The sequence below is a fragment of the Rattus rattus genome, chromosome 4 (genome assembly GCF_011064425.1).
Source record: "Rattus rattus isolate New Zealand chromosome 4, Rrattus_CSIRO_v1, whole genome shotgun sequence".
NCBI classification, from domain to species: Eukaryota; Metazoa; Chordata; class Mammalia; order Rodentia; family Muridae; genus Rattus; species Rattus rattus.
In genome coordinates this window covers 96,676,052-96,820,230 of record NC_046157.1, presented here as the reverse complement: position 1 = coordinate 96,820,230, position 144,179 = coordinate 96,676,052, and the positions used below count along the sequence as shown (strand labels likewise).

At 41.6% G+C, this 144,179-nt stretch overlaps 2 protein-coding genes across 2 annotated transcripts; both read right to left on the bottom strand.

The window, feature by feature from the left end:
• Positions 1 to 8,433: 8,433 nt before the first annotated feature.
• Positions 8,434 to 38,300, bottom strand: Tfap2b (transcription factor AP-2 beta). Its single transcript, XM_032900845.1, has 9 exons — positions 37,972 to 38,300; positions 32,984 to 33,442; positions 28,195 to 28,255; positions 20,675 to 20,894; positions 18,775 to 18,893; positions 16,162 to 16,303; positions 13,007 to 13,263; positions 11,913 to 11,975; positions 8,434 to 10,660 (listed from the first exon to the last, which is right to left on the bottom strand). The coding sequence occupies exons 1-8, from the start codon at positions 38,050 to 38,052 to the stop codon at positions 11,914 to 11,916; spliced, it is 1,401 nt and encodes a 466-aa protein (XP_032756736.1). The 5' UTR covers positions 38,053 to 38,300; the 3' UTR covers positions 8,434 to 10,660; position 11,913.
• Positions 38,301 to 80,033: 41,733 nt separating this feature from the next.
• Positions 80,034 to 138,874, bottom strand: Tfap2d (transcription factor AP-2 delta). Its single transcript, XM_032899485.1, has 8 exons — positions 138,836 to 138,874; positions 137,274 to 137,771; positions 133,815 to 133,875; positions 122,863 to 123,028; positions 122,608 to 122,726; positions 105,750 to 105,891; positions 100,930 to 101,043; positions 80,034 to 81,974 (listed from the first exon to the last, which is right to left on the bottom strand). Exons 1-8 carry the CDS (start codon positions 138,872 to 138,874, stop codon positions 81,755 to 81,757), a joined length of 1,359 nt encoding a protein of 452 aa, XP_032755376.1. The 3' UTR covers positions 80,034 to 81,754.
• Between the last annotated feature and the right edge of the window lie 5,305 nt (positions 138,875 to 144,179).

Here is a 144,179-nt window from a genome sequence, read left to right as displayed (position 1 = left end):
TAGTATTAAATAAATGCTTTCCATGGGAAAGTTCAAGTCAATGCATTAACAATAGTTCCAGATGCACTCGAGGCAAATAAGAAAATGTACTAGGTTAAGAAGAAGTTGAGCATCTCCGTAGCATTTCCAAGCCTTGTTCACAGATGCCAGCATTCATCTTCACTGCAAATGAGGTTGAAAATGGGGCTAGATGCTGAAGCTCGTGTGTGGGTCCTAGGTTTGAACATCACCACAAACAATAATAATAATAATAAATAAAAGTCACTTGAAACTTGATCTGACCACCTTCTTCCTTTAGATAGGACCTTTTACGTGTCAATATAACTTATCTTAGAGGTGACACCACTCAACGAGGGTACATTATGCAGAATCTTGTCACATTACATATATATTACTCTGGATTTACTAGTCCCAGAAACTTTCCCCTACACTGCTGTGGTTCATCTGGAAAAAAAAAATAGTTGCAGTTCATGGTATTATTCCTCTTCTTGGATAAGCTATATGTATATAAAAGAACATGTTGCTAGGCAGAAGAAGGCACCATAAAAGATATTGTTTAAATTGCTGGATTAGACTTAGTTCTGTATTCAAGTTTAAATGGTGGATTTAAAACGACACAAAGACAAATGCCAAGGAAATTTCAGTCAGTCTTAAAGATCACATAATTTCAAGCTCCCCCCAAAAAAGTGTCTGGTAAGCATATTCAACCACGCTTTATAGGTTAACCAAAGCCCAAGGGGATTCCTGACCATGCTTACCCAAATAAACTCAGAAGAGGTGCCATTGCAAGACTGTACACTTCTTCCTCTTCCCACATATCTCTTCATAGGCCCTTTCTAAATCAATGGGATAGTAAGCATCATCTATGTCTTCATAAATCCTTTTTATGTTCTTCGTATGATCAGGTACCTTTGGACCCAAAGAGTTTTCAGGAAACTGGAAAGCAATATATAGCACTTGATTGGCATCATGGATTATTTTATTAAACCAACCCAGGATATGGAGGATGGCAGGTCCAAAAGAGACTTAAAATCATCCTCATCTTCCCCATAGCTGAAAAGGGCCACAAAGGACCTAGCTGATTATAAGGTTAGAAATTATGTTTTCAAGTTCCCATCTGGAGGCATGTTTGTTTCTTGCTGGGTAAGTTTGCTCCTGAGTTCTTCAATGGCCTGTTTTGAAAGGGTGCCATTGAAACAAATGCCTCTGTCTTAAAGACTTAAAAAAAAAATAATTGAAAACAATGTAGGGCTATAAATGTCTGTGCCCACAGCCAAGATAAAAAATGCAAAGTCTGGGCCACCTTGCCTTTAATTTTCTAACTGCTGTTTTGTAAGGCTGTGTCATGCTTCTCAGTTCAAACACGCTTCGGTTCTTTATTATTCATGGACCTTTTTCTCAGTCAGTGGTGTTGAATAATAAAACAGCCTAGGATCAAATGGGCCAATTCTCCACGCCTGACACCAACTGCTACTGTTCACTGGGCTCTGCCAAGCGTTGCCTCTGATAATGAGTGGGATTTGGTTAAACAGTAAATTAATGAATAATGAAATATCCAGGTTGATCAGTTAGAGAGCACGCTTGCTTTGCCCTGGGCTAAATGCTTGGGGCAGAAATTACTCTCAAACGGCACTTGCCTGGCTGCTGGTCTGGATAACTATTTTACAGCCTATTGCTTGACAGAATGCTGGGGGGTGGGGGGTGGGAGGGATAGTCAATGGGGGAGAGGAAAGGAAGGACAGCGTTATTAACAGGGTGGGGGGGAGAGAGGAAGAATAACCTAGTTATCACCTTGTAGGTTCCTAATCTCCATGTGTAAGAACAAAGTCACAAATATGATCTGGAGAAGTCACAAGTCCAAAATTCCCAACACATGTCTAACATCAAGAGGAAATGAGGAGTGAAAACAGTCTCTTTTGTGTGCTTACGAGCATATGTGATTAGAAATAGAATCATTGGACTATTCAACTGCAAATGCTTGTTTTTGTGTACACATTAGAGTGGCAACACGCAGGGCAGAGCGACCGGACCATCCAGTATCCAGGTGATAGGAAAACTCTGCTCATTTCCAGGCTCCAAGTTCTGACTCTTGGACACGCCCACTTCTACAAATTAAGGTGACTGTTTCAAATGTCCTTCATTAGAAAAGACGGCTCCCTGCAAGTGAGATTCTAAAGACTTATAACTACAGCCACAGATATTTTGTCATGTTTCAGCTGCACCTGTGAGTTTTTAAACTGTTAAGTAATGCCACTCTTTCCTAACGGAGCAGCTTGGCTCCGTGACGATCAGACCGTTGTTGCCCTTTTCAAGAAGCAAGCTTTGGATCATCAAAAGAACACAGCTGAGTGCCGTAAGGACAACATGTACTGAGAAAATGTGGGACTTTTTTCAGTCTCAACATTTGTTTTTGGACATAAATTTCTCTAATTGGTTATCTCTGGAATATCTCATTCTTTCAGATCTTTGACCCTTTCAAATTGGCTCAAGATTAGTGGACTTTTCAGTTTTATATACTGAACAGTTAAATCCATCTCAATAAATCGATTAGCATGTGGTGGGTGAATATGTATTGTCCAGGGAGTTAACATTGCTTTGCTTTGGGGTTGTGTTGAGAGTGAAGAAAGAGATGTGTATCTCATGAAGTTGTTAGGAAAGTAAGAAGTTCTTTAGGGACTTGGGAATTAAACTCAAAACTGGCCAGGAAAAGGCTAGATGCTGTCTTCTCTTCTTTCCCTGATGTAGAAGTAACAAATGAATGTTTTTAAGATAGATCAATAAGTCCACCAACTAATAAAAACAGAGAAAGGAGCAACATAACTGCTTACGGTTTGCATTCTTCTTTCCATTCCTGGGGCCTGAAAGGGGGAAGGCTCTGTGGATGGTACCCCTCTAGATTCTGCCTACAAAGCTGTGTCATCCACAGATATTTAACCTCTGCACTAGTACCCAACCCCTTGCCAAGAAAAAAAAAATGAAATGCTCTAATTGTCTTTATTACTTTCAGACACTGGCCACGAAACACAGATGTTCAGTATTGAGAATTGAAGGAAGGGTAAAAGGTCACAAGGAGCCAGGTCAGTTTGATCCTTCTTCGGATTATGTAGCTCTGTTGTCTTGACTGGCCCCTATCATTCCAAAAGAACAGAATATTTGAATAGAATACAGAAGCAAGTGACTCACCAGTGAGCCAATTTCGTTAGCTGGGCTTGTGCCTGTGGCTCTTTATCCTGCATCCCTAAAAAGTGGGGAAAATGTATGAGCCAGCAAAGGCAGCCTTGAATCTGCTTCATCCTTGAAAGTACCCCATCTTTAGGAATCCATAACTACAAGACTTCCACCCACAAAGGAAGAGGGTTAAAGTATAAGACATTTAAACATGGAGTGGGTAGAGACAGGCAGATCCGAGTTCAAGGCCAACTTGGTCTCCATAGGGAGTTCCAGGACAGCCAGGGATATTCTGTCTCAAACAAAATATAAATAGATAGATGGGTAGATAGATAGATAGATAGATAGATAGATAGATAGATAGATAGATAGATAGATAGATAAATGAGACGAAGAGAAGGAGGAAGAAGAAGAAAACAAAAACAAGAGCTTTAACACATGGCCCTATCAGGACAAAGAAAATTGACTTGGGTAAATGTTGCTTTGTTGTGCCTACTCGGTGTTTACTCGGGATCTGCAGGTTCAAGCCTGAGCTCATGTGTTGCATGCAGCTGTAGTCCCCACCTGAACTGCAGTCCCCAAGGCATGTCTCTCATCTCGTCACCTGGCAAAACCACCTGTCAGGGATGATATTTATACCAGGTCATCCTAGTCAAAGCTTGATACTTTACTCTCCCAGTTAGCACAGTCACACACACACAAAAAGTTTCTTTGTCATTTGTCATTTGAGAACAGCCCATGGCGGACTGAAGTTTGGCTTGGTTTGATGCTTGCTCTTTTTGGCTTGGGTCATGGCTTGGGTCCCCTCATTTTTGAACCAGCTCCTCAGACATTATACTTCTACCTGCAAGGAAAAAGCAATTTTCAAGGTTTTTTTTTTTCCTTTTTTAAATACGTCCTGTGTATTCCACTTCCTTAGAAATTCGATTACAGGTTACAGTCTGCCGACCTGAATAGCCATCAGCCCTTTTGTGCGCTAAGGTGCTAATTGAGGGTTGGGATGTCAGAGTCCAGCGTATCAGGGCTTGATGATACACACCAGTCTCTGTAGTAAGACCAAGTTGGGGGAGTTTCCATCCTAAAAGTGTGATTCTCTTTGCAGTCCCAGAGAACGTCCTGTCCCCACCTCTCTGTACCCCACCGCTCACATGCCAGTTTGTTTTCACTCACACACACCACTTGGGACATTTGTCTACTCAAGTGGAAAAATCCTGACATCCCACCGTCGCCACCACCTTTCTATTTATACGCCATGACTATTTCCTCCTCCCTCTTAATCAAATGGCCGCTGAGCACGACTTGGTTAATGACATCTGACAACCACATCCTTGAAGTGTTTGCTAATATCTGAAAGCAGGCACGCCTGGGACGTTAACTGGTGGGCCTGGGCAGGTCACGCTTTGGTAAGGGCCTTCAGCCATTATGAGGCTTTTTCTTAAATTTAAAGAGTGATTTTATGCAGAGGCCTCTCTGGGCAGCAGGTGTGACTGTTCCATCCCATGACCTCCCCACTCCTCTGGCTAAAGTCAGCTCCAGTATGCCCTTCGGAGAAGAAACATGTACCAATAGGCCCAGAACAAATATGGGACCAGAGTCAAGTACGTTAAAGTTCTGTGACAAAACTACTCCCTGGATCGGGATTAGAAGCTCTGGTGGGGGAGGGAGGGTGTGGAGAGAAAGAGACGGGGAGGGGGGGAGGAATCCTATAGGGGTCCTGCCCACGTGGCAGCAGTTTGCAACACTAGATCCCCAAGTGGCACGCAGGAGAAGCCCTGGCAGAGGCACCGGGCCAGCCTGGCTGTGGCTGCTGGGGATCCGCCCTAGAGCGCTGCGGCGTTCGTGCGCGTGCAAGGGCAGGCGGGCGCGCCCGTGACACCCAGTCAGACCTCCAAGAGAAGGCTCACAGATGTGGGGCTGCGGGAGTCTCATCCGCTGGCTACACGCAAGCTGAGGAGCGCGCGCGCGCAGTGCACGCGCCTGCAAGCCGCTTCTGGGGACGCATTACTTCTTCGGTACCCAGTCTCTAAATTGTGCAGTTCTGGTTAGGGTGGCGCGTAGGCTCACCCGGGAGAGAAGTCAATTGGGCTGCACCAACCAGTGACCTTGGGGAGAGCCATGAAGAAAGCCAAACTAGAAAAGTGGATGCCGAAAGACATTTGACGGATCTCATCTTGAGCGAGCGCTTCAGGTTATTTATGAGGCCCGATTTTAAAGTAGTGGCTGCCAGGGACGTAAAAAAGAAGCTCACCCCAAGCTATGAGAGGAAATACAGTTGCAAGAATGCTGTTTATGACGATATAAATCAACATGAGGCTTGTGAGAGGGAGTAGGAAGAGAGAGAGTTTTGGGTAGAAACTAAGAAACAAAATCACGGAGAAAAAAAATGAATCTCACCCTCTGAGCCCTACCCTACCCTGCACCCGATCTGCATCTGCGTCAAACTCCTTGAGGGATCAGGGGGAAGTGAGAGAGGAGAGCGCACACACGGTCCTGGGTGGGGTAGGCTAGCGTCTTCCCTGAGTTTACAGGAGGACCCATTAAAAGGCCAGGAAATACATGTAAATAAACAACTTGGAAGATTTATGGGAAAGACTTCAATTTTATAGGACCGTATTTATAGAGCTCCGCCGGCTCCGTTATAAATAGATTAATGGGAAGCTAAAATTAATGGACTTGTGCGTTGCACGTTTAATTTCTGAGTCTTCAACAAGGCAGACAACCAAGGCAGCTAGGGTGTCTTGTCTGGAAGCTGTAACGGACCTTCTTGCAAAGGAGAGGACCTACAGGACCATCAACAGCCTGGTGGTCCCCCTCATTACCCCCACCCCCACTCCGCGGGGGATGGACAGGGGACCAGTTGTTTTCAAATAAGGAAAAGGAAAGGACTTTACATTTCTTTTTTTTTTTTTTTGTCTTTTAGTATCTTCTTCAATTTATTTATTTTCAGTTTCTTAACATTTTTATTGTAGAAATATTTCACTTGGTTGGATTTTTTCCAACATATTCACTTCCCCATTTTTGAAGTTACTGAAAATGAAATTTCCCCCCTCATTTCTTTCCCATTATGTTTATAATTTGTGTTTAGAAAAGGCTCTGACTTCTGTGTGTGTTGTCATGGTGTTTTATCACAGCAATTAAGACATTAAGACAACTGGTCATTGTATACATTTTCTATATGTGACCTTAAAAACTAGTTCTGAAGCTGAATGTCGTATTTTATACATAAGCATTTGTTCAGGTCAAGTCTGAATGCACACACACTGTCATTCCTTTGACTATTCCGGTATACTGAAGATGAGACAGGACAAGTATGAACTGTCTCTTACTTATCCCCATCAGTCCTTTCTGGCAACTCTGTATGATTCTGTTTGGTAGCTTTTTTTTTTTTTTTTTTTTTTTTTTTTATTTTTAACTTGAATATTTCTTATATACATTTCGAGTGTTATTCCCTTTTCCGGTTTCCGGGCAAACATCCCCCTCCCCCCTCCCCTTCCTTATGGGTGTTCCCCTCCCCACCCTCCCCCTATTGCCGCCCTCCCCCCAACTGTCTAGTTTACTGGGGGTTCAGTCTTAGCAGGACCCAGGGCTTCCTCTTCCACTGGTGCTCTTACTAGGATATTCATTGCTACCTATGAGGTCAGAGTCCAGGGTCAGTCCATGTATAAGGACTTTACATTTCTAAATCGTAAAACTTCTATCTTAATGAGGACCTTAAGCCAGTGATAGGTTAGAGGAGGCAAGGTAAGTTTTGTGGCTGCTCTGGTGAGCTACAGGCACACAGAGAGGGCAAGGACTCCAGCTCTGGGAGGCGGGCAAGGTCAATCCCGCGAGCTCTGCTTTCCTAAGGTCTTCTATGGTCTTGTATCGTAGTGATGGTCGCAGCTCCCAACCATTCCTTCTCCCCGCACATCCTGCACCTCCATTTCTTTCCCCACAGTTATAGCCTCTCTAGATCTGGAGTTTGGCTTACACAATCTGGAGTCATTGACTTCTTACCAAAAACTGGTGGGCGAGTCATGCTGGTCCAGAGTTTGCCTGCAGGGTAATAGATCAGTTTTCTCTTTATCCAAGGCTGTTTCGTCCCTTGCTGTAGGAACTCACCATACAGTAAAATTACCCACAACAAACACAACTCTCTCTCTCTCTCTCTCTCTCTCTCTCTCTCTCTCTCTCTCTCTCTCTCTCTCTGCCCAGTGCTAACCAGCTCTACACTCTGTTAAGCAAATGAAAGGGAAGTCCAATGTTAACACATCTGAGCAAGAGACTAAAGCACTAAAGAAAACTAAAGTGCTCTTTTAAGCTATATAGATCACACACCCTCATAATGACACTTCCTGTGGGACTTCTGTTTTGTTTTGCTTTGTTTGGGTTCTTTCTTCTTTCCCCTTCCCTTCTCCTTTTATTTTATTTTATTTTTGAGTTCACTGTTTACAGTTCTAGCCATAAAATCTCTCCTCCCTTTAAATTAATACATAATCCTAGAACTAGAAAGACTAGCATAAAACTGATTCTTCCAGCTCTTCTGTTTTTCTCTACAGGAGACTCTAAATGGACAAGACTCCTTTGAAAAACAGAAATTTTATGAGAGGCATACTATTAATTACTCAAGCGCCAACTATATGTTACATACTCTTGCATAATCTGAGCTCAGGACGTACCATTTCTGTATTATGTACTGGATGTTATTTCTGCTTTTTATGATTATATTAGGCAATGGAGGCATAGGAAAAGACAGATAAAGCCCGTGATGCTCCAAGAGACGCAGTGTCTCATACAAACTGCAGAATATCTTGAATGACCTTGCTTTCCTGGCCTCCAGGAAGATATTCCTACCTTGGGACAAAATACAATTGAGACATTCAGTCATTGGAGCTTAGGGGGTTAAGCTAGAGTCCATTAACCCAAGCGAGAAAAGCTGGCCTCCTCAGAACCCAAGATAAGAAACAGCATCCTAAGCGTGAACCACAATTCTATCCTCTTTTTTGGCCAAGGGAGCGTTTTCATCATTTATTTCCAGAGACCCTTACTGAGGAAGCAAAGAAGAGATTCCATCCTGAAATGAACTACTTAAACACCCCTCCACCCTCACCCTACCCCCAAGGGCAGGAGCCATCACCCAGTTTTGCAACAACACCTGGGGACACCTAGCCCATTCACCACCCACAGTAAGCATCTTGGACTAGGACTCAGCATTTTTTAGTCACCCAGGAAGTAAATATAACACTTCTTTTTTTTTTTCTTTTAAGGGTAAAACAAACAATAAGATGTAGTTAATATGAACTTTTATTACAAATATGATTGGGACTAGTATCCATTTGAAATTTTAAAAGTAAAAAAAAAGCACCTCCTACTAGAAACTAAAGTGTTCATTTTTCTGATAAGCAAAATTTATTGTATTTCTTTGTAACAAAAACACTGTATGTACTTCAGTGAGGGGAGGGTGCAAAAAGAAGAAAACTTTTTGCTATATCTCTTTTCTGTCTGTAGAATGATACAATGTCCTTGTTTAAGGAACTAAAGAGGAGAACACAACAAGAACACAACAATCTTTTTATTTATGTAAATCAGATTAACACTGGACAACAAACCAATTTCTACCCAATACCATAACAGCTTGTCTATAAAGAACAGAAAAATTCGGATAGGATTCTAGCTAGGGTCAAGCGTTTTTTTTTGTGGTTTTTTTGTTTTTTTTTTTTTTTAACCACCCATTCACAGAGGTATAGATTCACAGATAAATAATCCCAAACTACTTGCTCATAATATTTACACATTCCCATTAAATTAAGCATAAATAAATATATACAAACTTAACACGGATACCCTCCAGAGTGCTCTCAGGAAGAGGCAGTTGGTACCTCTTGACTGGGTGGTAAAAACAATGTTACTGAATTAGAGGCCAACTCAAAAGGAGAATCAATGTCTGTATTTAAAGAAGAAATAGTGTTCACTCCGTTTTTTTTTTAAAGAAAACAAATTCCAATACTTTTTTTTCTTTTGTCAATAATTTAATATACATCACTAAAGGAGGGGAGCTCTTGTTTCTCAGAACTCTTGAGGCAGTGTCTGATGGTTTAAGGTCATCATTTCCTTCCCACAGAATGTATTACACGCACAGGATATCAGGTATGGTGACAACTTTTCTATCAATACACTAACTAGGGATGGATCTTGTAACCATAAAGGAAGTGTGTAGAAAAGTTGGGGTGTTGGGGTTTTCCATTCGACCAGCTTCCATAGGATATGAAATCATTGCTTAAGAGAAAGTTCCTTGGGCAATGCCAACAGAAGTCGGATTTTTTTTGAAAGCCCGTTGAGCTCTTTATATAGGGTTGGAGAAAGCTAACGGTGAAGAGGTAGATAGGGTTGCGGGAATGAGTAAGAGACAGGTGGGAGCTTGCAAGGTAAGTCGGGGGAAAGGAAGAAAAGTAAGTTACCTCCTAGTTGGGCTGGAAGTTAAAAGTTAAAGGTCTCTGGAGAGGGAATCCTCACTAGGAACAAACTCCATGAGACCCAGAATACAAGTAGGAGAATGTTTCATTCAAAAAGAAGGGGCTAGAAGAGCCTAGGGAGAACTCCAGTACTTACAGGCTTACTCTTCAGTCTTTAGTTACTTGGTTTTGGAACCCAGCATTTAGTGGGGGCGTGGCGGGAAGGGGTTGAGGGCCTAGATAAGGCGTCTACAGAGTGCAGGGGAGAAGATGGGACTATAACTCACCTGTTTGGTTTGAAAACAAAACTCAAAGGGTCTGGCCTTACACGTTTTCCTTGACTTAAAAGGCAAACTCTTGTGTTAATCCTACTGTTTATTGATTTAAACACCCCCCCAAAAAGAACAAATCTTTTAATAACTCAATTATCAGATAAATGTAGCCGGCTTAGCTAAAGACAGCATGGGGCGGAAGGTCCGAAGTGAAAGAGGGCGAGAGAAAAAAAGAGAAACAGAAGACAACACCGGAGGTGGGGGAGGGGGCTCAAACCCGGTCTATCTAGCCGCACCTTCGCGATGCTCCGGTGGACACCAGGGCGTCTAAGGGAGCCTACCTACCCTAGAATGACAGTTCTTATTTCATGTCCACACTTCAGGAGAGTAAGGGTGGGGACAGTTTTCTTCCTGGCAATAAAGAATCCATGGAAGTTTCAAAGTGTTTGGACTTTTCCAAACTACAGCCTCTCTAAGAGTAGGGCCGGCCGGGAGTGACCGCTTGCGGCAAAGGGGTTTTACCGACCGAGCTCTGGGATCCCTCCCCCCAGCAGCCAGTGGGGCGCCGCCCTTTTACCTACTCGGGAACCAGCCTTTCTCAGTTGCCTTAGCCCTTAGGGTGAGGCCGAGAGCAAGAAGGGACTGTGCGGCTTGAGCCCCCAGCAGCTGCTGATTCTATGTCCTCAACACCACTGGGCTTCAGTGGCCCACATGTTCCCAGGACCTGCACAGTAAGAGCAAGGCGCATCCATCGCGTCTCTCGATGTCACACGCGTGGGGCGCGTTGCCCTGCAAGGAAAGGAGACGATGTTTTTCAATGTGTTTTCTGTTGGCCTTGTGCAATCAGAATTCAACTAATGCAAGCGTCCAGGCTCTCGGACAAAAGGGGTGGGCTTCTAAACTGAGGAAAGATGTGAGTCAATAGTTCGCACAATGCCTTCTTCCTGCCCTTTCTACTCCTTTCAGCTTGCCTGAGGCTGTGTCCTGAAAACCTACCGGACTCAGCAGCAGTTAGAGACAGGAAAGGAGATGTTGCCTGACCTCTATTTTTGTTTACAACCTTCCTGGATCTCAAACCCACTCACTTTCCTTTTCCTCAAATAAAATCCTTTGAGCAAAGCCCCCAGAGGGTCCCTAAAACTGAAACCCCTTCCCTTGCTACAAAATGGATTGGAAAAGAATAGGAAGACTGAGAGTCCAGATTATTTGGGGGGAAGAGATTGTCTGTAAATCACAGAAAACATGTGAATGTTTATCCCAATGGCTTTTGTAAAGATTCCCGTCCAGGTGGTTGAAAAAGAACCACGTGTACCCAAACTAAATGTGTGCACCAATCAAATACTCTATTCCTTGATCTTGTTAAAGATGCAGGCTTTACTTCATGGTAATATTAAGACGGGGCATAGTGAAATGTTGGACTAAGAGAAGAGAGATACATTAAAAGCATGGAACTTTATCCATTGGGAATATTCTCAATGTATCTGGACATGAATTCAAAGCTGAAATACAAGCTTGTTCCTTTGCTCTGTGCTTTGTGGTGTGTGTGTGTGTGTGTGTGTGTGTGTGTGTGTGTGTGTGTGTGTGTACATCATTTTGTGCACCAAACTAGACACCAAAACAACTGTGTGTCTGAGAAGGAAAACTGTTTCATTCATAAAGCAGAGTCATGGTAGTTTGACGACTGTCTTCCCCAATTACGTCAGCAGAACTGCGTCTTTCCCCATTAGAACATCGGTCCCCAAAGAGTCCGAGGAAATGGAATTCATTTTTTTTTTCAGTTAAGACAATACCCTTAGAATATAGGTTCCCAAGCAAGATGCCTTCCTGACTCGACCACCCTTAAAATGCTTTTTGCCATGCCCCGCCCCTGCTGGAATTTCCCCCGTTGAGGTGCCTTAGCAAGAAATTCAATGCTGCTCCCCAACACTGGCCACTTCCTAAATGATTCTCTTTGAGCTTCTTTAAAGAAGTAAAACCTGCCGAATCTGACACGGAGGCTTTAACTTTAAAAGGATCGGTTTTTTTTTTTTTTTCTCAGTACCTTATAGATTGTGTAGGAAGCCCAAGTCTTCTTTGAAGAAGCTCATAAACCATGCGGGTAAAGCTTTGGGAAACAGAAGAGAGTAAATGGTACATACCCCTCCGAAGGAATTACATACTAATCAAAGTTTTCATGTTTTGTTTTTTTCTTTCTTTTCTTTTTTTTTAAACTATATTTCTAGATGACACAAGTATAACAAATGCAATATTCTCTGTGAACAGGTGCTGTCACGTCTGGGAACTAGTAACATCTTTCTGAAAGGAACCATGATGAATCAACTTATCGGTTTCCTCTGCCGCGGGAGCCTCGGCTCTCAAGCCTGGATCAAAAGCTCGAGCCTCCGCCTGTCCCCCACCCCCACCCCTGGCCTCCCTAATTAAACACACCGGGGCGGGGGGGGGTGGCGGGGAGGTGGGGACTTGGGCACAGGGCTGAAAGGAACGCAGGGCGAGGTCTGGATACCAAAGGGGCTAACGTCGGAGAGGCTAATCACACTGGTGATCACCCAGCAGGTTCACGGTCCTGCTGTGAGGAGGGGGAGAAAGGGAGGCAACAGTGAGGAGATTGAGGAGAAATGGAGGGCGCGGAGTGCGAGTTTCCTTAAGAAAAAAAAATTAAAATTAAAACTTTAAAAGTTCGTGCGTCTCAGTCAACCAGCTCTCAAAAGCATTGACACCAACGTTTCTCCAATTTTCTTCCAATAAGTTAGCGTGTTCTCGTGTTTAGTCTCACGTTTATTTTCCAAAAGGGGGATCATAGTTTTCTTTTATTATCTGTATTACTAAACTCGAAAGAACCGAAGTGGAAAATCCGGACGGTTGTCTCCACGTGTATCTTGAAATAGACACCGAGAGCTGGTTTGTTGCTCCGTTGTACGCCTCAGTTTTTTTTTTAAAGTTATTTAGCTTTCTTTTAAAATTTTGATTGTATGTGTATTCTACCTAATATAATTCTTCCAAAGCCAATCCAATATGTTAAAGCTAAATTTATTTTTTTCTGTTTTCCTTTTGTATTTAAAACATTTTCCTTCTCTTTAATTTTTTTTTTTTTTTTTCATTTCCTGTGTTTCTCCTCCTTGTCGCCAGTTTTACTACCTGGGCCTTCCCCAGACGTGTGCCTGTTAGTGGTGTTGTTCAAGAACATCTTGTCCATGCCTTTGAGAGCCTCGGTGAGATAGTTCTGCAGGGCGGTGAGCGCAGCGCAAATGGCCGGGGCACCGAAGCCGTGCGTGATGAGACTGAAGTGCGTGAGACAGCTTTGTATGCCCGGCTCCAGGATGGGGCTGGGCCGGCTGTTTCCGATCGGTGTCCGGTCCTGAGCCAGCAGATCCGTAAATTCTTTACAAAGTTGCCTGCGGAAGGGTGAGGGAAGAAGACAAAAGCACCCTCAGAGTTCTGGTCGCTCGCCTAGAAAACCAGACACTCACACGAGCCCTGAGGCTTTGGGTCTGAGGACAGCAAGGCTACCCTCCGCGATTCCGCTCCGTTTCTTTCCCCCAGGGCGCTCCCTCACCCAGCAGCTGGGACTAGAAGGAACTCAGTGAGAGTAGGAATGCACCCCTCCCACCACCCCACCCCTCCACACCCCCACTCCCACCCCTACCAATTTCCCCCTCTCTGTTCCGGGACCACCTGTATTCTGCTTTAGGAAATTCGCTAGGCAGTTTAGCTTTTGATTTTGAATAGTCAATGGTTTCTAAAACCTGGCACTTTTGAAGAATTATTTTCCCTTCTTCCCGCCTGCCTTTCCAACCACTAGATCTCTCTCTCTCTCTCTCTCTCTCTCTCTCTCTCTCTCTCTCTCTCTCTCTCTCTCTCTCTCTCTCACACACACACACACACACACACACACACACACACACACACACACACACACACACACACTGAAAGATTTAAGCCCCTCAGCCACAAGCCTGTCCCTGGCATAGAAGCAGACTGCTGTAGCCTTGCATGGCCCAGGGCAAAAACCTGTTTATTCTAGGAGAGAATGCTGATTCCATTCCAAGTAAAACCCCTCTACCTGCAGCACTTTGGAAGAAATATCTCTTCCCTTCTTTAAAAAAGAAAAAAAGTGACCCTCTTTTTGCATATGTGAGCTACTAAAAATCTTTGTGTAACAGGATTGTTGTCAATATAAAAGGATTTCCTCGTCGTTTAAATAAAACTTAGAGGTAAATGGTTAAAACACTGGGGATGATAGATTTTTATTTGTTGAAGGTTTTAATTTCCTCAAGGCACCTACAATTTAGAGCACTCTCCTAGCCTTAGGAACCCCGTGTGTATGGATTGGGCTTCTCTGAGAAATTTTTAATATAGGGAATGAATGGGAGGGGTTTAGCCCTGAAGGTCAAATGGCTTGGCTATGCTGGCAGACTAAGGCATAGCATCCTCTGAGGCCACAGCCTTTCTCAGATTGGCAGGCTTCCCCTGACCACCTTCCTACACCCAGCCTCTGGTTTTGTGGGATACGCAGGAAAGCAAATGTGCATAGCAAACTGGACCTATACAGTCAAGGAAGGGTTGAATAGGCACCTAGCAACCAACCTGTAACCTGACTCTCAGGTAATCAGGGCAGATTTCTGGGTTTGAAAGACCCTTGGGGCACTCTTCCCTGGGGTGCTGCTACAGTGCCCGTGGCTAGTCATAAACCAAATGAGGAACTCTCTTTCTCCACCCACTGACAGCACCTGAGAAAGATTGATATTTCCAAGGCCTGTGGATAAAGATACCTTTCCTTTCCAGGTCTCCATTCGAAATATATGCATATATCCCTCCAAGTCACTGTGCTTATCCAATAGAGCCTCTGTCAGTGACTCGCCTACCTTTCATCATTCTGATGTGAAGGGTTTGGGGATTGGTCCAGAAATGAATGAGGGAGTGTGTGTGGGGGGGGTAGGGGTACAGGAATGAGTTTAGTGAGAAAGTCTTCCTTCCACGTTGATTCTGATAATCTAGGCTAAAGAATAGTAGCCTTAAAAATCATAAGGTTTCCAAATTGGGGGAGGGGGGAGTCAAATCATCCCTTTAAGAAATAAGGAGGTTTTTGTGGATCTTGTTACCTATTTTCAACATGTTAGTTTGGTTTTTTGATTATCTTATTCTTCCTTGGATTCCCCTGCTTCATTTATAAAGTACAACTGGTCCGTACTACCATATACCAGAGGAGGGAACCAACAACAACAAAAAAAATCTATTCTACTGCTAGATGATCTGGAGGGAACCTTTGAAAAGAGGGGTGAAGCCAGGTCTTGATCATTGGTTGAAATCTTAACTTTGTACTCATTTCCAAAGTGCCAAAAAAGGAAACTTTGAAATGCAGAGAACAAATACTTAAGGCTCAAGCATTTAAAAATTTGCACAGCCCAAGCCAGGCTCTGTAAGCAATTAAAGTTCTGGGACATTAATATTTTTTGACCCTGCGGAAAGGGGCAATCAAATTCCAATCACGTCTCAAAAACATCTGGACAAATTTGAGCAAATGATTTTTCAGCCTACCATATATTTCTTTAAATTACGCTGTCAACGGAACAAACCGCGTCCTGGAACGCTAAATAAATGAACGCTGCTGTTTAGGCCGCGCCTGTGACAGAGAAACGTGCTGGTGCACGCAGCGCCGCCCACTGCAGGCCTGAGCTGGTCATAAAACACCAACAATATGACACCGAAGCCAAAGACAGGAGTAAATCAAATAAATAGAAAACCCACTGTAAATGTTCAAATGAGCTCTAGACCTAAATTTGGCCGGAGATTTACTGTTTTCCCCTCTGGAGTTGTAGTAAATTTTACAAGTCCGTGGAAGATGACAAACAGCAACCTTGGAAATGGAGTAATTAGAGCTGTGGGTAGAGATGGGCACGCGTGGGTGACATATAGACACCCTGAGCGAACACATATTGCTGTCCCCCTGATGGCAAGGGATGACACAAAGCCCAGAAAGAAATATTCACCTAGGGATCTGGGAAGAGACATTGAGAAAATCTGCTTGACATCCCAGAACTGTTCGGGGAACTGTTAAAAAATCTACCTTCTCTTTTTGTAAACGGAGAGGAAGAGTGAGATATACCCATAGCCCCTCAAATCACCAGCCATCACGAACTCCCCACCCCCACCCTGGAGGAGCAGACAGATTCCTATGAGCGGGGTGGTTTCCTGGTAAGGCTCTTTCAAAGCACTCACTCACAAGCATAGTTTCCTGGGACCTGGGTCCGGGAGGGAGTCCTGGACCAGTTCCCAGAGACTTGGAAACTCACTTGGTGGCCAGCAGCATATTCTTTCTGGAGTGCAGATCACTGGGGTCCGTGTGCTGTCTGTTCAAATACTCGGATACGGCTTTAGCAGGGAACTCTGTTTCACAAATATACCCAAAATCCCGAGCTAAGTGAACCGCTTCCCCTGTAAGGAGTGCAGCAGAGAATCAATGGCTAGGCTAGGTTGCTAACACCTGAGGCCAGGCACTACACAACAAAGTAAAACCTGAGACGACAGATCCACAACGAAAAGATGAACTCCATAACTCAAATGAACAGGACAAATCTTATTCTACCAGCCTGTGGCTGGGCCAGGCTCTAAACAGACACTGTCCCTTCCCAAGAGACATGGGGCTTCCTGCAGATAACTCACATTGGCTTAGGGGGAAAGTAGCCTAAAGTAGTTAGATTCAAGAACCACCTTACGATTTAATTTAGACATGTGGGAAGGAGGGGATATGATACCCAGACTCCTCCCTTCTATTTAAAAACACCAGTTGCACCTGCTTGAAATAAAATTTAAAAGTCGCCACCATCTTTCTATAGTTCTGTGGGCAAACAGTCTCATATTTGCAACTAGTTGGTGTAAACAAATCTACATATGTAATTGCTACGTAGCCATAACTGTATGCAACATGGGTGTGTTTTGGGATTTAAGATGAAATCTATGGGCTGTGGAAATTAATAAATTGTGAAAAAGATATTTATAGTCTGCAGCAAAATAATTATTTGCCCTGCACTTTTCCTGACTGTTTTCAGGGTTTCTCTCTTCCAGAGTTTTCTGTCATCACCCTCCTCCTACTTAAAGACTTTCCTCTGTGCAAATATGGAACTCGAACTGCAGACATCAGGCCATGCTAGACATTCCATAGCGTGTCCTTCTGCATATGGTATCATTACCTTTTCAAAAGCACAGCCTTGGGGATTTGAGGAAAGATCACAAACATGATTAAAAAAAATAGGGGTGTTGAATTATCTCAGGAATACATTACTCTGAGAGAACATGACTTACTTTTAAAGATATAATAAGAATAGACATCAAGCCTAGTGCTTACAAGGATTCATTGTATCAAAAACCACACAGCAAATATTGTCCTTTCAGTGTGATTTCCAGTTTTTTTTTCTTCTCATTCAAAACCTGTGTCTCATTCTCATGCTAAGATTACCCTGCCTGTTTTCAAAATTATATATATATATATATATATATATATATCCCAGAAGGCAAAATGGAGGACTGGAGAGATGATTCAGTGGTTAAGAGCCCTGACTGCTCTTCCAGAGGTCCTGAGTTCAATTCTCAGCAACCACATGGTTGCTCACAATCATCTGTAATGGGACCCAATTCCCTCTATTTGGTATGTGTGAAGACAGCTATCGTGTACTCATATACATAAAATAAATAAGTAAAATCTTTTTTTAAAGACAAAATGAAATAAATACCCACATGCTAAGTAAGAAGACTCAACTACTTCCAAATAGGATTTGAAAATGTGATGACTTAAGGCCTCTGGTGGGAGAGTTTGAGTCAAAGAAACAAAAAAACAAACAAACAACAACAACAACAAAAAAAAAAAAAACCCCCAAAACGAACCAACTTTGCCTTAAAGGTGGTAAAACGCAAGACCAATAACTCTTTGATCTCTTTATGATCATCATTTAAATGATGTAAGATGCTGTACCACAAGAATCAACTTCCTACAAGAGTCATAATACCATGCCCACTAAAAAACAGGACACACAGGAAGAGTCCAGAGAAAATTCTCCACCATCTTCCATGGGAACCAACTGGCTGTGCTTCTTGTCTATCTCCTCTACACATTCAACTGTAGACATTCTTCTTCTAGACCACATAGTTATTAATTACCACAGCCCGTAGATTTCATCTCAAAACCCAAACTGACAGGCAAGTTAGAAGTTTCTTAATGACATTATGCCAATTTAATTCACAAGTAATGAATTTGCCTTGAAGTTTCAACTCATTTCTTCATGCATGTTCATAGCCCCCCCCCCACAGTTTTCTCTTAAGCATTTGCTGGGCTTCCTAAGGTGCCAATAACTTATCAAGTCCAAGTAGGTAAGAGTTTTACAACAACCATTAAGACCCATGAACACTATATGCTTTTTACACTTTTCAAGTTTTATTATGTTTGTTTATTGGGGATTGAGCATATAGAGGTGGGGAAAACACCAGGAAGACTCTCTCCTTCCACCGGTGGGACCTGGATAGAGATCAGATGGTCAGGCTTGGAAGCAAGTACCTGCATCCTCACCAGTCACCTGCATTTTGCTAGTAACACTTAGAGGTCAAGTTAGAGGAAGGCAAGGAGCTTTGAGTGCAGCCTGCAGAGTTTAAGCAGAGAATGCTCTGACTTGAAGACTGGGCCTGAGCCCTGTTGAGCAATATGATATCATATATAGTGTTTGCATCCCTGCAACTTCTGGTCCCCCCTAAGTAAAAAGACCTTTGAACTTCTCTCCTGCAGCCTCTTGCCATCTTCCTCATAAGGGCACAGCAGTCACAGTGATTTCCAGTTAATCATGAAATGTGTGAAATGTCAGCCTCCAGTGGACACTTAAGCTCAGCCACTTGGTGAAATGGCCACAAGTCTTGCTTACCTTCTACCAGGGAGGTGAGTAACGTGACATTTGCTGCTTTGCGCCTGCCCGCGGGTAAATTCAAACCGATTTTTTCTAGCCTTTCTCTCAAGGATCTCCCCCCATTTTTCGATTTGGCTCTGCAATGGCAAGAATTAACATTCTGATTAACCTCAGAGTATTCCTGAAACAAAGTTTAGACTTAGCAATCTAGAGCCCAGTGGAGCCTGAAGAGGCTTTAACTTGAGGTTAGCATTCCCTCCCCCTACCCCCTTTCAGTTATTTGCTGATAGTTTGCTGAGGTTTGCTTAATTTCTGCAATACAGAGCATTTATATATGTATACATATACATATATATATCCCAGAAAGATAAATATTGTTCATCCCATGGATACACACAGGTTCACCCCCTGCTATGGAGTCAGTGAGTAGAACAGAATCCAGGCAAACTTTTTAAAGAAGGGAAAAGAAGGGGGCTGGATTCCAGAAACCACCAGGCTTCTAAGGGAGGAACAGAACCAAACATTTTAAAGTTTTAGAAGGGGAGAGAAGACTGACTTTTGTGCTCAGATGATGTTTGTCATCATGGTAACGACAATTCTAAGACTTTTGAGCTTGTTAATGTGATAAGTACTTTGTGTTCACTATCTCGATAAATTTTATACACCTGTGTTCAGAAATTGAATTAAAACATTCCCACTCTGTATACCAAGGTGGGGTGGTGAGCACCTTTAAATCCCAGCACTTGGGAAATGGAGATTGGCAGATCTCTGAGTTGCAGGCCAGCCTCATCTACAAAGTAAGAACTGCCAGGGCTAGACAGAGAAACCTTTGTCTTAACAATCATTAGTAATCATAATCATGATAATAATAATAAAAACAAAACTGAGTATGAAGCTCAAAAGGCTCACTTGAAAACTAAACCAAACAAGGAGTAAAAGAGGATCTAAACTAAGAACATTCCTAGGTCACACCAAAGCCTAGCTTCCCTGTAGACGCTCCTTGTCTTCTAAGGGCTGGTCAAAAATAAAAGGAAACTACTTATCCCGTATGAATCCCCACTGCTGTACTATTTAGCCAGCCACTTTTAGGAAAGAAAGAAATAGCGAACATCTAAAATGGGTTTTAGCTTCAGAAGGCTTTCTCTCTCATGCAAAGTTCCTTAGCAAGGGCAGTGCCAAGGGTCAGATGTTGGCAAGAACTGTTGCAAAGAGGGGGGGGGGCATTTCACGAGGAGTCTGCCCAGGGGTTGCAATATTGGCGAGCAACTACATAGCCCCAGGGAATGACTACTAATAGTTATAAAGTACTATTAATGTTGTGAGATGTGATGTTATTGAAAGATCTAGAAAAAGATCTTTTCAAAATGGGAAGCAAAATATGCTAGTGCATTAGTCTTTGAAAACTAGTAAATTGGTGAGGATATGGACCACATGCTGGAAACTGCCTTTTCTGTTTCAAATGAATGTGCTTAGTGGGGAGACTGCTAAAGCCGAAGATGTGTAGTCGGGAGCCTTGCGCCCGGCAGGAAAGTGAAAGGTTCCCAGTCCAGAATTGTCTAGGAGGGTTGCACCTGCGCAGTGTGGTCTGGCACCGGTAGAGCGGAGTTGCAGACTGAACCTCCCTCTCGAGAACGCCAGACCCCCCACCCTCAGCCTTTCTGCTGCTTGGCACTGGGGATTCACTCAAACTCTGGGTTGCTAGGCAACCGCGTCAAACTTTTTCCCTCAATCTCCACCATCCTCCTCCACTAATCGCGCGCGCGAGTTTATATGTGTGAGTGTGTGTGTGTGTGTGTGTGTGTGTGAGAGAGAGAGAGAGAGAGAGAGAGAGAGAGAGAGAGAGAGAATGTGTGTGTGTGGGTGTGTGTGGACGCGCGCGCTTGTGTGTCTAGTTTTTGTTGGTTTTATTTTGTTTTACCTTCTGAGGACGCCGCCCAGGAGAGACGCATTGAGGCATTCAGGGGGCGAGAGCCTTCTCTGAACTTCGCCCACAGTAACTTTGTACTTGGAAGTTGAACTGAGTAGAGATAAGCGGCCTGGGACTGAGCAAAATACCTCGCCGGTGTTCACTGACATTCCTCCCAAGAAGCCATCTTTATTCATCATTAGAGAAGTCACAGATTTGGGAGGGACAGGAACTAGGGAGAGATGGAAAAGGGGAAAAAAAGTTTCCATAAAGGTGACCGGCTTCATTAACACTACCGATGGTTGATAGGACAGGACAAGTCATCTGGGAAAGCCAATCAGGGGCAGTCACCAAGTGGAAAGACTAGGGCTCGGTGGCTACTCCAGTGGTTCCCAGCTGTATTGCGTTCCCAGTGCTCTGAACCGACCCAAATGTCAGCATTCCTCTGGAAACTTACCCCAGACCAGAGGACATGTGAGAGATCCTGCCATAGTCCAGTTAGACCTTGAATATTAGATCATGCTGTGAACCTAGACAAAACCTATTTGGTCATGTGCTTCTTGTGTGACCTTGGACACCTTGCTGAGAACCTGGTCACAGTTTCCTCCACAGTCCTCCTCAGGATAACACGATCTCATTAGTTACTTGAGGGTGAGGATTAATACCACCGTTCTCTGACAGAAATGGCTTAATACCAATGATCTTTATGGAAATTCCTCCTCTCTGACTGGACCCAAACTTATGGTCATTACTAAAGATGGGGTGCGTGTGGGGGTTGGAGGAGGAGGGAGGAATAAGTGCTGCTTCTTCCCTTATTAATGAGCCCTATATTCCCCGACATAAAACAAGAGCAAGATCCATTTACCCACAATGCTCATCTCCAGTAAGAGCAAAAGCAGTGACATGAATTTTGTTTACAAATTAAGGCACCGGCGGCTGGTGATTGTTTGGAACGGTTATGATTTACAACAGGTGCCCGGATCAATCAACCAATCACCGTAATTCAGACGAGCGGTGGCGGTCTCGCCTTGCCCCAGTTGTTTCGTTTCAGCAAGTAATTGATAACAAACCACACTCAAGGTATGTTTTATGCAGAAGTTAATAAGAGCTGACAGCTGGTTGCCACTGCGCCCCTGGTGCATTCAGCCTCTCCAGCTTGTATTTCTGTTTAATTGTGTTTCAGTGTCATCTGCATGTCAGGACGAAGCTGAGCTAGGTGGAGGGCTAGGGGAGTGAGAACTGGAGAGCAACATCCTGAAAGTCTCTCCCTTTGAACTTCTGGTTTACTTCTCCCATAGAGAACACATTGAAGTATATTATCTAGTTTAGGAGAAAAAGAAAAGAAAAGAAAGGACCTTCCACTTCTACCATTCTCATAAGGGCCAAGTTCTCACCCTGTAAATCTGGCTGGGAAAGATGCACTCTCTACCACACGGGCTCCAGAATTTTAGGAGAAAGGACTATAATTCCTTTCCTACAGGACAAATAAGACAATGCAGAATTTCTCTTTCAGTGGACTCTTTACAGCACGGGTTTCCGCATTCAGACTCCATGCTTGTTGAGAGATTTCCAAAAGTTACATGTTTATTAATTTACTTTGGTGTTTTACAAAAACCTTTCAAGAACAGCTTTCCTTAAGGGAGTGGATTTAGACACTGAAGCATTCCCTTTGACCACTTCTTGAAATAGATATAGAATTTTAGGACCTACTGTTGATGTCCAGGACCTGTTCTAGTGGAAGGAATTGTATTAGAAACCCAGTGCATCTCCTGTACTGCCATGGGTAAGGACAAGTTACAACAGGGATTCAGACTTTCTGGACAATCGTATTTTCATGAGGGACTGCTTTGCATTTGAGACTAACGCAGCAAAGTGTCAAAGTGTTTTCACCAGACATGTGCCATAGTTGGAGTTGACAATGGTGACTGTAAATCTCTTTGTAAACGGATGATTGGGGTGGAGGCATTTAATTCCTGTACACAGTATCCACACATACTTTTCTTTTCTATTTCCATAGCATTCTTGATATCTCTGTTTCTTATTTATACTCAAGTCTTCATATATGATTTATACTAATAGCCAGTGTCATGGCATCAGCTTGGGGAAGAGTTCCCCTAAATATAGATAGCCCTTTGCAGTTTCACCAAGCAAGCTAGAAAAACAAATTATGTAAAAGATCTCATCAGGCATACTTTGCTTAACATTGCTTAGAATATTTTAATAACAAAACAAGCCCAACAAACTGACAGTTGTATTATGTGCATTAAGGCCATTATTTCTTAAACAGTTAAGCGATTAGCCAGCATTTCTTGAGTCGTACTTTTTCTGGTTTTCTAATTCCCAGATGTCAAATTTCTTGAAAACTTAGCCTTTCAGAGAGATGTTATACCCTGTTCTCGAACTGTACTGTTGCTGGCGGCCTGACTCAGCTGGTAGGATTCCTTTAGGGAGAGTTAGTCCATCCCTTGGGCTGCCTCTCTCTACATAGACATATAAAAGCGCATGCGTCTACTTCTGTGGCACACTTCCGTCTTAGCAAGTTCCTTCCCGCTCTATCTCCCACCCCACCCCCGCAAACCTCACAGAGTGAACAGACATGGTTTAAATTATATTTCCCCTTTGCATCCGAATCACCTTCGTGCATTCTATCCTATGTCCTCAGGTTCTAACATCAACTCCTGCTCCTTACCCTTGGCTCAACTTGGAGCCCCAGGACCAGACCCCGTTTCTCTTCCCAGTCTTCTGTCTGGTCCATAGCTTCCTTAGCGTCTTACCTTCCTCTTGCCCTCACACCTGCTTAGCTCAGCTGATTAACCCCGTATTTTATTCCCTTCTGCTTTCTTCTAGCTTATCAATAAACTCGGAGAGCAACAGGGCCCAGTTGATTTGTTAGTAATTATGAGCACACTGTTCCTGCTCACGGAACCCGGAGATGACTGCGATAGGTTTAAAGCGACAGCAGGAAAATGCCGAGGAAATGGAGCACGACAAGACTCAGCATGAAGCTTTTGGTTCTTTACATGTTTACAATTTTCTCTGCATACATTAAAAAGTGAGTGTTTCACCTCTTAAGTTCTCAGTTGGAAGGTAAAGCCAGCTTCTTCTTGTAACACACACACACACACACACACACACACACACACACACACAGAGAGAGAGAGAGAGAGAGAGAGAGAGAGAGAGAGAGAGGAAAACTCACCCCTTTCCTTCTCCCATGAATTATTCCAGAAAAGAAAAAAATATGTAAATAGATTAGTCTTTTTTGGCAGTGAATGAACTTTTAAGAAAAAGTTAGGAAAATGGGAAGAAATGCTATTCAGTAGCAGGCTACATAGAGATCAATGGGGGAGAATTTCATTTCTCTTCTGAACAACAACTAACTTCAGGGCAAAACAGCAAGTTTGGGAAACTGTATTTGACAACCCCTGTGTAGGAAAGAGGGGGAGAAATAGACCTGCCTGACACATGAAAGGGTTAAGTCCCACTGGAAGAGACTGACAACTGTGGGAGGCACTTTGCTAAGCAACCCAGAAGTCCGTGCTTTGAAAAATAAGGATGGGGAAGCTATTCCTTGGATTTGCATCCTTTTAAGCGAACCCCTTGTCTAGATTTTATTCCACATGTTCAGCAGGTGTATACATTTGGACACAGAAATTGTGATAACACACACACACACACACACACACACACAGAGAGAGAGAGAGAGAGAGAGAGAGAGAGAGAGAGAGAGAGAGAGAGAGGAATAAATGTATCCCCCAATACAAAGTGTTGGCATTCTTTAATGACAGAAGCTGGGAACCTGAAACTTGAATAGGGTCTCATCGTGTTTTCAGCCTCTCATCTGACCTTGAGAAGGTCATTTATCTTCTTCAGCGTGTGCACTTGTGGGTTCCCACACTTGGGGCAGTGAAAAGGAATGTCTGACCTTTAGAGTTTTGAAATTCTATGGCTCCTGACTATTCCTGTCTATCTCTCTCTCTCTCTCTCTCCCCTCCCTCCTCCCTCCCCTCCCCTCCCCCTCCTCCCTCCCCCCTCCCCAACCCCCTCTCTCCATTCAAAAGTTACTGAGAGGAAACACACACCTTATAGGTCTGATGGACTCAGACTCTTGGTGTGAAATTCCTTCTAGGCAAGAAGGAAGAAAAAAAAAAATTCCACTAGAACTGAGATTTGAGATTTGGCTTTTTGTTTTGTTTTGTTTTTTTTAATTCATCCTCTCCAAGAAAACCCACACCAAAGTGTTCCGTGTGGAAAAGGGACCAGAACTAACGGGGAAAACATGGATGAGAGTGGAGGTTGAACTGAAACTAACCAAACAGGATATCCCTAAGACCAATAAAAAAAAAAAAAAAAATGCCCCAGAGTCACAGCATTTGAACCTTGGACTCCGGCTTCAACAACCTTTCCAAGAAATTCTGACATATTTTCTGCTGTCTAATGTGTCGAACAGATTGCATAGTGGTCTCTGTTCCAAACCCCTGTTCTTCAGGCCAAGGTAAGCCTTTTAAGTTAAGCTAGAGGAAGATGGTAATGATCATAGCTGGGCACCCCCAACCCCCACCCCACTCCACCCACATTCCTAATCTTAATGGAACTGAGAGTTAAGAATGATTTTTTAATGTCTCGTTGGATTTTTAGACTGTTAATGTACCGAATCCTTCTCATTATTACTTTATTGATTGCTCATTGACCAGCCCCCTTCAAATCGTATTAACCACCCTCTGCCGGTTTAGATTAGGAGAGTTTAAAAAGCACCTTTCATTACTCCCCCCTCCCCAACTCCTGCCGTAGAGTTGAGACTAGGCGGCTTAATGGGAGCTCTAATGGGGCAGCTAAGAAGAGAGGGGCCACGGTCCCTGCCGATTGCATTAATAGCTCAAAGGGGGCCAATACAGAAAATTAGCCGTAAACGAGCTCTGGAGATCTTCAAATGAAACAGCCATTTATCACGCTGGCTACCTTGACTCCACTCGTTTGCTCTCTCTACTGGGAACAACTCATTTCCTCTTAACTAAATTACTTCAGAAATGTCAGCTAAGCCCACATAGCAAACATAACAAGAGAGGGAGTCTGTAATGTATTGGGTGATATCAACAGGGAAGAGAAATGACATGGGTGAAGTTTTAGGAGTGGCTATGGCCCAACCTGACAGATACATGCATCTTTTATACCTAGGTAATTAGGTTTTATAAACATAGGAGAGGAGCTGTGTAAATGTGGGCTAGTTGCTGGCCTTTTCCTAATGAAGTATAATTTTCTAAAAACTGTCTCAATGCCCATTAGAAAACAAATTAAGCAACCGAGTCCCCTGCTAGTTGCTGGAATTTAGAATATTCAGTTCAGGAAACTTTCTCACCTCTCTACAGAATTAATCTCACAGAAGCATCCCTCTTGGGAATAGGGATATGTAAAGGTGGGAGAAGAGAGGCGGGGCAGGGAAGGAGCTAATGAACCCATAACTTTATTTTAAGTGGTTCCTGGTGAGTTAGAAAAATAAATCAAACATTTGTTCTTTTTTTTTTGCCTGTGGCTCTTAAAAGATAAAAATATGATATTAGGACCTCTTCTTTATGTAATAAAGCAAACACTTCCAGTATCAAATAATGGAACTGACCTAACATTCATATTTCATGGCTCACCCCAACTCAATTAACATGAGCAAGGGATTGCTTTAGTGTTTTAAGCCATGCCTGCTTTTAAAAAGCTTTGAAGGAAAACATTTGGCAGTTTGAGAAAACAGAGTGAGCAATTTTAGCCAACACTCTTCCTTATCTCTGGAAATTACCTTATGCATAAATATTCATGTTTCTCTGGCAAACACATTGAAAAATGGCAACCAAATGTTTCCCACATCTAAGAAAACCACGGACCTCGTTTTTCTAGGCAAACTAAGTTCCAGATATTTTTATTGGCCTGACTATTAATAACATTTCTGATTGGTCATCTGCTGGGCACGTCCCTCTGCCAGCCAATTGATGTTGCTAGGATACCAAACCCTGAGCTAAGCTGTTCTAGCTAGCCACAAAGAGGGAGGGGGGGAATTAAAACAACAGTGACAATAGGGGACGGGAAAGCTCCTCCCTCACCCCACCCCAATCAACCAGCAATTACCCAGAGGAGAAGACGCTAGAGAAAGCAGTGAAAGTAAGCAGTCAACACATTTGCCAGTTTAAGCACACACCGCGGGCGGGCCAGCCAAAGATGGGATATACCTAAAGAATACCAGGCAACATTTAAAAACCTATCTGGGGCGGGGAGGGGTGGGGGAAGCGTTTCAAAGTCAAAAGGCATCATTCACCTGGCGGTTCTCTCTTCTGCCTCTCCCAGCTATATATTCATGGCTTTTAAAAAGAGAAACTTTAGCGTACTTTGGCGTGATTTCCCAACCGCCTCCTACTACCCCAAATCGAGTCTGGATGGATTACTTTCTAAAATATTCTTTTCCTTAGTTATTATTATTGGTTTTGTGACTGGTAAGCGGCTTGAGTGAATCACGAATGGCTGAGGCTGGGAATTGTTGGCTCCCAGCCTAAGGACTCTTTTCCTCAAGCTTCAATAAGAAAGGGCCGTAGTCAGTAAAGCTGTGTCTCCCAGTACCAGTCCGTAGGATAATTAAAGATTGCGAATGTGTACACATTCGATCTCTTAAATCTGTGGCATGTGACTGACATTCAGGCCTTGAAGCAGCTACTCTAATCGCCAGACATTCTCTTAGTGACTGTCAGAGAAGAGGAGAAAAAAAAAAATTAAGCAGCTGCAATACGCCCGAAATGAGTTATTGTAATTACATTTAATTAGTTTAATTAGTTAATTATTTTGCTTACAGCTGTACAAGAGACTGCAAACATTTGTTAATATCACATGCCCTTTAACAGTGTGGGGTGATTCCACAGTCATAGTAAATCATGAGCGCATATGCAGGAAGATTTAGATGCGTGCACAGTCCGTTGAGATGCACAGCCTCTCAGGATGAGCGTATTTAGCAAAGCATTTGGCACAATTAAAAATAATAATAAAAAAACCAACTCATAACACACAGAGATCTGGTAACACAATTACCACCACCACCAAAAAAAAAAAAAAAAAATCAAACCAAAATACAAGGGATGGGGGGTTGGGGGGGGAAGCTTTCTCCATGACACAAACTTTAACCCAGCCAAATCCGGTTATGAACAAAGTAATAAGCACGGTTTTTAAGCCAGTGCTTCCAGGCCGTTTTCACCACACCATGATAGCTTGGTCATGTGAGATGCATTTAGAACAGCTACTTTGTGTATTATGAGGAAAATGGAAATTACCAGTGTTGCTCTGATTCTCAATCCTGGTTTCTGAGTTTCCATTCTGCTGATTTCTATTCCACGCCCTGCTCCCTCCCCCCAATGCTCTTTTACCTAATCTGAAACCATTGACAGATCACAACAAACGTTTTAGGTTTTTTTTTTTTCTCATATAAAATAAAGACTTCCCCAATGTGAACCCTTATCATAAAGACATTGAAATCTTTGTTACTTTTGGGAAGGGATAATCCATACCTTTTTTAATGACTGACTGGTCCAATAGGTTCATGCCGCTGTTATTGGCATCTTCAACTGACTGTGAATATAAAAACATCGCCATTCAAATTGACTGGATATTAAAGAATTCCATACATAAATCATGTCGCAGGAGTTTCTATTATCTCCATTTATATTAATTCACAAAGGGCGGTTTTTATTATGATCCTTATTATATCCAACTTGACACAGAAATGAAATTCACCCAAATGGTAAATTCTCGAAATAGAGGGAAAAGAAAGCAGAACCTATAGGAAACATCTGGGGCTCAGGATTGGCTGTGTTATTCTGCGAACACAGATATTATACAGACACATAAACTTTTATGCTATTTGTCCGAACGAATTGTGAAAAGTTGGCAAAGGATTTCTCACCAATATTAGTTAAAGCAATTTCGGTTTTCTTTTTCCTTTCTTCTATCCCAGTATATTCAATCCCAGAGCAGTTTTTTTTTTTTACAAATACATAATAGTTTATATTCTGAGATTTTAATTAAAGCCTGAGCAATTTGGAATGGAATTCAAGCACCGATAGAACAGCCTCCAGGACCTCACACCCACTGTAGTCCACACACGTTCCTGTGAGCTATGAGCTTCCTGCTTCAGGATGACAGTCCCTGCAGGGGACGAGCCTGGACAGTGTTCACACACCCCTCTGCCATGCTGGTGCTGCTGCCTAGCATGGAGCACACCTGTTAGGAAGGCAGGGAGTACCGATACTGATACTGGTACAACACACACACACACACACACACACACACACACACACACACACACACACACACACACACACAAGATCCTCCCAGACAGCACCTTGCTAATCACAAGGGCTATCCCTCTTCAGTTTCATCCCAGAGAGGGGAAGTTTCAACTCGGATTTGGCAGCACTTCTGAAGGAAGAGTTGTTGGAGCTGGTCCCTTGCTGTCAGGACGCATGGGAACCAGGCCTTGTAGCTATGCATTGTACGGTGTCAAAAAAAGCAGATTCCCTTCCACCCTCCCCACTCCCATGGAAATACCCGCTGTCCTTTTGAATCTCACAACTGCTTCCCTGGATCCTTTGGAACTTAGGTTTGGACCGATTTGTCACCCACTCTATAAAGAAGTATCAAAAGGGCTTTGAGAAGGAGGTGTCTCCCCAGCACTTCCTCCCCATTCAGGATGCTTCCTTAGACAGGGTGTGAGTCCATCCCAAGGGGGGGGGGAGACTATCAAGCAATTGTGGCTTGAGAAATGAGATGTTCTAACCATCAGGGGGTAGGCTCTGCTTATATGTTTCTTCTCATTCTCACTAGTCACTCTCCTGCTCTTAGAAGGCTGAGGGTGGGGTGTTTCTCCCTTCGGAATGTTTTCTATGCTGTAGACTGCCATATAACGCATCTTAATAATGAGGAGGTACCTTAAAAATATTTCAGGAAACTTGTTCTTAAGTTTCCAGGGGACCCTGTCCCACACACAGGCATGCTTACCCTCACTTCACTCCTTTCTAAACTCGTGCGTGTGTATGTGTGTGTGTGTGTGTGTGTGTGTGTGTGTGTGTGTGTGTGTGTGTGTGCAAGGGCTATGGGTCCACCAGGGACAGACCTGTTTGCCTGTTTTTGGGTGTGAAACCCATCACATACAGGGCTGGACCCATGAGCCCCCACACCTCAAAACCATGTTGGTACGCAAATATACACGCCTCATCAGCAACGTGGGGTAGTTGTGGTAGTTAATGAGAAGGCTCTTGTCTGATTTTCTATCTAATTACGGCCGCCTGCTGGGTTTTTGTACAGGATATTCACGCAGCATGCCGGCGCTTAATCGTCACAGGGAGGATCGTAAAGATTTAATTAGGACTGCATGCGGAAGCGCAGAAAAACAACTCAGACTCATAATTACTAGACTTCTTTAGTTAAAAGTGATACCAGGGGTTGCTTTAAGACACAAGGGTGTGTTTGAGTGGTGTGTGTGTGTGTGTGTGTGTGTGTGTGTGTGTGTGTGTGTGTGTAGGGTTCACTTAATAGCTTTATATGTTGATACTCATGGGTGGCGGGTGGTAGAGATGGTGGGAGGTTAGAGAGCCAAGCTGTAAAGAGTAGCATGCCAATTCGGCAAGGAAACAAATCCACAACTAGGTGTCCCCTCATTTTCTTGTTCTGTAACCATTTCCTCCTGAGTTTTTAACACTGCCCCCCCTCCCCAATGGGTGAAATGTAGCATACCCGGAACCCAGACAGCGATCTGCTAGTTTAATAGCCCCTGTGAGTAAATTGAAATAGAAATTGACAGGGTTTTATAGTTTCATTTAAAAAATATTAGAAGCATTTGGTTAATTAGCTCTTCTCCTTTTCTCTCACAGGGCGGCAGCCTTGTGAGTGTGCCTCTAGGTCACATGAAATTCCCCCCAATGCGGGACCCACAGGGCCTATGCAGCACCCTCTGGCTTCCAGTGTCCTGGATGCACATTACCAGACCCTTGAGATAGAGCAAGTGACTCTGAGGTCCAGGCCAACCCAATCTGTTGTTGCTTCTAGAGACTAGAAGGCTGCAGACACCACTCTTGGGTTTCTTGTTGCTTGGTGTGTAGAGACCTGACAGCTTTCATAACTGCATCTAGATTCAGAACTTGGCAGTGGACTCTTATCGGGGAGTTGAGCAGTTAGACTTCTGGATTCTAGGGATTCAACTTCTCCTTCCTTCCCTATGGCATATGGGCCTTTCCCTAGCCATATCACAGAGACCACGCTGAGACAAGCCTCACAACACCCTTGTTTCACTACTGAGGATGCCTTGGGCTGCGTTCCTAGTATTCCTCCCACTTAGGGCTGTTGGAGAAGGTCCCACAGGACTCCCTACAGAGCCAGGCTTTCAGCTGAGGGAAGAAGATAGAAGTAGGGAGCTCTCTCTAACCCCACAGTCTCTCAGCTCAGACATGCCAGGTTTCTTTAAATACTCCATCCAGTTGCGTTGTTATATTCTTCCCACAACACTTTCCTGGCCTCCTTTTGTCCCTTTCCTTTGCATTTTGCTAAACACTCAAAAAACCCCTTAGAGTTTTGACTTAAAGAAAACATTTCAAAACCAAAGAGATTTGCTCCTAATTTTTGAGAGACATTCCAGGGTTCAATTGCCTGAGTCCCTTGGCCTTCAGGGTGGAGGTAGAGATAGTGGGTGATGTTAACATCCCCAGTGGTGATGAGGATGTGTAACAGTAGTGGGTGATGTTAGCATCCCCAGGGTAATGGGGATGTGTTGTTGATCCACCTTCATTATTCAGTACTTTGAACCATACTCAGAAAGGTTAATTTAAAAACTTTCCCCCCAGACGCATATTACTTCAATGCATTAAAAAACAGCTCAATATTTCTTTTCTTATATGGTGTTCTGAAATGAACAATACCTCCAGACAGACACAGCTCAGTAAAACCAACAAAAGCATCACTCTTGGTACTGTGGGCGAGTCCAGCGACAGATTAGATGATTTCCTCCTTTTTAATAGCAAGGTTCCCCTAAAACAATGACACATCACAGGCCACAGGGAGATGGTGTTTTACACTGCCACCACATTTTGACTGTTCCTCAAAATACACACACACACACACACACACACACACACACACACACACACACACACCCAGGAAAGAGGAAGAGCTTAACTACCTTCTCTTTTCCATTTCATTTTCCTTTGCTCCAGAAGTAAGTCTACAGTAATGCCTAACAAACTCAACCATGGCGATGAGATCCAAGTGTCAATTAAACGCTTTACAACAATATTTCTCTTTTCTGGAGACTCGTTAAATTTGGGAGGGTGGGTGAAGCAGAGCTGTTCAGAATCACCCTGACAGTGTTTAGGAATCATTTCTTTGATGTTTCTTTGTTTAGTTTAACTAAGTATTCTCATCCAAGGCAGCCTCCGTTGTGTAGGTTGCAGATGGGATACTGGGTGGGTAGGGATTGTGTTTTGAACCTTTTGTTTTAAAAAATAAACACGTGATGCCTCTTGGGGGGGGATGGTAACCTTGGGGAGGGGCGAAAACTGTCAGAGGAGAGGGCTGAAGGGGAATGTGAGGAACATTGCTTTCTAATCAATTAATTGGCCCTCAAAGAGACGAAATTTCCAAAATGCTATCATCCTCATGGACTCCAGAACCCAATCGCAGCTTTCTCTGTCCGCCTCCAGAGCGAAGATCTCCTTATCAGATGAATTCTACTTGGGAAAGGGGCTCTTCCGTTTTTTGGAAATTCAGAGCAAAGGGGCCATAAACAAACAAATACTCTCTTGCACAGTCCACTATCATTCCTAGCCTTCCACACCAGAGAAAACACCTGGGGCCTTCAGTGGCCCTTGTGTCTTCTGACTTAGAGCTCTGGTCTACAGACAGCCAGCACTTTGCCCACCAAAAGCCAGCAGGACAAGTTCACTATGGGGGTACTCCTGGAGACAACTTCGCCACACAAAGCAACAGAGAATGCACACAAGTCCAGTAGCTGAGTCACGGTGAAAACATTAGCCTTGATGGCAGTGACTGTAAACTATCACGAATGTATTTCCTCCTTCAAGATTTAATTTCCAGCCGTCCTGTCATTCACAAACGGATCTCTAGAAACTGCCACCTTGTAGCCACACACTCAAACACACACTTTTGTCCTGTCCGGTTGGTCCGGTTCTAAAGATGACAACTCCCCCCACCAGAGAAGACCAGGCCGCCCCTCCCCCTTTCCTCCCCTCGCCCCCGGCATTCTTCTTTTATTATCGGTTATGTTTATTTTTGTTTGTTTGGAATTACCTGCACGTCTTCCATGCCGGGATGCCCAAGGCCGTGCAATGAGAGGCTGTCGCCCATGCCGGCGTCCAGGCCGTGATGTGCGGAATGCAGCAGCACGTCCGGCCGGCGGACAGAGTGGTAGTCCCTTCTGGGGTCAAGGCCGGAGAGCTGGGGCAAGGCTGCCCGGGGCTGGGGCAGGAGAGAACCGGCTTCTGAACCCACTTCTTGGCGTTGTCGTTGCCCCCACGGGTGCTGCTGGGGCTGATGCAGAGGGTTCAGGGAGTAGGGGTCGTTGACGTGGGAGTACGGGTCTTGACTTTGGTGGTAGGGTAGCGGCTGGTAGGGGGGCGGGAAGTAGGGTGGCTGGAAGTCCGATGATGGCGTGTGGGACAGCGGCGGGGCGCTCGAGTAGGGTCCTTGAGACACAGAGCCCAGCTGAGAGAGTCTCGAGCTATGGCTTGGGACGCCATCGTGCCGGTCCTGGGAGTAGAGAGGAGCGAAAGAGAAGAGAAGAGGGGAGAAGGAAGGAGAGAAGAAGAGAGGAGAGGAGAAGAGAGGAGAGGAGAGGAGAGGAGAGAGAGGAAGAAGGAAGAAGGAGGAGAAAGAGAAGAGGAAGAGGAAGAAGAAAGAGGAAGAAGAGAAGAGGGGAGAGGAGAGAAGTTCGGTTTTTGTATAACTTTTCCGGGATAAGGGAAGCAGCAAGAAGCGACACCTTACTTAGACCCCCAAGCTGACTCAGGGCCACATGGTAAAATGTCAATAGTTCCACACGGGAAGCTTCAGTAGGCTTAACAACATCAGAAATAGGAAGCTCACCCACTACCCAGCCTAGAGCCATCTTTTGACAGTGCAAAGCAGGCAAAAGGGAAAAGAGAAGAAAGTGTGTTAGGACAGAGATAGCTCAAAGCCTTAATTTTAAAAATGCAGGACTTAAGGGTAGTGTTTGCTTTTCTAAGTGTTTCTTGCCCCTACCTCTTTTAGAGCTCCAAAGTACACCAAATGAAACTTGCTAATAGCTGCGATGCTGTGCTGGTTGAAAAACCAACTTCTGCCATCCCTGGCAGGTAGCTGGCTGGCCCCGGGGCTCGCACAAGCAGGAGATTCCCAGTGCAGGGAGGAATCTGCATGATCTGAGCTTCCAGCTACCCCTTCCTCCCCAAGAGGAATTAAATAACTTAGTGTTTGATTGAAACGGATCTCCTCTGAAATCACACCCTAAGCCCACGTTAAATTGAGTTGTGGTTTGCAGGAGTTATTTCTAAGCTTGTTTTCCTTCTCTCATACTATTCTGCTTAGGGTGTTAAAAATAAAGAGCAGAAGTTGGGAGGGGAAGCGATCACTCCCACACCGTACTTTCACCCCTCTCCGGTCTAAGCCAAGTGAGAGGAGAGGGGACATGGGGAAGAGCAGGACACTTTAAAGTCTCTCTCCCCCATCCTTCGTGAAAATGACACACAGCAAAGTCCCCCTGGTTCTTTCTGTAGAAACAGCCACCTACATTTCCAAACTTCACGGACAAAAAGTTTTCCCGGTTCAGCCTCACCCCCTCCCAGCTGACTCCTGGGAGCTCAGACAGGGAACGCACAAAGCAGAGAGAGAGAGGCAGCTGCAGCCTCGACCAATTATGGTGCTAAATTACCAAGCCAAAGGCACTCAAAGGAAGACAAGGAGACGGAGGGACACACACACACACACACACACACACACACACACACACACGCAAACACACACACACACAGAGAAAGATGCAGACACAGAGACGATGAGAGGAGGAGGAGGAGGTGGAGGAGGAGGCATGCACTTCTGGTACAACGGGAATCCGAACTCACCATGGATGAATAGGTGTGGACTAACATCTGGAAAAAAAAGCCTGGTTACTGCTCAAAATAACAATGAATATTCAAAAAAAACAAGGAGTCCAGCTGAGAAGCAAGCTGGACACAGGAGCTGAGCTTGAGGTGTTTTCAGGACAAGCCATCAAAAAAAAAAAAAAAAAAAAAAAAAAAAATCCCCCTCCAAGAAGATTGGAGGTGCCCGTCACAAATAGGCAGACCTGCTCATCCGTTTCTCACTGTCTTTTTGGCCTCTTTTTCTTCTGCGGGTTCTTTGGGGCTCCAGAAAGAGTCCTCTTCCACCCGAAGCTGGGCTCAGACTGCTCGGGCGCCCCTTCCTCCCTCCGCTTGCCTACACCGCCTCATAATAATTGATATTCATGACTATTAATATTACACGAGTACTTTAAAGGGAGAATGGAGGACAAATGGAGCGTGAAGCAGCAGCAGAGCTCAGAGCTCCTCCACTATTGTAAATGACGTTCATTCAGTGGAGAATTACTAGATGTAATCAGACGAGGGGGCTGGCGGAGGCAGACTGGGGAAAAAGTTGAGCAGGAGAGAGGCAGAGCTTCAATTAACTGAGCGGGGACTCTCTCTCTTGCTCTTGTAAGGCAGCCTCTCGCTCTCTGGATTCGCCAGTGTGGAGGAGCGAGTGCTGGGGGGCTCCCAGAGAATGGAGGTGTTCTCGTGTCTAGAGGAAGACTTTCCCAACAGGAAGGAGGTGGTTGCCCTGGGTGCTTGGTGTGAAGATTGTGAAAAGCAAACTAGAAAGGCACTGCCTGGTCATCTGGAGGGGGAGAGGAAAGTGTAATGGGTGGGCCTGTTTGTTTACGTGTGTTTACTGCGAGCTACACCTACTTTTTCCCCTGAATGCCGGAAGAATCAAGTTGTTTTTTGTTTTCTGGTTTTGTTTTTTTGGTTTCGAAGGACGTAGGAGAGATGGGGACTTTTTGAACACGGTGCAGCCCTTTTCCTCTTTAGTGCTTACAGCCTGCAGTTCTTAAAACCTAGATTTAAAAAATATATGCGATCGGTCTTCAAGCACACTAACCGGCTCCTTTCCAGGCAAAGCCAGGGGCAACAGAAAATCTTTTGGGATGTATCAGGAACCCGTTCAACTGGCCTGACTGCCGTTTCTGTTAAACTTCAACCGTAGTCCAGACTGAAATAGGCTCCTTCCACCACGCTGGGTGCGGGTTCTCGGGGCTTTCCAGCTGAAAATTTGGGCAGCCGGGAGCAAGCCACTCTCTCTCCTCCCTCCCCGAAGCCTCCTCTCCTCTCCTCCCTCTCCTACCCCTGCTTCTGGCCCTTCGCTCACACCCCCCCTCCTTTCTCTCTCCCCTCTCCTTTCTCCTCTCCTTCCCCTCCCCATTTCTCTCCTTCCTTCCCACTTTCACTCTTCCCCACTCCCTTCCCCCCCTCGCCCTTCCTCATTTCCCATTTATCCGGTTATTTTTTCATAAGCAAAGAACCGCACCACCCTGACTAGGATAATCCCTCTATGCATACCCAGAGCTATTTCCACCGCGGGCCCCCAGCTCCGCCGGTGCTACGTTTACCATGGGCAACGTAATCTTTAGGATAGTTTACCGCCCTGCACTTGAACAGAATCCCGCCTGTTAGGAATAAAAGGACACCGAACTAAAATGAACCCCACCAGGCGGGGAAGTGCGGTTCCTCAGTACAGTACCACAAAGAGGAAGGCGGAACCCTGTGTCACCCCAGGAAAGAAGAAAATCTCTCTCTCTCTCTCTCTCTCTCTCTCTCTCTCTCTCTCTCTCTCTCTCTCTCTCTCTCTCTCTCTCTCTCTCTCTCTCGTCCTTGACTTCCCTCTCTTCTACCTCTTCCCACCCACTTTCTCACCCATTTACCTCTAGATGAGGTCGTAGGAATGGCAGAACTGCGGGACACTGGGCACTGGCACTAGCAGCTCTATCCAGGAAACCTCCGGACTCCCCTTAGCTGAGCAAGGCGCAACCCCTGCGGAACTGTCGCTAGTGGTCCCAACACCAACAGGGCTCAGGGTTCAGATTTCTTTCCGGACCCGTTACGGAATCTGGGCTCTCCACCTCTGCCTGGTGGCCCAGCCTGGTGCTGCTGGTGCACCCGGGTAGTCCGGGTCTCATCTCTGCCTTCCGCCTTCTAACTTTTCCCGGTCGCCTCTCGCCTCTGCCTGCCTCTTCGCTAACTCCCTTTCGCTTTCTTTTTTTTCTGATCCTCTGATTTCTCGAAGCTTCGGAGTCTTTCTTCCCTCTCTCGACGTCCCCTTGAGCCTTACTTTCCTTTCCTCTTGAGCTCAGCTCCCCAGCTCCCGAGCTAGGGCGCGGGATCGCGCATCTGTCTATCCCCAGCCGGGCCGCTTCGCCTCGCCCGCCGAGCGGCAAGGGCAGCGGGACACCCTCGCTCGACGCGGACTCCGGAAGCGACCCGTGGAGTCCGAGAAGGCGGAGGGCTAAGCACGGGAGGGATGCGCTTGCCTGGGGACCCGTAGCCGGGAGCACGACGTGTGGGCAGACTTCGTTAAAAATGCCCACACGCTGGCAGCTGCCACCTCGGCTTGGGACCACTGACCCGCAAAGAAACAAAACACAAGAAAACAAAAATAACAAACCGCGCTCTCTCTCCATACTGTACTGTATTTGTTCATACATCCGTCTTTTCCCCTCGTTTCTCCCTAGATATCTACCCTTTACCTGCCCACGTTGGTTACCGATTACAGAAAATGTATTAAAAATTAAAAAAAAAAAAAAAAAAAGAAGAAGAAGAAAAAAGCAAAGGCTAAAGTCCGAGTCGGCGTGAGGCTTAAAAACCCGATTCTCTCCCGTACTCAAAGTGAGGGGAGATTGTTTTCCCCTGTCTGTCTGCTTAAATTCTGTGGCTCCGTGCTATCCACCAGAGCCTACAAGGGGGAGGAGAGAGCCGGAGAGAAAAGAAAGAAAAAGAAAAAGAAAAAGAAAAAGAGCTCCTAAATTAAACTTGTCACATTCTAATCTTAAAAGTTCCCTTTCTGGAGAGCGAAGTCTCCTAGAGCTAGTCTTAGAAAACTTAAAGAAACCTCAGAAACCCGACCGGAAATCCACGAGTAAATAGCTTAAAATATATCAGTTGGGGTGTCAAAGAAGCTCCAGTTTTCTATCTACAAAGCTCTAAAATGCATCTGGGTTGTCCGCTCACCTCATAGATGTCTTCGTACTTGACATTCTCCACGAGTTTCCAGAGCATGATGGCAGCCTGGTCTCTAGGAGGTGAGTGCATTCATGTGAGGAGCAGATGTCTGGTTTCTCAGGACTCTGCTGTCTGTAATGATCCATCTATAATTGGAAATGGGGGATACACACCAAATCCGACGCTCCTCTCCCATCGCAACTTATATCTGTTGTCTCAAACAATAGGCTGGAGAAGTAAGCCTCAGCAGACAGAAAAACATTATTGCACACAGGACTTAGATACAACGCGCACGCACACACACACACACACACACACACACACACACACACACACACACACGAGAGACACACACGCGCGCGCACACACACATGCACACAGATATATTATAAAAAATCATAAACACGAATTTATGCGCAGATCCCCACACTAGTTACATGAACACCTCTGGGTCACAGAATCCACAGACTAACTGTGCATTTAAAGGGAATATAGTTGTTCAGAACCAGTAACACAAATAGATACGTTAAAAAAAAAAATCTCTTTTGAAAATGGCGAATCATTCCAGCCACTAACTACAGTGTTTTAACAATTGACAATGAAAAACTAGGGACATCAGCCCCCAAATTTTCTTCATAGTTTTTTTTTTTAAAGGGGAACCATTACTGAGATTTTAAAACAGTTTTCCTATTCTTGTATGTCTAGGAGAGCATTAAAAAAAAAAAAAAAAGCCCATACCATGATTTTTTGACTTTATGAGTTATGTATCCCTATTGATGCAACTTTAAAAAAGTATCATGGTGGAGCAACAGCAAACAAATTTACCACATTGATGTCTGATATTTTGCTCATTTCAACTAACATATTTAAACTTGAATATCTTGTGGACCCTGCAATCTATACTGCTTGTTGCTTTAGGATTGATTATGTATTTTTAGTGGCTCCTTGGTGTCTTTCTGTTTGCCTAGAGTCTCCATTTTATTAAGTTTTTTTTTTCCTTCACATGTTGGAAACAACAAAGCACACAATGTTAATTTTGAGACCTTTAACAGGGTTATAGGATATTTTGTATTTGGGTTTGTTTTCTGTAATTTGTGATTTTAATCTGGTAGATTTGAGACATGGACACCCAAATCTTTGGGAAGGTTTAAGCTTTAGACTGTTTAAGGAGACAGTGGGAAATGTTTTAGGATTGCAAGAGTAAATATTGTTTGGCCATTTTGCTTTGCGATAGATTTTCTTTTGAATATGTGATTTGTATAGTTTAGGTTTTTAAAAAAAATATTTTTGAAAGCATAAATAACAACAAGTATAAAGTTAACCGTTAATCTATCCTCAAATGGACACCCTATAAGACACAGGACCTCTTTTTATTTATTTCATGAGGAATTCTATATTCACTAGCTTCCTCTCCTTCCCATCTTCCCACCCTCTTTCTCGGTTCCGAAGGTTCCCTGGAGCCAGTAGGAAGGCACTGAAGAAGATCTTGGCCCCTGGGGCAGAAAATAAATGACAGGAGGGAATGAGGAGGGTTGGGGTAATTTGGGGTGGAAGTTATTAAACCTGAGGAGGGTGAATCTGTAAAGGGCGATTGTCTTTAAACCCAGGACTCCTGTGCATTCTAGAGCTCCGGCAGCGTCGGAGGCTCCGCGGGCAGGGGAAGACTCCAGAAAGACTAGAAAGGCAGCACTTCCTAAGAGCCAGGCTGAGGAGCCCTACCGCAACAACGAACCATCCCGTAGCTCTATTTTTGTTGTTGTTATCATCATTATTAATTTACCGTAAGTCAAAGGCAGGATGCAGGGTACTTCAGGCAGAACTTGAGAAATACATCTTTTTCTCTATTCCCTGTTGAATTCGTTTCACCCTTTCCCATTCCTCCTTCTTCCAACCCTTCCCCCTCCCTCTCTCTCTCTTCTTTCCTTCTTTCTCCCCCCCATTCTATCCTTCCCTTCCTCCTCCCTTCCCTCTATTAAAAAAATAAAAATAAAAACTTAAACCACACAGAACCAGACTGATCTTCCAATGTCAGCAGATGTGTCTCCTTTTCACCACCAGAGTTGGTTGGGAGACAGGAAATCGTTCTTTTTAATGTCGTTGTGTAGAAGGACTTAAGGTGGATTCTACACCCTTTCACTGAATCAGCCTCTGCTTTATGATTTGAAAGATAGGTGTTATAAATTTGGAAATTAAAATTCTCCAGATACAAACTTACTAGCAAGATAGTTCTCATCCCTTTTTTTAAACTTTAACTGCTAGGTTTTAATTTTCTAAAGATAACCTTAACCGAAGCCAAAATGCATTTGGAAAAAAAAACTTCCTTTTTTCTCTAAATGCGTTTACTTATGTTTTAAATCACTTTTGGGCATAACACTGATTAATTTGAGATAAACTCTAACATTTAATAAAACCAATCGAACTGAAAGTATAATTTTACATATAAAACTATTTAAATAGGTAATATAGTGTGCTAGTGTGACTGTTTTGAAGCCTCATTTATGCAGAATTTCAAATTTTCACTTGTGTTTTTTAAAAATCTTAATATTATATGTATTTAAAAGTGGGAACGTACTTGGTATTTGTTAAAAATATCTAAGTACTTTAGAAAACATTAAAAGTAAGTCCGGTTTTATTAAGAACAAAACAAATATAAAATATGTACACACATACATATATGCATGAATAATTATCCGAAGAAATGCATAACGATAATAGAAATTCTTGTTAATTCTGTGATGTGGCATTTTGCGAAAAATCCCAGCTATTTCTCCACAAATATTTCCGAGGGACCTTTCACTCCTTCATTGAACGGGCAACAGCGCCCTCTGTAGGAATTTTGGAGACTCAAACGAAGACGAGTCGCTTTTTTTTTTTTTTTTTTTTTTTTGCATCCCTCTCCTTCCGTGGTTCTTGAAAACGTGTTACGACTTAGAGCATTTTGACCATTTAACTCTGACCAAACCTATTAACTTTAGAAATACTCTAAAAAATCTTAGTACTTCAAAAATGTACAAATGAACTCTAAGATTCCTAAATGTAGAACTTTCTCTTGCCCACATTCTATTTAATTTCGCGTTATTTCCTATTCAGATCTCTCAAAAATAAAAAAAACCCAGATTCTCTCATAAATTCAGGCAAACACAGATACGAAGGTGAGGCATGGTTTTGAACTTCTAAGGGAAACTGTAAAACGGGCGTTCTCATCAATATATTTTTCTGGGCACACACGCTAATTTGGGTAGGAGCGCTCTGGAGATAACCTGAATCGGTATGCGCACACGTTTCCCCTTTTGCGTATTTACAGCAGTTTATTATTGCAAAGAGGCGAGTTATTAACTCCTCCCCCTTTCAGCCACTCATAAAGGTGATGTTGTCCCATAAACGTCAAGAACCAGGGCTGCAAAGGAAACTCACCTAGCATGGAGACCTCTGCTGGCAGTTTTTGGAATAGGTTTGTGACTTTAAAAAATGCCTGTTAAATCTCCATCAACTTTTAGTCTGCTTGTTCCTTTCTTCCTTCTAAAAATCTAATTACTACTTATGTAATCTCTGTCACTACAGCCAGTTCTCACATTGGCTTTCTTGTAGGATGTCTCCTGGACCCTTTAATCCCACACCCATTACATTATCTTATCCTTGGGTCTCTCTTTTTTAATCTTCTCTAAATACAAAAACAATAAAAGAAAATATAACACTTTAAAACTAGTATAATCGTGCTTAGATTAATCCCTCACATCTCTCATTTTAGAATGAAAAATATTTAACCTCCCAAAGTCCCATGTATTAAGCTACAACTTGGGAATTGTTGCAGTTTACTTAATGCTTATTGATGAGCAATTTACCTGTAAACAACTTTGCACATGATTTAAATTTTTTGTCGAAGTCTCAACATACTTATCTGAGTCTCAGGAAAGAACTGGTTCCTGCCAGCTCAGTGAAGTGGACATGGGTGTCTTTAAATTTGGGTCTCAGGACAGCACTGGTTCCCACCAGCTTGGTGCTGTGGACATGGGTGTTTTTAACTCTGGCTTTCCCATCATGTACTTAACACACTTGCCACAGCCTGGTGGTGCTTAATTCCTTTGGGAATCAGAAAAAGAACAATTGTGAATTATTTATCTTTTCCAGGATTATTTTTATCCCGGATTTACAAATAGACAAAGGAGAAAAAAAAAAAAAAAAAAAAATAAGAGAAGAAACAAGGAAGAAAACAAACAAACAAGAGAGAGGGAGAGAGAGGAAGGGAGAAGGGAGAGAGAGAGAGAGAGAGAGAGAGAGAGAGAGAGAGAGAGAGAGAGAGAGAGAGACACTAGGTGTGGTGGCAGACATCTTTAATTCCAGCACTGACAGAGGCAGCAGACTTTAGAAGTTTGAGTACAGAGTCTGGTCTATATAGTGAGTTAAAGGACAATTGGGGTGAGAAAGAAAGTTGGGGTGAGAGAGAAAGGAAGACTCTCTCTTGGTGTGATGGAGAAAGAGAGACCATATCTGGAGGACAGAGAGAAACCTTTGCATGGGTCAGCATTATCCAATCCAATGGACCATTTACCCATCACAAGGAACCTTAAATAAGACAGGACGACACCTTATGTTACTACGATAGCATGACTCCTTACTACTCTACCATAATTCCGTCACGAAATCTTTAATGATCATATCTTTTGGATGGTCTTTATCACATATTTTTAAAAAATGATTTTGAACAATTACTTCCGAGTGAGAGAAAATTCCACCCAAGCCCTTGCTTCTCAGATCTACATCGCTGTGATTTCACAGAGAGCAGATCACATGTGCTTTCTGTGATTTGGGTGTGAGGAAGCAAAATGGGAGGAAGGTGTATGTCTGAGATTGTTTCTAAATATTCAATTTTGTTCAAAATGAGATCTAGGCCAACCAGGGTTACATGATGAGACCCTTTCTCAATAGAACAAAATATAAAATGAAAATCTCGTGGAGTTATTTCTAGATTGGTATTATACAGATAGAGACAAACCTTGTAAAGAAAGTATTTCTTACTTGACGCATAATGCTTTGTCGATACTTCCTCTGTGAACGTTTTTTAAAAAAAGAAATGTTCTAGCTCTGTAGTCCATGCTTGCTGAGAAGTTGAGATCCTACCTCCGCCTTCTGAGATCCAGCAGGTCTAGCAAATTTGTAAAATTTTAAATAAACATTGGCTAAGTTTAAAAATAAATGTAACTGACTTTCTTTGGACCTTCCAGGAGCAATGGCAACTTCGTTAAACCTTTTAGATGTTTGGAAATCCTTTGAATTTTCTGGCTTACTGTGGGGGCGTGGGGCTGCAAACTAGTCAATGGGATAGTTTTCAAGTATCTGCCTCTAAAGGTATAGAGCCTAAGGAATATAAATGGGAGGTTGGAAGAAGTGGTGCAAGCAGGCGTCGAGCTGTAGTGCATGGTGACTGTGACATTTCATGTAAAATGTGAGCTGGAGTCCCTCTGCTATTACTGATACAGAGGGACAGGCACTTCTCCCATCACAGATATTTTCCAAACTATTTAAAAAGGAAAGGTCTTGAAGGGTAAGGACACCAAACAATTTTGTTTCAAAATGCAACCAATAGACCAACGCATATCCATGAGGGGAAGGCATTTGCAAATACAGACTGGGAGAGACTCAGAGCAGCATATAACCTTTAAAGCATGAATAAACACACACGATGAATAACATCAAGGCTGAAGTACCTCATAAGTGCTAGAGACATTTCGGAGAAATTAATGTCACATGGGAAGCATTTCTAAAACTCACATTTGTGGATTTTGATAAAAAAGAAAAACAGAGAAGGGTGCTGAGTTTGTGACTTTTATTTTGTAATTGAAAATAGTTTTATACAACATATTCTGATCAAGGTATTCTACCTCTGCCCACCTTCACACCCTTTCAACGCTACACCTTCTTTCTCTCCTCTTTAGAAAACAGGCAAGTAAACAAACAAACAAACAATCAAATACATGGAGAGACACACACAAACAAAACCTATAAAAACACAACCTTGACATAGATGCAAAAGACCAATAAGGATTAAAAGATATCCCAGACAAATGAATATGAGAAAAAAAAACTTTCAACAATATCTTTGAATTTATTTTGTCTTGGTCACCTACTGCTGGGGTTGTATACTCGTTGAGATGACATTGGAGAAAACTAACTTTTTCTTTGGAGTTGTCAATTGGAGACAGGTTCTTAGTAAGGGTTTGGGGCTTGTATTCACCTCTCATCTCAGCACTGGGATCCCAGCTGTCTTGGATTGGTGCAGGCCCTGTGCAGGTACCACAGTCTTTGTGGGTTTAGATGAAGGCCCTGGGCAAGTGCCACAGTCTTTGTGGGTTTAGATTGTATCAGCGCTGTTTTGTCTGAAAGCCACATTTTCCTTGGTGCCTTACACCTTTCTGGGCTTTTCAATCCTTCTGCCTCATCTTCTACATATTTCCCTGAACCCCAAGGGGATGGGTTTGATAAAGACATCTCATGAGTCAAATCAGTGCCTGACACTGCTCTGCAGGTCAAGCACCTTAACCTGGATAGACCACGGACCTAGGAGAAGGCTAAATATTATGAATGTTTTGCTAAAGGAATGTAGCTATAAAATGTCTCCTAACAGCATTATGTTATATCCATAAATCAACATCTAACTCAGTCATCATCAAAGAAGTTTCCTCCTGGTGTAGATAGGAACAAATACAGAGACCCACAACTGGACACTGTGCAGAGAGTAAGAGACTTTGGGATGATCAGAAAAATTTTCTTTTCTTTTTCTTTCTTTTCTTTTCTTTCTTTGGGCTTCTTTCTTGGTTATAAGCTGTGTCCCCTTGGGGGAAGTCCTTTGGGCTTCCTGGGTATCAATTTTCTTGTCTGTAAGATGAAGATTTATTGGGGAGTTTCCAAGCTTCTTCCTTAGAAAACAGACTTTCATGGGTGTTTTATAAACAACACTTAGAAAAGCTTCAAATAAATCAATATATCAATAAAACAATTATAAATGTGTTTCTTTTTAGGCCTAGGATGGTAAAAATCTCAGGTTTTTGAGACTCTGGCATGGAGGAGGAGATCCGGTCTCAAGGTCAATTAAACAAGGAACAGCTTGTGGTGGCTAAGAGGTGGAGTAACTCATTTATTGTTGGTGGGAGAACAAACTGGTATTGCCACTGTGGAAATAAGTGTGACAATTGAGAATTACAATCTCAGGAAGATGGTAATCAACCTATTTCAAGATCCAACTCTACCACTCTTAGGTATTCTCAAAAGATGCCTAATCCTAGCACAGAGACACGTATTCAACCATGTTCATTGATTCTCTACTTACAATAATAGGCAGAAATTGGGAAAAACCCCTACATGTCCCCAAAAGAAGAATGGATACACTTACAACAAAAGATGTGGTACATTTACATAATGGAGTACTATGCAACTGTTAAAAATAATGCCATGAAATTTGCAAATAGAAAGATCATCCTCAGTGAGGCAACCCAGACTCAGAAAGACAAATAGAGTATCTACTCACTTTTATGAGGATATTAGTTGTGGGGCCTATAATGACCAAGCTACAATTCACTGAACCACAGAGGTTAGGTATAGAACTGGGGAGTCCCTTAGATCTCCCTGGGTGTGGGAAATAGATAGGTATGGGTAGATATGGTTGTGGGGAGCTAGAATGAGAGGATCAAGTGTGGATGGGAAGGTAGAAGGGAGATGAGGAAGAGAATATGAAGAGAGATAAGCTAAATGTGCTAAAATTAAGGTCCATTTGAGGGATAATATGGAGCCTAATACAGTAGAAGCTTTTTATATATATGTGTTAAGATGAGAATGAAATCTCCAAATACTGGGGGAGACTGTGTCCCATCTGCCCATTTCTTGTCACCAAATGATGCTTCCAAATTATAGAAGACACAGAAGCCAGGCTAAGGGACAGGAAAAGTGGCCAAATGTATACTTGGTGGTATGAATGCTGTCTTCTAAATGCTGCAGGACAATCTTACAATAGGAAGAGAGGTGGGAAATATTGGTACTGTTTTTGCTTACTGCTACATGGCCAACATACAGTGAGGTGGACTGCATGAATATATTAAAGTTATTTTTGGATGAAACAATTATCTTTTAATTTAAAATCTCAAAGGCTAACATCAAGGCAGAGGTGTTTCCAGGAGGCAAATTTAACTCACAGTTAAAAGCAATGTACATTGCTTATTTATTCATGTAAATACAGTAAATAAATCTAAAAGTAAAACTTGAGAAACTCGGAGAGACCGAAGAAGAGAGAAAAAGAAAAAAAGTAATGGTAGTAGAAGAGAAAACAATCAGAGAGTAACAGAGCATCAGAGTGGTGAGAAGAATAATGTGAAACTGTGAAATATGAGAAAAGCAGACTTGGTTATAGCAAGCTTTGAGGTTTTACAGGACGCAAGCAGATCATGCACGATTTGCCAGTGAGAGAGGGGGCAGCCCTGGGCACCCCTGCCTATTGAACACCCAGCTGTGGTCCTTTGCCACAGTGGGACCTTGGGAGATCAGTGTAGCTTTGCAAGTGAATTCAAACCATTGAGAGATACACATAGAAGATTCCATCGTGGCTGCATCTGTAAGTGTACCTGATTCTGGCATGATACACACTCAGTATATCCCTGTTTTCATATGATGCATATGTCATCGGATTTCTATTAGTGGCAACATCAGAGCAACTTCCCAGCAGCTCTGTAGTTCTGTTATTATCTGACTGTTTTCCCTCCATAATTATTACTTTTTTGTACTTAATACAATTTCCCCGAGTACCTTTTAACTTATAAAATAAAAACAAAGGGGACATTTATGTGCTGGGGCTACAGATGAGGAGTCTTCCAGGTTTTCATATCCAGCCATTCTTGAGGGACCTCTGGTAGAAAATATGATATTTTAAAATTGGATATTTTATGTATTTACATTTTAAATGCTATCTCCCTTTCCCCCTCTCCCATACCCCTTCCTCCTCCCCCTGCTTCCATGAAGACGCTCCCACCCCCACTCCCACTCCCCCCCCCCCCCTGCCTCTCGCACTCCCACCTCAACACCCTGCATTCCCCTACACTGGAGAAACACATATGTGGCTGTAGCCATGGGTTCCTCCATGTGTGCTCTTTGGTTGGTTGATATTGTTGTTCTTCTTATGGGCTCGCAAACCCCTTCAGCATCTTCAATCCTTTCTCTAAATCTTTTACAGATTTATCCAATGATTTATTCAATGATCACACGCAGTATCAGAGTTATTTTGGGAGTTTCAATAATCTTTATCGTGACTACAGTAAGGACACACTTAATAGAGAAGCCATCTGTGGTGGTTTAAATGGAAATGGCTCCCATATGCAGTAGCATTAGGAGGCCTTTTGGAGTAGGCGTGGCCTTGTTAGGGGCAATTTGTCATTGGGTTAGTCTTTGAGGTTTCAAAATATCAAAACTGGTCCAATGGTTCACACACACTCTCTCTCTTTTAGATTTAGTTATTTTATATGTGAGTACACTGCTGCTGTCTTCAGACACACCAGAAGAGGGCATCAGATCCCATTACAGATGGCTGTGAGCCACCGTGTTCTTGCTGGGAATTGAACTCAGGTCTTCCGGAAGGGCAGCCAGTGCTGTTAACCATTGAGCCATCTCTCCAACCCCTCTCAATCTCTCTTTCTACTGCCTTCCTATTGGGATATAGAGCTCTGCTCATGTCTACCTCCATGCTGAAATGTTTCACACCATGTTGAAAACAGACTAAACCTCTGAACCTGTAACCCAGTCATTATATATATATATATATATATATTACATAATATACATAATATACATATATGTGTGTGTGTGTGTATAAGAGTTGGCATGGCCACAGTGTCTCTTCATAGCAAAAGGATTATTAGGAAATAATCCTTTCTGTGTGTTCTTTCACTGTAGAGGAACTTAAAGATTTCTTACACAATTTCCTCTCTCATTTATCAAAACATTATGAAGAATGTCACCTTCCTCCTTAGTTGGAACGCTTGGTATCTTATCACCATGGCATAAACAGAAAAGTATACGATACTGAAGGGCCCAACCAAGAAGAGATAGATAGTTCTTCATGTCCTTTCTGGCGTTCTCCAGCTCCTTTGAGTCTGTAAATGAAAATGGAGCTTTCAGAAGGTAAGCTATTTCAGAGCCAAATGAAATCCCAGCATGAGTTATGTCATACTGCCAGCTTCAGATGCCTAACTGAGACCCTCTCTTTGAAGAAGTATTTTTCAAGTGCCTATTTTTCCTTTCTCAACGAATGATCCATGCTGTAACGGTAAATCAGAGATATTGCTTAAACTATCCCCAAGTATCAGAATACAGCATTCATATATTCATATTTGTGAGCTTACCTTCTACCTTTCTATATACCCTTTCTTAGCGTAACTCCCAGGTGTGTGTGTGTGTGTGTGTGTGTGTGTGTGTCTGTCTGTCTGTCTGTCTGTCTGTCTGTGTGTGTGTGTGTGTGTTGGACGTGTGAGTGTGCTTGTGCACCTCACCAGTGTACAGGAGTATGGTTGTCAGAAACGATGTTAGAATCCTGCACTATTGCTCTCAGCTGGAGCTAGATCTCCCACTGAATCTGCTAGGCGAGTGCCTAGCAAGTCCCTGTCAGTGCATGTACAGTGCTGGAGTTACAGATTCAAGCAGCCATTCCAACCTTTTATGTAGATGCTGAGGAAGTCAGGTCTCTCTGCTTGCTCAGCAAACACTATTACATGGTGAGCCATCACACCAATAGTGGGACTTTCCTTCATTTGATCATTTTCCTTTGGGATCTTTGTGGGTTTTTTCCAATATACATTTCAATCGAGGCACCCCAAGGGATTAAAAGAAATATTATGAGCGGTAAATGAATTGAAGCATCACACAGTGCAAAGAGTGCTTGCTTTAGGTGACATTGTGGTATTTTTGGTAATGAGCCTAGTCTTTAAATTCAGAGCCTTCTCTCTAGCCCTTCAGTGACATTCTGTGTGGGGCTTAGGTGTTCTGATTCTGAAAAAAATGTTTTTCTCTTTGCTTATGAGTTGATGTTTTCTTAAATAAAAATAAAAATCCACATCACTAATTAGTAAATTAGTGATTTACTAAACATTTACATTATAATTAGCTTGCCATGCTATTAGCACATTATCAAGAATAATACATGTGTCCATGCAATAGTTTGTGTGCTCTAGGTTAACTGTGGCAAATTCTGCATCTTAGCAGGGACTTGTATAAATTTCTTAGTCATATCTTACACCAAGTCTTACCTTGATTTTTTTAAAATCTTGATTTATGCACTTACCACTCATGGTTTGACTATGGAATTCTACTGTGGCACATGTACTTGAACATGTTACCAATTGGTGGCACTGTTTTTGCAGGTTGGGGAATGATATTTAATCCAAGGAGTTTTGCTGGAGGATGTGGGTTCCTGGGCACTCAGCACAGCTCTGTTTCTTACCTTATTTCTGCTTCTTGACTTGCAGACACACCATGACCGGGTACCTCATTGTCCTGATCCCATGATTCTCTTATTATAAGGTGCTGAATCCACTTGAACTGTTTGTTTAAAAATATCATTCTCCTTTAAGTTGCTTCTTTCAAGGTATATTTGGTCATGACGTCAGTGAAGTAACTTAATGGATTGTTGCACACACAGCTTCAAGACCACATTCCTTGTCACCTTCATACCTTTCCGGTTTTGGTCTAAAGAAATCATTGTGATTTCAACTGATAAGAAGGCTAAGAATTGACTGGATGGAAATTGGCTGGTCATTTTTAGCATTTTGGCTCTTGAATTCCAGAAGCCTGCCTGCCTTCCTGCCTTCTTTCTCTTCTTTCCATAATTCTTATGTCAACACACTCCTGTTCAACCAGCTTACATTTGAGAATACATACATCTGCTCACATGCGAAATGGTTATACTGTGGCATTTTAATTAAATCAGGACTTTGCGAATTTAAATGGGCAGAACAATGTGAAGAAATGGTGACATCAACTCTATGTTTTATTCAATATAAATACTTTCTTTTAAAAATATTGTATTATTGGTTTTGGGAATTTCGCACATGCTAATATATTTGCATAATTTCCTCCTCCTCCCTTACCCCCTGTAACCCATGTCATGCTCCCCAACTCCGTTTCAACTTTATGACATCTTTATTATTCTGTTTCTGTCTCTCTCTCACATACACATGTAAATACAACCTGAGTCCAATTTTTCTGCTCATATGAATATACATGTTTATTGCTGACCACTTGGGAATGGTCAAAACCCTTGTCCCCAAAGAAGACTGATTCACAGTCTCTTAGAGGTCATTGATTGTCTATACCTCTTCATGTAGGAGCCTTGGGATGTTTCTCCCATCCACATTATCATGCTAACTGGTCTTGTCATATTTACTCTCTTGAGAAGAAATTAGACGACCTGCTTTAGGTTGCTGAGAGTAGCTCGGAACCTCTGGTTTGTCTATTTTGCCTCAGATGTGCTGGGATTCTAGTCATGTTAGGGATCAACCCCAACCTAACTATATGCCCAGTTCATCCACTGGTTTTAATAATGACCAATGACCATGCTTTCAAAGAAGCACATTCACTTCTTTGTGACACAAAAGTCCATAGGTCAACATTGCATAGAGGGATGGTGACGCTGATCCAGGAGGAGGCATCAAAATGCAAGGTTTTGCAAGGTAGTCGTTCCTCTGCTCCTAAATTGTCCAAGATTGAACTGTGTCTCCAGCCGTCACAGCCACATCCGGGTAACAGGAAGGAATGGGGGATAATGGAAGAGAGGTGATACAGCATGTGCCAGTTTACCCTAAGGAAGATTTCATTCTTAAAAAAAATTAATGCTTCCTTTTTATTTTTATGTGTATTGGTGTTTTGCTTCCATGTATGTCTGTGTGAGGGTGTGGTATCCCCTGGAACTTGAGTTACAGACAGTTGTGAGCTGTTATAAGAGCACTGGGAATTGAACACGCATCCTCTGGAAGAGCAGGCAGTGGTATTCACCTCTGAGCCATCTTCCCAGACCCTTAAGGAAGTCATGTGATAAACTCTGTTGGAAAGAGTTCTAACTTCTGATATGAAAAAACTGCATCACACATTGGGGGCAACACAGCTTCCCTGTTCTATCAATATTTTGGTTTTCCACATGGACTCAACTCATTCTTAAAGTCTCTTTACTGAGATTACAATACAGTATCTTTATTTCTAGTAATCCAATAGCATTGATTAACTACCTGTTGATACCTCGTTCTGGAAGTAAAGCTAATGTTAAACATTTTAACTCATTTAGTATTGTCTTCAATAATTCTTTTTGCATTTTGGTGTGCGTGTGTGTGTTTGTGTGTGTGGTGTCAGAGGCTGAAATCAAACTTGAAACTTGATAGGCTCCAAGTGCGTAGTCTCTCAACAAGCTACATGTTGCTTCTAATCTTAACAATGAATTCTTAGCACCCCTCACAAAACAAACAAACAAACAAACAAACAACATCGAAGTATAATTACTTCAAATTTTCAGATCAGAAAATGAAGGTTCAAATAAATTAAATAACTTTCTAAAGTTTTGCTAGAACTTTTAATATCAGAAATGCAATTTCAGCCGTTCTCTGGCCAAAGGCCTCACGTTGGTTCCTTTAATTCCCATAGATGAGTAGTTTAGACAATGTCAATACTAACCGTCAATAGTAGAGATAGGAAGAAGACCTAGAATAATAAAAGAGGGGATAAAGGGGGCTCATGAGTTGGCTCAGTGGTTAAAAGCACTGGCTGTTCTTCCAGAGGTCCTGAGTTCAATTCCTAGCACCCACATGGTGGCTCACAACTGTCTATAAACTCCAGTTCCAGAGGATCTGGCATCCTCACACAGACATACATGAGGAAAAACACCAATGCACATAAGAAAAAAAAAGATTTGAAGAAAAGAGGAAATTAAAAACAGATTGATGGGAAGGAGAGAGAGATGAATGGGAAGATGATAAGTAAAGAAAAAAGAAGATTATAGATGGAATATGGGCTAATCTGTTGACCTCAGTGGTCATCAATATGGAGGATCACTGATCCCAAGGGGACCTTATGAAATAAATGTCTGAAGCATGTGGCACTGGTGATCAAACATGGAATCTCATGCATGCAAACGTGAGCATTAGCACAAGCAGAGCAGCATCCCTAACCCGTGCTGAAAATATTTTCAGTTGCCACAATGAGTAAGAGGCTGTGGGGTCCTGGCAAGCAGAAGCCTATAGTGTAGGTAAGTTTCAAGCAATTTATGAAAGTGCCATCCACGCCGAGATTTGTCAGCATGTGAACAGTGTTGAGTTTGGGAAACTCTCGTTCAGCCTTCCCTAGCCATCACCTAGACATTCAGAGGAATTCCCTAACCATCTAAGGCAGTAGTTCTCAACCTCTTAATGTGGTGATCCTTCAATAGAGTTACTCACATTGTGATGACCTGCATTATAAAACGATTTTCATTGATACTTCAGAACTGTTATGAATCAAAACATGGTTTCCAATGGTCTTAGGTGACTTCTGCAAAAGGATCGTTTGACCCCACAAACGGGTCTTGACCCACAGCTGGAGGCCCTCTGATAAAGTATCTTATTTAATTGTAACCCTTAAAACCTGAGTACACAAGACCAGGAGAGAAGACTTAGTACTATTAACATACTTTTTAATCTAAAATTCTACAGTGTCTGAGATAACAATTGAACAAATAATAGTTATTGAATATAAATTACACTCAACTAACCAGCCAACTCTTATGAGGCAGGACAGGGATGATAAGCATGTCTCACCTTTCTGTGTGAGGTTTTCAGAAACCTGGTACTAAAAGGCAGGTAGGTCTAGGCCTGGAGAATCAGCTCAGGGGTTAAGAGTGCTGACTGTTCTTGAATAGAACTTAGGTTCAATTTCCAGCACCCTCGTGGTGGCTAATAGGTGTCTGTAGCATCATTCTTAGGGGATCTGAAGCCCTCTTCTGATTTTCTCAGGCACCAAGCACACATGTAGAATACATACATACATTCACTTATATACATTAGAAGTTAGGGAAACAAGTAACTCTAAACACTGCAAGCATGTAAGCAAGCATCATACCAGGATTGAGGTTTTATAGAGAAGGTAGTTAGGTCATGAAATGGAATGACCAAGGTTACTTAGTGACTGGGATTGACCAAAACCCCAGTTCCTTAAGCTTCTAACTTTTAGATTTGTCTCCATCAAATTGACTTCTGAAAATGTTTATCAACAGTTACCATCAGGAATGATTTGGATTGTTTCTTTTTAGTTTCTGAGGCCTATCAGTTAAAAATCACACAGATCCAAATAAATATCCTGGTATACAGATATTAAATTTATTGGGTCAAGACAGCCATAACAGCCCCTGTCTATGGCCCCTCGGCCTCCGACAGATGAAGTGAGAGGATAGCGTTAGCTCAGTTGCTTGAGACTAGTTTGGGAAATGTAATGTGACCTCATACTGAGTTTTTAAAAGTCTCTTTAAAGGTTTTGTAATTGGGGCTGGAGGTGCGTTTAATGGCAGAGTGCTTATATAGCATGTGTTGGGCTTATACTCAACTTCAGGGCAAAATAGAATTTTGTGATGATTGACAAGATACCCTCTTTCTTTTGAAGAAAAAAAAATTGCCATGATATCAAATGATACCGAGAAGTGTGTTCTGTTGAATGTCTTGTAATTTTGCATGACATTAGTTTGTGTTTTTTTTTAAAATGATTTATTTTTATTTCATGTGCATTGTTATTTTGCCTGCATTTATGTCCGTGTGAAGATGTCGGCTCCACTGAAACTGGACTTACAGATTGTTGTGAGCCGCCATGTGGGTGCTGTGGCTTGATCCCCTGTCCTCTGGAACAGCAGCCAGCGCTCTTCACCACTGAGCCATCTCTCCAGCCCTAGTTTGTGAGATTTTATAGAATCGGTGCTCTATTTTTTTTAGTTTCCTTTTTATTTAATACGTTTTGTAAATATATCTAACTTTCTCACCAGTTTAAGTAAAGAAATAATGGGAGCAAGATATCAGCCATTAAAATCAAATACATGAAGGAATTACACGCCAACACATTTATTAAATGTCCAGTATGTATATTAAACACTGTCTGTCGTGGCAGGGATGGCTAATATTTATTACGTGTACCAGGCAGTGGTTAATGTGTTTTCTTAACTCATCCATTGCACTAGCCACACTGAGACCTGGAGGTGAGGATAAGAAAAGTGTATCCCTTCATTGTTGGAAGCATTGATTAACCAGAGAAGAAGAATACAGGAATGAAACCTAGTCGCTCATGATAATACCAGATCTAGTTGTAAAGAGGAATAAGGGAAACTGCCAGTGCTCATTAGAGTGTGTTCCAAAAATGACTGTGTAACCAAGGCTTCCCAAGGCACACCTCCAGGGCGCCTGGACCTGGCGACTGAAGGTTGAGATGGAAAGGTCCATGCTCTTGGGAAGGAAGAGTAAATGGCAAAAGTTGGATAGGCTCATCCTCCAAACTCTTCACAGCTTCCAGGATTCTGGCTATCCCTTTCAACAGAGCAGTAGGTAGCTGGAAGGCAGAGTTCTCCAGAGTTGTCGCAGCAATTTTTGGAGTTCTTGCTCTTACTCACATGTGCTTCTCCTTCATTTCCTCTGTGGTATGTGTGTGTGTGTGTGTGTGTGTGTGTGTGTGTGTGTGTGTGTGTGTGTGTGTGTGTGTGTGTGTGTAGGAGGGTGTGTCTGGATTCTCTCTATTATTGGGTGGGATTCCCTGGAGTATCTCTGAGTACTATTGCCCGCTCCACTAGTGTTTCCGATGACCTGCTTCAGACTCCCAATTTAAGAGTACTCCTGCTTAGGAACAGCTGTATCCCTCTTGGTCTCAGCAACTGCTTTTAGAAGTACGTGTGAGGGAACATTTCTAGAAGAAAGTAGAGTTAAAAGTGAAAACAATACAAAGAAACAAACAAAACCAGAGAAAACACAGGGAGAGGCAGAGGATGTTGGGTCGTAGCATCTGAGAGTATCATGAAACACCCTTGCGGCTGCAACAGAGAAATCTCTATAACGTTATTGCCATGCGTGCTTGACTAATGAATGCTCTTCTGTAGTTATATATCACTGCAAATCCCTAAAAATGGTTAAACAAGTCAAGGTGAGATGAATGGATCTTGACTCACCTGAATACAGAACCTGAAGCCTTTGCATGCAAAGATTTTGGATCTCTGTGGATGTGGAAATAAATGTGACTTTTCCTCCCAGGGTAGCTATAAGGAGTGAGCCTCTACCACTAATACATAGCTAGCAGACATTTTTCTTCGATCCACCAATGATCTCATTCACTGTGATGTCAAAACATGAAGACAACAGCAAACATCACTACTCATTTTTTTCTTGTTGCTGTGACAAAATATCAAACACAAGAAACTTAAGTAAGGAAGGGTTTACTTTGGCTCATTGAGCATGAGGCAGTTGGCCTCTTCCCACAATAAGTAAGCAGAAAGAGATGAAGGGTACTGCTAACCTCACTTGTTTCTTTTAAGTTGTCTCAGACCCCAGCCCACAGGATGAGTCTTAGCTCCTCAGTTCACCTTCTGGAAACACAGACAGGCCCAGAAATATGTCTCCTCAGTGATTCTGATCCCAGTCACCTTGATTACGAAGAGCAACCAATACATAAATGGTTATTCTTATAGATGTTTAAAAATATGTATAGGATGAAAGATTAATTTGCTTACTAACATAGTCAACTAGTGTCTTTTACCCCTACTAGGTCTGGCCCTGCAGTGCCCCAAGATATCTGCTGGATATCTTAATCTCAGTCAGCAAAACCTCTCACCCGCTTTGCTCCATCCCATATCACACTGTCAATAGCCTCTCTCGAGCCTGGCAACAATCTCTCTACCCATCCAGTTCCCAAGGCAGGCTGCCACCATGCCAGAAATAAGCATCTTAATTCCGTGGCGGCTTAGTGTCCCAACCACCATATACTCTCTTAAACTTAATTTGCCACAAGAAAGAACATACAATACAATAACCTCTGATCCAATTGATAAGATTTCATTACCACCTAAACATACAAAGCCCTGTGCACATCCATCCTTTAAGAGCATTCATAACAACATAAGCGTAGAATCTTAACATCCACCTCCATGTTCTTTCGGTGGCTTCTTCCTCCAGTCTCCTTCCGTTCCAGTCTCCTCCTCTTCCCTCAAACTTTTCTCCCACCCATCCTTTCTCCTCGTCCCATGACAGACCTCGTTCTATCTTCAGCTGTATGACATCACCCTACACACAGAGGCAATAAAAACCCGGCAATGGCATCACTTTTGATTTAATGTTAATACAAACATGAAGATATTATTTTAGAGGAATCAACAACAAACTGTAATAATTGCTTTTAGGGGAATATATAATTGAATTAAAACATGAAATCCTATTTTTCCCATTCTTTCTGTGTTTTTACATTGTTTATGTATGTGTCTTGTGTTGGGAATTGATCTGGGGCATGGTATGCAATATGCTCCAGTCCAATGAAGGAGGTTCTTGCTATGTAACTTAGTCTGGCCTTCAACTCATGGGCCGATGGCCTTTACCTTTACAGTGGTTGGAAGTACAGACATTCACCGCTCTAACAGGCTTTTATCACTGTATTTATTTTTGGATCATTATTACTGTCTGCACGTAGAGAAAAAGGAAGAGAAATGTGAAAAGAGACTATCTTCGGCCTTCGATGTAAGGGAAGGACATGACCAGCTGGATCACCTCAGGGTAGCCTACTTGCTTGACCTGCATCGTGAGGATATGCATAAAAATAAAGAAAGGACCACACACAATTTCCCCTGCCTTTCCTAATTGCAGATATCATAGAGGTCTATAACCAATGATCTATAGATTTGACACTTTTGGAAGTATGTTCAATGGGAGTGTATTCAGCTAATGGCATCTCTGCTGAAGGAGGCATGGCTTTTTCCTTACCCTATTTCTGCTCTCTGCATGGTGTGTATCATGCATCCATCTTTGACCTTGTATTAACCCTGAAAGCCTGTACTAATCCTCAAACCTCTGATAGGAAGCTCAAGGGCAGAGTGATCCTATACCACTGATGACTGGTGTCACTATATCAACTATCAAATATCCTTGGATTTCTTTTACACAACAGAAATATGTAAAACATTGATATTTTGAGTTTTCAGTTAAATCTCTTTTGCAATATTACCTTGAGAACTGTAATAACATAGTTTTTCCAGAAACTTGCTGTATTAATATGAACAGTCTTTCAACTTTGGCTCTCCTGATGACAAAAATTACTTAATAGACATAGGTTTCCCAAGAGAGGAAAGTTAAATTAAGAGTGTTGCTTCCTCTGTGTGTTCTCCAAGACAAGAACTGACAGGGGATCCAGAGGGTTAATGGTGAGACTTTTATTCAGGTACATAGGGGTGGTCAAAGTTTTCCACTTTCTTTAAAGACATTCATAATTAAGTAGGCCTGGCAAGGGGAGACCGCTAAGTTTTTAAAGAGAGGAACTATGACAACACGTGTTCATGCTGAAATATATAGAAAATTGGCATCCTGGGTTGGCTCCATTCTAACCCTCTTGGCAGCTGGAGACCTCTGCTGATAGCTGTTATGTCAAACCTGTCTGCACGTCTGTTTTTCCTTGTCATTTGTTTATCTGATTATTGTTCCCGTCCCTTATTAAGCAGCTCTCATCTTTGTATCATTGCTATTGAGTCTCATCTTGAGGTTTTTCTTACTGCCATGATTTTTCTCTTACAGTAGTACAGATGGACCAGAAGACATTCCACTACCGAGCTACAGCCCAACCTCATTTATTTATGTATTTAGTTAAATATTTATTTCATGTAGGCATCCATGCCTGGGTGTCAATGGGTGCACCATGTGCATCAGTACCCGTGAGTGACAGAACAGGGTGTTGGGTTTACTAGAACTGGAGTTGCACGTAGTTGCCAGTCACCTGATATAGGTGAGTGGAACCAAACAAAGGTCTTTTGCAAGAACAGTATATTCTTCACTGCAGAGCCATCTCTTCAGTCCTTATCTATCTATCTTATCCATCCATCCATCCATCCATCCATCCATCCATCCATCCATCCATCCATCTATGTGTGGGGCAGTAGGTAGTGATTGGTACCCTGATTCTTGGTCGAGATAGGTCGAATCCCTGGGGGACCCTAAAAGGGATAGCAGGTGCATTCTCAGTCTTCCAGGATATCAGGACCCCACATAACTGCACCCCCAAAGACCCCTGTAGAGAGATTTGAGTCAGACCAGTCACGTAAGGCAATGCCTCAAGCCCCTCCTCCCCAGGTAAGCATGTGACCACAGGCCACATAGGCTCAAGACAAATCAGACATAGAAGCAGGACCACACCTCCTTATATGTAGATAAGGTCTTCCCGCGCTCTCAGGCCAAACCAATAGGAAGTCAGACACTGACCCATCCAAAAAACTGTATTTAAGTATCGTGTTCAGAATCAAAGGTGTGCAGGAGTTATTCCATTGTGTGAGAGCTTCTGTCATAAGAGCTGTAACACCGCTGCTTGGGGAAGGGATCTGCTCTCGCTGCCAGAAGCTCCCCTGTACCCCTCTCCAGCTACTCAGTATCCTGCTGGCTTAGCCCGGTGAGCAACCCGTGTGGTGGTGGAAGAAAGGAGAAGGACCAAAGCTGTTCCCCCTCCCTGCCCAAGTTCTCTCTGCCTCGGCCCAATCCATGCGTCTAGCAGGGCAAAAGATCACCATGAAATGCACCAGGCACCAGAGCCCTACATCTATGTATCTATGTATCTATATGTATCTATGTATCTATCTATGTATCTATCTGTATATCTATGTATTTATGTATCTATCTATGTATCTATCTATCCATCTATCTATCTATCCATCCATCCATCCATCCATCCATCCATCCATCCATCCATCTATCTATCTATCTATCTATCTATCTATCTATCTATCTATCTATCTATCTATCTATCATCTATTATCCTGAAGGTTGACTTGAAGTTCCCAATACTTACTAGGCAAACAGACTTCCACCAACTTGTATCATTAACCCTTTCACATTGCTTTCTTGAGATCAGACAGCCCAAGCAGGCCTTCAAATTAATGGTCTTGTCCCAGAAGGTGGGATTACAGATCTGAGCTACCCAGACTTACTGCTCTCTCTCTAATCTTGCCATTACTTACCTAATTGTTCCCTGGTTAGACAAGGAGCACTTACTGATTTCTCTGGGAGTAGCTGGAGTAAACCACACTTGATTAGGATCTTCATGTTTCACAGCACAGCCATCTTCTGCATGATTAAGTCATCCTGGAGGATTATCCCTCAACATATGTGCAAACTGTCTTGATTTTGGGTACATTGTTGTCTATGTCCATGGTATTTTATTACGTTTCAAAACACTTAACTAGGTAGATAAAGGCACATGAAAATTGTAAAATGGGAAGCTGAGTTACAAAGGCAACATAGGTGGATTAGGTAACGGAGGATAAGTTGGAAAATGAGGACTAGAATCTAAGTCTTGTTCCCTCTATCTTCCTCCTGTTGGTAGTACAGGTTATAATGGATGCCTGGTGTGGATAGGGACATTTAGAATATTAAATTTTATATATGTGTGTGTGTGTGTGTGTGTGTGTGTGTGTTTGTGTGTGTGTGTGAGAGAGGAGAGAGAGAGAGAGAGAGAGAGAGAGAGAGAGAGAGAGAGAGAGAGAGACTGCACCATGTGCATGCTTTATTTCTGAAGAGGCCAGTAGAGGGCAGCAGAGCCCTGAGAGCTGGAGTCACTGATGTTTTTGAGCTACCAAGTAGGTACAGAAAATGGAATCCATCTGGCCAGCTCCATTGAGTTGTTTTTGTTTTGTTTTTTAATTTAATTGCATATATATTACCTGGGACTCAGTTGATTTTCCCTTAATATTTGCCGAATAGTTTTTGAACCTAAACAACTAACCTTTTGCTGATGATTAAAAGCAAAATTTCCAATGTTCTCACATCTTCAACATTCCAGAAGGAATTAGCTCCGTTTTGTGATGGGAAACATACACAGAAGGCATTTGTGGTGCGGGAGAGATGACTCAGCAGTTAAGAGTTCACGCTGCTCTTGCCGATGATCCTAGTTTGGTCCTCGGCACCCATGTCAGATGGCTCACAGTCACCGCTAACTCCAGCTCTAGAGGATCACATGCCCTCTTCTATGGGAATCAATTTGCACTCATGCCACATACGCATACACATGTACATGTTTAGAATGAAATCTTTAAAAATAACAGAAAAACTATAAGTATATATAAGCATTTGTTTATTTAAAATGTATTGTTCTGTGGCAGCATATGCAATAAATAATAATGGTTTTCACTTCGGCATGTTCATGCATACTTTGCCCTTGTTTCTCCTCCTCCTCCATTCTGTTTTCTTGCTTACCCGATTGTCCACTTTCTCTTTCCTTAGTCCCTTCTACTTTCATGTCGAATACATTCCATCATTCTCTTTCATTCCATCATTCTCTTTATTTTATCCTTCTTTCTCTCCTTCCTTAAGACCTTGTCCCCTCCTTCTCATAGTTTATTTTCTAGTTTTATGCCTACACCCCTCATACATACACATTTACTTACATACAAAAACTGCAGTCAAGTGGGAACATGCTGTATCTGTCCTTGTGAGTTGCCTTACTTAGTAAAATACTTTGCAGATCCATTCATTTTCCTGCAGATTTATAATTGAGTAAGATTCTGTTATATCTATCTATCTTTTCTTTCTTTCTCTTTCTATCTTTCTCAAATGTATATGAGATCTCTCTTCTCTTTCTATCTCTCTCAAATATATATGAGATCTCTCTTCTGTCTATCTCTCTCTCTCTCTCTATATATATATATATATACATTCATACTGTAATGATTTGTATATGCTTGGCCCAGGAAGTGGCATATTAGGAGGTGTGGCCTTGTTGGAGTAAGTGTGTCACTGTTGGGTGTGGGCTTTAAGACTCTCATCCTAGCTGTCTGGAAGCCAGTATTCTGCTAGCAGCCTTCAGGTGAAGATGTAGAACTCAGCTCAGCCTGCACCGTGCCTGCCTGGATGCTGTCATGCTCCCTCCCTGATGGTAATGGACTGAACCTCTGAACCTGTAAGTCAGCCTCAACTAAATGTTGTTTTTATAAGAGTACCCCTGGTCCTGGTGTCTGTTCACAGTCTATATACATGTTTTTATTACCCACTGAAATGCTAATGGACAACTAGGTTCATTGCATTTCCTTGTTAATTTGAATACTGTTGTAAAATATGTGGATAGGAAGGCATCTCCATATTAGGATGCAGAACTGTTTTAGGGGAAATATGCCCACTAGTAGTGTAGCTGGGTCATATAGTAGTTCAAATTTTGGTTTTTGAAAGAAACTTCCTTGCTGATGCTGACAGCAGTGGGTTATACCAGCTTACAGTCCCACCATCAGTGAAAAGTAGTCTTCTTTCCCAAGTCCTCACCAATTTTGTGATCATTGGTTTTTGTGATAGAAGTCAAACTGAATGGACAATTTCTTCATGTTCCTAATAGATAGAGTGATCCTTCAAGAAACTAGTTAATAAAGTGGTTATTTTCTTCATATAACAATATTTATTTTAATACACTCTAACATTTCATTATAAAAAGAAAAATTAATTATCTTAGAAAATAATTTTAAAAAGGTCTATAATGTAACTACTCTCATCTGAATTTGGACATGGTCGATTTAAAACATTAACAGGGTTTGAGGATCAGATTCTTTGACCTTTGAACTTTCTGCGATCAATTTTCTCATATTAATAATTCATCATGATTGGCAAGCTGCGAAACACCTATCTGGAGATATTTATAGGGATAAGAAGTCAATGTTCCTAGGAAAACAAATTAAGACATCCAATGTAGGCTTATGAGCATCATGAGATCTGACCCAAACTGGTAATCCCCTCAAAATTTCCAAGTTAGAGTCACAAAAACCTATTGCATCAGAGTTTACAAATGAACCATATAATTCGATGGCTAATAACTAATGTTCAGAAAGGACTATTTCCCATACACAAGGTGGAACATTGGGTCAAGGGCGAAGCACTGGATTTATAAGAATTGGCTGGAGGCCAGTGTGAGCTATAGAGGGAATTCAGGACAGTCATAGCTACGCAGAGAAACCCTGCCTTAAAATAAAATAAAATAAAATAAAATGGAAGGAAGGAAAAGATAGAAGGGAGAGAGAGAGAGAAGAGAGAGAGAGAGAGAGAGAGAGAGAGAAGAAAGAAAGAAAGAAAGAAAGAAAGAAAGAAAGAAAGAAAGAAAGAAAGACAAACAAAGAAAGAGAAACTGGCAGGAGAATAACACTTGTTTCTTTGGAAGACCTGGTTCAAGTAGACAAACAGGAGGTGTTAAAACTCTAAACAAACCAGTCTGATGGAGGTGGTTCCTCGATTCTTTTTTTTCCATCTTTATTAACTTGAGTATTTCTTATTTACATTTCAATTGTTATTCCCTTTCCCGGTTTCAGGCCAACATCTCCCTAATCCTCCCCTTCCCTTCTCTATGCGTGTTCCCTTCCCATCCTCCCCCCATTACTGCCCTGCCCCCAACAATCACGTTCACTGGGGGTTCAGTCTTGGCAGGACCAAGGGCTTCCCCTTCCACTGGTGCTCTTACTAGGGTATTCATTGCTACCTATGAGGTCAGAGTCCAGGATCAGTCCATGTGTAGTCTTTAGGTAGTGGCTTAGTCCCTGGAAGCTCTGGTTGCTTGGCATTGCTGTTCATATGGGGTCTCGAGCCCCTTCAAGCTCTTCCAGTCCTTTCTCTGATTCCTTCACAGGGAGACAAATAACCCTATTTAAAAATGGGGTTCAGAGCTAAACAAAGAATTCACAGCTGAGGAATGCCGAATGGCTGAGAAACACCTAAAGAAATCTTCAACATCTTTAGTCATAAGGGAAATGCAAATCAAAACAACCCTGAGATTTTACCTCACACCAGTGAGAATGGCTAAGATCAAAAACTCTGGTGACAGCAAATGCTGGTGAGGATGTGGAGAAGGAGGAACACTCCTCCATTGTTGGTGGGATTGCAGACTGGTACAACCATTCTGGAAATCAGTCTGGAGTTTCCTCAGAAAATTGGACATTGAACTACCTGAGGACCCAGCTACACCTCTCTTGGGCATATACCCAAAAGATGCCCCAACATATAACAAAGACACATGCTCCACTATGTTCATCGCAGCCTTATTTATAATAGCCAGAAGCTGGAAAGAACCCAGATGCTCTTCAACAGAGGAATGGATACAGAAATGTGGTACATCTACACAATGGAATACTACTCAGCTATCAAAAACAATGACTTTATGAAATTCATAGGCAAATGGTTGGAACTGGAAAATATCATCCTGAGCGAGGTAACCCAATCACAGAAAAACAAACATGGTATGCACTCATTGATAAGTGACTATTAGCCCAAATTCTTGAATTACCCTAGATGCACAGAACACATGAAACTCAAGAAGGATGACCAAAATGCGAATGCTTCACTCCTTTAAAAGTGGAGCAAGAATACCCTTGGGAGGGAATAGCGAGGCAAAGTTTAGAACAGAGGGAGAAGGAACACCCATTCAGAGTCTGCCCCACATGTGGCCCATACATATACAGCCACCCAATTTGATAAGATGGATGAAGCAAAGAAGTACAGACTGACGGGAACCAGATGTAGATCTCTCCTGAGAGACACAGCCAGAATACAGCAAATACATAGGCGAATGCCAGCAGCTAACCACTGAACTGAGAACGGGTTCCTCGATTCTTAACTCAAATTTTCTCTTCTCAGTAATGTTTACCTTTGTGCCAATCCGATGAAAAGTATCCAGCACAGAGGGATGGAGAAGGAGAGAGAGGAACATGGAGACACACACACACACACACACACACACACACACACACACACACACAGAGAGAGAGAGAGAGAGAGAGAGAGAGAGAGAGAGAGAGAGAGAGAGAGAGAGAGACAGATAAATAGAGATGGATAGAGACAGACAGACAGATAAAGAACTAGGTAAGGAATAGGAACAGATAAGATGAGTTAGAATAGACAAGGAACAAGGAATAGGAACAGATAAGATGAGTTAGAATAGACAAGGAACAAGGAATAGGAACAGATAAGATGAGTTAGAATAGACAAGAAAGTCAGGGAATCAAGACAGACAAATGTAGATCTGGGAATGCAGGCTCCCAAATGTGAAAATACCTCAGTCACATATATGAGTTTAGTATAAATTCTCAGCTTTACCTCCATAAATGCTGATTTAGTTAATACGGTAAATCAGGAATAGGGCCCGGTGTTTTCCATTTGGCAAAGCTTTCAGCAAGAGCCCTGTGATGCAGTTTAAGGCTCATGCTTGAACCTCTCTCGCATAAATGCCATCCTTCTGGGGTTTAGCAAGAGGGAAACACTATGTATCAGAGAAAGGAGGAGTGTATACACAGTGCATAACTATTCAGCACAAGGAAGGGTGAATGTGCTATTTCTAGGGAAATGGATGTTAAATGGAGATGATTTTCTTAAATATAATAAACCAACCCAGAAAGAAAGACATCAGGTTTTCTCTCATATGTGGAATATAGATTTCACAAAAGAGACACATTACAGTCAAAGGGAGGCCAATGGAAGGGGACAAGAGAGACTAAGAGATGAATATGAGACAAGCATATTCTGTGAATATATAAAAATGTCACAATGAAATCCATTAATTTGTACAGTTAGTAATGTGCTAATAAAAAGTTAAACAAGGGAAAGGCAAACTGGGATTCTTCACATTTTTCAGGAGGCGATAATGGCCAAACGGCAAGCTGTGTTAGGAGACAACATGGTGTGATGGAATGACAGACATCTGATGATGAGTTCTGGGGTCTAGTCTTTATGAGTTTTGGGGCAAGCCTCCTGCTCTTTGGCATTAGTGGTTTTACCTCTAAACTAAAGGAAGGGGAGAGCGGAGAGATAGTCTTTTGTTTTTCTTCTGGAGAACATTTAAGTGGGGGTTGCCATTGCTGTGAAGAGACACCATTGGCAACTCCTACAAAGGAAAACATTTCACTGGGGCTGGTTTACACATTCAGGGGTTCAGTCCATTATCTGGTTGGAAGCACGGCCTGAAGCAGGCAGACATGGTGGCGGAGAAGTAACTGAGAGTTCTACATCTGGATCGGAGGCAGCAGGGAGAGGGAGTAAAACTGGGCCTGGCTTGAGCTTCTGAAACCTCAAAGCCCATCCCCTAATGACGCACTTCCTCCAACAAGCACACACCTACACTAAGAGACCACACTTCCTAATAGTGCTACTCCTTGTGGGCCTACGGGGGTTATTTTCATTTAAACCACCACAGGATCTGTGCGGAAAGATTTCCTGGTAGCTCTAAGGATCCAGTTCCTGCTTCTAGAAATGCATTAGTTGTCTGGTAACACAATACTAATACCAATGCATAATAATTTCTAGCCCAGTGTCTGAGAGAACAATGCTGAGCAGGTTACAGCACTTTTTGCCTCCTCTCCCCTCCGCTCCCCTCTCCTCCCTTCCCCTCCTCTCCCACCCCCTCCTTTCCCTTTTCCCATTATTTTCTATTTTATTTATGATCTATGTAGAATATAAGAATCAAAAAGTATATCTGGAGAATTCAGAGATGGCACACTGGTAAAGAGCACTTACTGTTCTTGCAGAGGACCTAAGTTCAGTTCCCACCATAGGGGCTTGTAATTTTAGTTGCGGGAATATTGGCATCTCTGGACACCTACCGGCACAGGACTCACAGAATATCCCCTCCTTTTCTTGTCCATGTGCGCGCGTACGCGTGCACGCACACACAGACACACACACACACACACACACACACACACACTAATTTAAAACTGTTTTAAGTGTTTACTTTTCTCGTGGCATTGAGAATTGAACCTAGGTTAAGTGTTCACAGTTGACCTACATCCTGTACCCTGTCTGCCAGTTTGTCTGCCAGCCACTCTATTCATCCACATCAAGATATATCTTAGGTGCTACATGACTAGGGGTGATAATATCGAGCTGTTGAAATGTAATAAGAACAGCCATTTCTTCCACTTTAGCAATCTGCGTGAGAAGCGAGCATTCGCCTCTTCTTCCAGCAGAGGGCAGTACAATACGCTCTGTAACTTAAACAGGCTTTGGGAGCAGTTGAGAAGCAACTCGTTATTTCCATTTCTGTTTGAACATAGAAACTTGAGAGTTTCTTGTGGGGTGAAAAGTTTAAGAAAAGAAAAAGAGTAAGTTACATTTATTGTTGTTATGAATCAGGACAGAATTTTTTTTCATATTTACTTTTATTTTTTAATGTACATTGGTGTTTCGCATCCAGAGGTTCCTTTAACCACACATCTCCGAAGAACTCGAGTTGCTTGCGTGTCTGGCTGAGTAGCTCACTCTAAAAAAAATGCCGTAATATGTCAGTGAAGTTTTGGGATGTTCCAAGAATTGGAAAAAATGGAAAAGACAATTGCTTGTTCTCAGGACTTTTCATTCTGCTAGGACTACAAAGTAATGGAGAAGCATTATAAAGAATTACATTTCTGGGCATGGCGGCACACACCGTTAATCTCTGTATTTGGAGGCAGGGGAAAGCAGATCTCTGTGAGTTCCAGGCCAGCCAAGACTACATAGTGAGACTGTCTCAAAAAATGCAGAAAAATTTATAATACATTTATAATCCAACACCTTTACTATCTGGCCAATATTTATTAATAGTCTAGTCCATGTTCCACCATCACAGAAATAAAGAGTTAATTTTAGAGTTAATAAAGAGTAAAAAGTAATACTTCCAAAGAAAGCTGCAGGGGAAAGTGGCTATTGCAAGAATGAGGACCAGCAGGAAGGAGGTGCAGGGGTTTGAGGAAGGACCAATAAGAGCAAAGTACATATGAAAATGACATAACGCAACCCGTTACACTGGACCCTAACTTTAGAAAGAGGAGCAGACTATTTCAGAGAGTGACCTTTGCTAATGAAGATGTCAACAGAGTAGCAGAATTTAGCAGAAGTAGAAGACAGCGTTCGGTTTGAGGCCAATCTTGATTTAGGCTGTACTTGTGGTATGATAGGAATATCCAGGGACCCTTATAGAAGGATTTGAACATAAGATAGGCTGAAGTTGTCATAAATTTCAACCCTGTATCATTCATGCGACAGTATTATGCTTTACTGAGCCCCATTTTCATAGCAAAAAACAACAGGAACCTTGTGCCTGGCCTGGAATGACTTGCACTAGAAGCAGATACCCTTCTCCAGGCAACATGTACACCTTCCCTTCCCTAGCCCCTGTTTCAGCAATGATTACTACTTGTTTCTACACACAGGCTCCTCTGAATAAGAACTCTATTTGACCACGCTTTTTTTTTTTTTTTTTTTTTTATTAACTTGAGTATTTCTTATGTACATTTCTAGTGTTATTCCCTTTCCGGTTTCCGGGCAAACATCCCTTCCCTCCCCTTCCTTATGGGTGTTCCTCCCCACCCCTCCCCATTGCCGCCTCCCCCGACAGTCTAGTTCAGGGGGTTAGTCTTAGGACCCAGGGCTTCCCTTCCACTGGTGCCCTTACTAGGATATTCATTACTACCTATGAGGTCAGAGTCCAGGGTCAGTCCATGTATAGTCTTTTAGGTAGTGGCTTAGTCCCCTGGAAGCTCTGGTTGCTTGGCATTGTTGTACAATGGGGTCTCAAGCCCCTTCAGCTCTTCCAGTTCTTTTCTTCTGATTCCTTCAACGGGGGTCCCGTTCTCAGTTCAGTGGTTTGCTGCTGGCATTCGCCTCGGTATTTGCTGTATTCTGGCTGTGTCTCTCAGGATCGATCTACATCCGGCTCCTTTGACCACGTTTCTGCAGGGCCCTGGGTTTGGAGCCATTCTCTCCTTGAGTCAAGAGCCCTCCTCTTCCTTTGCAGGGGGCCCTCTTCCCTTATGACGTTGCTATAGGTAAATTAATGCTCTCAACAATTCAACTCAGGTTTGTGTTTATTAACACGTTTGATGCCTTATAGCATTCTTCTTTTGATCACTTTGAAGCTATATTATGTACTTCATAGACACAGAAAACTAAACCATTTAGGTGTGCTCAGTAATCTTGACGTGTGTTTCCTTCAAATATATCCAAAAGGCCATGTTTACTTTCTAAAGAATCCACAGAAGAAACATGAAGAAGCGAATCCTGCAAATATATTAGGTTTTTCTTTCTAACCTATGATAAACGAATGGCCTCTCCGTGAGTGTAGAAACCTTGGCTTTCTGGCTTGGTGCTGCACTTTTGCTGTATGTCTTTCCTGAGGCCGCAATAATGCTGCTTTTAAAATACGAGGATCATTTTTCTCATGGTTCAGTGTCTAGGGTCAAAGTGGAGTCTCGGGAAGGAAACCTTACAATCTGCCCATTTAGTCTCTCTATAACAGCATCTTTCTAATAACGTCCTAAGATGTTTATTTCCTAGCTCCCCAGATAACTCACTGCTTTTCAAATATTAATGAGGGTGGGGAAAAAAATGGCACAACTGTGAGTGTTAAGAGGCTTCCAGGTACGGCGAAAAAATTGGATTTCATTACTTTTGGATTCTAATGGCTTCCCAGCACCGTGGTTGCCAACACTTCATACAGGATCCTCAGTTAAGGCCTTAAAACTCTGTTTTCTTCTCCATCCCCCCCACTTCTGCTCACACTAACTTGCTCCTGGCTCACTAACCTCTGAGAGTTCCATACACAGGACGCTCTTCCCAGCTTCAGTGCAGATCTCACGATGCTTCCTCAGCCCTGGGCTGCATGACCTCTATTCACCCTTCAGTTCTTCGTTCTATCCACTAGCAAGGTTTCTATTATTCGGTGTTTCTCATGCTTCAGCCGTTACTTCACTGGATGGCTGGAACCTTGTCTCCTTTCTACAAATTCCCCTTTCCTCCAGCAGAAGAGCCCAGATATGTTCCCTGGGTGGGTGATATGTGTGGGAAAATGAATGAGCAAGGCTGTCCGTGTCTCGTTTTCTGAGGAAGTGTGGCTAAGTCCATGCTAATAAGGAAACACACAGTGAAGTCATTGCTAAAAAAGGCAACATGAAATAGCAACTTACCTGTCACCCAGTACTTATCGAAGCTGATAGGGGAACAGTGGTCTTAAACTCCTGAAGGATGAGATTCAGTAGGGTGCTCTAACTGTGGAGTGCGTCAGGCCAGTAAAGGACTAAAGAATCAGATTATTGATCTTAAAAAATTGGGTCTTTTGTCACTAAAGACCTTTGATGTGATGTCATTTGCTTCAGAGACTGCCTCTTTTTAAAATAAAAAGAAATGTTTATAAGTGTTTTGCCTGCATCTATATCTGTTTACTATGTGTGTTCAGTGCCTACTGAAGTGAGAGGAGTTCATCTGATCCCCTAAAACAGGAGTTGCAGACTGTTGTGAGCTATTGTATGGATGCTGGACATTGATCCTGGGTTATCTAGGAAGAGAAGCCAGTATTCCTTTTTTTTTTTCATTTATTAACTTGAGTATTTCTTATTTACATTTCGAATGTTATTCCCTTTCCGGTTTCTGGGCAAACATCCCCTAATCCTCCCCCTCCTTCTTCATGGGTGTTCCTCCCATCCTCCCCCATTGCCGCCTCCCCCAACAATCTAGTTCACTGGGGTTCAGTCTTAGCAGGACCCAGGGCTTCCCCTTCCACTGGTGCTCTTACTAGGATATTCATTGCTACCTATGAGGTCAGAGTCCAGGGTCAGTCCACATAGTCTTTTAGGTAGTGGCTTAGTCCCTGGAAGCTCTGGTTGTTGGCATTGTTGTTCATAAGGGGTCTCGAGCCCCTTCAAGCTCTTCCAGTTCTTTCCCTGATTCCTTCAACGGAGGTCCTATTCTCAGTTCAGTGGTTTGCTGCTGGCTTTCGCCTCTGTATTTGCTGTATTCTGAGAAGCCAGTATTCTTAACTGCAGAGCCATCTCTCCAGTCCCAAGATGTAGAAGTTAGGTCTTTCTTCCTCCCAACCCTGTGTTCCCAGAAATAAGACTCAGACTTAAAATATATTTACAGATACTTTGGTCATATAGCTAGGTTCTTTTCTGATTAGATTATAATTTAAAATAACCCATTTATTTTAATCTACATTCTGCCACATGGCTACCTACCTGTGCTCAGATCCCATGTATCTATCTTGTCCTATCTTCTAAGGCAAATCTCCCACCTGGCACTTCTCCCAGAATCCCTTCCGCCTCCCGGATGTCACACATCCTCTTTCCTGACTAAGCCATAGGCTATCAGATTTATTGTTGACAGGTGCCACACCCATACAGACATAAGATATTTTCTCTGCACCAAGAGACAGTCTTTTTGTTACCATACTACATGGAATTATAAGGACATAGCTTGTTTCTCACTGGACAGCTGGCAATTGAACATTCGGTTGCCATAGTTGAAAGAGGGCTGCAGTCATCTGGTATTCTTAGTGCACCATACAGCCCCACAGGAATGACTGTTCAGAGCCTTCCCATGTGAGGATCCAGCCCATATTCATATAGCCACAAAATCCAGATAATATTGTTGATGGCAAGAAGTGCATCCTGACAGGAGCATGGTATAGCTGTCTCCTGAGAGGCTCTGCCAGAGCGTGACAAATACAGAGGTGAATGCTTGCAGCCAATCATTGAACTGAGAATGGTGTCCTCATTGGAGGAGTTAGAGAAAGGATTGAAGAAACTGAAGCAATCACATAAGAACAACAATACCAACCAACCAGAGCTCCCAGGGACTAAACCACCATACAAGAGTATATATGGACAGACCCGTGGCTCCAGCTGCTTATGTAGCTGAGGCTGGCCTTGTTGGGCACCAAAGGGAGGAGAAGCCCTTGGTCCTGCCAAGACTGGACACCCCAGTGTAGGGGAATGTAGGTCAGGGAGGCAGGAAGGTGTGGATGGTTGGGTGGGGGGAAGTGGGTAACATTTGAAATGTAAATAGAAAATATCCAATAAAAATTTTTAAAAAAAGGTGTCAGGGGGACTGTGGCTAATGCTAATCTGATGAAGGATATTAGGTTCAAGGACAACTATATCAGGAGTAGTTGCATTTTTGCCAAACTTTTTGGATTATTCTTAGACACAAACATAGCAAATAAAATAAATTTCCACTTTGCAATGGATATTAGAAAGCACAGAGTCATATTTATAACAGGGTCACCTATAGCACATTACACCCTATTCTTTTTTAATTTCTTCATATTTGGTTTCAACTTGGAAACTCTGTCTCTAAAACAAAACAAAAGAAAACACACACACACACACACACACACACACACAAAAAGAAAAAAAGAAAAAAATTTTTCTCATGTAATATCTTGATTATGGTTTTCCTTTCCTCTACTCCTCTCTGTTTCTCACCACTTCCTCAGTGGTGGTTTGTATATTCTTGGCCCAGAGAGTGGCACTATTTGGAGGTGTGGCCTTGTTAGAGTAGGTGTGGCCTTGTTAGAGTAGGTGTGGCCTTGTTGGAGTAGGTGTGTTCCTGTGGATGTGGGCTTTAAGACCCTCATCCTAGCTGCCTGGAAGTGAGTATTCTGCTAGCAGCCTTCAGGTGAAGATGTAGAACTCTCAGCTCCTCCTGTACCACGCCTGCCTGGATGCTGCCATGCTCCCACCTTGATGATAATGGACTGATCCTCTGAACCTGTCAGCCAGCCCCAATTAAATGTTGTCCTTATAAGAATTGCCTTGGTCATGGTGTCTGCTCACAGCAATAAAACCTTAACTAATACAGCTTCTAAGGCATAATAATCAATTAAGGTGGGACAAAACTAAAACATTGGAAAAGAGCAAAAACAATCAGAAAACGAAAGCCCAAGCAAAGTCATAAACAACCAAATATAGACACAGAGACCTACTCTTTTGCCCAGTCAAGAATCCCATAAAAATATTAAAATAGAAGCCATGATACAAGTGCAAAGAACCTTCAGGGTAAAAGGGGAGAAAAATATATAAGTAAAATAAAAAATAAAAAAATGATAAAATAATTAAAAAAAAACCCTGATAGGATATTATGAGGCAAGGAATCTCCAAAGATTCCACTGAGTTCATGTTCTTTTGGCCATCTATGGCTTGCATACAGCTCACTCTTTTTTTTTTATTATTAGATATATTTCTTTATTTACATTTCAAATGTTACTGCCCTTCCTGGTTTCCTGTCCATAAGCCCCCATCCCCTCCCCCTTCCCTATACAGCTATTCCACCATCCATCCTCCTTGCTGCTCCCCGACATTCCCCTGCACTGGGGGTCCAACCTTGGCAGTACCAAGGGCTTCCCCTTCCACTGGTGCCCCAACAAGGCTATTCTCTGCTACATATGCAGTTGGAGCCCTGGGTCAATTCATGTATAGTTTTTCAGTAGTGGTTTAGTCCCTGGAAGCTCTGGTTGGTTGGCATTGGATAAGGTTGATGAAGCTAAAAAATGCATGCTGAAAGGGGCCGGATATAGATCTCTCCTGAGAGACACATCCAGAGCATGTCCAATACAGAGGTTAATGCTAGCAGCAAACCACCGAACTGAGAACAGGACCCCCTTGGGGGAAATTAGAGGAAATATTGAAAGAGTTGAAGGAGCTTGCAACCCCATAAAAGCAGCTCACTCTTAAGAGTAGTTCTGTAAATGCTTTCAGCAAGATGGCCATTTTTACTATACGAATTGAGCATGGGACATCTTTGCATCTTCTGAGATCTTCAATTTCTTTCTTCAGACACTTGAAGTTCTTGTAATAGTTATTTCACTTGCTTGCTTAGAGGGCTAATATCTAATATATACAAAGAACTCAAGAAGTTAGACTCCAGAGAACCAAATAATCCTATTAAAAACTGGGATACAGAGCTAAACAATGAATTCTCCACTGAGGAATAGTGAATGACTGAGAAGCACCTAAAGAAATGTTCAATATCCTTAGTCATCAGGGAATTGCAAATCAAAATGACCCTGAGATCCACGTCACACCAGACAGAATGGCTAAGATAAAAATAAAAAACTCAGGTAACAGCAGATGCTGGCTGGTGGCAAGCTGATACAACCACTCTGGAAATTAGTCTGGCAGTTGCTCAGAAAATTGGACATAGTTTTTCCTCAGGATCCAGCTATACCACTCCTGGACATACCCCCAAAAGATGCTCCAACATACAACAAGGACATATGCTCCACTGTGTTCATAGCAGCCTTATTTATAATAGCCAGAAGCTGGGAAGAACCCAGATGCCTTTTAACAGAGGAATGGATATAGAAAATGTGGATGTATTGGAGTGCTACTCAGCTATTAAAAGCAATAACTACATGAAATTGTTACGTAAGTAGATGGAACTAGAAAATATCATCCCAAATGATGTAACACAGTCACAAAAGATACACATGGTATACACTCACTGATAAGTGGATATTAGCCCCAAAACTTGGGATACATAAGAAAAAATTCACAGATCATATGAAGTTGAAGTAGAAGGAAGACCAAAATGTGAATGCTTCAGTCTTTCTCAAACAGGAGAACAAAACAGTCATGAGAGGTAATACAGGGACAAAGAGTGGATCAGGGAGTGAAGAAAAGGCCATCCAGAGACTGCCCCAACAGGAGATGTATCCCATATGCAGCCACCATACCCAGCCACTATTGTTGATGCCAAGAAATGCTTTCTGACAGGACTCTGATATGGATGTCTCCTGAGAGGCTTTGCCAGAGCCTTACTGATACAGATGAAGATGCTTACACTAACTATTGGACTGAGCAGCAGGACCCCAATGGAGGAGTTAGAGAAAGGACTGAAGGAGCTGAAGGGATTTGCAACCCCATAGAGAGAACAACAATATCAACTAACCAGACTCCACCAGAGCTCCCAGGGACTAAATCACCAACCAATGAGTACACATGAAGGAACCCATGGCTGCAGGTGCATATGTAGCAGAGGATGTTGTTGTCTGGCATCGATAGAAGGAGAACCCCTTGGTCCTGGGAAAGCTCATTTCCCCAGTGTAGGGGAATGCCAGGGCATTGAGGTGGGAATGGAAGCATCTTCATAGAAGCAGGGAGATGGGGGAGGAGATATGGGAGAGTGGGAAAGGGGGATAACATTTGAAATGTAAATACATAAAATGCTCAATAAAAATAAAAAGTAAAAAAAAAAAAAAAGCACGGCACAATTTAAAACAATGAATAGAACAGTGATGGTTTGTACATGCTCAGCCCAGGGAGTGGCACTGTTAGGTGTGTCCCTATTGGAGTAGGTGTGGCCTTGTGTGGGTGTGTCACTGTGGATGTGGGCTTTAAGACTCTCATTCTAGCTGCCTGGAAGCAAGTATTCTGCTAGCAGTCTTCAGATAAAGATATAGAACTCTCAGCTTCTCTTGTACCATACCTACCTGGATGCTGCCATGCTCCCATCTTGATGATAATGGACTGAACTTCTGAACCTGTAAGCCAGCCCCAATTAAATGTTGTTCTTATAAGAGTTTCCTTGGTCATGGTGTCGGTTCACATCAATAAAGCCTTAACTAAGTCAAACAGCAATGAATATGGTTAAGCATGCATCTCTGTGGTGGGATGAAACATCCTTTGGGTATAATGCCCAAGAGTGATATAGCTGGATATTAAAGTAGATTGGCTCCCATATTCCTGAGGTATGACTGCATTGATTTCCACAATGGCTGTCCAAGTTTGCACTCCAACAATAGATCACTGTTTCCCTTACTACATAGTCTTGCCGGAATGAGCTGTCACTTCCTTTATTAATTTTGTCCATTCTGATGTGTGTAGGATGAAATCTCAAGGGAATTTTGGTTCTCATTTCCCTGATGACTAATGATTTGGAACATTCCTTTAAATGTTTCTCAGCCATTTGAGTTTCCTCTTCTGAGAAGTATCTGCTTAGATCTCTACTGCATTTTTAAAACCTGGGTTATTTGTTTTCTTGATTTCTAGTTTTTTAATTCTTTGGAGACTTTGGATACTAAGCCTCTATTGGCTGTGTACTTGGTAAGATCTCTTCCCAATATGTCAGCTGCCACTTTGTCTGAATGATGAGGTCCTTTGCTGTGCCAAATCTTTTCAGTTTCATGAGGTTCCATTTGTTAATTGTTGATCTTAGTCCCTGTGCTAAAGGTGTTTTGTTCAGAAACTCCTTTCCTGTGTCAGTGAGCTCAAGGCTATTCCCTAGTTTCTTTTCTATCAGAATTCAGTCTATTTGGTTTTATATTGAGGACTTTGGTCCATTTGAAGTTGAGTTTTTTGCAAGATGGTAAGGTTGGGTCTATTTGAATTTTTCTACATGTAACCATTGGTTTGGCCAACACCATTTGTTAAAGATGCCATCTATATTCCAGTGTGTATTTCTGGCTTCTTTCCAAAATAAATTAAAGTGTTTGTATTTATGTGGATTTATGTATGGGTCTTCACTTTGATTCCATTCATCACCATACCTGTTTTTTGCACCAATACCATGCTGGTTTTATCAGTATAGCTCTGTAGTATGATTTGAGGTTGGAGTTGGTGGTACTACCAGCCATTCTTTTATTATTCAGGATTGTTTTAGCTCTACTGGACTTTTTCATGTATTGTTCTTTCAATATTTCAGCAGGCTTCTGATTAGTTCTGCTGATGGGGAAACACTAGTTAAAGTGGGGAAGAATGAGAGAGGGAATATATGATTCTGCTGGTCACCAATTCCAGCCAGCATCCAGCTAGAAGAAAAGGAAACTTAAGGCCGGAGCCCCGAGTGCTTTTACATATCTAAGAGCAGGATACTGTACTTCTTCACAGATACCTTCCTCATAAATCTTGATGTGATTTTCAGAGATTCATGCAAGGTCCACAGGTAAGGAGGTCTCTTTTCTTGAAGTTCCCAGATTCCACTCTTTACTTACACTCTCCTATTCTCCTATCTTGGGAGTTACTAATAAATGCTTACTAATGTTAACATCTCATTTCCCCCCCTTCAGCCTTATTACATCTGTTTGTCATCTTTTTCTTATTTATGTCCTCTCTCTTTGAAATCCCAGAGGGGTTTCTAAATTCCCATCATGTGTTGGACACAGGTCTGTAAATCCTTGTGTGCAATCTGTGAGGACTTTCCACAGTCCCTAGCTGTCTGGATTGATCCCTGCTGAGCTTGACATGGAAGATGCAACTTCTCTACTCCTTCTTTCAACCACTGTCATCTTCGTCTCCCTGTACCATGTTGAGAGTATTTGGAGGGATCTCCAAGGCTCTGTAAGAACCACTCATCTAGAATAACACCACAACAGGCTATCCTTTTACTCTGCTTAACACAGGGCTTTTATTTTTGCTTGGTGCACCTTGACCTTTCCTTCGGGTGTAAGGAGCCCACCACCCCTGTATAAACTCACTTGTAGTTCGTGGCACCATGTCAGAAATTCATGGTATCTAAGCTGTTTAAATTTCTTCTTTCCTGTGGGGTTTCTATCTCTTTCAGGGCCAGCAATCCTCTTTCCTATTCCTCCATAAGATTCCCCAAGCTCCATCCACTATTTGTCTGTGGGTGTCTGCATCTGTCTGAGTCGGCTGACAGATAGAGCCTCTCAGAGGACAACATGCTCCTGTCTGCAAGCATAACAGAGTATCATTAATAGTGTTAGAGACTGGTGCTTGCATGTTGGGATGGGTCTCAAGTTGGGCCAGTTATTTGTTGGTCATTCCCTCAGTTTCTGCTCCCTCCTCTGTTCTGCATTATTTGTAGACAGAATAAATTTCTGGTTGGAAGATTTGTGTGGGGTTGGTCTCTCTATTATTGCACTGGAGTTCCTTCCTCACTACAGGGGGTGGCCTCTTCTAGTCCCTTGGGTCTCTCAAAGTCTGATCTACCAACCAAAGAACACATACAGGCTGAACTTAGGCTTCCCTGCTCATATGTAGCAGATGTATAGCTTGACTTGAATGTGGGGCTTGAACAACTGGAATGGGTGCTATGTCAAAAGCTATTGCCTATAGGCGGGATATGTTCTAGTACCTGGGCTGCCTTATCTCCATTCAGTGGGAGAGGAAGTACCTAGCTTCACAGAGAGTTGAAGTGCCAGGGTTGGGGAAGGATTCCCATGGGGGCCTCCACACACTCAGGGGAGAAGGGAAAGGGAGATGGGGAAAGGATTGTAGGAGGGGGTGAGTGGGAAGGGAGCAGTGAGCGGAATGTAAAGCGAATAAGTAATACATACATACATACATACATACATACATACATACATACATACATAAAATAGAATTAATTTTTTTCCTTTCCCTCTTTTCCAAAATCACTAGGCTATTTTCTGGTTATGCGTGTGCACATGTGTGTGTGTGTGTGTGTGTGTGTGTGTGCGCGTGCATGCGCACGTGCACCTGTGTGCATCTCCACTTGTGCACAGTATAACTAAATGTCCTTCCTGATGAACGTTCAAACTGTAAGTCCCTGAGAGTCAAGGCTATATTGTTGTTTGGGGTTTCTGAGATCTCTCTCAGTGCTTCTGAGATGGGTAGTCAAGAGCCCTAAGTCTGAACTGTATCTCTCCTCTGCAAAGGCGAGGGAGGTGCTTCAGTTTTGAAACTGAAAACCTATATAAAAATTTCTGTCTTGTTGGCTGAGTGCTTTGTGCTTGGGTCACACTTTCTCTCTGGGATAGTGTGGTAAAATCTTTATCACTGAAAAATAGAGGAAGCAGGAAGGGTCAGCCTGAAGTAGAAAGAGGATCTTCTAGGAATTGTCACAACACCCTTCCCCTGGTGGTTTAAGCTCTGCCACAGCCAGCACTTCTCCTTTGTCCTGATTTTCACTTTCTTCCTTCACCATTTACAACCTTCTTCCTTGAATTTGCTTCCTGGCCCCAGCTCCCGTTTTCTACATGCTAGTCAGGTTTGTACCGTAGGTTTCCGTGTTTGTTTGTATCATTGTACTTCCCGTATCTCAAAGACTGGTATCGGTTATATGAACTGGGATAAGGTTATATTTCCTGCTGCACCACTATACTTAATTTGGAAATAGTTTGGCATAGAAACTCCACAGATGAACAAGAAGCAGATCTCTAGGTAAAAAAAAAAAATCAGTTGTCCGAATTTTAAGTATTAAAGACAGTAGCTAACACTCACAAAGTACTAATGTTTTCTTGTTCAGAGATAGCGATTCTGATAGTAATTTTTCGAGTAGATAACTAGCATTGTTTTCATTTCATAGAGGGGAAGAGTCAAAGGCACAGGGAAGTCCAACTATTTTTTTTAAGATCACACCATACTACACAAAAAAAAAATCATCATTTGATCCCAGGTAACTTGATCTCAGAGTGGTACTGTCAGCCATTGGGCCTTGGGGCTTCCCATACACTGCTTTTGGTAAGAAGAAAGCACACTCATTGTCTGATCCAGTTTACAAAATTCCAGTCATCTACCATGCGCTTACAAAGAAGCACAAAAGGAAGCAAAGAGAAAAACAGATTGTAGTTTTTCATTCATTATTAGTAAGGATAATGTATTGACTTATTTCTCTTCAGAGAACCAGGTGGCAAAGGGTCAGATTGTTACCACTGTCACTTTTGGATTAGGGTGCTTACAGCTTCTCCCAGCCAAGTTCAGTCTTATTGGTTATATATACCTCCAATTAAGGGTGAGCAGAGAACCTGCAAGTCCAAGGAGGGATTACTCCCCATGATAAGAAATCTACAAAGAAGACAGAGAGGAGAAAGATCAGTGTCTTTCCATGGCCCGAACTTTCAACAGAAGAGAGTAATTCAGAGTTTTTGTTTATCTTTCTAGAATCACCAAACGTCAGTCTAATTGTAAATCTAATGAAAGCCATGACTGTGGCATCTAAACAGCTGTAAAGTAAGCATGTCTTCATATAGAAACTTAACTTCACCAAGTTTAAATAGTCTTATTTGCCTTAGAAATGTAGTATTCTTGTACAGTTGCTTTTGTAAGAGTAACAGGTAATCTGAACAGGCTCATATATTACTTATAACATGGAAAACCATATCCTTGTCAACTATCTTTCTTTCTTGTAAACTAATAATATTCTAGCTTTATTTTTATTAAGATTTTGATATCTAAGCACATTTTCAAATAATTCCATATTAAATATGTCTATATGCAACTAATGTGCTATGATGAAAAAATTTTCCTTATCCAAATAAAATTTAACAACAAATTACCATGGAAGGAAAGAAGCAAGCTCAATTGAAACATTGAGCAGAGAGAGAAAACATAAAATATTAGAAGGTCCTTTGGCCCACGTTGGACAAAGAACAAACACACATTCATTTACTCATTTATTTAAAAAGTGTTGAGTACCTATTATATACAAGGCAAAAGCTGGTATTAACAATGTATATTAGAATATGATAATAAATGATGATTCTAAACAGGACCAGTCCATCAACTTGATTATGTTCTGATGGCTGGTAGAGTGAATTGGTGGGCGCTGTCCATGAAGGCTCTTGAAACACCCCCAATCCTGGCAAATAATATGCACTGTAGTTAGAGTTACACTTTGTTTCAAGGCTAATAAATAATGAACACCCCCCACTGAGGTGTTTAGAATCCAAACCAGTTACAACTAAGGGTGAAGAAGTCGACTTGTAACATAAGCCAGATCTAGTGTCCCATCTGAATATTTGTGAACATTTGACGTGGTTATAACATCAAGTACCTAGCAGTATGCATCATAAAATGCCATATTAAATACAAAGGTATTGTTACTAATAAATGGAGTAAAGAACAATTGATGTGGAAATTTCCTTGAGGATATAGTAGTCCACATTATCTAGATGTAACTTTCCTACCACTTACTAAACTCAAATATTATTTTTGTTTTGTGTGCATATTTTACAATATGGGAGACTCGTAACATGGTATCACTCACTTTCTGATGAAATTTGGAACTGTGGAAGAATGTTGGCTTCGTTTTATTTTATTTAAGAAATTAAAGCCTTTAATAATGATAAAATTGAAAAATGGAACTAAACACATGGTATCATAATTATTTACTTTTATTTTTTTTATTTCGAGCTCTTCTACTGTATTACTATAATATCCTATTGTTATGGAATTCTTCAAACGTCTCCTGTTGAATAAATTTAATCTAAAAACTTTAGGATTTCAGTGGTTATGGTTCATTTCTGTACAAGACTCAAGATAATGGTTTTTAAGAATTATTGTCAGGTAAAAATAGCTTCTTTGTTTCATACATGAAACTTCCAGATATTTCCTCTCATTAGCTATAATGCTAATATTCTCGATAAAGTTATAATATGGCAGAGATCTTTAAAATAGTTGAAATATGCAATGAGAGGCCAATATTTTCATGCTAAACTAAGCGTTGAATATCCACACATGAAAATAATTCCTTTATTAGATAGTGACCTATGTTTTTATTTGCCTACATAGAAGTTTAATTGTTAACAGTAGAAAAGCTAGAACAATGTGTGGTGGCAAACAACGTTGTTGACATATACAGGCTTATGTGGGCGAAACATTCTTTCAACTATCCCTGGCTTTTGCAGTCAGGAACTTCTTGCTTTGTAGTGTCTTAAATGAAAGGTAAGGAAGTCGTAAGAACAAGCTATGGAAAAAAGAAAACATCTGAAAAGCAAAGGTCTTCTCTAATTATTCTGTTTGCTTTCTTTATTGAACACAGCCTGGGTGCTTTTGTGCCTCTAGAGGTTTAGAACATATGGAACAGGAAGAAATAGCACAGAAGCAGGAAAACATGGCTCTCACTTCAACCACACAACCACTGCCACCAGCACTTTGAAGGGGCCCCAAGTCTTACAGGCAGGACTGCTCAGAAATACTACTGCTCCTATTCTTGTCATTTTCAGGCAAAATAATGTCATTGCATTTGACAGAGAGCCCAATAATGGCAAAGCTCTCCTCTTCTGCATCTGTATACCCCATCGACTAAATTCAGTGTTTCTTTGAACTGTGCAGTTGGCCTGGACGAGTTCATCTCTTACATCTACAGTGTTGTATAAGTCTTCTGAATATCTTCTTAGAAATGGGGCAGGGGGGCCTAAGAGGAAATGAATGGTAGATAGAAGGGAGACAGTTTCTGGAATTTTTAAACACCACCAAGGCACGGATAATTCAGTAATCTGGGGTGACCAAGTATTTAGAACTGCTGTCAGCTCAAAAAAGTTTGTGACTGTCCTTGTCAGTTCCCCAAACATGTACTAGTGGATATTTTCATATTGGCCTATTTAATGGAAAGAGGCACTCTTGAGTGACAGGGAGTTAAGTCAGGGATGACTAGAGCAGCAGCCATTGGCGACAGACTCCAGTTTGGTCATGCTCTCTGACTGACCCCTAACTATATACTGGATAAGAAAGTGCATCAGATATATGTGAGAAAAAGCGTGTGCTGCCTCTCCAAAGTCCAGAAGTGCTTGAGAACTGTGGTGTATATGATTCAGAACGATCAACTACGTGCACAGAAGGAGTTTTATCATAGCAAAAAAAATAATAAAAAGTGACAATTTTTCATCACACAGTTACACTGCTGTTTTCCTTTTTTTCATTTTTTTTTTTGTTTTTGGATCTGTCATTTTTTTTTGTTTCCTTTTTTTTTCCTTTTCATTTCCACTTTTGACTTTATTTTATGGAGGGCTCGGGGAGGGTAAAGATTTGGTCCACTGAAGATTAGTCACCCCCAATGATATATATATTAGAAAAAAAATATGAGCAGCAAGACTCTCTAGAAATAGATTCTGTTTGATGTAGCTAGTCTGTCTTTTCTGTTTTGCCCTCTTTCACAGCAGCCTCTGAAGGTTTCCGCAGCGGGGCTTTCTCCGAGTTGGCATGTCCTTGGCCAGAGTCTGCAGCACCACCGTTTTTGTGAGTCGTGTGTTTTTCCAAGTAGTTAAGCATCTCACTGAGGACTGTTTGGAAAGTGCTTAGGGCTGCACATATTGCTGGTGTCCCAAAACCATGAGTGATCAAACTGGAAAGGAGAAGAAGTTGGAAAAATAGGTGAATACTTAGGAACAGAAAAATCCCTTTATTTAATCTAGAACATTCCACTGTGACATTTTCTGCTTATTATGGATACCATTTAATGCTTCCCCCTTGGCCATAAAAAGCTTAAGATCGATTGAGACAAACCGTCATGGCTGACAGACTGAATGAGTACAAATTATTAGCAAGTCTGAGTAACACATGGTTTTTCATCTCCTTAGGAAGTAGGGAGCAAATAAATCTCTCTTGAAGCAAGGATCATCTTGCTTCCCAGAACATGTCACATAGGTCTGTGTAGGCATAGATCACACTTGAGGAAGTCACTCTTGGAAACAAGCAAGAAGACTGGCAGACGGTCACATCCAAGGATTGGACATGATTAGTGCATGTCATATGGATCTATGATATTGCTACAATAAACTATATGTCATTTTGTATAACTAAAATGACTCATAAGAAAATCAACATTGGTTGGATGTGCCTGATAGCTGGTTCCTCTGACTTCCTCATTTCTTTGTTTGTTTGTTTGTTTCTTCCTTCCTTCCTTTCATTCTTCCTTCCTCCCTTTTTTCTTTCTTTCATAACAATAGTGTTTTTCTAGGCATAAAATAATCCACCTATGAATTTCATTATTAGCTTCTTTTTCCTTCCTGCTCAGATAGGAGACTAACCTGTCAACAGTAGAATAAAAACTAGATATAGGCAATTTTCATTCTTATATAGAAAATGATTGCCCTCTATTTCTTCCCAGAAGATCTATCCATCACACAAGTGAAGAGACTACTTTAGTGACAGAGACAAGTGGAAAGTCAGAAAGAAACTAGACTCCGAGATATTGAGAAATAAAGGTCTATTGTATGCAAGCTTTTCGGTCTGTCTTGGAAGATAACTATTAGACACCAGTAAGTGTATGTGGAAAACGCTGTTGGAAACTCAGCATCAGTAGGACTTGCAATTATAAGAGACATTCCTCATTGAGCAAACATAACTGTAGATTAACCCTCTCATGAATAAAACCACCCACACTGCTCAGTTTTGTCAAATTGTCTTGAAGTGATACTGTCAGGTTTCATTCCAAAGCTTGTATCTTGTGATAAAGAAGACATATGTGATGCATGTTACTTCAGTCACTGCTAATTTAGTAAATAAAAGTAGTCAAGATTTAAAGATACCATTTGCTAAAAAAGTACTAGTATAACGCACAACCACAGTTTGATCATATATATATATATATATATATATATATATATATATATATATGCTTTTATGTTGAAAACTGGGGGGGTTTATTTAATTCCATTTCTATAAAGATTACATATGATGACTTGAATATAGCACCAGAAACACCGATCAACTACTAAGGCATAAGTAAGCAAGTGGAACTGAGACAGCAAAATGAAAAGGTAGCCATGTAGAAACTATTACCAAATCATGAATGCAATGTGACGTTAATATCCAAAACATGTAAGTAGTTCATATACCTCAATCAAGGCATCCAAGAAATCTCATTACAGTAGGAAAAGTATCTAAACAGACATTTCCCAGAAGATTAAAGAACAATGGACAATAGGTTTGTGGAAAGACAACTCCATTAATGGAGATGGAGACATAGCCTCCTTCCCCATTGCTCTTTAGAGGAGCTGAGAAAGTGGATCCTAGCATCCACACTGAGTGTTGTACAACCTCCAGTGACATCAGCTCCAGGGCTTCCAATGTACTTTTCTGGATTCTTTGAGCACCTGCACACATGTGCACATGTGCCCATACACATTCATCCATACATACATGCACACATACATACATTCATACATACATATTTTTGTAGGAAAGTAACGCTGCTCAAGATAACCCTGGCGGCAGTGGAGTGAGTTCCTTGCTATCTGCCCCAGTGTTCTGGATTCCCAAATGAAACACACATACATTCAGCCTTCTATTTTAATATGCCTTAAGCAGCTCAATGGCTGAGCTACTCCCAAACTTCTACTTTGCTAACACCTCCCTTCCTATACTCCTGAGTTATTACTTATTAAAATGTATATCCCATATTTGCTACCCTACATCCAATGGGGGTGGGGAGACTTGGGTCTGCTCTTCCCCGGTTCCTACATGATCGGTCCTCTGTCTTCTGCAGCTCTAGCATCTTGTTCCTTTCCCAACATGGTGATGTTCCTTCTTCTCAACTTGTTCCCTTGCCAACAAATCCTAAAGTCCCAATTCTGTCTCCCTGCCCTGGGCACTGGTAACTTTATTTATCAATTGAAACCAACTGAGGGCAGGGACCGTCAGTGTCTTACATTGGGATTTTTGTGCAGTCTTGGGAACCCAATTAATATAATACAAGTGTTAACCCAAATCTACAACACATATGTACATGTATACATACATACATACATACATACATACATACATACATACATACATACATACACATAAATAAAAGTTAAAAACAAAACCTCAAAAACTGTAATTAATCTGTAGCCTGTAGAAGCCAGAGGTGTTGGATTCTCTCTGGACCTGGGGTTAGAGGACACTGTAAGCCACCCAACAAGGGTATGGGTGCTGGGAATGGAAGTTGAGTCTTCTACAAAAACAGTGTAAGCTCTTAATTGCCAAGCCATCTTTCCAGCCCTTAGGTATGGATAAATTAATTAACTGGAGGTTAAATGCTTCTTGGTTTCATTTGGGACTCTCTGGTCTCTAGAGTAATCAGAGTAAATTTAAAAATACATTCTGAGAACAAGGATGAGGAACAACACAGAAGTAGATCCGGTGCTGGAGGCTGGTAATGAAAGCAGATGATGGATTAAATAGTAACTAATATACTTTGCTTTCTTTCCAAAGAGCTTAACTGTGAAAAGTGTCAACAGTATAATTAATGGGGCTGAAGCTGTGTTAGAGTAGGGATAAAGAGTTACAGGTAGCCAAGTGAAGCAGTACATTCCTTTAATCCTTACACTTGGGCAGCAGAAGCAGGTGGATCTCTGAATTTGGGGCCAGCCAGCTCTACATAGCTTCAGGCTAGCAAGGGCCAGCCAGCTCTACATAGAGAGCGTCAGGCTGCAAAGTGATACCCTGTCTCAAAAACTCAACAAAACAACAAAAATTATTATTGTAGGAATTTATTATAGCACTTTCTACTTGTGATTTAAAACCTGTATTTTCTAAAAGATCCCTTCTTAGCTGCTAAATCATGAGCATCTTTTCTTTGTTTTCCTTTTCCTTTCTGAAACAGGGTTTCTCTGTTTACCAACTCTGGCTGTCCTAGAACTCACGTTGTTGAGGACCAGGTTGGCCTTGAATTCACAGAGATCCACTTGCATCTGCCTACCAAGCGTTGGGATTAAGGGCATGCACCACCATGCCCAGTTTGTGCTTATCTCTTTTCTGTCTTCATAATTTCTCAAGGATGTCCGAGCTATTTCCTTTTCTTCATAACAAGTATCTGCATTTTCTCTCTCCCTCCTTTCTTCCCTCTCTTCCTCCCTCTCTCCTTTTCTTATTTTCTTCCTGCCTGCTGTCTGTCTTTCTTTTCCTTATTTTTTTGAGTCAAGGTTTCTCTGTGTAACCCTGCCTTCCTAGAACTCACTCTGTAGACCAGATTGACCTTGATTCCACAGAGATTTGCCTGCTTCTTTTACTACTAATTTCACAGTGAGAAGAAAAAGGGCCTGACAGTCAACTGTGAATGATGTAGTCCTCTGCTGAGCAAACACAGATAGTTGTAGCTTATGGCACCTGACTTGGGGTGGGTGTAACATATTTAACAGTCATCTTCTTAATTTTGTTCATGGTTTAAAAAAAAAAAAAAAAAAAAAAAAAGCTTCTATTTTGCTATACTTTCCAACTAACATTCTCTAGAACTTCATTCTGCAGCCCAAGAAACCTTTCCCTGTCACTCAATTTCAAAGAAAGTGGGACTTGGCTGGATCACACAGGTAAAGCTCCATTTCCACTTTCCTTTAAGGATTAAGTTACCCCACCCTCCCAACCCAGTTTCCATACTTCAGAGATCAGAAGGACACCACCAAGTAAAGTGGTATTTTCTAGAAACTGTGGTTTTGTGTGTGAGTGTGGGGCGGATGGCTCATGTCTCCCATGGTTATGTCATATTTCTGTCCTCTACAAATTTGCACCTGAAGCTGGTGGTGTATGTTAGTGGTGGAATTTTTATGCCTGGCCCTGGCTTTGATGCCTAGCATAGTATCAATCAATTAGTCAGCCAATCAACCTTTCAATCATTCAATCAAAGAATCAGCCAAGCAATTCTTTACACGCCATCATCGGGTGAGTGGGATTGGCTTGATTAAGTTTTAATGATAGAACCTGTAATTTTTTTTTTAAGTAATTTATTTTTCGAGACATTTTACTATTTACCTCTGGCTGGCCTTGAACTAACAAAACTCCTCCCGCCTCTGTCTCTGCCTCCTAAGTGTAAGGAATAAAAGCTTGAGTGCAAGCTAGTAGTGACTTCAACATTTTGAAGAAAAATGTATTTTAACACTGTAATTATTATTGGTTGTTTTGTTTAGTTTTTGGTACTGGAGCTCAAATAACCCGGGGTGACTTCAGATTCACTTTTTTCACTTCGGTTAAAGCTGACCTCGAACTCTAGATTTTCCTGTCCTTACCTCCCAAGTACTGGAATTACAGGCATGTGCCATTCTGCTTGGTTCAGTAGTTTCTAACAGCAAAACAACAAAAAAAACAAAACACCACCATCAACAACAAAAACAAAATAACAAAAAACAAAACCAGAGACTCAGAAACAAAAGAAAAAACAGACCTTGTGTAGAACAGACGAGTGTGAGACAATAAGTTATGGTTCTGTTAATAGGATGGAAGTGACAATCCATGTTACAGCAGACACTGTTCACATTTATAATATATTTGATATTATATCTGAAAATCTAGCAAGAAACAACTATATAATAATTTTCTTCATACGTTGCATATTGATTAGTTTTTTTGTGTGTGTCAAATTGACACAAACTAGGGTTGCCCGGAAAGAAGAACTTCAATGGAGAAAATGCCTCTCTCAGATTGTTGGTAGAGAAGTCTATGGGGGCATTTTCTTGACTGTTGATGTGGGAGGACCCAGCCTACCAAGGATGGTGCTACTCCTGGACAGTTTGTCCTGGATACTGAGCAAGCCATGGAGAGCAAGCTGGCAAACAGCAATGCTTCATCATCCATGCTTCAGTTCCTGCCTTTGGGTCCCTGCCTTCAGTTCCTGCCTTGGCTTCCCTTCATGATGGACTATAATCTGTAGGCTAAATAAACCCTTCTTCACCCGAGTTGTTTCTGTTCATGACATTTTATCATAGAAAATCGACTATAATTCTTGGTTAATTTTCTTTTTACTTGTGTTCAAAGCCTTACCCACGTTTTTATTTTTTTAAATATTGAAAGTATCATTGCTTAGTCAGAATGTGCTCAAATCTAGGTAACATTGTTGATATTTATCAGAAGAACCAAAGCTAATTTATTTTCCTTAGTATAAGTAAGTATGGCTACATTCTGCTAGTCTATGCTAGATCCATGTTATCAAGCTGGTTCCACATTTGCCATATTGTTCTTCAGAAATGCTGTGTCTATGCATGGATGTGTCTAAGCACCTCTGGGATCTCTCATCCCTTTCTGTCTTGAAAAGAGTTGGATCTGGAACCTAGAACTTCTCATGTACCAAGAAAACACTGATTTAATATGTATTAAAGATAAAGCAAAGTGATTTTGCTACTTTCTGCTCAACACTGGGCCACAAAGTTGTGGCTGCCAACCACAGATGGCAACCATTTTTTCTTCAGGCTACAAAATTGCTGAAAACAATCTATATCATTAGGCTACACATCAAAAAAAAATCTGAACCAAGATGGGAAAAGCAACCATCACTTAGATAGATGAAAGCTAATTTCATTTTGTAAAATTTTAACTTTTTCTTTTTTAACTGCACAGGGAATTGAATTTCAAACACTGCAAATGTCAACCAAGAAAGTATCTGAACAGGAGCTATACCTGCACTTCCAAATTTATACATAGACAATGTTTGGATGCTTAGGTCTTTCCTTCCATTCTTTGGGTCCATGAGAAGATTGGAGTAACTTGGAGGTTATTATTACTAGTGTTTGTTACATTATCTTACATCGCTCTTGAGTGGCTGCTCTCCTAGATCTTTTGATTCCTAGCGCTGCTCACAGGGGCTTCTTGTGCTCACCTCAGTCCTGCTCTTTTGATTCTGGGAGACATACAAGCAGCAAGACTCCAAGGGAGAACCAGCTTCCCATTTTGATCCCCCCCCCACTTCCTCATTGAAAAAAGATTGATCTGAGGCTCTGTGAGTGTCCTTACCATTAGGATTAGGTGATGTCCACTACAAAAGTGTATTCTTGCAAGCATGGGAACAAGAACAGATGTCTAAGAAATAAAATCCAGAAGACGCCTGTAAAGGGTTCTCTGTGACTTCTCTGTCAAGTTTTACTTTTCTTTTTTTAGCACTTCATAGATGAGGTATTTTAGCTCCTGGATGTGGCATAATTTTTAAATACAGGCTAGGGGGAGAGGCCCTTACCCTGGGGAAAAATGGGAAGCTTATTTTTTGCTATAATTTGAGAGATATCTATGTTTCATGGACTGAACAAGGAAACAGAAAAAAAGCAGGAACCAGCTGAAGGTGCTTATTCCCTCCATACATTATCTTATCCTATGGCCCCAAGTGCTTTGTAAATGGAATTTAATTAAGGTACATAATGAAAATGTTTGGTTCCCTGGTGGCCAGTGGTGGGAAGCCACCCAAATCTGCTCATTGAAGTGGCCTTGACAGCACTCAAATATTCCATGATTTGCTAAGCTTTTTTTTTCTCCCTCAACCACAAATACACATTAAAAAAATCACCTCACCAAGCTTATTTCGTTTTGTGGATCTTACCCTAGAGATCCTGACTTACTGGTTTGGGACAAGATCCCTAGAATCAGCATTTAGAAAACTATTCCCATGCAGCTTATATGTATTCAGGGAATTAGGCTTATCTCTCTAGGGCCAAAGAACACTGCTATACTGCTTGAATATTTTCGTCACTTTAACAAGCACAGCGGTAGAGCTTCAGTTCTAGAGGAAGTTGGTACAATGAGATATAAAAAGTTACCGTGACCGAGTTTTATAAACACAGAGCTAAGCAACATTCCAGCTCCAGAAAGGTCCAGGAAGCCTTTTATATCTGGTGCAACAGCCAAATGTCCTTCAACCAAAATGCTTAATCAAGAAAACAAATGCTCAGGGGCCTTCCTATGAGATGGACACTCTAAAATCTCAATTTGGAGAACGGTGCCTATAATGTCCCCCTGGTGGTCTATCATGTTGGGAGACGGAAGTCTCTCTGACACTGAAAGTCCACACTTCTTGATCAAGTCAGCCTCGTTGAGATCCCAGAGGGACAGGGTCTTTGTGATCTCAGATTATTTAAATCTAATTTATTAGCAAAATTGACTAAGAGTGAACAAAATATTGTGTGTACGAAGGGAGACCCAAACGAGTCTCAGCCCCATCATATTTTGAAGGAGGTAATACCTTGACATCAGCACTGAACTTTCCTTTCTTTGGGAACAGAATGCCAGAGGCTAAAAACAGTGGGCTATTTCCTTAGATTTATCAACCTAAAGGACATCACATTTTCTTTTTTTTTCTTGGTTTTCTTAATTTTTATTTTTAATGAAAATGAAGCGTGCCTTCAACATAGTCCTTGAATGTTACAAAAGCTAAACATTTGTATTTCTTTTATTAAAATACTCCTCAAATCATGAGAGATTACTTCTACTATTTGCTTTCATGTGATATTGTAAAATGCCTCATATTTCTTATGGTTATATCACTGTGAAATTTCACATTGAAAGAAATAACAAATAACGTCTTTAAAAAGTGCCTGCACTGACAATTCTTCTCCAAATTGTAGGTCGAAGGAAACACAGTACTTTGGAAAAGAGGCAGGATAACTTTAAAGTTAGGCTATGAGCCTTTGAAAGTGAAAGTCGCTGAACTTCCATTCTTAAGAAAATGTCTGGGGGTTGGGGATTTAGCTCAGTGGTAGAGCGCTTGCTTAGCAGGCGCAAGGCCCTGGGTTCGGTCCTCAGCTCCAAAATAAATAAATAAATAAATAAATAAATAAATAAATAAATAAATAAATAAAATGTCTGCATTGGCGAACTAGAAAGAGAAGAAATAAGAACTTATGGAAATAAAGCATGAGGGGTGATTTTAAGTGGGACAATAACTCAAGAGTGGGAAGAAGTATATCATTATCTGGAGGGAGACTAAGACAACGTGCACTTTGGCTCCATCAACTTCCAAAGCAACGTACAGAGAAAGATTAGATGGTTGTAGCATGCTCTAAATCCAAGCATCTGGCTAAGGGTCCCAACTTAGAACTCTAGTAACCTTCCTCCTGCTTCTGGTCATACATGCCACCTCCCTGTGGCCACGTCTTTTACACAAACCCCAGAAAGATATAAAAAATTTCATTGAATAAATGCTATAAATTTCCTTCAACGCATCCATTGTTCAAAGCCTTTTATTTGCACTGGTTATGACATGACCGCAGAGACAGGCTCTTTTCATTATAAACAGCTATCTCTAACGTTAGCCGTTTACATTATTCAATGTCCTACGTGACAAAGACAAGGATCCATAAAAAAATTGTAAGCAAGTAGAGTCGATGTTGTTTTTGGTTTGGGCGAGGGGTAGTGTGCGAGTGTGCATGAGTGTGAACATGTAGTACACATTGCACGGTGCATGCAGGTGGGGTTTAGGGTAGGAGCGCCCGCACATACACAGTGTGGAGGCCAGAGGACCACTTCCACTGTCTTCCTGTGTCCCGTTTTGCCTTCTTCCTTTAAGATAGGGTCCCTCACAGAACTAGAAGCCCCTCATTTCACTTAAGCTGTCTAGGCATTGAGTTCTGAGGATCCATCTGTTTCCATACCCCAAGACTATGGTTACAGGGACGCGTACCACGCCCAGCTTTTAATGTGGCCGCTAAGGATTTGAACACAGATCCCCATGCTTGCATTCCCACTCACTGAGCCATTTTCCCATCCCCTTTATTAAATATGTCTCCTGGCAAAGGTATTTTTGCTCGATCAAAATGCAGTCTCTTGAATTCTCTGTAACCATGAGCTCTCTCATAAAACCAAGTTTTAACAAGAATATTATGTTACTATATCACATCAGGAAAGCTCCCTACCTGGTATTTAACCATTGTTGGTACCTGATTATATTTTCTCATTCACCATCTTTACTCTGATTACCCTAGCCTGTCGTTAACAAGAATCCTATTAGGTAGGCTTAGCTAGAGTCCCTTTACTCTGATGTTTCCTTCTAGTAACCTTTCGCCCACTGATTCCCATGCATCTCTTGTAGTAAATTACCACTGGTCCATGCCATGTTTCCATGTGAGGCATCCGACTCCCCTATTGCCAGACCTTATTGAGATAATCCCACCACCCACTGCAGATATAGTGGCTATATATCTTGGCTATATTGTGCCATCAAATGCTTTACCTGTAAGATTTGGGCATGCCTGGTTAGATGCCACACGGCTTATACAGAATGATGAATACTGACAATAAATTTACTTTCCTTGATTTTCAACTTCATTTTAGGGAAGTGCAAACGATTTAACATAGATTAAAGGCATCATGACTGCTCTAAATAAACTGAAGTCTTTGCCTGCTTTATGTTCACATTTATATTTTTGCTAGTAAACATTTTTACAAGGGAGGCTTCTTTTAATTGTCACAATCCTTGCAGGCTTCTTTTCTTTCGTTTGGATGCTTAAGCCTTGCAGGACAAACATACCCCTCCCCCCTCCCTTCCTTATGGGTTTCCCTCCCAACCTCCCCATTGCTGCCCTCTCCCCAACAGTCTAGTTTAGGGGATAGCAGGACCCAGGGCTTCCTTCCACTGGTGCTCCTAGGATATTCATTTTAAGTCCATCGACCTTCATTTTAGAGTTTTATAGTTAAATGTCACCCTTATATGGAATTTTATTTGGGAAACAGGATTTTTTCCTTCACGATTCACACTGACAATTTCTAGTACTCTTTAAAAATAATGTTGGGCTGGAGAGATGGCTCAGTGGTTAAGAGCACTGACTGCTCTTCCAGAGGTCCTGAGTTCAAATCCCAGCAACCGCATGGTGGCTCACAACCATCTCTAACAGGGATCTGATGCCCTCTTCTGGTGTGTCTGAAGACAGCTACAGTGTACTCACATACATAAAATAAATAAAGTCTTTAAAAATAAATAAATAAATAAATAAATAAATAAATAAATAAAATAATGTCATAGACTAGATGACCATTTATCCCCAAAGAACTAACTAAATATTTTGTGTATGTGTGCACATGTGCTTGAGTTCACAAAGCCACAGCACATGTGTGAAAGTCAGTTCTTGCTAAAGTCAGTTCTCTCCTCCCACCTTGTGGGCTCTGCCAATGGAACTCGGTTCTTCGGGCCTGGTGAAATGTCTTCTTCCCCACTGAGCCCCCTGAAAGGCCCAAGAACTCTTGGAAGAAGGCTTGAGAGTTTTGTCTCTTATGTGCTGAAATTAGCTGTCTTGCTTTCCAATTAAAGATTTAATCAAAATCTTTATTTTCTTGGGCAGGAGAGATGACTCAGTGCTTAAGAGCACTGGCTGCTCTTCCAAAGGAACCATGTTTAATTCCCAGCATCCACATGGCAGCTCCTAAATGTCTGTACTCCTGTTCTGGAGGGATCTGACACTGTCACATAGATGTAATACAGTCAAAAGACTAATATGAGACAAAAATAAATAAGTTATAAAAAAATGTGCAAACTGAAGGCTCCTAGGATGAGAATAAATATGCTCACAGCAGGGGTGGAATTTTTCTCTGGCTCTACTGACAAGGACAGAGCACTTAGAACCTCCCAGTGCAGTTGCCCGGAATGCCTGTCTTACACAGAACACAGAAAAAAATGGAAGTGAGTAACAGGAGGAGAGGAAGCTGGGGACATGAGAGTTGACTGCCTTTGGAAACTGGAAACAGGAGGAAATTGACTGTGCTAAGCCCTCAAGGAGACAGATGTTAGAGACAGAATCCTATCAATGGGAGGAGGACATTTCTAATAGGCTTGTTACCGATAGAAGAGCAGACTGTCACGAAAAGGTTTCAAGCTAGGAAGACATGACAGCTTGGCAGCGATGTGAGGCAAAAAGATCTGAATGTTGAAGAAGAGTCAGAAACAGAAGAAGCCTCCCAAAACTGAGGCCCAACCAAGAAATGAGAGTCACCAGCAAGTTTGCCTATGTAGTTCTTAGTTCCAAAGACTGATGGCTACGGTACAAGAGACCATTTCTAAAGGCAGAGAGATATCAGTAGACTTTTTGACTTATGCTAGAGAATTAAGCAAGCTTATCAATTTCCTTCCCTGGCCCGTGGCCCTGGGCATGGGGGTGAAACAATACAAGACATAGCCAAGACCCAAGTGAAATACGATCATAATATCATTTACTATGGGTTAGATACAACACATACAAAGATGAAAGATTTTTTTGTTTGCCTCGGGTAATTATCAATACTGTGTCTATTCTTTGTCTTTATATGTTTTTGTTTTGATCGACTCTCTTTTTGAGACAGTGTCTTGCTACGTAGCCCTGGCTCACCTGGTACTCATTATATAGCCTAGGCTTGCCTTAAATACTTGGCAATCCCTCTGCTTCAACCTCTGAAATGCTAGGATTATAGACTAGAGCCACAAAACCTATTAATACAGAAGTCCCAAAAGAACGTGCCAACCCCTCATCCTTATATTGGCCCAGTGAAAGAAAGAGGGAACTAAGTCTTCTGAGGTTTGTGATGAAAAAGAATTCTGCTTTTACTGACAGGTCCATCCTCTCAGAGTTGAGCATTAGTGGTGTTCTGACTTCTTATTTATATGGACCTATGTGCTCCTGTGACCTCATACTCAAGATTATGAGAACATGAGATGCAAGGAATGGACACATTTTAAAAATCTCTGTGAATCCCAGAAAAGGAACTGTTAAGAGCTCAGACAATTAGGGCTGTGGTTTTGAGTTGAGTTATCTGCCCTCTCTTCTCCTCCTGCCTAATACCATCCTGCGGTAATTGACATCACCAGGTTCAGAAAACGTGAGTACAGGGAAGCAGCCTGCAGATTTCAATCATATCTCTTCCCCTCTCCTGGTAGGTGTTGTGGTGTCTGCTGTGTTTGCCATGACAATTCTTACTGTCAATGATACTCAGTAAGGGATAAATGATGAATAAACCTGCCTTCTGTCATTCTGGTGGAAACAAGCATCTCTGAAGGCTGTGTGTGCCTCCTAAGAGTGGTCACTACTATTGTCAGAGCTTTCCAGAGCACAACCATATGTCATCTGCAGTAAAAACTAGAGAGAGTTATTTTTGCTTTACAGGGCCAGGTCACCCCACCCATCATTGTTTAAACACAACCAGTCTACTGAAAGTAAGTAACAATACTTAGTCCATAATCCTGAAAGGTATAATGTCAAGCACTCTGCATTCTGAAGACTTTGATTAAACAAAATAGTAACACAGATGGAAGTTATTAATTACAAAACCTTCTACACGTTCTCTTTACACTCCTTGCCCAGCCAGTGCCCAGAATAAATTGTAGAGAATCCAACTCTTCCAATTGTTTGTGCTAACTGGAATGCAGGCTAGAGTGCTTCTCTTGGTCCTCTTTCCACTACAATCAGTGGCCATTGTCAGCAAAAAGCAACAGCAACAACACAAATGAGACACTCATATCTAGTGCGTTTTCACCCACATTATTAACAAAATCATATATGAGAACCTTCTAGGGGCTAGAGATAGGGCTTAGAGGTTAAGGGCACTGACTGCTCTTCCAGAGGTCCTGAGTTTAACTTCCAGCAATCACATGGTGGTTCACAAGCATCTGTAATGGGATCTGATGCCCCCTTCTGGTGTGTTGGAAGTGTACTCATATACATCAAATAGATAAATAGATAGATAGATAGATATGTAGATAGATAGATATGTAGATGATAGATATGTAGATAGATAGATATGAGATAGATAGATAGATAGATAGATAGATATGAAATGATAGATAGACCCTTTTCAACATATCATTATCTAAGTCACAAATTCGCACAATTTTTTAATTGCCTCTTCTGAAAAATGAATTTGTGGGTCAGAGAGATGATTTGGTCGGCCAATGCTCTTGCTGACAAGCCTGATTTCCATTCTGAGTAGCCAAATGGTAGAAGGAGAGAACTGACTACATCAAGCTGTCATCTGACCTCCATGTATGTGATAGCATGTGCACACACATGTTTTAAAGCATCAGAATCACATTTTCGTTCAAAGGATAATAAGATTCTGAAAGCTGGGAAGGTCTTAGGACTATGCTTCTCAAACCTAGCTACCAGAATTGGAAACTAACATAAATTCCAGAGCCCCAATTTTTCATACATTGACTCTAATCATTTAGGTTTGTAAAAGGGTTTCATCAATAATTTTCCTATGAAGCCAAAATTAATCACCACACTTACAAACTATATAGTCTTTTCAATGCTGGCCAATACACCACCATTTACTAACCTCCTGTTAACAGAGTTATTGTTAAAATTTTGAATTTGTTCAATTGTTACATTGGTAAAAATGCTATCGTTGCCTTTGAAATGCATGCAGAGTGAAATCGTGTATGCATGGAAATCGTAGGAAGCTGCATCAGGAGCCTTCAATCTGGATTGTAGCAGAAAATGACAGCTACGTTTAAAATGATATAATTTTGACATGGGAAAGAGAGAAGCTGCATACTCTAAATTATTTATAGAAATTAGCACAAAAGGGATCAAAGACCTAAATATAAGATCTAAAAACTGTAAAACTCTTAGAAGACAACATAGGAGAAAGCCTTGAGACATTGGATTTACCAAGTAGTCTCTGATGTGCGGTGGAGAGTGTACACAATCATCGTAACAGTATACAAATTAGTCTACAACAAAAAATGTAAAAATTTGCTTAGAAGACATACATTCAGGAGAATGAAAAGGCAACCTTTGAAGATAAGAAAGAATTTGCAAATTGTGAATCTAATATTTAATCTAAAAAGGTTGATATAAAAATAAACAATGGTGCACTACAGCACAGCGCAGAATCAGTAACCCAAGGAGGAACTGGAGACTACTGAATACGTGTCCTTGACGAATGGCTAACAAACCTACAAATCCATGTTCAAAATCATTGGTCTTTAGGAAGACGCAAAGTAAGTGTGCAGAGAAAAGTGGGTCACTACTATTTTTTAAAAGTCAGCAGGAAGTGTTGGAGAGGATGTGGAGAAATGCAAATCTTTGTGTAAGCTAACAAATATAATAGAAGTTATACTGGAATATTATATGGTCTTAAAGGGAAGGGAACGATGACATACGTGACAATAGTTGTGCACCTGCAGTAAATTGTGCCTGATTAAATAAGTAGTCATAAAAGACAGCCATTGTATAATTTGCAGTCCGAGGCCAGAGAGCCAGAGAAATGTGGAATTGTTATAAGCGGATATGATGTATAAGTTTTGTAAAATACAAATTCTAGGAATTTGTTCGCAGGACAATGTAAATATGCTTAGCTATAGAGCTGAATTCTATTGAAAAAAAAAGGGAATATTTTATTTTAGTACAATTTACAAAACACAGACTTTAGGAAATTTTCTACAAAAATGAATTTTAACCCCAGTGACTTCCAGAATCATGAGAAATTAGAGGGCTTTATCAAAATAAACAATCTGGAATGTAAGGAAAAATAAATGAAAATTCTGGTAAAAGTTTAAAAAGTAAAATAAACAAGAAATCACAATGAGATATTCAAAGTCCTCAAATATAAATACTAAAATTTAGAGATACTATTATTCTAAAGGTACTATTAATTACTATATTTATTAATTAATATTAAAACTGCTACTATACATTTAGTGTAATTAAATATGAAGTTTAGAACATTTAAACAGATAGCTTTATCTTTGAAATTGTGACTCGACACAATTGAGAATTGACAGCCACATATTTTGAGAGTTTTGAATCTCACCCAGTATCTCATTTTTCCTGAGAGTAGAAGCAGTCAGTTCCCTTTTTCTTTTGAGACAGGATTTCTCTGTGTAACCTTGTCTGTCCTGGAACTCTGTAGACCAGGCTGGACTTGAACTCAGAGATATGCCTACGTCTGGAGAGCTGGGATTAAAGGTGTGCTTCACCACTATCTGGCTATTTAGTTCTTTAGTTCCTGCATAAACACCACCTTGTTACCATATTCTAAGTAGGGAGGTAAATAAGAGAATGTGAAGCTCAGAGGAATCCTGCTTCCTTCTTATTTTAGAAATCAGAGTTTGCTCTAAAGAGTTCTGTGGGTTTGGGAGATAGATGGCTTATAGGCAGAGTGTTTGCTTGAAGAAGAGAATGAGAAGTTTGATCCCCAGCACCCACATAAAAAGATATAGGTATCTGGGCTCCGATCTGTAACTCCCAGCACTGTGAAGAATGGAGACAGGAGGATTGATTTGGCTAGCTAGACAGCCAGTCTAGCCCAAAGGAGCAGGCTGTGAGTTCAGTGAAAGACCAGATCTTAGAGGTAGAGCTTGAAAAAGCAGGAGCCTAGACATCCTCTTCTGTCTCTCCCTTCCCTGCACATCTGCACATAGAACACACACACACACACACACACACACACACACACACACACTTTTGTGACATTATGTGTATAGCTTGTAAAAGTATCAACAAGATAGCAAGCCTGTGCTAAATATGCAAGTCTTCTACCTATCCATTTCCTTCAGAAACTGATATTCAGGTTAAAGCCCATTTTTGCTCTCGGCCAGAAGAGATGAGGTCACTGTCTGATGATAGCATCAGCATGTCTAATTAGAAATAGACTTATCCTATGGCGTAGGCTCCTGCTTCTCTGCATCCTAATAGTAAAATCCTTGTAAATTGGTAACTTCGCAAACATCATTAATCCCAATTTAAATTAATAATAATAATAATAATCAACTCATCATGTGAATGTAACAAACCCTTTAACGTATACATAAACCAAACTGTGGCAATAACCCTGGGAGCATCAATTTTTTTCAAGCTCACATCATTGGCACAGACAAGCAATACAGCATTTACTAAGTGTTAAATTTATATCCTGTCTCATTTCAGCTCATTACTACACATAATTATCACACAGCGGTTTTATATAGGAACCCAAGCAAAAGTTTGAAAGTTTCTCCACACAACCCACCTCACATGTAATGGGACCTGGGTTTGAAAAATAGCCCTCGTGATTCCAAAATCTTGTGCTCTAAAATGTCTATACTTTTTTTAAATTCTAGATTTATTGCAGTTTCCCCTGATTCTTCCTTTGAGAGGCAGATAAAATTCTGAGAAATGTATACTATGTCCTGAGTCATTTTGAAAAATAAATTCTAGGTAGAATATGAAAAGATTGTGCTTATGGAATCTTGAGTAGAACTGTAGCATATTAAGAGAAAATACTCATTTAGAATACTCTGTGCAAACAAAATTACTTAAGTATTTATTATGTAGATAATTGTGTATCATCTTCAACAGCCTTATAATCTTAAGCAGTTTTTCTGTTTGTTTTATCCTAGGCTGTTTTGGTTTTATTTATTATTATTAAGTATTATTAATTTTCTAATAATATAATTAATGCCTATTTGTATTCTAATGAGAGAGAAAAGGTGAATCTGGATAATTGGGGAAGTGGGGAGGATCTGGGAGGAGTTGGAGGAAGGGAAAGAATAATCAGAATATGTTGTAAGAAAAAAAGTTTATTTTCCAATTAAAAAAATTAAAGGAAATTTATTCATAGGTTCATTGTCTTGGGCTTTCCCTTTCAAACTCTAATAAATAGTTCTTAACCTTCAAAAAAGAACTTAAGCAGGTAATGGAAACATTTTTAATTCTTTACTTTTTGTTTGCTCGTTTTTGAGACAGTGGCTCTCTATGTAGGCCATGAGTTGTCCCTGAATTCTCTCAATGCTTGCTGCCTCAGCCTGCCAAGTACTGGTATTACACGTGTGCTCACCATCCTAACTTGTCAGTTAATCTCTCATTAACGTTGTTTATACTTTCCAACAAATGATAACTAAAAAGAAAATGAAATGTTTTATTTTTTGTATAAATGAGAAATACTGTATCACACTATAATTTTAGAGTTTTGAAATGGAAAATTATTTAAGCAGCAGCTATTTTCTTTCTCGTAATAATCTGGAGAGTAAGTTAACCAAAAAGATAGTCTATTTATTTTCAAAGTTTCTCAGAAATGAAAACTTAAAGTATGCTTTTAATATTTCATTTTAGTGTCCCATGTTTTAAGAACCATTTTTACAGGACTAGAGAGATGGCTTGTGGTTAAGAGCACTGGCTGCTCTTCCAGAGATCCTGAGTTCAATTTGTAGCAACCACACAGTGGCTCACAACCATCTGTAATGGAAATTGTTGCCCTCTTCTGGTGTGTCTGAAGATAGTGACAGTGTACTCATATACATCAAGGAAAGAAAGGAAGGAAGGAAGGGGAGGAAGGAAAGGGAGGGAGGAAGGGAAGGGGAGGAGGAAGGAGGAAGGAAGGAAGGGAAGGAAGGAAGGGAGGGAAGGAAGGAAAGGAAGGGAGGAAAGGAAAAGAAAGGAAAGGAGGAAGGGGGGGAAGAAGGAGGGAGGGGAGGAAGGAGGGAGGAAGGGAGGGAGGAAGGGAGGGAGGGAGGGAGGAAGGCAGGGAGGGAGGAAGGGAGGAAGGAAGGGAGGGGAGGAGGAAGGGAGGAGGAGGAGAAGGGGAGGGAGGAAGGAGGGAGGGAGGAAGGGAAGGGAGAGGAGGAAGGGAGGGAGGGAGGAAGGAGGGAGGAGGGAGGGAGGAAGGAAGGGAGGGGAAGGAGGGGAGGAAGGAAGGGAGGGGGGAGGGGGGGGAGGAGGGAGGAGAGAGAGAAGAGGAGAGGGGAGGGGGGGAGGGAGGAAGGAAGGGAGGGAGGGAGGAGGGGAGGAAGGAAGGGAGGGAGGAAGGGGGGAAGGAAGGAAGGGAGGGAGGAAGGAAGAAAAGGAAGGAAGGAAGGAAGGAAGAAAGAAAGAAAGAAAGAAAGAAAGAAAGAAAGAAAGAAAGAAAGAAAGAAAGAAATTAAAAAAGAATCATTTATACTTCTAAGTTTATAGAAATCATCAGTGCATTCCTAAAGATTTAGTCATTGATATTTAGTTAGCTTCAATCAGATCTGATTTAACAATTTACCCTATCAACATAGTAACTGTTTAAAAGATTTCAGAAACCTGGACAAAATTTCTTAGTATTCCTGATCTAATAATACACATTTTCATGAAGCCATAGCTTCTTGATGAATATAAAAAGATATTACATTTTCTGATCTAAAGTGCCTCAATCACTATGTTTTCTTAAATTGATAGTCTCAAAAATTCAGGCCGTCACTCCTGTGATCTGAATATTTGTTTCTTCTTCTCCTCAAATTCATACACTGAAACTAAACCTCAATACAATAGTAAAAAGAGAAGCCTCAGGAGGTGATTAAGTTTTGAGAGAATGGATTCGTGCCCTTAAGAAGAGTCTTTTGGAAGTTTCTTGGCCCCTTTCATCACACAGTACTGAGTTAAAGGATCTGAAGACACAGAGCTCTTAAAAGATACTGATTCTGTCAGCACCTTGCTCTCAGATTTCCCAGTCCCGGAATCTGAACTACACACTTATATCTTCTATACATTATCCAGTCTAGAGTATCTTATCATAGCATTCCGAACAGAGTAGAACAGTTATTATTTTATTAACATAAGGATATCTCTAACTGGAATTATGACGACATCACAGAATCCTAGAGGATTGAGTGTGGTTTAGCTGCCCAGCGTCTAAGTAGATGGGAAAAGCCATCTTACCTGAAATGTGTTAAGTGCCTCTGGATGTCAAGGTCTAGAATGGGAGTCGGTCTGGAGGATCCCAGTGGTGATCTATCTTGGCTCAGGAGGTCTTGGAATTCTTTACAAATTTGCCTACAACAAAAGGGTACAAAATTGAAATTGCACTCTTGAAACGGACTTATTTTAATTTCACGAGATATTATCTATCAAAGTCTGTTTCCCCTTTAAAGGAGACCAGGAGGATTTTTTTTGTCAGCAGTCTCAAGTTCCATTGGACTGACTTTGCAGGGCCGGAGGACGATAGTAAAACATTTTTCAAGACACTCACCATGTTCATTTTTAAAGAGCATCTTTACATGTTAATCTCTGGATAGAAGAAAATTCACGTGAGAGAATTTGTCCTTAAATTGTCTTTAAAAGGATTACAAATGCTGTTTTCTTTTTTAGAACGTCACATCTATAGACAATTTTAACTAAAGTTAGAGGTTTACATCACTCAAAGTCATAATACAAGCTAACTTTGGACAATTCTGTCACCCAGTATGGCAATATTTACTTTCTGACTATTTTCATGCCTTGGCATTTGGAGTCAATGATCTCTTATTCCCAAATTATTCCACCAGTCCTAAAAAAAAGTCGCTATGCACTGTTCTCTTCCAGCTGCTACTTTGCATACCTTCTCCAGCTGTTCTTTTTTTCTAACATGGTTATGGATTTTAGCCTATGTGTAATCAAAAACATTGTGGTGCGTCATGACTACCAGTTAATCCCTTGCAGTGTATAATTTTAAAGAAACATAACAGTTAAGAAAATGATATTTTATTGTCTTTGTGTGTGTGTGTGTGTGTGTGTGTGTGTATGTACATGCATGCACTCATGCATGTGAACATGTGTGCGCACATTTTCGTGTGTGAGTTTGGGCACACACATGCCATGGTACACCCGTGGAGGTCAGTGGATAGCGTCAACTTCAAACTTCACCTTCTATTTTCATAAGGAAGTGCCTCTGTTGTCTTGCCCCTGCATATACACCATGGTAGCTGGCCCATGATCTCCTGGGATTGTCTTGTCTCTGCCTCCTACCTCACTGTAGGAGCAATGGGATGACAAAACCAGTACTTGGACTTATGTGACTTCTGGGAATTCAAACTCAGTCCTTTGTGATTGCAGTGCAAGTAATTTTTATCCACTGGACCATCTTCCTGGGCTAGAAAACATGTTTTAAAAATATGCCTATAATGAAATGAATGTAGCAGCTACAGAATGAAATCAATTAACAGGAAAGAATTTCCTAAAAGCATTCTTCATATATGGAGGAAATATCCGATATTCATTATAGTATAGTTATTTTGAATGTATATCTGTTATTGTATGTAGGTTGTTGGAAAATACAGCAGTTAGGCTTTGCTTGTCATGATGAGCAAATGTAGAAAGGTCAAGTCACCCCAAATGACCATGTGGGTAACAACAGCTAAAGCTGCTTGCCTCTGAGCCTTAGGGGTCAGTTTCATTTCCTGGATCCACTTGGAGGAGCATGAGAGCCAACTTCCTGAAGGTTTGCCTTCTGACCTCCACTTGCATGCTTGGCATATATGCACACATGTATGTATGCATGTGTGTGTGTGTGTGTGTGTGTTCGCGCTCACACACACACCATTTATTCAGTTCTGTTCACTGTGGCTTTATTCATAGTTACTAGAAACTGGAAACAACCTAGATGTCTCTCAACCAAAGACTGGATAAAGAAAATGTGCTGTATTTGCACAATGGAGTATTACTCGGCTGTTAAATTTGTAGGCAAACGGATGGAACTAGAACAATAAATCAACCTGAGTGAGGTAACCCAGACCCGGAAAGACAAACATGATATGTACTCACTTATAAGTGGATACTAGTCGTTAAGTAAATGATAGCCAAGCTGCAATTCACAGAGGCTTAATAACAAGGAGGGCTGTAGGAAGTTTGTATAAAACTCCTGGCCCAGGGAAAATAGAATATAAATTGTGAAGATGGACTGGAGGTGGGTGGGGATGGGTACAGGGTGGTGGTGGTGCTGTGAGAGAATGCAAGAAGAGACAGCTGGGGCTAAAGGGGTCTAGGGAGGGAGGAAGTGTGGAAACCTGGAATCTATGAGGTGACCCTAATGAGGACTTTGAGTTATGGATGATTTGAAGTTTGAACTAGACTTTTTTGTATGAAGGCAAGATAGTGATGGGTCAGGGTTGCATTAGATTGAGTTGTTGGCTGAGGGGGTTTTATGGAGATCCTGAAACAACTCAAGTTGGTGCTAAGACAGACAATAACAGACAGAAAGCTGTCAAGAAGTCCCCATTGTTGACAACATCCAAACAGCTCACTGAGCATAGAGAGGTAGAACAGGTGCCTTTATGAAGCCTTCACCCCTATATTCTAGTATCTTTGGTGCGGGCAGGTACCCTGCAGGTTAAGGAAAGTGTAACCTGGATATGAACCCAGCAACAAATCTTACGACCAACAATCGGTCCTGTCTGCAAGATGTGCTGTGGAAATGATGGTGCAGAACTTGTGGGAGCTGCCACACAATGTCAGGTTTAACTTGAGGCTGATACCACAAGAGGGAGCCCATGTCTGTCACTGCCTGGATTACCAGGGCTAGAGACTTGGCTAGTTCAGAGACCTAGGATAGGTATCTTGTCTAGTGGTCATCAGATATGCTTCCTCTTGCAGTAGACTGAAGAGGGTGCAGAGACCCACAGACAGACGTCATTTGGAGAGAGTCTAAATTGCACATCTCTGTTGGGTCCCTCCCCTAGGAACTTAGGCACCCAATGGGAAAAGGGGAGGAAAGAGGGTAGGAGTCAAAGGGGATGGAAGACACAAGGAAAACATGTTCCAGTGAATCAACTATGCAGGGTCTGATGGGCTCACAAAGACTAAAGCAGCAAGCACAGGGCCTGCATGGTTCTGCACCAGATCCTGTGTGTATGCTATGACCCTTAGCCTGGTGTTTTATGGAACTCCTAATAGTGGGAGCAGGTGTGCCTCTGACTCTTTTGTCTGCTCTTGGGACCTGTTTTCATGGATATTGAGACTCTTTTTTTTTTTTTTACTAAGTGTATGGTTAAAAATTTACTTTATTCATTTTCATGCATCCTGTCTCTCTGAAGTGAAACTGGATAGCTTTCAGGATAGTAATTGAGTGGTAGTAGTTGAGTTCAACTTTAAGTAAACATTTAGTAGCATTTTGTGGTGCCAACATCTCCAGGGCTCCATGTTATATAAGAGCGATACATTGTTACATTTGCTTTAGATTTCTAACTAAAAACATAAATATAGCCGATGTTCCAGATTTTTGGACAAATGTTATGAACTCTGATGTAATATTCCATCATTATTGTCTCCCTCCCACCCAAAGATTAGGCTGGTTTTAAGTCTTCATTTTTCTCTCAGATTGAAACACATTTTAAGCAAATAAACACCAATAATTTTTAGATCATTGAATAAATCAATTTATAGTTCTGCAGACTGGCCTCATTCTTGTCCAAACAGGAATGCAAATTCTAGTCGAATTGGTGAGTGAATAACAAAAAGCAAAACTTGGCAGGCTTGAACTCTTGCTAGATAATTCAGCATAGGACATCGCTCTCTTGCTACCAATTGGATTTTATAATCTTGTCATTTGTTTCGAAGACATGGGACAGCTTATGTCCTTAAATGAAAAATGACAATCCTGTAGGATTCAGTGGCAATTGCCACCCTCTCCACAGGACAGTTAGGGAATTATTATTCAGACTACTTTCATTCTTATTTAAATTCTTCTTTCTGAAGCTGAGATATGAAAAGACTCTTTTGTCTCAAAACAAAATGTCATATTATGAATTATGTAACAAAGATGATCTTCAGTGACTCACAGCATTCTAACTTTGTCACTTACGTCATTGTCCTTAAGGAGGTTAAAAATTTTAGCGGATTTATGGATTTAAAGTTTGGTGTTTCTACTAGCGATCGCTAATAAAGCAATATTTAATTAAGATCACTGGCTGTTATGGCTTACCTTATCGTGGATCAAGTGTTAAGCATATTTATTTCCAATCCAGTGAGGAGACTTTTCTGTGTTTTCTATCAATCAGTAACAAGTATCATGTCTAGTTCAAGATATGTCTAGTTTCTATCTTTCTGCCTAAACAATTTTCCTAATTATACCAAAATATTTGGTTAATTACCAACACTAGAAACAACAGTGGAGGAGGGTAACTGAATCTAACCAATTTTTTCCCCTGTAATTGTGTATTTTACAAAATATCCTGAAATACAGCGAAATATATTATTTACCAAAGATGGAAATCAGTAATTGGTTATGTCACTGAAGGAGTTTTGTATTTCATGTATATTTGGAACTTTTATTGTATTTCTCTCTCTCTCTCTCTCTCTCTTTCTCTCTCTCTCTCTCTCTCTCTCTCTCTCTCGTGTGTGTGTGTGTGTGTGTGTGTGTGTGTGTGTGTGTGTGCATGTACATGTGATAACATATAAGTAGAAGTCGAATGGTAACTTGTAGGATTTCTTTCCATTGCATGAGCTCTTGATATTGAACTCAGGTTTGTGAGCACTGGTAGCAAGTGCCTTTAGCTGTTGAGCCCTCTAGTTGGCCCAGTTTCTGCATATTCTAATCATTGTCTTGATAGTCCTCTTTCTAATCATGTAAACTTTGATGCCTTGGTGCAGATGGTAGAACTCTGGGTTAATCTATTTCGTTGCTGGAATGTGATCCCCCTTGCTTTTAGAGAACTCATGCTCTCCAGCCTGTCGTTCAAAGAAGAAAGGAAAACTGAAGGTGCACGGAGGTGTCCCGCAGCTCTTACTTGGTCGCTAGGATCATCTTTTTCCGTGCTGTCTGTTCTTTCTGTTCCATATGTTGTCTGGCGAGATGTTCTCCTACTGCCTTGGCTGGAAACTCTGTTTCGCATGTGTAGCCAAAATCCCTAGCCAAGTGCAAAGCCTCTCCTGTTGGCAGAAAACACAAGTCACTGGTTTATCCATATCTGACCTTACAAGAGCAACTCTCCAAGTCTCAAACATGGCTGTGGTCACAGGAAAACATTTTGATTCTATCTAATTTAAACAATGTTTCTATCTAATTTAAGCAAAGTTGGGGGCAGGGATAGAATCTGTGAGGAATGGCAATGAAAACAAAGGAACGGGAACTTTACAGGTAAAATGTTGGAAATCTGAGAAGAAATGAGTACAAATCAGTAACTCAGGAGTTTTGACTCTTTTCTTTGAATGTCTCACTCCATTACAGAAGAATGACTTCCAGAGTTCCATTCACAATCACCAATGGAAAAGCTACACACACACACACACACACACACACAAATATATATATGTATGCATACATAATATAAAATGTGTATGCAAATATATATATGCTTGTTGCTGCTAAGACGGATGTCTCTAATCTATAGACAAGCCATTCTGATGATTTTTTTTTCCATGAGACTGATCAAAATATACAGCAATAGTCTCAAATACTTAGAAAGTTGTTATCACTTTATAAAATGAAGTACATGACTTTCACACTGCAGTGTTAGAGTTTATTATCTGACTATAATACTATCAACATCAGGCCTTCCAGAAGGCTCTGATGTACTGTACTGCTTTGGAAAATGCAGAACACAGCAGAATCATAAACAACTTCTGCTTGTCCACAAAATATGGAGTGCCAGTAAAATTTTAATAAGTGCGATAAAAATATCTTACTAAGAAAGTAATATTTACTGAGGAAAGTCAGTCTAGAGCATATTGGTCAACATTTTTAAATAATGCTTTATCAAAAGTCTTATCTGACAAGTAAAATTTATTTTAAAATCCAAGTTTCTCAGTGAGAATACAGTTACATCTTAAGCTGCCTGCCTAGAAGGCCTGAGATTTAATTTCTAGAAACATGAATGCCTTTGTGAATAAGTACTTGTACACACACAAGTATATAACATATAAAGCATATAAATGTATAAACAAATATATAAATCAAACCATGCTGCATATGCACTAAGTGACTACTTTATTCAGGGGAATCTTTTTTTTAAACTTTTTGTTTTATTGTTGTATTTGCATTGGTGTCTAGTCTGACTACATGTTTGTATGCGAGTGCCCGACTCCATAGAACTGGGACTACAGGCAGTTATGAGCTGCCACGTAGGTGCTGACAATTGAACCTGGGTCCTCTGGAAGAGCAGCCAGTGCTCTTAACTGTCATTTTCGGGGCCTTCTTAATCAGACGTAATAGACAGATGGAATAGAACTTTAAATACTGGTTTTCCTTGCCTGGGGACGGAATTAAAGAGCTTGCTTAGCTTGTATGAGACCCTGGATCTGATTGTCAGCTTGACACAAAATTAGGAAGCTACAGAGGAAGTTTGAGTCCAACTAGACCACGAGACCCTATCTAAAAACAAGGTGTGGGGAGGATGACTGCGATGGTAAAATTCTTGCCATGAAAACCTGACCTGTAAAGTCAATCCCTGAACCAACATCAAGGTGGAAGTAGGAAGAGATTTCCAAGATTGTCCTCTGACCTCTATTTAGCACGTATTCACACATGTGCATAGACACACATGCGTTATGCATGCGTGCGGCATGTACACGGACACACACACACACACACACACACACACAAATTGGAATGGTCATAGCAACACGAGCAGTCATAGCAACAAGAAGAAATTAAATACTACAATAGCAATTTAAGATTTTCGTTGCATCTTTATAAGCACCGTATAAAATACCTACCCATGTGTATTGTAGAGATAGGAGATGTGGTGTTATGTGGTACTACAAATAAGAAATTATTGATAACGGGTTTTACAGAAGTAAGAGAAGGTGGGAGTCATGGGGCAGAGGTGACCCAACAACCAGTTAATCAAACTTTTCTATGAAGAAGTAAAAACGATTCAGACTTGATGACCACATCATGTGGTCCTTGTTTCATAACTGGCCAACGGAACACTCTAAGAAGTTACTGTATTTGAAGTTGCTGTCCGCTCATAGAACAGCAGATTTGTTGATAGGTGAACACCAGGAGTGCATCAAAATAGACAACAGGACAGATTAAGAGGAGGGACAATCATAGACATAAAGAGGTGAACACAAACAGATTAGGCGACATCAATAAAATATTCTAAGAAAAATACTGTTTTTCTATTAAATCAAGCCTTTTAGTTTGAAAAAAAATTAACCAAGTTAACAGCTGTAACGAACAGGAAGTCCATTTAAGATTGCAGGAAGCTGAGCGACTGGTGTTCAGGAAGTAGTTCCCCCTCCCGCAATGTTCTCTTAACCTTTCTTACAAGTAAAAGCTCTAGTCAAGATTTTTCTCAAACACGTTTTTAAAAAGCATACAGGAAAGCTGAAAGAATTGTACAATAAAAAGACATATATCTATTCTTCATATACTAAGTGTACTCTCTCACACGCCGATCAATTATACTCCAACTCTATCCGCGCTACCTTCGGAGGAAATTCTAAATTTCATGCCTTTGTCAAAAGTATCAGTTTGTATGTAACTAACTGGGGTTCTACATTTAGTAAAGTCTCTTGAGCTCGTCCTCCATCTATGCTAAATAAAAGACACAAAACTGGGGACACTTCAATCATGACTTGTTGGTATGGTGTGTATGAATGTTGGGTGTGGACGAAGGAGAGTGAGAGAGGATATCAAGTGAGGTTTGGGCACGTGCGAGGCAAGCATTTATTCCACTAAGATACACCTTCGCCCTTATTTACATACTCCATATCTATTGGCTACACATGGCCAGGCAGAGGTCTGGGGGAGTGGCAGAGGAGTTGAGCCTTGGCTTTGCTCTCACAGAGGGTGGCAGTGCCTTTCTCAGCATGGGGTGGTCCACAACTGCAAACAACTTCAGCCCTCAGAGCCCTGCTCCATTCTCCTCAGACACCAGTGCTCATGCGCACACCTGTGCGCGCACGCGCACACACACAGAACTCAAACTGAAAAATACATATTTTTTTTTTAAAGGATTTTTTTGGGAGGGGGGATCGCTTTTCTCTATTTCAGAAAGGAGCATTTGGGCAACAGGGTAACCTGCTGATCTGATTCCCAGCCGTACTTGGTAACCTGTGTGGAATTTTCAATGTGAATGAGTATCAGTCAAGGTTTAAAAAAAACAGCATGCAGTTTCATCCGTGCAAATAGGTTTAAATTTTATTTATCAATAAATGCTACTACCGTTAGTGCTTTTCTCCTCTCATCCTGCATTTTATAAATATTTCTCTCCTTCCTACAATATAAGACTTTGCGAAAGACCCTAACTCAATAGGAAAAAAAAATCTCAATGAAGTAAAAGCATATGATTGAGGTAACAGATAGCGTTTTGTGAATTGGCTGACTGAGGCATGCCCCACACACTACAAATGAGAAATGCTGGGACTCGTGTGTAGATTTTTATTCGTGTATTAGAAAGTATCAAGTCACCTCCATTTAAAGCAGAGATGATATGACTAAATGTGAAGGGTTTCTTTATTCTCAATATTTAATATTTTGTGTATTTAATTTCATTTATATTTAATTGACATGTAGTCAATTAATTCAATTATTAATCAATTAATTTAGTTACTATTTAATTATTTTCAGTGGTGTCATAATGAACAAGCAGCATTTAAAAAATGTTGATTTGCAACAGTTTATCACATGAAGATACAGGAAATGAAATATTGGTTTAAAAAGACATAGCAATGTCCTGTAGAATGCTTCCTTTTGCTAGAAAAATGACAAAATGGATTACTTGTGAAATTTCACATTTGAAGATAGAAATGTCAAAGTAGGAGCCAACAAATAAGGCTATTGCACCTGACCAGAAGATAAACTTGCAGGTTTTTTTTTTTGAAATTAGATATATTCCTTTATTTACATTTCAAATGTCATTCCCTTTCCCAGTTTCCTGTCCATAAGCCCCCCATCTCCTCCCCCATACAGATGTTCCCCCCATCCATCCCCTTTAAGCCCCCCCACGACATTCCCCTGCACTGGAGGTCCAACTTGGCAGGACCAAAGGCTTCCCCTTCCACTGGTGCCCCAACAAGGCTTTGTGCTTCTTAAGAAAGATACAAAGGTCATCTTTCAAACCAGCACAATGATCGTGTAGGTAGGCTGTCTTCCAGCAATATATACCAAGCAAAGTTGCACGAGTCAGATTAACCGCACAGTTTGTCATTCCCACAGAAGCAGATACTTAAGTAATTTTTTTTTCTTCTTTTCGGGGCTGGGGACCGAACCCAGGACCTTGTGCTTCCTAGGCAAGCGCTCTACCACTGAGCCAAATCCCCAACCCCTTAAGTAATGTTTTAATACACTATTTCATACACCAGTGGCTCGCAACCTTCCTAATGCTACGATTCTTTAACACAGTTCCTTGTGTTTGTGGTGACCCCCCCAACCAGAAAGTTATTTTCGTTGCTGCCTCAGAACAGTAGTTTTGCTACTGTTTTTAGTTAGAATGTAAATATCTACGTTTTCCGATGGTCTTAGGCAAATCCTGTGGAAAAATGGGGTCGCGACCCACAGGTTGAGAACCCTTGACACAGGTAACTAGGAAGACTGCAATATGCCTCTAGAGTTCTGTGCAGAGACCTGACTCTATGACGATTTATCTCATTTCATGCGAAGCTCAACCCTGTGGTAGTTTTAAAAAACAGTTTGAGAAGAACAGCTGGTATTTACATTAACACTGACAGCCAGATCCTCCCTTCCCCCACTTCTGTTTACTGCTTTCCATGGCTTGCAGTGTAACATTGTCACGGGATGTATAGTGATGCTACATCAAAGACGTGGCAAGTGAAGACATTCTGATATGTAGTTAAAATGTGTACATCACTGCAGAAAAGCTTTATGTGTGACAATCCAAGAATCAACAAATAATGGATCAGTCCATTAAAACACACAGTCTTCTAAAACAAGAAAACCCATGAAGTACAGTTCTTTCTAGTGGATGCCTTCCTGTCTACGGGCTTAAGGAAAACCAATTTTAGGGTAGGAAAAATGTATGGATAAGCTTCTCTGAGTTTTGAATGTTTGTGCAAATAACGACATGTTTCTCTGAGTCTAAGCAATGGGCAGTTATCAGTGGTGTAAAGAGAATTCTAAGAAGAACCAAAACCATTTTCCCTCCTATTCTTATGGCCAAAGGATGAAATAAGTTGCCGTAGTTCTGAGAGGACTTAAACTTCCTGCTTATTTTATTGTGTCACTTGGATATCAACCCTCTACGTGCGAGCAGCGAAAACGATAACTTTAAAACTAGATTAATTTCATTTCATATCAAGAACTTCTCAGTGTAGAAGTCTACGCTGATGAGATTAATGTTTACGAAAAAGGCTTCAGGGTGCATGTGCCAACCAATAACTCATGCCCATCTTTAAAATGGGAAATTGCAGAGCAACGATTCAATGTTTTAGGTCACAGCTTATTAGATAATGGTCTTAAATGATGGTCATTTACAAATGAATTCCAAGCCCTGGCAAGCACATCAGCATGTATCATGCTTGCCATGCCTCTGGGGATTCAGGTTTGCCACATACACCACAGCAAAAGTAAAATTTTCGGAGAAAACATTAGGAAAAAAAAGTGGAAAGTTAATGGCAAAGTATTTTCTGATGAAAAGTTAATTGACTGTTGTCCTGAGATTTGGTTTACCGAAGGTATGGGTCTAAATTTATTATTTTCAAAGATGTATTTTCATTCTCTTCCATGCATGCATGTGTGTCTTTGTGAATGAATGCCGTGTGGTTCTGTGAGACAGGAGGCCTGAAGAAGGCACGGGATGTCCTGCAGCTGCAGTTATGGGCAGTTTTGTGATGTTTGATGGGCGTGCTGGAAACAGACCTCTTGTCTTCTGGAAAAGGTGCATGTGCTCTTAATTGCACATCCATTTCTTCAGCTCCTGGAGTTACATTTAAGTTAGAAGTAAATACACCTGATTTTTCAAATGTGTGTACTTGTGAGGAATTTTTGTTTTTGCCTTGTAATTCCTTAGAGAATCTTTACCACTTGTCATTGTAATACTATTACCCTAATATTATATTTTATTTACTATAGCAACATCTAATGGCATTAAATAAAGGCAAAAATTATGTATTTTAAATACTGGTCATATATCTATAATTTTAATGTTATTTTCACGTGTGGCAAAAGAGCAGATTAAGCAAGGAGTATCTATTACATTAATAAATTCCTCTCTCTCTCTCTCTCTCTCTCTCTCTCTCTCTCTCTCTCTCTCTCTCTCTCTCTCTCTCCTGTAGTACTGGAGTTTCAACCTGAGACCTTCTGCATTCTAAGAATGTATTCTAGCACTGAGTTCTCCCCTCAGCCCTCTTCCAGTTTCGTTTTTGAGATGTGCTCTCACTGAATTGCCCAAGCTGGCCTTGACTTCTTTCTGTATCCAGGGCAGGTCCTAAGCTTTGTCACTCACTCTCCTGCCTCAGACTTTTAAGGGGCTGTGATTGACCATCTGCACTGCAAAGCTCTACAAATAAATTTTCTTTCTTCCTTCCTTTCTTTCTTTCTTCCTTCCTTTCTTTCTTTCTTTCTTTCTTTCTTTCTTTCTTTCTTTCTTTCTTTCTTCCTTCCTTCCTTCCTTCCTTCCTTCCTTTCAAGATTGACTTATTTCATGTATGTGAGCACAATGTAGCTATCTTCAGACACACCAGAAGAGGGCATCGGGTCCTATTACAGATGGTTGTGAGCCACCTTGTGGTTGCTGGGAATTGAACTCAGGACCTCTGGAAGAGCAGTCAGTCCTCTTAAACACTGGGCCATCTCTCCGGCCCCACAATTTTTTTCTTTTTTTTTATAATTTGAACTTACAATTAGATCCTAGAGCTGAAGCACCAAGAAACATGTTTGACTGTGTTCAAGCTTTTTCTGACAGGAATGCAGTCTACAACACAACTTCACTGGCGTAGTTACATGTCTCATAACTTGACAATTTCACCAGGTAAATTTTGATTGTTTTCAAATATCTACATTGTGTTTCCCAGAGGAATAGTTCTGCACCTTTTTCAATGCCCCATAACTATCAGAAAACCTGATCTGTCTGTGACAACCAGGCTCCCAAATATAGTTAACAGTCTTGTGAGGTATTCGAACAAGTAAGGCACAAAGACAAAGAGAAACTTGCTAAACATTGGCTACATATTGCAAACTAATAAACAAAACTCTATTACTATGTCAATGGGGCCATTTAATAAAACAAAGTATGCTTGAAGACACAGTTTCGGAACAGTTCTAACTCATATTTTTGCTTAAAAGGGGGATAAAAAAACGAAACCACTAGATTTCACAAACATTAGTTAATCTCTGTTACTATGGCTTGAGCTTTTTGCGAAAGCTTCTGAAGTAGTTCTCTTCAGCTGTGGTTGAAAATCTCTCTCCTGGGGCTGGAGAGATGCCTCAGCTGTTAAGAGCGCTGACTGCTCTTCCAGAGGTTCTGAATTCAATCCCCAGCAACCACATGGCAGCTCACAACCATCTGTAATGGGATCTGATGCCCTCTTCTGGTGTGTCTGAAGACAGTGTACTCACATATATAAATAAGTAAATCAAAAATAAAACAAAATCAAAAACACCTCTCCGTTAAGAGGATGAGAAAGTTTTACACAGATATGTATATCTATATGTACATATAGAATATGTAGTCACACACATTCTCCCGTATAAGAAGTCTGTGGGTTACATCAGGGGAAGGCAGAAGCCATTGAGTTACTAATAAATTATGAGTTCTATCTAGCTATATATTCACAAGGGACTGACATACTTGGCTAATATAATATCAGTTCTGGAAAGAAGCAAGGAAACATGGTAATAGGAACAAGAATAGCATGACCAGGGAAACAAAGACATCACTCTACTCAAAAAGTATACTCATGCTAAGAAATGTAATTGGAAGATGTAGCTTGTTTTTCAAATTAGTAGGGAAATGATGGATTATCAATAAAAGGTGTTGGGACAACTGGGTGGCCATCTGGAAAGAATTAAAGTTGGATCTATACCATAGATTCAACAAGAAAACAAATCCCAGATGGAACAAAGACTTAAGTATAAAAAGTAAAACCACAAAGTAATTTATAAAAAAAAATGGGATGATGTTTTTGTGATTTTTTTAAACTAGAGGGGTCTTTTTAATGTACTAAAGTCAGAACTGAAATTTCAAACATTACATGAGAAGTATGATCATATCATCGGGCATGCCAAATGCCTGAACATGGTTAGAAGAAAAGAAGATAATGGGATAGGGATTATGGTTAAAGAACACTATGTACATATATGCCTGAAACAATACCAAACAATAATTAATTTTAACGAAGGGTATAAACAAGCAAAACAGCCCTGTAACTGTGAACAAGTGAAATCTGGAGGGCGGGCTATAAGAAACTTAGCAACAATCAACTTCGTTATATTTTAAAAATATAAAGTTACCCTATATATTGACTGTCCTAGGCCAGTGTATAGAAAGTACGGCTCATAAGTCTAAGCCTGTATTGAACCTAAATTTTAAGAGAAAGATTTTTGTCAAATCATCAAATTAGCACACACTAAAAAGTTGAGCTCACCTCTTTTACGTAAAAGCACAGGGAAGCACTACCATGCAAACATCTTACCCACATTATGATAAGACTACACATTTACAACAGTGACCGAGAATGAACTGCTTACAGTTTAGCAAAACCATAGGCACATTATCCTGTGAGACACTGCTATCTCTGAAACACTGTTCCTAAGAATTTATCATAAATGTTCTTGGAAGTCTGTCTAAGCATACAAACAGGAGGTTATTCGTTGCAGCACTATTTAAATGCTCGAAACTAAAAATGCTTTAGACATATTAAGTAGAAAACTCATTAAATTATTGTGTGTGTGTGTGTGTGTGTGTGTGTGTGTGTGTGTGTGAAAGACAGCAAGGGGAAGTATACGGGAGGGCTTGGAAGGCATAAAGGAAAGAGGGGAATACTGCAATTATATTGTGAACTCAAAAATAAAAGAAATAATTAAAAATAAAAAATAAACTGTAATGTGTTTACTCAGTGTTATGTCATCAATGGTTAAAAGATTCATTAGCAACTCATATGTACTAGGAAAAAGAATGCCTAAACACTAAAACATAAAGCACAACTTCATGTCGCAGAATATAATTAGTTTATAAATGAAGTAAATCATACATACTTATATTTTTGGAATGAAACAGAGGGACAAGTTGTATTTGTTTTCTTCTGTGAAAGTAAGTGGCTACCTTGAAACAGAGTATATATCCCCGTGTAACATTTGGATTTTATATCATTTGCATGCGTTGTCTATTTTAAAATATATTAATTAAGGAGAAAAATCCTGTTCTTAGAAAGATTTCATTTTGAACGCAATGATTTTTGTTATTATCAAATTTAGACAATTTTAAGATTCTGCTACTTCAATACAATCTATGATTTGATTAAAGGCCAATGACTTTTGATAAACGTAAGGAATAGAAAATAATCAGAAGTTAAGTGTTTGGACAGCCCATTATCAGAGATACAGTCTCTGAAAAGCAGAATTTTTAAAAGGAGAAGAAAGAAAAGAAAACCAAGAAACCATTGTTGTGATGGTTTGTATATGCTCAGCCCAGGGAGCGGCACTATTAGAAAGTGTGGCTCTGTTGGACTAGGTGTGTCACTGTGAATGTGGTCTATAATTAAGACCCTCACCTTAGCTGCCTGGAAGTCAGGCTCCCACTAACGGCCTTCAGATGAAGATGTAGAACTCCTGCACCACGCCTGCCTCAATGATAATGGACCGAACCTCTGAACCTGTAAGCCAGCCTCAATTAAATATTGTCCTTAGAAGAGTTGCCTTGGTCATTGTGTCTCTTCCCAGTAGTAAAACCTTAACTAAGACAATGGTAAAGATGTGAGTTTCTCAGTAAGCCTCACTATTTACAAGAGTGTTAATGACCGACCAATGGCCAAAGACCAAGGCCAAGAACTTCACACACACATTGACATTCTCCATGAGTAGGAAGGGGAGTCCAAAGGCCTATTGTACACGTTTCAAGCACAGATGAAATTGTGTAGCATCCTGTTTCTCCTGTCTATAAGCAAATACCTTCCCTCACCACGAAACTGAGAATGTATTGAAATGAAGAGGAGTAAAAAGAGAAACCAGGGAAGTAGCAAGTCAGGAGACATTTCAGGACATAATTTCCATGTGATACCTGTGTGCTCATCACATCCTACAGAGAGACAGGTTTACTGAGACCAATTAATGACTCCGGAGAAAAAGTCCTGAGATATTACATAACGATATTTAATTGTTACCTAATTACCAGTTATTAAAGCAGAATCTATTTTTTTTTAGGATTGCTCTTGTGCTACAAAGAAATTTATCTGTAATTTTCATTGGCCTTGGGGGAAAAAAGAAGCCAAAAGAGGCCTTACAATGAGTGACTAACCTAAGTTCTGTTATAATTAAATAGATTGAGGTCAGTTCCACTGTTGGCTTTGAAATGCAAAATTATGCCCCCAAAGACATGACAATGCTAGATTCTCTATGTGCTAAAGGGAAAACTAGGGTCCCTTCCTTACTGCTCTTCCTCATGGTTGTGGTTGTGTAACTAAAGTGAACATCAACCAGAGGTATTACCGCCTCCCTTTCCACACCACATGAAGCTTTTGAATGAAGGTGACCACACGTATTGCAGGGTGTGACTAATAGGGATCGTTCAAAGGCCTGAGAAGGAGCTGTCTGGCACATGGTCACCCTTCTAGACATACACATATGTTTTGGTCATTCCTTTTAGCCTTTTTTTATCAAAATAAGTCTGCGTGACACGCCACTCTTACACTCCTTAGGTATATGATCAGTGTTGAGCGTGGACTGAACAAATGTTATCATCAATACCCAGGCACAATGATTCTAGAGGGTTCTTTTTTCTTTATTAAAGTCACAAGGAGTGGTTCTCTCTAAAGTAAAACATCACAGACAAGGACACCTAGACACTTTACTGGCCAGCTCTCCTGCCTACAGGAAAACATTTTCTACTATTAGGTTATGTTTCCTGAACTACTGGAAATGGAGTTACATAGGTTCAGGATCAAAGACAGAGTAGACAAGATATCGATGATAAGTTAAGTCTATTAGGCTGGGCCAATACCTCAGTTGGTATAGGGATCGTTGTGGGAGAGAAAAGATAGGAGTTTGGACGCCCAGAATGGAAATAAAGGCAGATAGTGCAGCACATGTCTGTAATCCCAACATTCCCATGGCAAGAAGGGATGTGGATGCAGGAGAATATTTGGAAGCTCATTGACCAGGTTGCAAACAAGCTGAGACATGAGGACCACACACACCACACACACACACACACACACACACACACACACACACACACACACACACACAGGTACATACATACAAGCACACACATGCATACACAAGCACATACAAGCAAACATACAAGCACACACAACACACACACACACAAACCATTTTTTCACTTATTTTAAAGATACGGTTTTATTATATTTTGAGTGGAAGTGTTTTATAAACTTCATCTGTAACTCTAAATAATGCTACAGATTAGAAAGACAAGTCAACATTAATGCTATTCTCACTTGAGGGAATTAAGTGGAAGAAGATTTATGAAGATTTTACCAGCTTATCCTTAGTAATGGGTAAATGAGAGGCCAAAATGCCTGTACAGTTCACAGGAATAGCAGGGGCACCATGCAAGGTAAAAACAGACTGCGGCCTCTCCCTTGCTCATTCATTCAAGTTAAGAATGGAGTCTGTGGCAGTTCACTGTGCCACAAAAACAAGTGAAAATGGAAAACAGACTTTGGGTTTGCCAAGCTGAAGAACTGGACCCGTATCCCTGTTGTCTACAACTGTATGATCCTATACAGAACAGTTCATCTCTTAGCTTTAGTTTTCTTGCTCGGGCCGTTCATCATTCTCATGGGTTTGAAGGTATTGCTGTTAGTCGTCACCATGATGTCATGAGTACGATGTTGCCACTGCTGCTGCTTCATATACAAGAACACTTATGATAACTGATTGCCTCTGTGGAGTAGATGATAGGTAGATGTGCATTCACACTGGCTTATTCATCCCTAGAGACCACACTCTTAACACATTTTGAGGTGTAGGTGAAGGAAAACTAGAGTGTAATATTTAATTAATTCTTCTTTAGGTTCTCCTGTGCCATCCTGGTGACAAGTATTTAACTGATGTTAACGTCACTAACTATACAAAAGCCATACAATACAGTGATGGATTGATATGGGGTTTGAGTATTGTCTTTTGAGAAGATATTTTTAGTAAAGGAATTTATTACAATGTAATATTTTTATTTTGTGTGGGAGGACAGGGGGAACATGTGCAGTAGCATTCTTCTGCAAGCCAGGGAATCAAGCCATGTGTCTCAGTGACAGACTACTCTATCTGCCATGTTACCAACCTTTGGTTACTAAGCTCTTTTCTTTGTATACTCTTAAGATATTTTGGAGACCTCTCAGAGAGACAACATTTAAAGCACCACTCAAGCTTACCCCTACACTCAGGTATGATCAAGTGATGGATTTTCACAAATTTAGCAATAATAAACAGCAGATGGGGTTAAGATGATGGACTCCACTTCTTTCCTCTTTCAGGATATATTAACAAGACTCTTAGGACTGAAAGAAGTACGTAATTATAGACAGAAAAAAAACTCTGGGTTCTTAGTCTCTGATGAGACTGAGAGAGAGGAGGATTACTAATGAGGAATGTGTCAGACCATACCAGGACAAAGCAAGGTGCCATTGTGTTAGTTGCTAACCAGCAAAATGGAATACGAGGTGTAACAACTAGTATTCCCCTAGTTATCATTAGACACTGTGGTCTTTTGTTTATAAATGAGGAAAATGGAGCTCAGTCAGGTGAACTAACCGTCCTCACTTTAATACCAGTCCTAATAATGAGATTATTCTTAGAAGGTCAGGAATTTAGTGATAAATGTTAACAGCTGTTAGAGGTGGAACAGTAGTTCCCATTAGATAAGAAACAGGGCGGCCTGGAAATTTACAGATTTGAAGCTAGAAAAGTCAGCAACGGTAACACGGGGTTCCATCTGACAGAGACCGAAGGGAAGTCATGTACAGTCTTTGGACATAAAACATTTCTTTTGCTGAGGCTCCACACTGTGGAGAGAGGTGGGCAGGCAGAAAGATGAGGAAGAGGAGGAGGAGGAGGAGGAGGAGGAGGAGGAGGAGGAGGAGGGAAAAAGAAGGACTTGGCATCTTTAACCACTGCTCTTCTAGGCATTTATATCAAACAAACTAAATCGGTGGTGTTTCAGAACCCCAGAGGTTGCCCGACAAAACTACGTGAGGATTTGCAGAAGCAGCAAGACTGATCCATAAAGCCTTCCACTCTGGTAAACAGAACTTTCCTCCCACGCCAAATGCTGATGAGTGTAGAAAAGTGTAGGTAAGAAAAAAAGCCATGGGCAGCAGTGACTACGTCACCAACTCCTCCTCTACTCTTGAACAGCTTGCTCTGCAAAGGCTGTTTGTTGTAAAGTGAACTTCAGGGACCACGCCTTCGAAGTTCCCCATCCATAAGTAGCAAATGCAGAGGAAGAATGTCAGGACTCCAACGGTAAACCCATGGCTAAGGTGCTTTGAGTGCTTCCTAGAGACAGCAGACTCTGGAATTATTTTAGCATCTCTTCAGGAAGTCAAGCCCACCAGATTAAGTAGCATTAAATTCCTGCGTGTTCTTGAGGGTAATATTGCTCTTATACTCTAGATACTGACATGGACAAACAAAAATTGAGAAAAGTATGAATAAAAAAGAAATGAAGACCAAAGGCTCATAACAGAGGCTAAAAGACATGTTTAATTCGACATATGTCTAAATCGACATAGATATAGATGTATAGGTGAAACGGGAACAAGACCTGGCCTCGTTTGTAGTCAAATATTATACCAGACTATGGGAGCTGACTGACCTTCACTCATGTGCTGGATCACATGGGTGTCTGAAAAACTACTAAACTCAATTTTACTGCCAGCTATGAATGAGCTCCAGGCATAGTTTTAAGAGATATCTGCAGGAATCTAGGTGGTTAGCTCGTTGTCACTGAGATGTCTACCTGGGTAATGTAGAAAATCCAGAGGATAAAGGACAAATGTGAATTTAAAGAGTGGTGGAGAAATAGTGTAATCTTTTCCACAAATTCATAGGTTGAAAAGAAAGCCGATAGAGGGGCAGAAGAGAAGGGTCAACGGTTGAGAACTGGCTGGTCTTCCAGAGAACCCAGGTTTGATTCTTAGCACTTTGGACAATTATTCATGACCTTCTGTAACTCCAGTTCCAGGGGATCCAGTGCCCTTTTATAATCTCACCAGATACCAAACCACACACACAGCACACACATATACATTCAGGATAGGCACTCATATTCATTAAATAAAAATAAATAAACCTTAGAATAAAAGGGAAAATGTGAATAGACAATTCTAGGATAAGAAAATAGCTTGAAAATTTCTGGGAGTGGAATGAATTACTCATAGTCTATCATTTATGTGATTCTCAAATCTGTGGTGTTATGTCTAAGTGTTTTCTCCATTAATTACAACCCGCAAGCCAGGTGGAGGTGGAACATGTCTTTAATCCCAGCACTCTGGAGACAGAGGCAGGCAGATCTTTGAGTTCGAGACCAGCCTGGCCTACAGCCAAGGCTACACAGAGAAACTCTGTCTCAACAAACAAAAACAAAAACAAAGCCAACCAAACAAAAACAATAAGTAAATAGTTAAAAAAAACCACTTTTCTTAAAATGAGCAGGAAGCTATATCCATTTTAGTTCATAATTAGTCCCTTTCTTTCTATTTGTTTCATTTTGGTTTGGGTTCTTTTAACCTCGCTCTACTCTCGATAGCACATATATGTGGGTAATAAGTAAGATGTCTCTATCACAGACGAGCTTTCTGAGGCAGCAAACGCAATGTAAGAATCAGGATAAGATACAGGCCAACTCTCCTTTACCTACAACGCTGAGGCCCACAGTGTTTTGAATTTTGGAAGCTCCCTTTCAGATCTTAAAAAAGTAATTGGATGAAATTACTAATCGAACATCTCTAACCTGAAATTGAAAAAAACAAAAAAAATTTCTGAACCTCAGACTCTTATCTGAGTACCATGTTAGAATTCAAAGTCTGGATTTTGGACCACTTCAGAGTTCAGATTTATGGCCACCCTTTAATATTAACACTGATTAAATTGAAATGCTTGCTGCCAAAGTCCTATGGCTGGGGTTGCTATTGCTATTACTGTTACTGCTACGAAGCTGAGCTGGCTGACGGATACCTATATTGTAATCATTCAAGATGTCAAAACAGGAGGGCTGATGTTTCGGGCTAGTGTTTCCTATAACATGAGACCTTGTCTTAAAACACTGAACCAAATAAAACCCAAACCAGCAAATCAAGCAAAAGCAAAGACAGTTATTGATAGCAGAATTAACAAAGCTATTTTGTCAAGACGAAATGTTAAGAATACAGTCAATATACTTTCCTTTAAGTGTTGGTTTGTTTGTCCTGTTAAAATATTTTGCTCAGTCACCAAAGGTGGACTGGAATTTACGATGTAGTCCAGGGCTGGCCTTCTTCCAGTCTCCTCTATGTTCGATTACTGTTGTGTGCTCAATGTCTGGCTAAGATCGTAGGCATTGTGAATGTTATACAAACAGATGCTACACTTGCATCATGGGGAACGTCAGTGTGGTATCTGATGCTTTCCACGCCCCGTGCCCCACAGCATCATACACAGACGCTAACTGCTGCAACGAAACTCTCACACATGAGCTCTCAGAACACTCGTCAAGGAAAGGAAGCCATCCACCATTTCTCTTTAAAACAAAAGTATTCCAGAACTTTGGAAGAGCTTTCCTCTGGCATTCAAAACCCCATGAAGCTGTTCCTTAGCAAAGGATCTTATGAAAATGCACGGTTTAGTCCATTCAGAAGAAACAAAGAGAAGAATATGAGAGAAACAGCAACTCTTGGCAGTGCGTTCCCACCTCCCTGTATGCGGTACTTCTTAATCTCAAAATCTGTCTGACTCAGTTTACCCCATCACGGGCATGAACTTCAATGTGCTTTAAGAATCTCTACAAGCTTCTAGGGATAGTGGCCCACACCTCTAATGCTAGCATTTGGGAGTCAGAAGCAGACAGTTCTCTACTGAGTTCCAAATCAGATAGAACTACGTAGTGAGACTCTGTCAAAGTTGTCTATAGCATTTAATGCAATCTGCTTTCAGGCCTAATAACGTCAACAATCTCCTAAGGGTGTTTATCCCATGGATCTTGTACCAAACTGTAATGGATCAAACTAGGCTCATTCAAACCTTAAGCTAATAATGAAAAGAGAAGACCGTGGCCAGGTTTTGCTGCTGCTATCCGAGAAATGCTTGGGGAAGTATTTTCACTCATCCTTTATTCTGTCTTCCCCATGATTGCCAAGCTCAGTGAGGCACTTGATTGATCCCACGAATTAGCTATATTTTCTATTGAGGCAAAGTTAATCCTTGTCAAAATTAATCAGGAAATTCTCCTATAATTGTTAAATATTACCCTTAACAAAACTGTAGTAGCACTGTAACTAGAGTTTCCTCAAGGAAAAAGAAAGTCATACCTTCGACTAAGGAAGTGAGCAAGGTAACATTGGCTGCTTTCCGTCTTCCGGCTGGCAAGTTTAGGCCAAGCCTGTCCAGTTTCTCTCTCAAGCAACGACCACCATTCTTGGATTTTGCTCTGTCCAAATTCAAATAAAAATCAAGTTTGGTTAGACAACACTTAGAAGAAATTGTGAGACAGCTTGACCTCATGGGGGGTACCACACTTGAAGGAAGATAAAGAGACATGATGGCAGGACACAACTCCAGCTTACCTCCTCAGAATGCCTCCCAGAAGTGAAGCATTGAGGCACTCGGGTGGTGAGAGACGCCTCTTTACCTCAGCAATGGTCACCTTGTATTTGGAAGTAGAACTGAGAAGGGACAAACGACCCGGAACTGAGCAAAACAAGTCTGTGGGGTTGACCACACAGGTGCCACCTTGGGAAGGAAAAAATGTATATGTTAGTAATAGTGAAAGAGTAAAGTTTTGTGTGAGGCAGGCACGTCAAGAGATGCGTGGCAACAGTTGTGTCTACCCACCACTTATATCAAGTTACTCAGAAGATATCATTCCAAGTACTAGGTAGGATTTTGGGTATCACCCAGAAAACAAATCTGTGTATACCACTGTAATTCCAGACAAAATCAGAACCTTCTAGAACATTGGTCTCCTCTGCAGTGCTACATCAAGGAATGCATCAGGACATTAATACCCCCAAATCAAGACTTAACCTCAGAAAAGTAGTTACTATTGGTTCACAGTTACAAGTGATTGTGCACATACACAGAATAGACAGAAACTTGTGACATACACTTTTCTTTTCCCAAAATATTTATAAATTGTCTTCTTCCTCTACCTGTCTGTGAGCTAAAGTCACCAATCTTTATGTACACTTAAAAAAAAATCACCTGCTTATCACCAACAATGCAGGTGACAATCCCGTCAAAGCTGGGCAGCGTATTTCAATCTGCACCGTCAGCACAGGTAGGCGAACACAGTATAAGGTCCGGTGTTAGCTAGTTACCTGTGTTAAACATGCCTAATGTGATTATGATGGCTGCTTTATCACTGCCACTAGGATGCAGGACAACGGTAACCACTAAGTGCAGCGTCATCAGAGCAGTTTTACCACGATGGTGTTCCTGGAACTGGAGATTTCTATCTCCAAGTTTTTCAGAGCTTCATGAGCCTTACGTTCCCGCAGAAACAGGATACTCCATTCCCTAACCCAAGACCGCTCCCACGGAGTAAAACAAACTTGGAGACTCAAGGGTGAGCATCACTGGTCATAGTTTCTTAATTAGTAGCCCAATTGCTAACTGGATGCCAAAATCCACAGCCAACACCTACCCTGCAAAGATGATTATGGGATTATGATCTTCGGAGGGAAGGCTACCTTCATATCCTCCAAGACCTCTGAGGGCACGGTTTTCAGGGTGCCACCTTCACATTCAAAACTGTTTTTTCCCCTGTTTCATTTTCTTTTCTTCTTATTGTTTGTTTGTCTTGTTGGTTTGGGTTGGTATGGTTTTCTTTTGAGACACGGTTTCTCTGTGTAGTCTTGGTTGTTCTAGAACTTGCTCTCTAGACCCGACTGGCCTTGATCTGCCTGCCTCTGCCTCCCAAATGCTGGGATTAAAGGTGTGCACCTCCATCTCCTGGTTCTGTCTTTTTTTAAGAGAAAAAAAAGATTTTTCTGGGTTTTTGCGGTATTCTGAGGAGGGAAGAAGATAATGTCAGATGCTGGGGAACTCGAGTCCCAGGTAGTTGTGAGCTGTTTGCTGTGGGTGCCGGAAAGGAATCCACATCATCTGTAAATGTTAAGCCACCTCTCCATTCCTTCGCAGCTTTTCTGAGCATGCATTTTTAAATTTTCTCACTTTGGTTGCTGGTAAGCTTAAGTTGCTTGCCCAGAAACCAGACTATGAAGGAAAGGAAGTGAGGGATACACAATTAAAGAAAGAGGGGTGCAGACAAGTGTTGTCAAAAAATCCATTTCCTGAGACTGAGATCGATATGGGATCTTAGATCCCATCTTGGTTCCTGATCTGCAATCTATATTTCAAAGAAAGACAGATGATGCTCATGCCCATTAAAGTCTGAGAAGTACTGGACTAGAATATGCCCCTATTATCTTCTACCAAGAAATACAGAGAAGCAGTTGCAGCAAGGAACCTCTCTCTGATTGTCAGTCTCAAGGGTATCCCCTGGACATGTCACGTAAAAAACTGGGTGGACATGAACTTATGTAAAAGGATTCCTACTTGGAGAAAGAATATTAAAATATTTCCATCCCTGTGATGTTTTAGAATTCTTCCTAGCTATTTTACAAATACCCATGTTTTTCTCTTTTCCCAATATTTTTCTTTAACAGTTGCATGCACATTCATAATGAATTTTAGTCATTTTTTTGTCCCCATTACCTTCCTTCACCCTCTTTTTTCTCCCTCCTCTACTCTCTCTGTGTTACCCATTGAATCTAATATTTAATTATAGTTGCTTACATGAACATGGATAGGATGTTATTTACCAGAGTACAGGCAAAGGAGCAGGTCACGAGGTCTTGCCTGTCTCTAAGGAACTATTGTCAACTAATGGTTTCTGGGAAATGGACTATAGTCCTTTCAGTAGTGTAGACAATGAGAAGTTAGTTGCCTGTGCTCCAGTAAATAACCTCTTACCTAAGTTTCATTTGAAATTGCCAATAGTCAAAGGTCTTTCTCCCTTAACTAGTCTTCAAGCCCTAGTGTTTCTCTGATATAAAAGAGGGGAGGATACAATGTCAAGGCATCCTTAGCTGAGTCTTCTCTCCATTCCAACAATGCTACTTTCTGGAAACAAGCCCTGGGTTTTAACGGCTAAGAGTTCCAGAGGTCTGCAATTGTTAAACGAAAATCTCTGTCTTAGAGTCAAAAACTGTAAACTATCTCCTTTAGCAGTAAGAAACATGGAAATTTACTAATTCTTCCTCACTTTGAATTTCTACAGGGTTTCAAAAGTATTTATACACTCTTAGCTAGTCCCTCATTCACTTTTATTAATTTTTATACTTTGTACTTATAGATACAAAGTGCCTCTCAAAAGAAGTGAGAATCACTTCTCAAAAGTTTAATGAACTGAAAACTTGTAAAATTAACTCAAGGTAATTTCAATAGAAATGAATGTTAATATACAATATTCATCTACAAGTCTCCTAAAAGAGGACCTCTATCTCCAGTCGCCATGAATCAGAAGCAGGCATATCTTAAAGCAATCATCTCTCCTTGTACAGGAAAGAGGAATCTTTTTTCAATGCTTTATGCATATATTTTTCTATCTTTATTAAATTGGGTATTTCTTATTTACATTTCAAATGTTATTCCCTTTCCCGGTTTCCAGGCCAACATCCCCCAAACCCTACCCCTCCCCTTTTATATGGGTGTTCCCCTCCCTATCCTCCCCCATTACCGCCCTCCCCCCAACAATCACATTCACTGGGGGTCCAGCCTTGGCAGGACCAAGGGCTTCGCCGTCCACTGGTGCCCTTACTAGGCTATTCATTGCTACCTATGCAGTTGGAGCCCAGGATCAGTCCATGTATAGTCTTTGGGTAGTGGCTTAGTCCCTGGAAGCTCTGGTTGGGTATTGTTGCTCATATGGGGTTTCAAGCTCCTTTAGCTCTTTCAGTCCTTTCTCTGATTCCTTCAACGGGGGTGGGGTCCCATTCTCAATTCAGTGGTTTGCTACTGGTATTCGCCTATGTATTTGCCATATTCTGGCTGTGTCTCTACATCTGGTTCCTGTCAGCCTGCACTTCTTTGCTTCATCCATCTTATCTTGTTTGGTGGCTGTATATTTATGGGCCACATGTGGGGCAGGCTCTGAATGGGTGTTCCTTCAGCCTCTGTTCTAAACTTTGACTCCCTATCCCCCTCCCAAGGGTATTCTTGTTCCCTTTTTAAAGAAGGAGTAAAGAATCCGCATTTTGGTCATCCTTCTTGAGAAGAAAGAGGAATCTTAAAGAATTGGTCTTAAGTGTCTGAATATTTTTTCTCCTGCTAGGAAAGTATAGGGCCACACAATTTTAGACTTTTCCTATACTTAGTAATCTGTTAGTTACAAACCCGATTTAGAGAGAAAATTGGTTACAGATTTTGAAAAATGAGTTAAATCTAGTTTGCCTGCATTTAGAATCTACACCCTTTGGCTTGGTTGAATGCAGGCCACTCATTCCCTGCACATCCTTTGTGTAAGCTACCTGGCCATCTGTAAACTCTACAGGACCTGAGTGGTTTTGCCCCTCCATCCATGTTGGGCATCTGGTTTATGCTAAAATAGGCATGTATTAGGTAAGTTACACAGGCTGCATGTTAAGAATATGCTTTACGCGCACACAAATTGCCTCAAGGATTTATTTTGTATTCAGGATTATCCATCAACTCTAGACTCTTTTATTTTTTATGTCACAGAATCTTTAAAGGGAATTTCTGTTGCTTTGATACGTGGCATCGTTGCAGCCTTGGGGAACTCTCTTATTCTGGCTAAAGACTGGGCAACTTGTAGAGTTTACATCAACTTGGGGAACCTGATATCTTTCTTCCCAGTGGGTTACTTTTCAGGAGGGCAGGCAAAAAGTAATGTCATGGTAACCAGGGTGTTGTATTTGTAAGGGAAATATCGATGTGGTAGAACCTAGCCAAGGGAACTGAGACCAACAGTGTTGAGGAGAACTCAGGACAATTAGAAGTGGATCTCACCAAGCCATCAACAACAGTCATTCTGTGTTCCCCATCAAGGTCATCCCTTACATATATTGGGAAATACTGATTTTTCTGTCCAGGATTCCGGCTGGGGATGACTTTGTTGACAGAGCCAGATAGGTCATTCAGAACTCCTCAGGAGTTCTCATCCTCTCCATAGAGAAGCAACGTACACAGAGAAAAATAGTACAGAGAAGTATTTTTACAGAGGCCAGTGCTTGTAAATTTGGAGAGACCTATTTCTTATGGATCTGTAAATTCTAATGAGTAACTACATAAGCAGTCAAGAATTATCTCAAGAAGGCTTGGGGATTTAGCTCAGTGGTAGAGCGCCTGCCTGGCAAGCGCAAGGCCCTGGGTTGGGTCCTCAGCTCCAAAAAAAAAAAAAAAAAAAAAAAAAAAAAGGATCTCTACAGGGGGTCCCTTTGAAGAATTTTCTCAAGAACACTTGTCTGGGACTTGTTTTTTATAATAAACAAACAAACAAACAACTAAAAGACATGGTTCTGCTGAAGTAACAGAAAGACGTTAGCCACACCCTGTAGCTATGAACACACTTGATGCAGAATAACAGGTTTAGACTGTCCTTCATACTCTGGAAGATCCCGAACAGACTGAGGAAAGCTGGAACTGCATTTCTCTTGGTTAGCAAGGGGGATCTGTCCTTCTGCCTTCAGACCACAGGTTGATGGGACAAAAACACTGGTAATGAGGAGGAACTTGACCAAATAGCATGAAGAACACTCTTTTCTTAGTCTGTCTCTATTCACTCCTGTTCTCCTTCCTGCTCTGTCTGATGAGGTGTCAGCAGCCTGAGTAATGGTGCCCAACCTCAACTCTGTGGTGAGCAGCTGCCACATCATAGGATCAGCGCTATATTCATTTACCGATATATTCATTTACCCATAGTTTGTACCACAACTTAATGGGAAGCTAATTGCTATATACCTCGTCTCACCCCAGACTTGTAGAGCAGAGCAAAAGAGCAATGGGTATCTCTAAGGAGTTTCCATCCTACGGCCACCACCCCTAAGAGCACACCCCGTTGTGCCAAGAGGCTCCCTGGAGCCTCTGCAGGTGCGATCCATACTTCCTAGCCTGCTTAGCTCCCTAGGCCTCAGCAGCAGCTCTCAAAGTCACAGCACCTCAGCACTGCCCCGCCCCACTCCTCCAAACGTTGGTGTTGACATAATTAGACCAAATCTTAGGAGCTGAAATAAATGTTCTGTTCGCCTTACAGCCAAACAGATGTTTACAATTCAAATGAAAGAAATACAAACGGTAGGGATTTTTTTTTCCTCCCCTTCTTCATCTCCAGTGATCGCTCTTTTTTTTTTTTCTTTGACCCATTAAAAATGTGTAAGCGGTTACAAGAGTTTCCCGTCCCTGTTTGTTTTGCGGTTTCGTTTCCGCGAGGTACTCTTGTCCGATAGGTGGGTTAGGATCTTTTTGGACTGTTTTTTTTTCTCTCTCCAGCCTTTCTCCCTTTATCAGCTCTTCACCCCTGCTCCTGGGAAGCCCCTCCCCTATGGCGGCGGGTATTAATTGTATTCAAACAGCAAAGAGGTGGGGACTTAGCTCCCTTCACGCAGGCCTTTGAGGGTGTGTCAGCAGCGAATTGTGCGATCCCGGAAGAAAGGTTGTGCTAGCAGTACAGGTGTAGCTACACCGGAGCCAGTGCTACATTCCAGTAAAACAAAAGAAAGGGAGCGGGGTACCAGACAGACCTCCCGCTGTCTCACAGTGAGTCCTGGTGTGCAAGGGATTCAGGAATTAAGCATGAAGTACTTTGGGTCCTGGTGATTTTCCCTGAGCAGGAAAGAATGAGGGGAATGGGACAGGAGGAGGAGGAGGAGGAGGAAGAGGAGGAGGAGGAAGAGGAGGAGGAAAAGGAGGAGGAGGAGGAGGAGGAAGAGGAGGAAGAGGAGGAGAGGAGGAGGAAGAGGAGGAGGAGGAGGAGGAAGAGGAGGAGGAAGAGGAGGAGGAGGAGGAGGAGGAGGGAGGAGGAGGAGGAGTAGGAGGAGGAAGAGGAGAAGGAGGGAGAGGGAGGAGGAGAAGGAGGAAGAGGAGGAGGAGGAGGAGGGGAGGAGGAGGAGGAAGAGGAGGAGGAGGGAGGAGGAGGAGGAGGAGGAGGAGGAGGTGGGGGGGAGTAGCAAAACACCTTTCCTCGTGAAACTTAACTATCCAACAAACCAACCAAGCTTCTAGATTCTTTGGTTGCATGCGTTTTTTGGAAGAGATTAAATTCAAGTCTAATTAGGTATGTGCATTTTAGCATTAAGGAGGCACATGAAGTTTCCAGTGTGTCATCTGCTCTATTTTCATTCACCAGGGTTAAAGAACCAAAGAGATGAGTTTGAGCCAGTGTGACGGCAAGAGATTCAGGGTAACCCACTCACTGATGGGATTCTCTGACAAAGGAAAGGAGAGTAAGCTACCTTCTCTTTTGCCCCTTCCGGAAGCTGCTAGACGGAGGGATCCCAAAGTCCAACCAAAGTCCCAGAAGACCAGAAGAGAACTAAAAAGCCAAAGCAAGGAGCATGTCCTTTCAAGGAAGGGCCGGAAAAAAAGTCACTCTGTCCTATCTATTATTCGTAGAAAGGGGCGGCTGAAGCTAAAGCTGCATTTTGAAAAAGAAAATTAAATCAGATAATGTTTGCACAGCAATATAAACGCCTCAGTCTTGGCTAGCAACTCACCTCAGCGGTCTGATATACCCAAGCTCCCTTAAAACTCGCAGAGTTCAAATCATATTAATTCCCCCCAAATGTTTTGATTCAAAGTAGTTTGTATTTTGTGTAGCCAAGGGCAATTGGGAAAGTGCTCCTGACTGCAAGTGGCCGGTGGGTTCTCTCTCTGCGTGGCCCAGAGGCTATAGGTATTTAAGCTTTGGAAATTAGCCTGGGGCTGCAAGGCAAGATGATCACAAAGCGAAACAAGGGCGCTGCCCCTCTACACTTTTTTCTCCCCCACCCCCATTTTTTTTTTTTTTTTTTTTTTTTTTTTTTAGTTTGCCGTCCCGATTTCACAAGAGATCAGGGCCAAAATGTCACTTTCCACCCACATACAGGAATTCTGAGTGTTCGCATTTTCCTCAAGTATGTGAAGGGCAGAGGCCCTTTATCCAAGTGAACCACGTATTGTGATTCCAACCTGACTCCATTCATGATTAGCTTAGTCACAGACTTGGTCCTCATCATTATTTTATTATTAAATACTCAGAAATAAAAGGGTTTGGGTGTCTGATAAAAGGGAGGGGCCCGAGGACGCCTCAGAAGAATCGCCAAGAAAAAAAGGACTGGGCCTTTCTTTCTTTCTTTCTTTCTTTCTTTCTTTCTTTCTTTCTTTTTTCTTCTTTTTCTTTCTTTCTTTCTTTTTTTAATGATTAAAAACATAGGCGACTCCTGTAAATAGAAGCCCCGTTTCTTGGAGAGAGATGCCTTTTGAAACCCACTGTCTGAATATTCAACGAAGGCAAAGCTCCACTCTGTACGAACAACATTAATATGATCTCTGCAGAATTTGTTACTCAGAAATATTAACATATCAAAGACAACGCCCGAGGCCAAAGAAGCTATCGATACGCGAGTGCAGGGTAAAGTAAAGATTATTGGTTCTGATGGTCGGAGCAGCGGAGCTGCGGGCAAAATCGCGCACACCATTAACCGGGAGTGAGCGCGCAGGGAGCTGGGCCTCCGAGGCGGCCGCAAATATTTTATCTAGGTGGTAATTACCTCGCTGCTGCCTCCCCAGTCTGTCTACATTATCTTTTGGCTATCAGGCCTTCGTTTACAAGGGGAAGAAATGTAATTGACACTTAACAAAGTGAGTCTGAGAAATGACACTTCGTTCTTTACTACAAATTTGGGGACCAACGACTCCCCATCCCTCCACCCTTCTGCAAGCCAGGCCAGCTTCTTTCTATCCGCCTCAGGTAGCACAACTTGGCAGGTATCTATACTCAAGGCAGATCCTGAGAAGGAGTGCCTTGAGAAGTGAGATATATTTCTCCTAATATTGTAAATACTGGATACCACAGGAATGTAAATATAGCCAAGAACTTAATAAAAGAGAGAAAACGAGGAAACAAAAAGACTACTTTAAGAGAGGCCAGCCTGTGAGGCATAGATTGGAAAAGTAACAGATATTGTCACCATAGGAGGGATGGGAACTTAACACTTAACTGTTCTATTTCTGATGAACCTGAGAGAAGCTGAGTTAGCGATTTAAGAGTTCTCTGCGTGCAACCATGCCAATAAAGAGAGTTTTTTTTTTCCTGGGTATTTTGACATGAGGGGACTTGCCAACATTGACAAAATATAAAAGTCCTTGCTATCCATTTGGAAATTGTGAACACTGATAGCTAGAGCACTCCTGTGGTCTTCCCCCAACCCCCACACTCATCTCTCTAGAACGCAGATTGCTCCCGTCCTGTAAGACATGTAGAAATGGACAAAAATACTCAGATGCTTGGATCTGAACTACTCAGAGGTGGGTGGGTTACAGATTTTGTTGGTGCGTAACTCTGAAGTTCCAGGTCCTTTCCCTTGGGAATTGCACTTTTCTCCTACATAATCAAAGCTTGGTTCAAAATAACAGACCAAGGGAAGGATGCTAAAAGATGAAACAAATAGGTACTGAATTGTAAAAGAACAAGAAAACGTCACTTCAGGAGTTGTAATAAGGTAAGAAGAGTTTTCTTCCATCTTTTAGACACCTCAAAGCTTAGCTCCTCTTGAATGGCCAGATGAAAGGGAGACGTTGTTACCTTACTGTCCCTGGAAACTTTATTGACTCCACATCAACTACAGTTCCATCGCCCAGCCTGGAATTCATCCTGTCAGCTGTGCTACAATCATTTGGATGTGACAGTCAAGCATCGGGAGGGGTATTTTACCAAGTACCAACCAGAATACACAAACCGCGGCGGCGGAAAGCTCTCTCTCAGCAGCGGGCTTGGTTCCCTAATTAGTGGCGCTGTCCTTCAGCACCACGGTGCCTGTGCGCGCCCTGAGCGCTTGGCCTCACCTTTACTGTATTTTACTGTATTTGCTTCCCAACAGACTCCAATCAGCAAGACTTGCCGAGCCCTCCTCTCACGGTATATGCTTTATTTGTCCAAAAGTTGTGAATAGTTAAATTTAACATTTATAAACCTGTCTCTCTTTCATGTCATTTCAATATGGCTGAATACAGACAGACCTGACTGGAAAGTTTAGCAGCATCCCTTTTAAATATCTATATGAAGTGATAACTATACGCTTTGAAACCTCAAAAGTGTGAAACAACAGATTCGAATAATTCTTTTAAATTTGACATACAGTGCAGTCACATGCTTTTGGAACAGCCAAGTTCCAAAAGATAAGTGCTCTTTGTTTTCTCTCTTACTGTTCATAGTGGATACAGGGTCGTGAAACCTGTGTTTCAACACAAAATATTCCATTGTTTTCAAAGCGTGCATTTCTCCCTCCAAAAAAAAGCAAATCATTCAACTAACTTTGAAAGAAATGGAGATGGACTAAGGGACCGTTACTTGGTACCATCAGAAGTTTAGCAGTTTGGTTACTAGAGACAACTGTGGCCCTGAAGCAGGAATTAGTTTTGGTGAATAGGCTGTCTTATTAATTCGTAGGAAGTTGGGATAACAGCTGGTCCCTCTTGCCTCATGCGCTCCTCGGGTTACTGGGCATGCTAGAAAAATAAACTTCAGAGGCTCTGGGTACAGTTAAGCAGCAAAGCCAGTAAAAATCTGTACTGCCTTGAGGCCCTGTGAATGTCATAGTTCAAAACCTTTTGTCAAAATGGAACATCTGAGATACAGTCCCCTTCAGTGCCTCACCCCCCTTTCCAACGCTATGGGTAACTCTCTGGATTCAGATGTTTTCCTCAACAGATGGGAACAAGAAAGCTTTATCCAGTACACTTAACACTAACACTACCTCCTCCTCCCCACCCTCCTTTAAAGAAAGAAATGTTCTGGACGTTTCAAAAAATAATAAGGCAGCTACAATATTGGTGACTCATTAGCCTCCTGGAAAGCCTCAGTGATACAGCCTTTTACTGGGTCCCCTAAGGCCCATAGCTAACACCATCACCCCAAACACACAGGCTGTGGCTAGCACATTAGGTCTAAAAGAAACCAGAAATCCTGTTCCAGGATGTGGTATGGGTGAAGGGAAAGAAGTGTGAAAACTTTCTTTTTAAAAACCCCAGTAATTTTCTCCCTAACTTTGATGCTGTCACTGTTCTGTGAGGAGTAGTAGAGAGCTCTCAGCATAAGTGGGCTCACCCAGCACTCTAGTGTCAATGGAAGAAAGGAGGCTTTTAAATGTAGATATGCCTGTATGGACCAAGAATAATTGACTAACATAATTCTTTTCTTAATCATCAGACAAAGAATCTGATGTTTACAAGTCTCACCAGATCTTCAAAACAAAGACACAGATTAGAGACTAATATTTGAGGCCAAGACAGTCCTACTCACCTCTTCTTATCACACCCCCTTGGCCGTTGAGAACAATCCCACACTGGGCTTCCACAGAACCCTTTAGAAAAGAAGAAAGAAATAGAAGCATTCAAATATCATAGGCATGACCCTGTGGATGAAGTATTTTAGACTAGCCTACCCCTGACTCCTTCTCAGGAGACCATTCGAAGCACCATAGAGCTGGGACAAGCTTAACAGCAAACAGAATTTTAAGGAAAATAATAATAATAAAAATAATCAGCCCCAAATCCTTCAATCTAAAAGTTCTATTCATCTGAAGGTATGCATTTCACTTCCCTCTCCAATATCACACTTTAGAAGCCTTAAGAGGTTTTCCTTTGGGCACACGGGAATGAGAAGCATTTTGAGTCTCATGATAGCGTATACTCAGACACATGTTCATCACTTTCTGGGTCAAGAAAATTATAGCTTAAGTGTCAAGTGTGGGACGGGAGGGTAAGAGGAAGAATTTTCACATGGTGGAATCAGAATATCTTTTGAGGATTCTGTTTACCCCCAAAGCAGGAGCAACCACACAAACCTATCCAAAATCGGCCTGGTGGAGGAAACAACTTCAAGCTCACTCCGTACAGATCCCTAGGTTCCCAAGGTGCTGAGTGATCGTTTGAACTAGAAAACTGGAAAGGGTTTACTCCCTTTTTATTAAGAAAAATAAAATTTTCTCCCTGTGTCTGTCTTTTCCCCCGTCAGAATCAAAATGTGTTAAAAGCTCATTTTCCTTTACAAACAAACGAGGTATTGGACATGAAAGAGGCCTTGAAGGGTGTTAACCTACCCAACAGCCCGTGAAGAGTTAAGTAAATGCGGAGAGAGTCGGTGCATAATAAAAACCCACTTTACAAAACAACCTTTACAGCCCTGGCTCCTTTTTGCCTCCCCATTTTCACCATATTGAGGCAGGCCTGTAAGACCCCCCTTTTCAACCTACTCACCAGCTCTTTCTTATTTTAAATGTTCTGCCTTAAAGTGATTATCAAATCAATATGAAAAAAAAAAACTTGGAGACTGAGCATAAATTAGAGCGGTGATGGGAAAAGGTGTGACAGTTCCCTTTGTTGGCCATAGCAAATCTTTTTAGGGGACTCAAAGATGGAACTGAAACCACAGGACCGTTTGCATCTGTTAGGCAGACTTAGACTGCCCTCCAAACCATTGGACTTTCACTTAAAATTCTGTGCAGGGCAAAGTATATTTACATTTGTTGCATTTGAAATGAGGCATATGCTGATGAATGTTTTAAGAAGGGAGAAATAAAAGGAGAGAGGCAGGTTTTTCCCCACACACTCCCTCCTCACTTCTTGTTTTAAATGTAGCCATGGCTCTTTCTTTCTCATTCTGCCAAGTACATCCAGAAGAGTAGAATAACTTTATAGATTTATAAGCTTGTCCTACTGTTCATACATATCACAATCCACGCACTGGCATACACCTACAGAGAGGTCTTTATGACCATACGTGCAGACACCAAACACCACAATCTTCCATCTAGTATTTTAAAAGTGTTTCCTTCCTCAGTAATGATTAAGGTTACTCCAACAAGAATAGTACAAAGAAAAGAAATAATAAATGTATAAGAGATGGGCTGAAATAAAGATTTATAACAGATATTTCGAGTGTAAAAGGTAAAGAAAACCAAGCTCTCCAAGGAAGCGGACTAATTTTCCTCTCTCTGACGCACTGTTAAGATGCTTATTTTCCTAGAAGAAACAAATCTTGGCCTCATCACTTAACAAACCTTCCCACCCCCCCTCATAAGTAAAACATGTTGTTTGGTCAGATGACATTGCATAAATGACCAGTTGAATGGCACTAAGTCGAAAATTGGATAAACTACGGTGTCCTTTTGCACAGGATTCTGCCTTTGTCTGGTGCTTGCAAATGTTCTAATCCTCTCTTTTGAAAAATGCCCAGCTTTGTGCCTAGCACAGAAAAAAAATTTGTACAGATACAAAAAAATCAGCAACAGACGTGGCTATTAAAAGGAGTAAATAGGTTTTAGTTGAGCTAAGCATTGAATGGCAGATTTTTTCCCCTTCTGAGACATAAGGGGATCCTGGGGAAAATGTTAAAAAATGCCCTAAGCGTATAAAATTATTTTGTGAATATCACTGTATAAGGTCAAAGTTTTAGGAGCGAAATCTTTTTTCGTGTGCATGAATCTTGTAGTTCTGGCTCCTCGTTGGAATTGTTAGGGCTTCCACTTTAATTTAAAATTAATCTCTCGCTCAGGGGTAGAGGAAGAGGGAAGATATTCCGTGCGCAACAAGAGATCTCTTCAGTCTCCAAGTTGTGCTCCTGGAATATCTTCCCAATCTTCAGGAGAATGGGGTAGCAGATTTTGTGCAGACAGAAAAAAGAAGGACTTGCCCTGGGCAGAGATGTGCCTTCCACTAAAAGAAAGTTCCAGTTTGACTTCTGGGTTCTTACTGTAGATCTCGGAGTTTCCTGATTTGATTTGTGTGTAAGACAATGGGATCACTTAATTAAAATTTCTGTTGTTGGCAACGAATGTGGAAACCGGGTAAAGAAAGTAGGAGAGTTGATTAAGTGGTGGACTCTGCGGTCTCTGAATTAGTTTATGCCCTCTCTCCTTCCTCTCCTTCCTTTCTTCTTATCCTCCTGTCTTTCTTTTTCTCCTTCCTGCTTTTTCTCTCTTTGTCTCCCTTCTTTTGTTTACTCATTTTTGACAGCATAATGAATTGCATCTTACGTAAGATTGTAAGATTGATTGACCCGAGAGAAAGACTAAAGCATTCAGTGGGGCTACAAGCTCGTGTATGCTCAGGAACAGAGAAACACAACTATACCTTGGCGAAGGGTATTGTGCAGATTATTTTATTGGGGCTTTTTTGAAGCTGTCATTGGTGGTTCCTTTCTTGACCTAGCAATCTGATATGTTTGTGAAACTTTGGCTCAAACTTGTGATTCCAACAATTTTCTGAGAACAAACAACTTCCCTCCCCTGAACTCACCCGGAGAGTCTCCCCTAAAGGTTCTGTCTAGGCCAAAGCTGGAGACCCTGCAAATTATGGAAATTGAGGATACAATTGATTGGTCGTTAGCTTTTAGGAATCTTATTCTGGGACCTCTAGATTCAAACACAGCTGCACTGATCTCACACACCTATCCTCTCAGTGTCAGAAATGTAGATTCACAAAAGACGTCTGATGACTGGCTCCAGGAAAGGACCTCAGCTATTGATCCAATGAGAGGAACCAAGTGGGCACAGTTCTCCTGTAATTTCATGACTTTCACTAAGTCGTGTGTGTGTGTGTGTGTGTGTGTGTGTGTGAGATGAAAGAGAGAGAGAGAAGGAGAGGGAGAGAGAGAGAGAGAGAGAGAGAGAGAGAGAGAGAAAGCATTAGAGCATTAACAGAGAGCGGGAGGGGGAGGGCAAGGGGAGGGCGCAGACAAATCCGCTGCAGGCTTATTTACCTGCAAGTCGTCGGCTCCCGCGGCGGCCAGCCCCAGGCTGGGCCCTGGCAGGAGTCTTTGATCTGGGTGCATTCCATACTGAGAGCCGTGGCTCATGAGGGACAGGTCGTGGCGGCGGTAGGCATCGAGGCAGCCCAGCTCCCGCCTCTGCTCGTCCAGGCAGGAGGACTTGAGAGCCCGCGCATTGTGCAGGTTAATAAAGTCGGTGGGCTCCCCGTGGTGAATCTGCTGGTAGTACTGTTGTGAGTGGTGGAGCGAGTTCAGAGAGTAGGCGTCGGGGGTGACCGCCGGGTGGCTGTGCTGGAACTCGTAATGGAAGGACTGGTGGTGGAGCGGGGTGTACTGGTGGTTAGTGGAGAAGTAGGGGGACGCAAACTCGGTGCCGGTGGTTGAGTAAGTTAAAGGAGAGGAGGAGGAATAGGCAACCGTGGAATTGGCTACGGACTCCAGACAGCCAAGCTGCATCAAACGGTAGCTGTTTGATCCGTCGTGACGTATCTGGAAGGAAGAGGGGGAAAGGGGAGAGCAGAAAAACTTGAGGTTTGTCATTTTGCAACCAAGGCGCCACTCTCCCAGAGTCAGGAGCTTTCCCTAGGAGAAGGAGAGAGCGTGCGCTGGGCTCCGGAGAGCAGCCGGACTCAGAGAGTGCCTTCACCAAGCAGACTTCGCTAACAGTTGAACTGGGGGTGGGCGGCCTCGTCTTCACAGTGGAGAGAGCGGGGTGGGGTGGGGGGAATCCCCCACCCTATATAGGTGCGGGAGACATTACACATGCACACACAGTTTCACAGACAGACAGAGAGACAGGAGAGACAGACACACACACATTCACACACACACACACACACACACCCTTCAATTCCCAACTTGTGCCTGGAGCTAGGCTTCAGAGTCAGGTTTGCAGGTGACTGGGGGCTTCGGGGAGCCGGGGAGTCCACACAGAGAATTCTAGGCTGCCTCTGGCTGCTCCAGCCAGACCCTAGCACCGAAATGCCTCCTGGCCGTGCAGAGGTGTTCAGCCTGGGCTGCTCAAAAAAGATCATCCCACATATATAAATGTATATATACATATACATTGAAAATCCCAATCCGTGCAAATTGTTAAACTTGCTCGCCTCCGTAGCCACTTATGTACCATTCCTCGAATAAATCCCTTCCGAAAGGGCTGCGTTGCATTCTTCTCCATCCCCTCCTCGTCCACCTACCGCCCCCCATCAGTCCCCTTTCTTTGCTTTTCGGAGAATCCTTTCTGTGTCTCTAGCTTTCTCCTCTTCCCCACTTATTGTTAGGATTATGTTTCTCCCTCATTACGGCAAATAGTGCTTAACGTGGAGGAGAGTTGCCCTCCCTGGCGACAGATGTCATAACGAACTTTCTCCCGTTCCCTTCCGTAACTTCTCCGGAAAGCCAGATTATAATTAAACGTAACGGTCCAATATAGATTAGAGGCAGGGGAAGCTGCCACCACCGCCGCCACCACCGCCGCCGCCACACACACACTCACACACACTCACACACTCACGCGCGCGCGCTCACAAAAAAAAAAAAAAAAGTAATAATACCTCGGCATCGTGGACTAGTCCGGGAAAGGTAGTTGACATGTTGGGTTTCTCCAAAAGCTTACGATGCAATTTCCCCCTCCAAAAAAAGAATCAGGAAAAAAATCCAAAACTTCTTGTATTTTCCAATTTTTTTTAAAGGAAGAAAAAAAAATGTTCCGTAGATAGAGATCTAAACTGTAATGGTTTTGCCCGGATCAGATAGCTCCTTGCCTCGTACCCACTTAAAAACCTGTAGGAACAAAATTTTCCCTCTGCACAAAAGCAGCTCCCTGGAACAGATTTTGTACTTGCTGAGAATTTCTTTGGCTGATGTCGTAGGTCCCTTGGTAATATAGAAGTTTTGAAAATTAAGCATCAGCACTGAGAACGGGAGGACAATAGGCAGAAGAGATTTATCCCATGAGACAAGGAATAAATATTGTATCTTCGCCTAATAAGGAACTGGGGGTTCTTTCAACATTTTTATCCATTTTCCACAACCTTTATCATGCTTTTCTATACCGACTGAGGTGGGGACGCTTCTCTGCAGAGAGCATTTACACATTTTTATTGTGAAGATAGAAATCTACCCCCAATACATGCAGGTTACAGACAGAAATATATATTAATTAAACCTTTCTTTTACATGACTGAGCATTTGTTCCTATTGGTTCCACTCCCTGGATGCTGAAAGCTGATTTTTTTTTTCCAACAGGCATTGGAATCAGCCTTGCCTAGTTGGGATGTCTGCCTTCTTCCAAATGAAAACAATACCCTTTTCCCCCTCGTATTTACGTTGAATTTCTGTTCTTCCTCCTTGAAAGGCAACACCAGGTGGTGGCTAACATTTTTTAAACAGTTTTTAAGACAAATAGACATGACGGACAGTCTTAAGTTTCTGTTGCAAAGAAGTGGGACACCTGGAAAAATGAAAGAGAATAAAGATATGGGAAGATACTACACACTTAAGTAAATGTCTTTCACTCCCCAACCCAACATATTTTCCCCCTTTCGTGTTTTTTCCCTTTCTTGTAAACAGTGGATTTTTTGTTTGTTTTGTTTTTTTGTTTGTTTGCCTCTCTCTCTCTCTCTCTCTCTCTCTCTCTCTCTCTCTCTCAGAAGGTGGATATGGACCATTCAATAATAGATGCAGATATACTTTAACACCATTACTCCTAAGTAGCCCCTAAATACATTATGATTTACAAAGGGGGTCCTGGAAAGGGACAGCAACAGACGTGTACACACACACACACACACACACACACACACACACACACCCCTATTACCATTTCTTGGTAGGTTTCTAACTTTCAAACAGTTTTAGAGTTATACTTCATCCAAAAATTAGGCTGATCTACTGAGTTATCCAATGTTTTGAAGGTGTGTGTGTGTGTGTGTGTGTGTGTGTGTGTGTGTGTGTGTGTGTGTGTGTACACTCGATGGCAACAAGCTCAAAACATAGAGGCTCTGCAAGGTTTTATCAGCAAACTTGCTTGTGCAAGGGGGAAAAAAATCCAAAACCTGGCGGGCTGGCTTGCCCCACTGGCTCATCTCAGAGACAGACAGGGTAATTCAGTCTTAATTGCTATTTCATTTGGTTCGCTTTTAAGTGTTTAAGCTGAGAAGGTGTCTTAATAACAAGCCGCAGGCAAACAGACATGTAGCTTTTTTTTTTTTTTTTTTGGTTGGGGGTTTGGGAGGGTTTATTAGGGCATGCACATGCAGGGTAGCTGGGGCTGTCACTCAGAGCTTTTGGCTCTATACAAATGGACAAGGATACATGACAAGAATTAAAATGCATTGTCTGCAATAGAGATCCGAGATGCCTCGCTTCCACACAGGATCAGCAGCCAATATTTGCTCCCCATGTCAAGATGGACTTATCCCCACTCCCCACCCTAAAATTCCACATCCTAGTCTATAGAAGGCTTTTCAGGCAAGGCCAGTGAGGATGAAAATGAAGAATATAGGACTTGGTCTTTAAGTAGGAGAGAAAGAGGAACACTGTTGGTACTTAGAGCCTGTGTCCCCAAACACTTGCATTAGAGTCTTTGTTTGCTAGTTCTGAGCCCAGTTCTCATAGCTTATCCACAATGGACACAGATAATATGATCATACACAGTTGTCCATAGCGTCTGGAGACTGTTCCTATGACCTCACCTCAGATTTCTTGCCCCTGAGAAAGTTCAGCTTCATCCCCACTAAAAGAGTATGGAGGAGGACCTCCTACATACCTTGTGAATGATAAGACACTTTTGTTAATTTCCTAAGGAGTCTGCATTCAAATAAGAAAGGGTAGTACCTTCTCAGACAAGTCAAACCCATTTGTCCTCAACACTCCCAACTGCCAAGAATGTCTGTTGTCACTTAAGGTGAAGGGCCTTTTACTTTTAGCTTATGTCCAAGGAGAGGATGCACAACCTTCTCTTCTAGGACAACCAGGGGGCTCAGGAAAGCATGACTGCCTTAGCTTGCTGTGGAGCAACATTGATCAACGTCGCTCTCATTTCTACTTCCAGAAACGGCGATCAACAGCACCTCTCTTCAAAATGAGTCTCATGATGCTCTTGATAATGAAGTTTACAGCCTATCACGGGGTACCTTCTAGCTGCTTCTTCTGTCTGGATACTTCGTGACGTTTCTGAATTGCTGGCAGTTGTAACTCTCTGTTGCTTTCCCAAGCAATACCTACACCACTTCCCTGAGTGGGTTTTAAGTAACCCAACAAAAGATATGCAGGGTTTCTTTATGTTAGCTGCTGAACACTCTTGGGCTTAGGAGGAAACTGAAGGTCATAGAGTGAGAGAGATATTTAAATACACCCAAGGGAGATGCAACAGGAAGGAGGGAAGGAGAACATCTAGACTTTTTTTTTTTTTTTTTATAGATCTACGTTGGCTCTGTTGGAGATTGTTCATCTCCCCCCAGTTCCCATTTCTTCTTCCATCAGCATCATAGACAAATGGAACTTCAGTTGGTCAACTGTTTCCTCCCACCTACATCAACTTTAAATACAAAAGACCGTTTTAACTCTGAAAGGGTAGTTGGAGAAATCATCTGTGCCATATGCACTAACTGGTCAGTATTCCCTCCCATCTGCTCTGGGGTTGCTCAGTGTGCCTCTTTTATAATTAAATTCATCGGGGCAGGTGTGTTTGATGTGTGTGACGTGCAGCCACTGGATTTGTTTCTGGCAGACATCCCCCCCTCCCATTCTCCTCTCATCCAATTAATAGTCTTGAGCAATTAATAAGTGACATCTTGCTTGACCCAGAGACTGGGCTTTTCAGCAAAGTTAATTCCTCTCCCTCTCTCTCTCTCTCTCTCTCTCTCTCTCTCTCTCTCTCTCTCTCTCTCTCTCTTTTTTTTTCTTGTTTTGCTCCTTTCTTGGAGAGTGATTGGCTACACATTCTCCAGGGGGTGTTATAATTGAATTAGCTGGCCACAGCATGTTGGATTCATGGTGACAGGCTGCCTGGGGCCCCTTCTAAAGGGAAACTGGTGGTGTTCATCCTGGTCTCAGCTAGAGGCCAGTTGCATACCTACCCAAAATAGTACACAAGAACGTGAGACAATCTTGCCAGTTGACACCTCCTGAGAAGGAGAGATCTCTGTTAGCAGCCATGCTTTTCTTCCCCTGTCTGGTTCTCCTGTCCTGTCTCACAGAAGGGATTACCCAACAAAATCTTCTGTGTGTGTGTGTGTGTGTGTGTGTGTGTGTGTGTGTGTAAAACCCTTGGTTAGGAGTCAGAGTTGGAACACTAGTTGAGGAAATTGAAGTTCCTTTTCCTGAGACTCTAGGAGATTACAATGCATTTTGTTTCAGTTTGGATCCATTCTAAAGCATTTTCATTGCAAGGATGTGTACCTCCTGTAAGTTTGAGGTTAGCAAACAATTAGCAGTCCCATACCTCAGCTCCTATCCCTAATTTTAAAAAGGTTTTTAAGCTTTCTTTTTCTTCATCCTGCTCCCCCACCCCTTCCCCTACTTGGGGCTTTCTTAGCAATTTGTTTGGGTCATATTAAATAGAGTGACGATTGCAATTATTTAGTATGATTTATCCTGTGTGTGTGTGTGTGTGTGTGTGTGTGTGTGTGTGTGTGTGTGTGTGTTGGAATCAAACTCAGGCTTTAAACTAAGTATATTGTCTACTACAGAGCCACAGCACTAACTTCTATTTGGGCAATTTTTACCCAATTTTTACCCTCTCACACTCAGATACATTTACCAAAAGGATCTATATCTTCTTTTCTAGTCTGTCCCTTTCTATCTGCATTTGCCAGCACTTCCCCCCTCTTTCTTCATTCCTTTCTCTCTTCCTTCTTGTTCTTCTTGTTCTTGTTCTTCTTGTTCTTGTTCTTGTTCTTGTTCTTCTTCTTCTTGTTCTTGTTCTTCTTGTTCTTGTTCTTGTTCTTCTTGTTCTTGTTCTTGTTCTTGTTCTTTTTCTTCTTCTTGTTCTTCTTGTTCTTCTTCTTTTTCTTCTTCTTGTTCTTCTCCTTCTTCTTTCTTCTTCTCCTTCTCCTTCTCCTTTCTTCTTCTTCCTCTTCCTCTTCCTCTTCTTCTCCTTCTCCTTCTTCTCCTTCTCCTTCTCCTTCTCCTTCTTCTTCTCCTTCTCCTTCTTCTTCTTCTTCTTTTAGAGGAAAGTAGATGGAAGATTGATCCATTAATGATATGCCTTAAGCAAGTATCCGTGTGCATTGTCTAAGAATGGAATTCAGTGTATTCTACTGCACTGGTGCATGTAGCCTCACAACCGAGGCATGCATGTACACAATAAGAGACATTTTCCATTGTCACAGAGCCCCTGGCTTCTAAATTCTTCTTGGTGAGAACAACAAGAGAACACTGTACCCCCCCAAAGGTAGACAGGACACACAGAGCAGCAGAGTGCCCAGTGGTTGAAATGTCTATTCCACAATTACTAGCAAGAAGTACTTGTTTGAAGTCTGTGGGTCCTCCTATTGCTTTTCACCTCTGTGATGCCTTGAGATAAACATAAAAAATGTCAATGTTAGAGCAAAGAACAGTTGAAAGACCTCAATGCCCTATCTTGGGCTTGCTCTGACTTCATTTCCCCATAGGGACCCCTCTTTGATGATTCCCAGTCCTTTGAGGAATTCATCCTGAGTAGGTTTATAACCAGAGCTCTGGAGTTTGAAGAGCTTCTTCTTAGTACTCCCGCTCAGGGTCCCTAACTTTCTATTACTCAAGATTTTTGGGTTCTTTCTTGGTCCATGGTCTTACAATGGTGCTTTTCTTCTCTACTTCCCTCTTGCAGCTACAGTGGGCCAGTGAACAGACTATTCCTTCAAGGGGTGAACAGACAGATACAGTGGACTTCCCATCCAGTGTCTGAAATCT

Excerpts from the sequence above, each read along its gene's own strand:
- Tfap2d (XM_032899485.1), bottom strand. The coding sequence starts at position 138,874 with ATGTCAACTACCTTTCCCGGACTAGTCCACGATGCCGAG. Across the intron at positions 137,772-138,835 it reads GACTAGTCCACGATGCCGAG|ATACGTCACGACGGATCAAA; the intron begins GTATTATTACTT and ends TCTTCCTTCCAG. Across the intron at positions 101,044-105,749 it reads AAGATGATCCTAGCGACCAA|GCAAATTTGTAAAGAATTCC; the intron begins GTAAGAGCTGCG and ends CTTTTGTTGTAG.
- Tfap2b (XM_032900845.1), bottom strand. The coding sequence starts at position 38,052 with ATGCACTCACCTCCTAGAGACCAGGCTGCCATCATGCTCTGGAAACTC. Across the intron at positions 18,894-20,674 it reads CTGGGCGGCGTCCTCAGAAG|AGCCAAATCGAAAAATGGGG; the intron begins GTAAAACAAAAT and ends TTGCCATTGCAG. Across the intron at positions 11,976-13,006 it reads CACGTCTGGGGAAGGCCCAG|CTTTACCCGCATGGTTTATG; the intron begins GTAGTAAAACTG and ends TGTTTCCCAAAG.